Source organism: Colletotrichum orchidophilum (assembly GCF_001831195.1).
Source record: "Colletotrichum orchidophilum strain IMI 309357 chromosome Unknown Scaffold_15.1, whole genome shotgun sequence".
Lineage (NCBI taxonomy): Eukaryota > Fungi > Ascomycota > Sordariomycetes > Glomerellales > Glomerellaceae > Colletotrichum > Colletotrichum orchidophilum.
In genome coordinates this window covers 1-119,569 of record NW_019172971.1, presented here as the reverse complement: position 1 = coordinate 119,569, position 119,569 = coordinate 1, and the positions used below count along the sequence as shown (strand labels likewise).

Sequence of the window (119,569 nt, the reverse complement as noted above, 5' to 3'; positions counted from 1 at the left end):
GGCCCATGAACAACTTAGGGTCCCAAGAAAAGGTCTCCCGATTCTACCGGCAGGGCTCAAAGCCACTTTATCTACTCGGTCCACTCGTGCGACGAAACTTGTGAACAAGAAAAGGACTTGGCTTCTCACTTCAAAACGGTCCAGACTTACACCTGCAACTGGGCTGGCTGCGAACAAGCCAACTTTTCTTCAAAGGACGGCCTTACGTGGCACGTCAAGCCAGAATACTTGCTCATCTGCCCGGCCCTTGGATGTACCGAGAGCTCATTCCAGACCAAACATATTCTGGAAGTCATATAAGATGTGCCCATTCGGATTCGGATGGCAACAGCAAGGGCAAATCCAAGGAGCCAATTTCGAGGCCTGAATCTCCCGTCCAGACCATGGCTACGCCGTCCTCATTTCAAGAGCCCAACAATGAGCTACCACCACCCCAGGAAAGCGGCACGGAGGAAGATGCCGTTGCACTATCCAAAAATGAGTGTCGAAAAAAGTTGATTGAGGCTGTCGAAAAGAAGCATTGCGGAGAGAAGGGTAAGTGGAGCGAGGTTCGACTCCTAGGGCCGCTTTTCTGACGTTACTAGGTATCGCCAACGCAGATTTCCCTACTTTGTGGGAGCATGGAGTTATGCCCTTCCTCAAGAAGTTCATCCTAAAGTGGTGCGGCCCTAGTCACCAAATCATTCTCACCCAGGGTACGACACCGGGTACACGACGAATCGGCATCGTGACCAAAGAAGAGCTCCCCAAAGATCGCCATAAAACCATAGTAGAGCACATCATAGATCTGCTGCCCGAAAGCCATCGAGCCGACCTAACGTTTGACGTTTTCATTGGCTCTATTGAACGATCTGTCTCGGCAAGAGGGCTGAGCAGGGGGATGCCTGACGACATGTCCATAGCCAAGAACCCGTCTTACTTCAAAAACCCGCGCATGCGCGACAGTATCGATATCGACGGCGATGCCAACTTCGATGTAACCACATCCACCTTGGGATCCTGCCTGCTTGTTGGTGGCCGCAGTTACTGGCTTGCCACCTTCCATCCCGTTGTGGAAGCATACCAGCACCTCCCATCGATCAGCGTTCAACAACCATCTCCGAGCGACCGGGCACGCTCTTTAGAAAAAGGGCACGAAGAAGGGCATGACACGCTGCCCGAGACAGGACTCCCTCTAGGTAACCTCACTGCGACGTCGGGCATCGACCTGAAAAAGACTTGCATATCCCACCATCCGTACTGGAAGGACTGCGAAAAGGAGCCCCCCCATGTCGTGACCGATTGGGCTCCCATTGACTCCAAGACGGGTCAGGCGAACATACTCCGCCGTGAACCCTCCGATACCCTACTGCCTCTCAAGCAGATTCTACTCAAGACGACAAGTGACGTTGTGCCAAGGGCAACCGTGGTATCGACAGGCCGCATGTCTGACCAGCAGAGGGGCAAGGTCTGCGAAATCCCAGCATACATTAGCGCCGATCAGAACGGCGCGGGAACGGCTACGCGCGAGTGGTTCATTGAGCCTTGCCCTTACGACGACATAGAGGGCTGGATCCCCGGTGGCATTGGTGGGGAGGGCGACAACGGCCCCGCCATTGTCGACGCTAAGACCAACGCCCTGGTAGGCCAGGTTTGGGGCCGGAACAAATACTTTGGCTCCGGTCCTCGTCTCACCTTCTTTACTCCCATTGGCGATCTATTCGACGATATTCAGGAGAGACGTGACCAAGAAGCCTGGCCTCAGCTCCCGCAGGACAGGAATGAATCAGAAGGTTACACCGGGACCAACCTCCATAGCCAATGGAGTACCCGAAAGTCGCTCCGCTCAATGACTGAACGCAACGAGAGCATTCGCGGAGACTTGACCTCGGACGGAGGGACATCAGAGCACGCAACGCCAAAGGACCATGCACTCTGGGTCGTCGGAGAAGCCGGCGCCTCGTTCACCAGTATCACGTCACCGTCCCCCGCCCATCCGTCCTGCTTCACACCACAAACTGGTACCCCGGGCATTGTAGACGTCAAAACCCCGTACGCCTCGACCCTGAGCGCAGAGGATCTCTGCGACGACGCCCCCACGCGAGCAACCGAATGCAGCTCCGGCATGCGAGCGGCTGCAATCTCAATCTAACGGAGTTCAAGTCAGAATGCCAAGAGGTAAAGGTTGCATTAAGCCATGCTATTCCTAGGCTGAGAAGTCCCACATCAGCCAGGGAATCCACCTCTCGCCATCTTCTTTGCTCTCTGATCGCGGCGGTTGTGGTTCGCCCGGGAGCTCTTGCTGGCTTCCTTTCTCCTCCGCGCGGCCTCAGTCTCCTTTTCTCCGGTAGGGCCGGCCACATTACCGCCGCCCCGGCCTCCACCCCCTCTGCCACCACGCCCGCGACCTCCGCGTCCACGACCGCCTCCGCCGCCTCTGAACGAACTACCGCCGCCGGATTCAGGTTCTTCAGCACCCGAGCCAGCCGGGCTGGCTCGCCATGCTGTTGACAGAATCTCGGTCTGGGTCCCGGTGAATGCAGCGTTGCCGCTATACTTGGCCTCAAGCCGTCGATTCTGACCAGGGTTCCTCGCCAGCATCACCGCCCAGCCCTCGATGGCCTCGTCCGTCATGCCCGTCTCTTCTCTCAGTTTGCCTCTCGCTTGCCCTCTCCTCGTCGTGGCCTGCCTGTCAAATACGCTGGGGTCGGCCTGGAACGCCTTGTATAGCGTCTCCTCACCAGCATCCTTTTGGCCGTCCGCCTCCTCGTTGGCATTGTCGACCGTGCCTCCGACATCGTCTGCATCGTAGGTGTCGTCGCGTTCGTCGTCGTCCGAATCGAACGCGGCGAGCGCCGACAAGATCGCCGCCTTGTTTGGTGCGGTTGACCTGTCTTTGAGGACGTCATCGGCCGTCTTTTCGGGGCCTTTCTTTCCGAAATGGAGTTTTGAAACGTCCAGGTCCAGTCTGTCGAGTTCATCATCATCAAAAACGTTGTGGCGCTCTGGTAATTGCGGGGGTGTTGGTCTGGGTTCCAGCTGGCTTTTCCTTCTTTCCAACGTGGGAGATCTGTGATATTGTTAGCTTTTGCAGAGTACATTTTATAGGAAAGAGAACACTTACAACGGAGCAGCGCGGTCCGCCGTCGCGAGGTACGGAGGCAGCGAATCCTCTAGTAAATGAGCCGTGACGATTTCCGTATTGTCGCCGTATTCGTCAAACAGCTTCGAGATGAAACCCGACCCCAGATCCGGAAACAGATCCTGAATAAGTGAAATCTGACTCTGCCGGTGTATGTGCAACTCCGCCTGAACCTGTCCCTCGTCCGCGACATCCTTCCCCTTACCCTTGTCCACCTTTCTCCTGATGAGCCTCTTTGGCCGCATCATCCCGCCCCCGGGCTTCTTGAACCCTTCCAGCGCCGAAATGCGTGACCGTAGGGCAGTCGACGCCGCGCCCTTCTCCTCGGCTCTCTTGGATAGCTGCCTGAGCACCGGCGTGACGGTGACCAGCTCGGCCACGAGCGAATCGTTGACATTCAACGGGCCGGCCCTGTGCGTCTCCGCAGCGGACTTTAGGGAAAACAGCACGTCGGCCAGCATCCCGAAGCGCGGCTGCTCGCCCTCGGTCAGGCCTACGAGGCAGAGGTACATTGTCGCGACGAGGACCTTGCGGAGGGGCGGGTTGGTGATCTTGAAGGCCGTCACGAGGCCGTCGAAAAAGTCTGAGCCCGCGAGGAAGAAGGCTGCCGCGTGGGGGGAGGCGTGGAGGAGGTGGTTGAGGTTTGCGAGGCGGGCCTCGAGGGATTTGAGGTCTGCTTTTAGGCCTGCTTCCATTGATTGCGCCAGGGACTTTTTGAGCCCCGCGAGGGGTTGTTCGAGGTGGCTGGCGTGGAGGTGGAAGGATTTCGAGAGGGTGGGCGGTGCGTTCTTGCGGTAGAGTTTGGTGAAGGCGCAGAGGAAGGGCGGTATTGTTAGCTGGGTTGGCGGTGGTGTTGAGGGGTTTGTGAGGAGGCGGGATGTGAGTGTGAATGCGGTCCTCAGGAGGGCCTTGGAGGTCACCGACGAGGAAGAGGATCCTAAGGTGGGAGAGGGCCCTGCTTCGGCGACTTGAGTTGTAAAGGATGTGAGGAAGACCGGGATGGACGAGTCTTCTTTTGTCGCGGCGCGGGAGAGGTCCTTATCTGAGAGGGCGAGGTAGGCTTGCGTGAGGGTTGTCCAGGCTTCGAGGAGGGCGTCCCATTCTGGTGATGTGAGTTTCGCGCGCCATGATGGCGAGGGAAAGGGGGCCAACGGCGGGAGGGAGGCCGACATGATCGCCGGGTTGAGTGAGAGTGAGTGAGATGCGCTGGAACTGGCGGGGTAGAACGTCGGGTTTCTATCGCGAGATGTCCTAGGACATAGGGAGGGCGCTCTTAGGGAGAGCTCGTCGTGGGGTCTTTGTTGCGCATCCGGAGAAGTTCTGGCAATGCGTTTTGAGGTGTCGATGAGGCGAGGTGAGGTGAGGGCGTGTCCTCATGAGATGTCCTTCTCTCGCCGGATGATTCATTGACGTCGGTACCTCCCAGCCCGGCGCAGGCAGTGAGTGAGTGAGCTTTCGGCGGAGCTCCAATGAGCAAGCGGGTACCTCATGGTGGGGTTCGTCTTTTTCTGTGCCTGTCTGCTGCTGCCGCAAATGGTCAGCACGGCAGGTACGTACCTTTTCCAGACATCCCAGTTCAGCACTAAACCTACCCGGGATTAGTCACAACATTCGGTAAAGCCCTACTTTCCAAACCCCACGAAAAAAAGTTCGCGATCGCAATTTCCTCCGACTGCAAGCTCTCCGATAGCCCAGATCATCAGCCTTCATCACTTTGCCGCAACCAAGCCGTTCGAGTCGTGAAGGAATCCAACCTCTCCCTCCTTACCTTACCAACCCGTACCTTTAACACCGAACCTCTTTCGTTCAACAACTTCAAAATGTCTTACAACAAGGACAAGGATTTTGGCGAGGCGCCCAAGACGCACAAGATCCGCATCACCCTCTCCTCCCGCAAGGTTCAGTCCCTCGAGAAGGTCTCTGCCGAGCTCATTGAGCGCGCCAAGTCAAAGGACCTTCGCGTCTCCGGCCCCGTCCGCCTTCCCACCAAGACCCTCAAGGTCACCACCCGCAAGACCCCTTGCGGTGAGGGTTCCAAGACCTGGGACTGCTTCGAGATGCGCATCCACAAGCGTCTCATTGAGTGAGTTTTCCTCTCCCGTTGGTAGCTGTGCTAGTCTCGCGCAATTGCGCATGGCTACGAGTAAGCGAGATGGAACGAAATGCTGACGTGTATAATAGCCTCAACGCCCCCACCGAGATCGTCAAGCAGATCATCATCAACATCGAGGCCGGTGTCGAGGTCGAGGTCACCATTGCCGCATAAGCGATTGGATCACGTCCGAATGTTGTAAAAAAGTTGTTGTTGCAAGAGGGACGACGGTATGGGCTTCGGCTTGGGAATGCTGCATCGCGCGCGGCGAGGAGGCCGAAAGGTCACCTTGCGGCGGCCATGCGAAGGCGGCGGGACGAGTGAGGCGGTCTAGATACCACCCGAATCAACTGATGACCCCCCCATTTACCCCACTGGCACCTCGTATCACGTGAATGTGCTCCATTTGTGAAGCCCAATTGAGGTTGAGACTCCCGAGTCTTGGTTATACATGAAGTCAGAAAACGCCAATTGCTTGGAGAAGGAAGGGACAATTATGGTGGTGGACAGCGGAAAATGTCTTGGAGAAGTATTCAATATTTTGGCACTCAAACGCATCTTGAGCGCGGTAGCACCGTTACATCACATGCCCAACATGCTACCAGCCAGATACCCAATCTCCCTAGTCACCAACTGACCCCTTTTTTTGAATCAACGCCATGCAATGCCAGTTCCTTTACACCAGTACAGAGAGACAGACCCCCGTTAGCCCTCGCCTCATCTCTGTTTGTCCTCGCCCTCGTATTCCCCCTCTCACAGATCCCAAAGGCAAAACTCTCTCTTGGGCGGCACCTCGGGCATCAGGCCCTCAAACTTGCCCGTCTGCGTAAACGCCTGCCACTGCTGTTTCGACTTGTCGTCATACAACTCGTCGGGTAGCTCCGTATCTTTATAGTAATTTGGTGGGCCGTCGGGGAACCATATCCTCGTCCACGCTCCGTTGAAGGCCCGGATGCCGGGCAAGTTGCCCTGGTAGGTGACGGGCTTGCCCTTCCAGTTGGACAGTCGCCCGTCCATGCCCTTGGAGCTATAGCTCGACACGGGCGGGTGCTGTCTCGAGCTCCCCGGCGGGTACGGTCCGCTCCCAGGCGCCGCCGCTTGTTGCGCGACAGGCGCCGCTGGCGCAGCGGTCTGACTTCCGAATGGGTTTGGTGCTGATCCACCCGCACCAAGGCCGCCAGCCGGCTGACTGAACGGTGACGCGTTGTTTTGTCCAAAAGGATTCGGCTTCTGGCCAAGCTGGGCCGGTTGGCCGAAAGCGCTTGCGGGTTGCGCGGATTGTGTGGGTTGAGCACCCATCGACGGCTGGCCGAACGCGCTTGGCTGTGCATCAGGTTTCGCACCAAAGGGGTTGCTCGCCGCCGGTTGCGCCTGAGAAGGCTGGCCGAAGGGATTCGAGGACGCCGTTTGGGATGCTTGTCCAAATGCGCTTGTTGTCGCAGGCTGTGCTGGCTGACCAAACGGGCTTGCAGTAGGCTGGGCTGGGGCGCCAAAAGGGTTGGCATTCTGCGTCGCATTTTGCGCGGGCTGAGCAAAGGGACTGGAGCTGGCGGTATTCTGCGAAGCTTGGCCAAATGAACTGGTGATATTCCCACTGCCGCCGGCGCTGGCAAAGGGGCTTGCTCCGCTCGCCGCTCCCCCAAAGGGATTGGGCTTCTGTCCTAGAGCACTTGCTTGGCCGAACGCGCTTCCACCTCCGCCAAGCTGTGATGGCTGACCAAATGCACTACCGCCGCCTCCCGTAGCTGGTTGTGCTGGTTGCCCGAATGCAGGCGCGCCGAATGGGTTCGGCTTCTGTCCCAGCGCCGAAGCCTGGCCAAAAGCTGATGTTCCGCCTCCCAGCGCGCTGGCTTGTCCAAACGCAGACGTGGGTTGCGAGGTCTGGCCAAAGGCTGGTGCTGAGCTACTCGGGGCACCAAAAGCTGACGTAGGTTTTGATGGTTGGCCAAACGTTGAACTCGGCTGCGAGGGTTGCGAGGTCTGACCAAACGCTGGCGTGCCAAAGGGATTCGGACGTTGGCCCAGGGCCGCTGGCTGGCCAAAGGCGCTTCCTGAGGAAAGCCCGCCACCACCGAAGGCCGAGGTTTGCTGGTTGTTGGAGGAGAACGGGTTTGAAGTTGCTGCGGGTGTGTTTGACGAAAAGGGATTCTGCTGCCCTAGGGAAGAAGCCGCCCGTTTTCCAACGGCAAACTCTCCTGTGGTCCCGCCTGGCAAGGTACCTTGCTTGCAAAGGTCTATCCTGTTGGGATGCGTCTGTTCGGCTGAAATGATGAATTGTATAGCTCCGTCGAGATTGCCCACCGCCGTCTTCATTTGTTGCTGGGCTTGCTGGTACAGCTCTTGGGCTTGGTTGAGCTTTGGGCTCTGTTAGCCGATTGTCATCAAGAACCTTCAAAGGAGACTCACCGCTTGCTGGGGATTGCCAGAAGCTGCCGCCATCATATGAACGAGCCTCATCTCCTCAAAACTCTGCTCACGCAGGTTACCTCCAAAGAGCTGTTCCGGAGCATCCCTGCCGGGGCCGTAAGCGGACAGGATCCATTGCGGCGCCTCCGTTGTCAGATCCTTCTCAATGGCCTCCTTTGCTAGTGAATATGGGAGAGCTACTTCCGTGTGAGTAAGCCGAGTTGTTCAAATCTCCTTGGAGCCACGATTGCTAGACAAACCATCGTTGCCGCCGCGATTGAAACCTCCCCCCGTGTTTTGACCAAAGGCTGCGAAGCGGTTGTTCGACTGCGACCGGGGGTGCTCGAATCGGCAATTCTCTGTAATAATACCTGTTAGCCTTGCCCATCTGATTTCCCGATCGAAGTCACTCGGGAGAGTAATGATGGGTGCGCAACGCGTGACGTACGTCCATACCTGCAGTTCCCCTGCTCGTAGAACTTGCAGACCACCATTCTGGTTGTTATTCGGGCGATTTCGCGGTGAGAATGGCGCAGAGACAGCGGCTATGTCATTTCGGAAGCGTAGAGAGTTCGAGGTAGACCAGGGATTCGACGGTAAACAAAGGGCCAAGGGGTTGATTGTCAAAAAGGCGCAGAGATCAGGCGTAGAGAAAGAAATCGTTGACAGCCTTTCTCAGCCTTGCCTGCGCGTGGCTCTAGCGCGCCGCGGTGAGCCAATAGGAAATTGACCGTGCGCATACCGTGTGACAAGCGCAAGCACTGTCCATGCGTCTTGTTCTTGGGAAACACCACTAACCTAACCCAACAATATCTTTTTACCTATTCTTCAAGGTAAGGTACCTCGGATACATCAATTCTACCAGACTTGTCGACAAGATTTGCAGCCCTCATTCGAGCCAAATTAGCCCATCAAAAACGATTCGTCGACTTCTCTCATATACCACTGTCTCGCTTCGGTGGATATTAACTAATACCTTACCCAAACCAATAATCGATAATTAGACTTTTACCCTGACTAACACGGGCTTATATTATACTTTCGATCTACTCTGTCGAGTTCACCAGTCTAGTTCTACGTGTCACACGCCTGACGGCGAATTGAGATATTCAGATCATGATTTCATTACTCTTGTTCGTGTACGACTACTCTTTTGAATACGAAACACCTACCCAATGACGCCAGCAACCATGGGCTTCAGCTGCTCCTCGACATAGTTGGGATTTCTCCAGTCAGACCAGTCCGCAGTCAACAAACCCCACGACTCCTCATAGTTCTGCGTTCCCTGGCGGATGTAGTAGCTCCCCACGAGGACCCAGATGAAGAAGCTGGCCTTGGCCTCGGGCAGGTACGACGCCAGGCACGTCGAGTATGTGCTGAGGTACGAGTCGTCATTCATGTTGAAACCATACTCGGTCAGCGCCACGGGGAAGACATTGACCGTCGCCGGGTCCGTCTTGTTCATGGCCTGGAAGCCCTTTGTGTACAGGTTGTAGCTCAGGCTGGAGCAGCTGCCGATGGAATTCTCGTAGTTGTGGATCTCGAGCACGAGCTTGTCTGCGAAGCCCTGGAAATCGGCGAGCTGGAAGGTGCCGTTGCCCGGCGTCAGCGCCGTGCCGCGGAAGGCTGGCGCGACGGTCGTGTCGTAGTTGAGGCCCGAGAGGAGGATGAGGACGGCCGGGTTGGCGCCGTTGATGGCGTGGGTGCCCTCCTGGACGTACTTGTACCAGTCCTGCCAGTTGTATGAGGCGGCAACCAGCTCGGCGTTGTCTGTGGCCTCGCGGGGCTCGTTGCGGAGAGACATGGCGACGAGGGCCGTCCACGATTTGCCCTGGTGAGGGTGGTGGTGGTCAGCAGGAGTTTGATGGCATTGCGCATTCTTTTGGTTCACTTACATGGTTGGCCATGTAGGTCAGGCCGCGCACCCACTTGGTGGGGTCAAACTCGCGGTCTCCCCACCAAGTGTTACCATCGTCTCCAGAGCAGCACCACTTGCCGGTAGACATGTGGTTGTCGAGGAGGATGTAGACCTCCTGCTTGGCGCATTCAGCAGCAATAGCGTCGTAGACCTTTTGTTTCGCAAGTTAGAGGATGTCGAGCAGCAGGTGGGCGGCCCTTGGGCACTTACCTCCAGACGGGTGGTCGTCTCCGTGAAGGAAGGGTTGTTGGCCAGGACCTTGGCGAGGATGGCAGTGCCGTTGGTCTCGCCGAGACCATTGACAAAGGCCGTCTTCAAGTCAATATCCTTGCCGTCGTTGGCGTAGATCTGGTCAACGAGCTCAATGGCGTAGGTGAGGCGGATGGCGTTCATGCCGATGCTCTTGATCTTGGACACAACGCCCTCGACAGAGAGGAACTGCAGACCCTCGGGGACCATGACCTCACCGTGGCCGGGCCAATTGGTGCCGGCAAATTGGACATGGTTGCCGGCAGCATCCTGGGCCCAGCGGCCGTTCGTCACGAGCGGGCCGTTGGGCCAGCTGGCCTCTCTGGCTTGGGGGAGGGCGGCGCAAAGAGGCGCGACGGAGCCGGCGACGGCCAGGAGGGAGGTGAAGAACTTCATTGTATCGGCAAGCTTTGACTGGGAAAACGACGCGTTCGGAGTGGGAGCTGTCACTACAGAGAAGGACGAAATGGCATCATCCCGTGGCAACCCTTCGGCTCTTATACGATCCTGGGAATTCACAGAGTCTGCAGTTCGGAGGCATTCCCGATCCAATCGAGCACTCGCCATTGCCGCTCATCCCACGGACCGAGAGCGGGACCTGCAGCCAGACCAGGAACACGACACTGACATCACGAGCGTTGGCACCGTTAGCGGTGCCTGGGGAAGAATCCAATCTTCCTTGAATCAAAGCTCGCCAATGTCATGACCATTCTAGTTGTCGACCATATCCCTCCACCCGCAGCGGGGCATCTCTCGGACCCCCGCCTCAGGTCATGATTCCAAGCTGCTAGGGCAGAGACGAACCTCGGGGGCGGCTTTCGCCCGAGAAAACGAGCACAGCCGGGACCCGCCATCCCCGCGTCCTCTTGGGGATGGAAGCCAAGGATCCAAGATAAACCACCAAGTGGACACTGGACGGTCAGGCGATGATGGTCGACGGGAATAAAAGGGTTGCGCCGAACGGTGTGAGTGAGAGACCACGCTGAAGTCTGGAGTCTGAACATTTGACGAGGTTCTAGCGTCCCGGCCCCGGATTGCTTGTCGAATCTGCCGATGGAGGAGATGATGGATCCCGGCTCCCTAGCTCCCATGGCTTTATCTTTAGTGTTACCCACATTCTTATCCCCCCCTTGCCCCCTCTCCTCATCGAACCGTCAAACGGCCCAAAGATCCCCAAACCGGGTGGTTCTGCGCGATCACAAGATGCTAGCCTGGGTGGTTGACGTTGCATGAGAGTGGAGACGAGAGCCTTCCCCGACCCGGCTCCGTGATCCCCGCGAGCCGAACGATAGAAAGTCTTGAGAGTTACGAAAGAAGACGGACAACAGTGGGGCCGGCGTGCCTGACAGGGAAATGCCCGCTGCCGATCAAGGGCCGAACCATAGAGACTTAAAACTTGGCATTTGGGGAAATGGACGAGCGGGGAGAAGGTTTGGAACGATCTGAATGGTGCGCAAGTCAAGTTCGGATGGACGAGTCCTCGCGAGGAGCTTACACCAGCTGCATGGCATCACCCGCTGTACCTTGGAAAGAGTTTGCATTCTGTTCCCTCATTGGTTCTCATGACAAACGAATATCAATCAACATGTGCTACCTACAAGTTCCGTCAACGCCCAATGACGAAAACCTCACACACGACTCAGAATCTGTGTCTCCGCTCCGAGGGTTCAGCCGGGGTGATATGTATCTCCCAGCTTCACGCCAATCATACTTGGTAGAGAGACAGCACCACCATCATCCCTCTAGCATCGCCCTCACGCCCTCGCCCTAAACTCCACCACCGGCCCGTCCTTCATGCTCGTAAACGTGTCATACAGCTGCATCTCCGAAACCCGCTTCCGGCCCTCGTCGAAATCAGCCCGCCCCTCCGCCGGATCAACCACGCCCACCGCCTTGCGCACATCATACAAGAACAGCGTCCTCGCCAACGCGGTCGACATCTCGGCATACGCGAGCCCTTTACCGATACACCCCCTAGCCCCAATCGAAAACGGACAAAACGCGCTCAGCGCCCTCGCCGTGTCCGCCTCCGTCGTCACCTTTCCCTCAACCAGCGGGTTCGCCGCGCCCACGATCCATCGCTCGGGGATGTACTCGTACGCCGACGGGAAGTAGTTCTCGTTGTGGTGGATCGTGTAGTGCGGCGTTCCGACGATGGTGCCGGCCGGCACGAAGGTGCCGTCAATGGTCATGCCGCCCGCGAGGACCTCGCGCGGGAGGAGGCCGCCGACCGAGGGGGACAGACGCATCGCCTCGTCGATGCAGGCGCGGAGGTAGGTGCACGTGTTGATCGTCGCGCCCTGCCGGATCTCCTCGACGTCGGAGAACTTGCTGCGGACCTCGGCGGTCACGCGCTCGAGGGCCGCGGGGTTGCGGGTTAGGTAGAAGAAAGTTGCCGCCATGGCTGTGGACGTGGTGTCGGCGCCGGCGATGATGCTGATTCGATTGTTAGTCTGGCAAATGTCTCAAAGCTGGCCTGGCCAAAAAAAAAAAAAAAAAAGGTGCTTACAGTAGATTCGACTCGCCCCAGAGCTCGGGCGTGGAGAAGCCCAGTCCCGTCTCCGGGTCGCGAGCCTTGAGGAGGTAGTAGAAGAAGTCGCGTCGGTCCGTATCCTCGCCCAGCTTCGTCCGCTCCGTCAGCTGCGCCTTGCTGTAGGCCAAGTACCGCGCGCGTCCGGCAGCGATGGTCGGGAAGAGGAACTTGTCGAGCTTGAGCTTGTCGACGATGGGCATGGTGCCGCACTGGTGTCCGTCAGTCACATTTCCCTCCAATCACCTCTCCGTGGCTGCATCCCATGGGTTTCGTTCGTATACTCACAAGAAGATGCCTCTTGGTCGCTGCGGCAATCAGATCCAGCGCAAATCGATTATCCGGCGCCTCAAGCATATGAAACGCCTTGCCAAACGACAAGTCTCCCAAAATGTCCATGGCGAGGTAATTGCACCAATCCGTCATGTTCTTGGGCGTTGACCAGCCCTTCATCTCGGGGGATACCCCACGACCGATCTCAGCGGTGAAGGACCGCACGTTGCCAATGATGTAGCGCTCCATCTCCTTCATGGCCGAGTCGGAGAAGCTGTGGGCGAGGACGCGGCGCTTGCGGGCGTGAACGTCCTTGTCGCGGGTGTTGTGGGTGTTGGGCGCCGGGTGGACGAAGGCGTTGTAGAATTCTGCTTTGGCGACGTTGGAGCGCAAGCCGTAGATTTCTTTGAGGGCTACGGCTGAGTTGAAGGAGATCGAGTCGGGACCGAAGCGGACGACGTTGCCTGGGATGTGTTAGTGGTTCTGTTTAGATTTCTTCCCCCCTCTCTCTCTGTCATGGCACACTCGCCGGCCTCGAAGAGCAGCAGAGACGAACCAGATGAGTTGGCTGGAGCTTCCTGTGACGAGTGATTGACATACCGTATTGGCTGTGAAGCTTGTGAAAGTCGAGGTGCCTATCGCCCTTCCAGGCGTGATAGAGCTGGTAGCCATCCGTGATCTTTGCCAGAAGCGGTCCTGGATACTTGGCCAGAGGATGGAAGAAGATGCGGTACACGAGAATACCGGCAACCTAGTATCGTTGGCGGTCAGTTTGGGCCTTCTTGACTGCCAGACGCGGTCCCAAGTTGCCGGGTTCTCGGTGACACTGGTGAGGAACTTACGTAGAGCACGCCTCCCGCGGCGGCGAGGCCAAGCCAGGCCCAGATATGATTCGTCTCCATTGTCGACGTTCTTTCTTTCCTTTCGCTTCTTGAAGATTTAGAGACGTCAAGATGTACTTTCAATCTTGCTTTTGAGGGTGACTGCCACGCAATAGTGTGTGGCTCGAAACGAAGAAGCCGAGGATGTAATCTCGTTAAAGTAGTAAACCGCACACCGCAGTCAATGATGTCTTGAATGAAGCTTCAGTTTCCCAGCAGTCAGACCAGACCTTTTTAATAACCACCGACTCTCTTCTTTCCCGTACATCCCGGCAAAGAGGGGTGGGTGAGCTCTCTTCTTATTCCTCTTTGCATGTCCCTTTCCCGGAGCCACCGGCTTTCCACGGTCCAAGAGGGGAATGAAGGGCGGTGTTGCTAACCCCACGCCCGCAAGGGAATAAAGGCTAACTGAGCGGGACACATTTGGAGAAGTGAGTGTGCAATGACAAGAGTCAGTTGCGTAGCATGAGTTCAGCTGTAACAAAGGTGACAAAGTCCCCGAGCGAGCGCTGCACGCATTACGTTACTAGGTACGCTGTATAAAAAAAAAAAAGGCGCGGATCCGTCGCTACCTTGCTGTTTCGGGAAGTCCCTTGAAAGGGAACGCCGCGGCGCCGCGGCGGCTACTCGCGGGGGGGGAGAGAGAGAGAGAGAAGAAGGGTTGAGAACGGACGGATTTTGTGCTGGTTTCTTTACACTTGGTGACGCCGCTATGCATGAGTGCTTACCCCAGACTCCCCCTTTCGGATGCTCAAACCATAGTACGTACTGCGTACTACCCCGAGATCTTGCGTATCTTAAACCCCACCCCATCCAAGCTTTCCCCACGCCCCAATCCGCACCGCCAACCGCCGGACGAATGCAAGATGCGAGGATGCGCGTCCTCCTCTTAGTCTCCTTCCCCCTCTCCACCCCATAGCAGCAAGGTTTCGCAAAGTTGTGCATGTGAGCCAACCAGAGACGAGGCAATTACACACGGCATGCGCGAGGTGAGTAGAGGGACCAAAGGATTCAGCCCCCCTTTCAGTCTAATTCCTGTCTCAATCCCGAGGCCGCCAAGTACTCTTTTCCGTCCGTCTCTTTCCCGACTCCTTCTTGCTATTTTCCCGATCTGTCTATCCCGATCTGTCTTTCCCGAGTTTTCTCTTCTTTCCCGAGAACTTTGGAGAAATTGGAGAACCTTGGACGGACTGATGGACGACGACAGCAGAGGACGGGGATCGGGTTTCGGCTACAAAGTGGAGTCCCTCTCCCCGCTTCCCACCGTTTCATCGTTCTGCGGGTCCTGCGGAGAAGACGGGGAACAAGGACCTGGAGAGCGGAGGGAAATTCCGCTCGAGGTCCGCGTTCAGTTGTGTTGGACTGGTTTGGCATTGGCTCGAGGGCTTGATATTGTGTTGAAAGTGGTAGACTCGTATGCGGACAAGGGACGGGGGGGTTGGCTGTCATAGTTTGGAAATGAGGTGTCGTGTACGTACGTACAAGCGTTCCTCTTCTGTATAGAAGAGAAAGGCAAGCGTCCCCTGTCAACGGGTAGAAGGGAATGCCGTATGCCGTCTGCCGCAAGTCGTCTTGACTCGTTATCGCGGAACTCCGTTATAGTGACCCCTCCCCGAAATACACAAGCTTTAGGTGCTCTACTTGACTTTATTGCAAGACGAAAATCAAACCAATGAAGTAGGGGGGTACTATGATGGCGGAATCGAGTCTACCCGACCCCATTTCGACCTCGCATTCGAAAACAATGCCTGCCCCATTAACGATTCATGGGATCATACTCCCAAATCTCTCCTAGCGGAAACATTATTTGTATATATGCGGGGTGAAATCTTAGCTGTACAGCTACCATTAGCTGGAAATCAAGGTGAAAAGGCACTTCCCCAACTGCCGGAACCTTATTGAGTTTACAGCAGAAGTCACAACAAGGTTGAGATAGCCGAGTTTATGAGATGGTAAGGCGGTAACGGTATATTAATACCGAGGGTAAAGACGCATCCTCGTTCCTCGGCATAGAGAGCACAGCGGTATCCTCACATTGAAGCAAAGGAATACTAATATAGGACGGCGGCAATGGTGAGAACCGAACTTAGGAAATGGTAAGATGGAATCGGCATTTTAATGCCGAGGATAAAGACGCATCCTCGTTCCTCGGCATAAAGAGCTAAACAGTATCCTAATATCAAAGTAATAAAAAAATATTGATATCAGAGAGCAGTATTAATGAAAGGCGAATTTATACGATTGTCCGACGGAAATAGTATATCAATACCGAGGGTAAAAACGCATCCTCGTTCCTCGGTGAAAAGGGAGAAAAGCGGTGTACAAACGGCGAAGCAGAGGAATACCAACATAGGACAACGGCAACGGTAACAACTACAACGAAACCTCGTCGACAAGTCTGGAGCGCCAAGATTCTCATTCAACAGGTACAATCATTGTATTCACTCTATACGCCTTCACCTTCCTCTCCGACAAAAGAAAATGACATTACACCCTCATCCCATCCTAACCCCCGTAAGCTCATTTCCATAAATCAATGATTGTAGTATCTTGGCTCGTCAAAGACGTGGTAGCGGTGATCGCGCACGCCCTCGCCCCGGAACATGGCCGGGAACCTCCAGCCCTGCGGCACCTCCTCCTCCGTGACGCGCTTATTGCGCGTCTTGTCGTCCACCGCCTCGATCTGCAGCGCCTCGTCCTTGGACTTGGGGATGACAAACTTGGCCACCTGCAGCTCCGTGTCGGTGATGGTGCTGCGGCTGACGCGGGCGTAGCCCGTGCGCTTGAGGCCCTTGTAGAGGATGTATTCACACCAGCGGTCCCAGTCGCTCGGGTCGACGTCGTGCATGCCAGACGTGCTGCTGACGTAGGTGTTGTAGTTGCCTTCCAGGGGCTTGGTGACGAGGTAGGACAGCAGAACCGAGGGGTTCTTTGATTCGCCCATGAGCTTCGAGAGGTACTCGGTCTGCAGACGACGGTCCTCGGGGTCCTCCTCTTGTCCAGAGTGGAAGACGAAAACATCAACCTCTTGCCCGTAGACGTCGAGGGTGGCGGCGATGGCGGGCGCGAGCTCTCCCACGGGACTGGGTAGCAGGTGGTGTGTCGACTTGAGAATGGGGAACTTGGAGAGCAGCGCAGAGCCCCAGGTGTGCTTGTTGGGGCCTGGGCCGTAGTCGACGTACATACCAAGGTCCTCGGCCAAGAACTGCGTGGTATCACGGTTGCCCATGATGACGCGCTGAAGATCGGACTCGAGGAGACCCACAACATCCAGCTCAAGCTCCTTGATGAGGTCGCGCATGCGGTACTCAGACGACCACATGTCATTGTCGAGCGAAAAGTGGATGGTCCAGATACCCGCTGTCAAGATGCGGTCCTCAGGGTGGTAGGGCTTGTAGTCATTGGTAGGGAAGCGCATGAAGGCTGCGGCAAGGAAAACGACGTTGATAAAGGCGGCTGCAATCGTGTTGTACTTCTTGTGTTGCGAAGGAGATGCACGACGGGTATCGCGGCGGCGGGCTTGCGAGGAGGTGAGGTCAAAGACACCAGCGCCGATCAGAATAAATGTGGTCATCATGACCCAGTCAGTGTGCTCGCGAACAAGGGGGCCACCAGGCACGAATGCGTATGCGACGACCCAGACGTGGAACAGGACCATGATGTTGTAGATGAAAAACCCAAGACCGAACGTCGTACCAGGGCTTCTCTTGGCGGCGGATGAAAGGAACGGCACGGACAGGCCCATGAGGTAGAAGGCCGTGGTGAGAGCACCATAGTAACCGAACCAGTGGTGGTACGATGTCAAGACGGCCGCGCCAACACAGCCAACCCCATAGGTGGTCCACGAGCTCATGACTGAGGGGCGGTAGAGGCCGACCAAGAGACCAGCAGTCATGGCAACAATGGTCATCCAGCCGTACGTGTTTGCGGTAGGTCCCCTGATCGGATAACCGTCCCAGACCCAGAGGATCATGGTACTCGTATCAGAGAGCAGCGAATGAATGCCAAAGAACAGACCACCAACGCCAAAGGCGGCGAGGATCGAGGAACCGCCCTTTTTGGAGTCCTCTGGGATATCTCCACTTGTCAGGGGCGCCCTCCGGGTGAATCGTAGAGCAGCTACAACAGCGATGGCGAAGCCTGTCGCGTTCCAGCCTCCATTGGCGGCGTGCATGACAGGCCACAGCGGGTTGTTGGTCCACCACATGAACTTGGCCGTGGAAGAGGCGACGAGGCCAAGGGTCCAAGCCAGGATCCTGGACTCGAGGCGGGTCTGGTGTGCTCTCTCGGACCAAAACGTCGCGGTCCAGGCAAGGCAAGACGTGGCTACGGCGAAGCCGACTGTGAAGAGACGGTAGGCAGGGTCAAGCACCTGGTAAGCCAGCAGTCCAACAAGCGAGATGAGGTGTATAGCGCGCTGGTTGTTGACGACGAGAGAGCGAACACTGCGAATGCCCAAAGTTGCAGGCAAGATGGTTGACATGACGAAGGCCTCGTAGCCAGAGATGCCCATGTGCCAGAGCGGGAAGTACCACACCAAGACACCCAAGCTGGTCAACATGGACCAAAATACGAAGCCGTGGTACACATCGGCGGCGGTGTCGAGAGCTTCGGTCCACGTGAAACGGCCAGTCAGCAGGTTTGCGCTCGCCTTTTCTTTCCTTGAAGCAAGTCAGCTACTAGGCTTTAGATCACGACGATTTTTAGACTTACTCCTTCTCAAGGACGGCGGACGAAACAGATGACCGTTTTTCACTATAACAAGACTTAGATTGTGCTCTTCAACTGGATCTATTTTGCCTGATGTACAGTATGTACAAGACTACTTTGGGAGCCATTGGACGTACCCCTTGCTTGCTCCCTTGACATCCTTGATCACCACTTCGAATGTGTTGAAGTCGAGGGCCGTCACAGCGTCGAAGGCGACATCGAAGAGGATGAGGGCCCATTCGAAAAAGGCATAGATTGTGTAAGCTGCGTGCGGTTAGCTACTACACTCTTGCGCAAGACTTTGAGACCAAAGGACCTACCTCCCGCAATGCGGTGGACTTTGTGCTGGATGAAGAAGTAGATCAAGGGCACCAGAGTACCAAAGAAGGAGCTGGCAATCAGCTTGCGGTACTTGATGGCCTGAGGGTTCGGCGGGCTGAGCACGACGCATCCGATTGTCCACGGGAGCGATGCGACAATGTAGGAGATCATGAAAATGTCGTGCCAGTCGTGATCGTCCGTCGAAGTGACGTAGGTAAAGCCACCGCACATGCATGTCCGCAAGATGCCCATCGCCAGGGTAAACTTTGGCAGTGCGTGTCCCGGTCTCCTTGTCAAGAGATACCACAGTCCGACGAGAGCGAATCGCGGGCCCGAAGTGATGGCGATGAAGAACATGAAGAAGGACCGCTCGGGGTATCGGTCGCCAATTGTCGCGGAAACGGAGGGGAACCACTCTTCCGGGTATCCGTACCACTCATTCTGAACAATCTTGTGGTAGTGCAATGATACGCCGACAATGAATGCGCTGATGAAGGCACCTATCGTGCAAAAGTCAGTTCTGGGAGTTTTCCGGTAGTCGTACGACCGCAAAGGTGCCCCGCGACAGCATCGCGACAAGCGGCGGCAATAACCCCGGTTTTTGGGCGCAACAAACTTACTGTAAGCTGTGGCAGTATGCAGGTAGCTGACCCATTGGCCATTGAAGACCAGCGCGACGCCGCCATCCTTGTCTTTGTACCTTGACGACATCGTGAACCTCTGCTCTGAACCTCTCGGGATACCTTGGGGGCTCTCAGCTCGAACGACAAAAACAAAGAGAAGAGAAGCTCATCCGCGGGATCCGGGGAGACAATGACACGAGTTGGCGAGGGGGAAGAAGGATGGATGGAGGGGAGGACCGAGAGAGAAGGGCGGATATAAGAAGAATTGTGCTAAGCAATTGCACAACTAATTAACCAGCATGCCTCGGCGGCCCGCGGATGGGGATCGATTGGATCGAAGGGAATCGCGTGGTTGGGTGTCCAGTTCTTTGCAACAGTGCGGCCCCTGACCGTGGAGAAACCGAGAAAGTCGCAAGGTAAAGAAAGTTGTTAAAATGTTTGGCGCCGACAGGGAAGATGACAGAAGCATCACCCGTAGCCTGTAGGGCCGTAGGACACGAGCTTGGAGCCTGCCGCTGACGCCACGCCTGACTGCGATGCACGCAAGGGCAAGCTCTTTGGGGTTAAAGCTGTCGGGGGGGTAGTCCCTATTGGGACAGGGCGCGACCGGGGGAGCTTGGCACAAGGCTGAGTCTCTCGGACACTTATTTTTTTCTTGGGTTTTTTCAGCCACAGCTCCACGGGCCACTCAGAGTCCACTCTCGGTAAGGAAAGCCACACCTTTCTCAATGCCCCGCTTTAGGCGTCCGTCGCCTCTCTCAGCCTTGCCAACTTTTTTTCGGTACCTTTTTTTTTTTCCCCGTCCAGCAGCCTCTGGGAAGAGAAAAGACAGTACGTCTCAGCTAGGCGACTCGATCCGACTCGAATCCCGTGCTCAACCCCACGATTCTGCAACAATGTCGGTCGCCGAAAAGGCCCGCTTCTACTTGGAGCGCTCTGTTCCTCAATTGCGAGAATGGGAGGAGAAGGAGATCTTCACAAAGGTATGCCTAAGTTGAACCACAACCCCACGACGCCGCCATCCTAACCATCTTGCAGGATGAGATCCGTACAATCGTTCAAAAGCGCAGCGACTACGAGCACCGCATCCTCGCCCCTCGCTCCAACCCCGACGACTTCAGCGCCTACGCGAAGTGGGAACAATCTCTCGAGTCCCTCCGCCAGAAACGGTGCAAGAGGATGAAGATTGGGCATGTGACGTCCCAGCACACCAGTCAGTCGCGCGTTCTCGCCATCTACGACCGCGCCGTCAGCAGACACCCTGGAAGGAAGGATTTGTGGCTGGAGTACCTCGCGTACACCGCCGAGGTCAAGGCCACGAAGCGCTGGCGACGCACCATGGCCAGCGCTCTCCGCATGATGCCCACCGATGCCGACCTGTGGATATTCGCCGGCCGACGCTCGGCTTCCAATGGAGACATGGGCGGCGCGAGAGGATACTTTATGCGCGGGTGCCGCTTCTGCACGACCGAGGGCATCCTCTGGATCGAGTACGCGCGGTGCGAGATGGAGTGGTTGGCCAAGATGCAGGCCAAGAAGGGCAGCAGCAAGAAGAAGGCCGAGCAGGAGAACCCCCTGGCAGGCGAGAAGATGGACGACGACGACGAAATCAAGCTCATCGACGAGGACGAGGATGAGGAGGACGACGACGACGTCCTGAGCCTGCCGGTGCCCGGCAAGGAGAAGAAGGCGATCAATGAGGAAGAGAGCAAGGCACTCAAGCACAATCCGGCCCTGGACGGCGCCATACCGATGGCCATTTTCGACATCTCGAGAAAACAGCCCTTCTTCAACCTAGAGGTTGCCGAAAAGTTCTTCGACATGTTTGCCTCCTTTAGCAAGGTTTCATCCACTTCCAAGGTCATCCAGCACATCGTCGACACGATGAGAGAGCAGGATGCCGCCCACCCGGCTACGTGGAACTGCTACATCCGCCTGCCCCTCATCGGCATCAGCCCCGACACGCCCGAGTTCCCTCTCGGCCTTCGCGAGGTTCTGTCCCGTCTGGGCAAGGGCCTGGACGAGACGTCCGACAGGCCCGCCCTGGAGAGAAAGTCTCTGGTGTGGATCGAGCTGGTGCTCCTCTTCAAGGGTCTCGACGAGGGTATCAGAACGGTTTTGGAGCATACGAGGGGCAAGTTGCAGTCATAGCCTGCTATCTGCTGTCGATATGCGGCTGGTGCTGTAGACGGACTTTTGGGTACAGAAAGGGTTGGAGGATACATGGATATTAAAAAAAAGTTTTTTTTCGGCGCAACAAAATGGGAATTAGAAGCGGCCCCCGGCGGGATGTATCCGGTGTCCCGAATCCTTGATACCACTTGCAGAGTCAGTCAGCCTACCTTAATCAAACTGGTCAAAAAGAAAAAGCGTTTCTTCCGCTTCCCGCAACCCCGCTACGCTGCAGAGTAATTGGGGAACTTCTTCGACTCTTCAACAGTCTTGTCCCATTCCTTGTCCTCGTCGAGCTCCTTGGCCATGCGGATGACTTCGTCCCACTCCTCCCGCGTAACCTTGTTGACGCTGAGACGGGACTGCTTAAGGAGCTCCATGTTCTGCAACGGGCCGTTGCCCCGCGACTCCTTGAGGAGGCTCAGCGGCACGATCCGCGGAAACTTGTGCTCAATCTTGACGTGTACGAGGCTCCATTTGCTACCGTCGTGCGGAGCGCCGTCATCGTAGTAAGGATTATCATTGATGCAGGCGTTCCCTAAGCCACGGGTCAGAAAAACAGACGATTGCGGGTTCCAGGGGGAGGGTGGGGAGGACACACAGTCGGGCGAGTGCTCCTTGGCTATACTCATGATACCAACGACGCCCGGCTCCTTGCAATTGGAGTGGTAAAAGAAGGCCTTGTCGCCCTTTCGCATGCCTCGTAGGTTGTTGCGCGCGACATAATTCCGGATCCCTGCGCCTTCGTCAATGGATTGATTTCACCTCACAGAACCACGAGGCATGTCACATACCCTCCCAGCCCTCGGGTGTCTTCTTGGCAGCCAGGTCATCGATGGAGAATTTGATCTCATACCCGTCCTCGATGCGCACATCCGGCTCCGACTTCATCAGCCAGTACTTTTGGCCCGGCGGGTCCCGGGGCTCAGCCTCGGGGTTGACATCCGGGACGGGCGCCTCGCGGAGGGCTTTGAGTTCCTCCTTGGTCTTCTTTGGCGGCGTCTCCTTCTTCCCTGTCGCCGGCTTCTACATGCGCATAAGCGAATGAACAATACTCATCAAGATAGTCGCGCATTTTCACTTGGCCTACCTTGGCCTTCTTGGCAGGCTTCGGTTTGGGCTCGTCCTCAACCGCCTCGCGCTTGGTCTCCTCTTCCTTTTCAACTGCTTCCTCGGCTACTTTTCTCTTGCGGCCAGCTGCAGCGGCCTTGGGCGGAGGCGTGGTTTCCGAAAGTTGCTTCTTATTCTTCTCTGTCTTGGCGCCGATCTTGGGTTTCCCAGCCGATGGCTCCTTCCCATCCGCTGCCGGGACCGTGTTCAGGCGCGTCGATGACCGGAGACTGCGGGTGACAGCCGGCATTGTGATAATAGCCACGCGCGGTTGAAAGGAATATTGAATAGCCCCAATTTCCGGTTTGCAGTCAATGAAGCACCCAAACCGATGAATTCTTCAGCTTGTAAGTGAAGGTCGTCTATCCTGTAATGCGTGTTGGTCAGACTTATGCAGCAAGCTCATCCCGGAGACGCGCTGTGATGGGGACTTGGGAGCACAGTGCAGCAGGGGGATCGAAACGTTGGGCGCACGGGCTTCCAATCGATCACGTAATAATCGCCGCCTTCGAGAACGTCCCCCGGTGATCAGTCACTTTTGCATCGCTTATTAGCCCTGGAAAGACAGGGAGTTGCGAAATCTCCTCAGCAACCCACTCCCAAATGGTATTTAACTCCATGCGCATCGAGATCACGCAGTTATTCGTTGGTTTGCATAAGTTTTAGCATTAAATTATGTTTATGAAGTCAAGAGTTGTCCCACAGTTCGTGCGAAGCGTCGTTGGTTATGAATCCAAGTGTCAACATTGTCTTAGTACATTGGAAAACGCATATTCCCAAGACCTAAATTATTCATTAGACCTTGTCAAGACGATTTCATGAGACTAGAGCATTATGAAAGACACGATTCGAACTCCGATGATGGCCATTCTACCAAAGGCATAGGGAGCAGAGGTTGACCCTCACAGCTGTGTCCTTCGAAGCTGAGACCGCTCCAGCACCCGACGCCGTAGCAAAACCAGTCCTCTGGGAGGTCATCACCCAAAAGGCGGAAAGGAGGGGCAGCCTCAAGCTAGAAATGAAAGCCGTCGAGGCCACCAGCTAGAGCACGGGCTCTTGAGTCTTCGCTCGTCTTGGTTTGCGCGTTCGAGGGGCTACATGTTGCAACCGGCTAGCTCCAACGCCTGCGCGGTCGAGAAGCTTAGAACTGTGGCGGCGTTTGGATCCAAGGTCGATGTTATGGGCAGCCTAACGGGACACATAACTGCTGATTTTAATCCCTTCCATGATTCGTCGTGCTCACGAGGTCGCTCAGGAGGGTGATGTGTACCCTACGGACCAGTTCAGCAACCTGGATGCTTTGGTTAGGTTTGAAGGTCTCTGGGTGTGAAATCATTGAGCAGATTCTGGAGGGCATCACCGCTTTTTGCGCTATTGTTGGTATGGCCAGGTTGGCTGTGGGGGTTCTCGACGTTCTTGAGGGCGGCGAGGCCGTAGACTCGCGCGATTGACCTGGAGCCTGCATCGACGCCCGTCCCTACAGAATGTCTAGCTGCCTCTCATGGTTTTGAGGGTCTGGACATCGGTTTCCTCCCTATTCTCCTGGATAAGGAGTTGTATAATGAGGCGCGGACCGTCTCGGAGGATGAAATGCGTGCCACATGCCGGCGTCTAGCCAACGAGGAAGGCATCTCTGCGGCTGTATACACGGGTTTGAACGTAGTTGCTTCGATTCAGACTGCAAGTGAGATGGAATCCGGGACAATGATCGTTGCTATCGCATGCGACTCATGTTTGAAGTACTTGAAAAGGAATCCCTTCCCTACTCGCTAGTAAGTTGTCTGCTAGCCGGCGAGGGAGATGATTGTAACTAACCCCAGGTTGAGACTTCATGCTGAAAGCGGTTCAGTACATATCAAACGCTTTGAGACTGTCACCTGGGAGGAGTTCAGCGGTTCAGCTGACTGCTAGACAGGTTAGGCGCAACATAGACAGGATCTCGTAAATGAACTGACGATCAGCATTAGTAAATAGGAGTAACTGATAAAGTGAGATTTTCGTTGTTGAATACGGAGCTACGTAGAGTTAAGGAGCCTTCTGGAAGGCAAAAGAAACAAAATCTTCCCCTCTTCAACATTCGCTTTTGAAAGCCTCGGCGAATTCCACCAAACAAACCGAAGGACATCTCGGATGGCCGCGGTGCTGAAGTATGCAAACAAGTGACCGGCGATCTACGACACCCATCCCAGTGATCCCAGTGATCTTTTACTCCTTGAGCAGGACGAAGTGAATAATATAGCCCTGAACAACACTGCTGGTTTTGGCGGCAGGACCGACCAGATCATTGTAGGTGGTGGTAGTGATGTTGATAAGCTGGGGGTTCTGGCCCTGCCCGGTGGGAAGCTGGGCCCAGCGGAAGGTGTAGGAAATGACGCCGTTGTGAACAGTGGCGTTGACGAGTCTCAGGAACTCTTCGTTGAAGGTGGGTACAACAGAAACCTTCGAGTCGCCCTCGGCCTTGGGGACAACGGCAGTGATGGTGGTCTCGAGGCTGGCGGGGAGGAAGACGTTGATGGGAGTCAGGACGCTGCCGGCGATGGGGGTGCTCTCGATCTTGAGGCCGGCGGTGAAGTCCACGCCGGTAGCGGGGGCAACGCCGTCGAATCCGGTGTACTTGATTTCGACAGTTTTGGTGCCGTCGGCGGTGTCAATGAGGACGCTTTTGTTGTTGAAGTGAGGGGCCGGAAGACTGATGGGGAACTTGGTCGTGACATCCTGGAAGTCTTGGGTCCCCGGGGGCAGGACGCCGCCGAAGAAGCCCTGCAGGGTGAACTTGAGGCCACCGACGAAGGCCTCGACACGCACGAAATCGGCGCCGAGAACGACGGCGGGGACCTGGGCTGTGAGGACGAGCTGGCGGGTCTTGCTGTCATAGAGAGCCGCCAGTTTGGAAGCGGAAAGGAGGTGAGCCATTGTAGAGGTTTGAAGTTTTGATTTGAGGAATGAAATCTAAAGGAAGTGAGGAGTTGAGACTTGTTATAGCTGAAAGTAGAAAAGTGAAGAAGCTGAGGGTGATGATGAGGACAAGATAATAACTTCACTGGGAACATCTACGGCTTTTATACAACAAAATCCGAAGCGTACAAGTGACTGGCCTCTTACTCATTCAACCAAGTTCATTCAGCCCCTTCCGAACTTGGATTGGGACATCACGGAAGAACCATCAACATGCCAAAGCAGCCCGCCGCCACTGCTGCGGCTGAGGATGAACATATCGGTTGGCACCTTGACTGGCAGACTACCCAGCCAAAAATAGCAAAAGTAGTTTCGTAAAGACGCTCTAGACTGGCCAGTGATCCATGATGGCTCTTGGGTTGGAAATCCAAAACACGGCATACCGTAAAGATTGCAATGTCTGGCACACGTCTCCTGGCCATCACCTCGAGAGATTCTAGAACAATCCCTTCATATTGTAAACTTGCAACTAGCTCCTGTAACTAGATTCTACATCGAATCTACCCCCAAACCTTTGTAAATGGTTCACCTCGGAGGCCATCGTGACCGGTTGGCGGCACAGTTCTTCTGGAATCAAATTGACGTGGCACACGTGACAGTATTCGCCGATTGTGACTTTGCTGCTTTCACCGCACATCATTCTGGAATTACGTGGCTGGCTCAAAAATTTGAAAAGGGAACTACCGCGGCGTTCAACAGCCAATAGCCAGCATACGTGGCTTAGCCGCGAGCATGAAGTTCAAGCCATGAGCAGCGTTCCCAGAACATTCATTCCATCACGGACTATCAATTGCGAGAGAACCGCGGCCCGAAAACCTCACATCACCGGGTGGTGGCGCTTGGAGTAAAAAAAAAAAAAAACAACCCACCAGACGGACCACGATGGCGTTCTGAGGCGCCTCGTCCATGGCACGACATTCCTCCAACTGTCGCCATCTTTCCCCACGCCAGGGCGGGCTACTAGGGTGGCCCGCTTCAGCTGCCGTCATTAGCGTATTGCTCTTGTGGCCACTAGTGCCACCTTTCGGTCCAGAACATTTCGAACATCCTGAACGGGTTCAGTCTGTGTAACAGCTTTTGGCCATGTGCGCTGGCGGAGGAATGGGGATGGGTGCTCCCGCGGTAGCTTGGCTGGCATGGTCCAGAATGAGTGCGGAATAACAGGGTTTGAGACATTGTCACTGGCGTCATCCAGCCGCAAAATTGCTCTCGGCTATACGAGCGTCCAAAACTTATGATGAAGAGACATGTTTGAAACGGGAATAAGTCGCCATCATTGGCGCCATCAAAGTGGAAATGTGCGGGCACAGCTTCACGCATGGTTATGTCTGAAAAGGCTGCTTTGTCACCCCACTTCAGTTTTGGCCAGCCCACAAATGGCTGTATGGTCAGGGAGGACAATTTCTTCAATACATACCTGGTTGTTTCGTATTGGAGGGCCGCAGATCCTCCGGTTGGAAAATGCTATGATGCTTCTGTATTCCGATGTATATGCCGCCGAGACCGACAACGAGGCGGAAAGTTGTCTTCGGTGTCGCGATGGTCGTTACAAGAATGGTGGGAACTGGATAGAGTATGTGAGAACGCAGTCTTTGTAATCTTGGAGTCTAATATCAGACGAGTGATGTAAATAGCCATGAATTGACATTGCTAACGCCAGAAGTATAGTATGAGCACGGTCGCCAATGGATTTTAAACGTAAGATATATTTTCAGCTGGCTGATCCGTTATATTTTTCATCAAGCAGATACCAAATCTTTCAACAATTTAAAGTTTGTCTAAGCATTTCAGTTGCTCTGGAATTAGTTTAATTAAAACTCTTAGCTACTAGTACTACAACGTCCCAAGCAGAAGTTCAATAGAGCAACTAAAAACCCTTGAAACAATTAGGGCTTGTCCGCCTTGTTCAATTCGATAGTGACAGTAAACGCATCCGTTCGTACGATCTTTCCATCAGGGTCTTGCTGCTCAAGGATGCTCTCTTGACTGCCCCTTCCAACAACAGTCGTCTTGGCAATGCTGTTGAAACTGTCCGCGTCGAATTTCTCTCGAGAAACCTTCTCGACGGGAGTTCGGAATAGTCCCCTATTCGAACCCACCCAGCCACTGAGTCTCGATCTGGAGCTTCCAGACAGGTATTTGCCGCCGCCCGAGGAGAAGATGCGTTTGCCGAACAAGAGTTCGCCGAGGGGTTGCAGGACGGGTATGCATGCGGCTATGATGATGATACTGCCTTCAACACTGTAGAAATCAAGTCAGTCTTGGTAAACTTTTGTCGAGAGATTTGTTGTGCGTCTTACATTGTCCATATCACAAGCTCTACGGTGTCATCTGCGTTAAGGGTTAGATTGTGCGCTGGGTCCGCTCAGGCGAGATCGAATACGTACATGTGTAATCCGAACTAGTGAGGCTTGGAAGCTTGAGACACTTGTAGATGACTACGATTGCTGAACTTTCAGAGAGTCAGTTGCTTGTATCCAAAGTGCGGAGTAAGGCAGTGTTCCTCACAGTGACCCAAATCCGAGTGCTATGCTGAGCGCAATCTTTTTCCTTCGGTTCATTTGTAGTTTCGATAATACAACAGCGGGGTACACCGAAAGATAGACGTCGGCAAAGGCACAGAAAGCTGGATTCATTAGCTGATCAATGTACTTTTCTCACATTGTGATCTGGACAACTCACCTCCCGAGTAAGTGGCAAAGGATACAAGAATCCATTTGCTCCAACATGTACCGGCCACGGAAGAGTCCCATTGGGAGCGCGCCGGTGAACACTGAGCAAAGATGATTGTGATGAACCCAACCAAGTTGATCACACAGACTATAGACAAGGCCCAAAGAAACCTCTTGTGCCATCTACTAGGGTTGAGGATTCGTGTGAGCAAGGCGACAACGGCGAGTTTCGGAATGCCGAATGACAGTAGTCCGGGCGGGTAACCGGCGATGCTCCAGAGTATGGCACCTGACTTTTGTTCGGCGGTAAGGGTATCGGCATGGCGTCCATATCCATAAGAAACAGCGACTGCTACAGTTGCTACGTTTATCCAACCGCAAACCTAGAGGTACAACAGTCAGTTATACAAAACTCTAAGGTCTGACTGTACATTGACAGGTCTAGAGTTGATTCTCAAAGCCAACATGTGACGCCTAGGAAAGCGTGCCAACAGTGCAAAGGCAGACAATAGTTGACGATAGACCACATCCCATTCGGCATATACTCATTGCAGACGGAATGCAGTTATAGAACTTACCACAGACGCGACGATGAAGTAGTCATCCAGACCGATTTTTCCGAGAACCTTCCCCCTGGTGAAAAGCCTTGCCGCGGTGAAAATAGTGCTAAGCGCTGACACGCAAATGACGACTGCGAGAGCAGTCGGCCCCTTATCCTCGGCGTCCCGAGCTGACAAACTAGTCGACGACATTGGAAAAGGAAGTCAACTGCGCGCCAAGAAGCGCACAAGGAGGTGCAAGAACAGATGGTGATCCAGACGGAGAGAGTGGCTATCCAACGAATAATGAAAGAACTGAACCTGATGACATGGAGAAGATATGACATGCCGAGAGGGACGGACAGACGGACAAAGGGCCGATCAAGGCATCCGAGTGCCTCAATCGCACAACCGCGCGCATGTCCCAGTCCATCGCTGCAGTCATCAACTTACTCGGTCCTTGCCTCGGGAAGGAAGCGCAAAGAAAACTCAATTATATTGATCAACAAGATTAAAAGAGCAAAATGGGATGAACGCAAGGATCAGAGACGCCAAGTTAGGGTCGCAGCAATCGCAGCCCCTGGCTAGCTTGGCCTGATTCGTCGTGGTGCAGGTGGAGGTACCACGTTTATGATTCAAGCATCGTGCTGTATCCGACTGCCAAGGGCCGGCAAAACAGGTGTGGAAGCAATACCAATTCCTCCACGAGATTCGGACTCGAGTCAAATGGCATGTCAATGTCGGCTTCTGCGGCGGAGCGTCTGACGTTATCTCCCCACACACGTGGCCTTGCGGGCGATCTGCAGGCCTGCCCTTTTCTGACAGGTGTGGTTCGAGGCGCTTGTCTCAGCCGTACGATCTTTTTTCGGACTTATCGACAAGGGAAGGGAGGAACAATGTGGCTGGTTCCAAGATGTGCCGTACAACCTACACGTGTACATCCCTCCCCGCTCGACGATGGGACTGAATGGTGATCCTATCCCAATCACTTTCCACCGGCGCTTCAAGAACAAGCTTTGTTGAACTTTGTTTCTATAACTTAAGACCATATTACATTGTCTATTCGTCAGATTTTAGCATTACGCTTGATTTTAACTGAAACTCGCGTTCTAGTGATTGGTAAAAAAAGTCCCCGGTTGTCCGGCAGAACGGACGGCAAACGAACCGCGAGCGGTACGGAGATATTGGGCCTGAAATTACTTGCCTACCGTTTACCAGGCTTGCTAACTCCCCTTTTGGAAACCCGCTTTAGGCCACGTGTGGCAGAAATCGGCTATTAACTACTGCTCCGCGCACTGGTGAGAACAGTGAGCCGGCGGGCTGTTATGGATACGAAGCTCGCTCATCGAGTCGCGGTAGTAGGATTCACTCCTCTCTGGGGACAAACTAGCACGTACTGGAACTGAAGGCCGAGTTCACCTCGGCTAAGTGGGATGCTGAGGAGAAACCACTTACAACAAGGGCCGAACATTAATTGTTCTTTACCGAAAAGGTCAATCATTGGCGCATCGTGGGACACAAAAGAACCTATTGCTCAGCGAGTTGTAAGTCTACCGATGTGGCCTAACTCTGTCGAGCAGCACGGTCAAAGCGCAGGAATAGATTAAGCCGTTCAGCGTGACCATTGACGTAATTCCAGCCGTAGGGAAAACCGGGAACAGCGATGGTCTTAGTGTAACTCTACTCCACGCTCAATACCTAATCGACTTCGCGCCCTATCGCCGACGGGCGCTCTTCCCGAGGGAACATGCCAGTATTTTGGGAACCGGCAGCTTGCCTAGGCCCGATATCCCTTGCGAGTTTAGAAGCTGTCAGCTGCGAAAAAAAATTACAGGTCAGCGCTTATCGTGGACTCGGAGCAGCGTGTGGCCCGCGGCGATTTCCGACTCCAAGCGCGAGATCAGCCCCTCTAATTAGCATGGCACTCGCTTTTTGAGGTTTATTTTGACACCTTCTGAAAGCGATCTGTGAGAGATGAGGCGGTCGAGATCACCCTGAATGGCAAAGCGCAGGGGTTCGACTTGGCTGATTTGGCGATCGAGTCAAAGATTGATGAATGTCCTCATCCGGAGGGACCGAAAGCCCCACTGCATGTTCTCAGATTGACAGACTTAAAGAGACAGAACACATTTCCTCTGTACTGAGAAGGCTCTCCTTGCAAATGGATGCCATTTTCTAATCATATCGACGAAGTGTATTGAGCTCAACTGAGGTGTGCTGTATAAAGGCCATGTGGGAGTGTGAGGACCGGCTCTAGGGTATGTCATGGTGCCTTCTGAGGCGGTGGATACCCCTACGCCACGCTTTTTTGAGTGCCGGCCGCTGTCGGCAGTGGGCCAGGGGAAACTCGCGGTGAACATGTTTTCATCCCCGCTTTCTTGCAGCAAGAAATCACATCATTCTTCACAGTCAAAACGACTAGCTACCAACCCTTATCTTTTTCCTTTATACTTCTGGGTGTGTCGTTCCGAAAGTCGCCATCTCTCTGGCAACTGTTGAGCGCCCCGCGGGCGGCCGCCTACCGAGGCTCCAGCCACCTCTTCGATGCCGAGTCCGCGTCTATTACTAATGCCAGACCGGTTTGTGCCCGCGGGTACGAATGACCCAATCAGTACTCGATATATCTGATGAACACGCAAAGAATGGTGGGATGCTGCAACAGTAGGAAGAGTTAGCCAGGACTCCCTCATATTGAGATAGTCTTGAAGGCGTACAGAGTCCACTGTGTTGGGGTGTCATGGTCGAGCTCCATCATCCGTGCGGTCTGGGTGGTGGAAGGAGAATTTCATGTCGGGGGATCAGACGTGTGGAACGTGTTCCGGTGTTCGAGCCGCATCCCTGCTGACTGGAGAGGTGTTTCACGACTCCGCATGCTTCATGGTGATATAAGACGACAGTCTACTCAGCTTCCTTTCAGCCTTTTCAATTTTCGGCGCAATAAGAATTTTCAAAGTAATCGCTATTCCGATGCATCGCCCTACCCTCGCGTTCTTGTTGAGCAATGCCCTGGTGGCATGGGCGAAGACTCCCGAGGGCTTCGAGCCCGCCTCCAACGTCGATCTCATTGTTGCCTACGGTGACCAGTCTGGGCTCAACGGCGTGGACCTGGCCAAAAGCTGTAAGCGGCTCTTTTGCCGTGAAGAAACACAAAGGACGCAGGCTAACTCATTCTTTCAGTGACACAACAGGAGCCTACAGTCGGCACGACCGAACCTCTGACCGGCAAAAGCTACGCCATCATCATGGTCGACATCGATATTCCTACCGCGAGCCCTCCCACCACCGGCACCTTCTTGCACTGGGCCCAGGCCGACCTGACGCCGAACGCGCAGACCACCACAGTCAAGCTGAACGACGGCGAGCGCACTATCCACACTCTGAGCACCAACTCGAACGCCATCGCGCCCTACAAAGGCCCCGCGCCGCCAGCGAGAGTCCCCCTCACGCACCGGTACATCGAGCTGCTCGTCGACACCAGCGACATCACGGCGGACGGGACGGCAGCTCTGCAGACGTTGTCAAATCGTCAGGGCGTTCAGGTCAACGATGTGCTCACCACCGCCGGACTGGCCAACAAGGTGGTGGCCGGCAACTTCTTCACCGTCACCAACCCTGGACCCGCAGCGAACGCGAAGAACAGCAACTCCACCACGGCTCCCACTGGTGCTGTGACGCCCTCCTCGGTTTCATCCAGCCCTTCTTCAGGACAGAGGTCGACAACTCTATCAAACACAGCAGTGCTGGGTGCCATGGCTGTTGGTCTTTTCGGCGCAATCGCAGCCTCATTCTAAGGAAAGTGTCGTCAAGTGTCGAGTGCCAGAAGCTGTGGCTTTCCTGACATCGGGGTTTCCCCAGACGTGAAAGCGCGGCGCAGGAATCCGCATCTTGTCTCTGAACAGTTTGTCGTCTCAAGTAATGTAATACTACAAGCTCAGTTTCATCTCGTCGCCGAGGACGTATCCCCTGTTTCACAATGGTCATGACATTGACACTGCAACCACGTAAGCACGGGCTGCCGAAGTGGGGCCGGGGTTGACCGGAAATGCCGGACGGACACGGCCCGATCTCGGGTGTTTCTTTTTTCTTGTCAAAGGCTTTGTCATGGTTCTTGTAGTACCCTCCACATACCTAAAATACTACATAGGTACCCATGTGTTTGAGACATGATCTGCCGAGGAAAGTCCGTTAATGATTCCTTCCCACGGATGGAATTTCGCGACTTGAGGTCTAGTCATGGCTTCTGGGAAGCAGCCTTGGTTGGGCCGAAGGGCTATACCTGTGACTTCTAGAAGCCTATCTAGGCTGACTCGCATTATTCGTGCATACTCAATCCCACATGAAGCTGTGTCTTGGGGGTCAAAGTCGTTGGCTTGTAAGCCATGCCCTCTCGAACCATTCCGAATGGCATGAAGGAGAGACATCAAAAGTACAGCAATCTGGCGCCTAGATCGCGTACCAATACCATGCTGTAGCTCTCAGACGATCTAAGATCTCAAGTTCAAAAGAAGAAAATAAATCGTTTTTGTTGTACATAGAAGTCAAAACAAAAGTGGTGGTGTCGTTGCCCCCGCTGTAGCTGCTAGACTGATGTCAACTGGCAAGTGGCTCGCATAAGGGTTGCTGCGTGTCGTCACCTGCATGATATTACTGGGTCATGGTTATTAATCAGAATACCTTTTGCATGGCAGTATGTATGTCTCAGAAGATCACATCGCTGAGAATACCCGAAGTGGACTTTACTGCAGCTTATGCGGGTGCCACGGTTCCGGATGAAGCCAATGGAGTTGACATCAATTATGGCTGCTGCAGTCAGCGTGACTCTCAATGGCCACCCCACGTTACTTCAAAGGTTGGCGATCTGTCGACTCAGATGTAATCTACCAATGGCTTCATTCGGTTCTGTGCCGAAGAAAAGCGCTTGACTTTGAGGGCACAACAATCGTATCGAACCAAAAGATGACACCGGTTGAAAGAAAGCCACACATTTGAAGCCAGTTGCAGTGCATGCAGTCCGCTTTGCTTACACCTTTCACCGTATACCATCGAACCACAAGAGATGTGTAACCCTCCAGAACGTTCATGCTCCCTTCTCGGCAAATTGTCTTCAAAACATGTCTGTCACCTCGCAGACAAAAGCTTCTGCAAGTGATCTCTTACGGCAATACAACTACACTCATTTCCGTCTATCCATTGCCACAATAGGAAGGCCGCTAGCCACTTGGCATAGAAATGGCAAGTGCATATTGCGCGGCCTGCTTCCACTTTTCTCGGACCGGCGGAGACCACGCATCACATTTGTACGATTCGGTTCCCGAGCACGGCAACATGAAGACCGACTCACCTGGAGATGCACCCAGCGTTACACAATCACACGCCAATCTTGCTCAGTTCTAGCAAGATACGCGATGGGCTAAAGCCATGTACGGGACGGAACGCGATTTAGGGGGGAGGAAACTGTCTCAATGCCCCACTCCTTGGCAGAGCTACAAGTGGGCTGTCTAGAATAGTAGGGAACGCCGGTTCAATACCTATGTGAAGAAAGATGATCTGTCGGAAATTAGTATCAGGTTTTCCATGTGAATATGTTACTGCCCACGCGTCTCTCTCTGCTTCGAAGAAATACTTAATAGCTAGAATGAAGTCTTCACAGTCCCTCACCAGCCATCCTGATCACCTCATGTCATAACAATCGCAATGGCAGTGATAATGACCGACTTGCCCGTGCTGGGCAGCCATCTCTCACTTATTTGGATCATTCCAGCTGTACTTCTTTCGTACAAGATTCTTACCTTTGGCAGGAGGGAGAAGTATCTTCCGCCCGGCCCGCCAACTCTTCCTGTCCTTGGCAACGCTCACCTGATTCCCTCGAGGGGCTTGTACGCCAAGTAAGTAGCCGGATCTAAAAGCACTGTTTTTGTTGTTCTTGTCTCTAAGCCAACACAGATTCAAAGAGTGGGCTGATCAGTATGGATCGATCTACTCCCTCAAAGTCGGGCAAAGCACCATGATTGTACTCAATGACAGACATGCCGTGCACGAACTGTTGACATCGAAGGGGGCCTACTACAACGATAGGCCCGTTGATCAGCAATTTCAACTCGTTATGCGTGGTGAGAACACTTCTCTGATGCATGACGGCCCTCTTTGGAGAGCAGAACGGAAAATCGCGGCTTCGTACTTCTCTCCAAAGAATTTGGACACGGCCTTGAGGGGGGTTCAAGAGTCTGAGTAGGTTTACGTTACCATTCGGAAATGAAACAATAACTAGCTATGAAAGACACAACTTCTGATATGACGCAGGTTTGCTTACTTGATGCACGATCTACTGGAGAAGCCCGATGAATTTATGGAGAATGTGAAACGAACCACTGCCTCAATCGCAAGTATCACGATCTTTGGCCAGCGCGCCACCGATTGGAATAGCTTCTGGGCATATGTAGGTTGTCACTGCCTGTGTGGAAAACCTGATGAAGACTAACTCAATCCAGGCCGTTTACATTACCATGGATGCGGTGAGCTTGGCACTCTCACATTTCCCAAAAGCCAGGACGAACTGACATTTCAAAGGTTTCGCTCATTCTAGAGCCTGGATCCTACCTTCCGGAAGAGCAATTTCCCATTCTGAAACTTATCCCAGATCGGTTGGCCAAGTCAAGGCAACAAGGGAAAGAACTGTACCACACCATCACAAACGTCTGGAATAAAGCTCGCGAAGGTGTAGATCTGCGGCGTAGCAAGGGTCTCATGAGGGAGTCTCTTATTGACAAGCTACTCGACGAAAAAATCAAGTGCGATGTGCCCCTTACTTACACAGGGCTCAACAATTTCCTCGGAGGTCTACAAATGGCAGCTGCCGACACAACGGCCACAGCAACGCTCACGAATATCATGCTCCTTGCGAAACATCCCGAAGTCCAAGAAAAAGCAAGAGTTGAAATCGACAGGGTTTGCGGCGTGGAGAGATTCCCCAACTGGACTGACTTCAAGGACTTGCCGTACATCAATTGCATCATCAAAGAGGGGTTACGGATGAAGCCTGTGTAAGCATCCCAATGAATTCGTCCAAGACTTTTTCTAATCTCACTGGCTTTTGCATCAGGGTACCCACTGGTGTAGCTCATGCATCCAAGCAAGACCGGTGGTACGGCGACATGTTCATCCCAGCCGGCTCCACCATCTTCATCCCGGCCTACGCCCTCAACCACAACAGCGACTCATCACCGGACCCTTTCACCTACAATCCAGAACGCTACCTCTCTGTCGCCGACAAACTCGCACCAGAACTCGCTGCTTCGCCCAAGTATGAGGAGCGAGATCACTATTCATACGGGGCAGGACGGCGTATGTGCGTCGGTCTACATCTTGCAGAGCGCTCTCAGTGGCGCATGGTAGCTCAGATGCTTTGGGCCTTCAAGATTGAGCCGGCGCTTGGTCCCGACGGAAAGCAGATTGAACTCGATTCAAGCCCCGACGGGTACGTAGAAGGACTCCTGCACACACCTAAGAAGTTCAAGGTGCGTTTTGTGCCGAGAAGCGAGAAGCATGTGGAGGTTATACGTAATGGCTTCGGTGAGGTCGTGGAGTTTTTGAAGCAATGGGAGTGAGTTTATAGGTTTTCGCCGTCGCGGATCCGTGGTACGATCTAGGATATCATATGAGATTGAACGAGGGTTGGTCGATGGTTGTGGACGAAGGCGACGGGAACGTAAACCTTGTGTGAAAGCTTTGTTATCAGAGACTGATCTCACCATGGATCTCTCGCTTATCTCTTTCATCGCTTCTAGTATCTTTTTCCTTCCTTGAAGGCCAGCACTTTCCAATTCTTTTATATGATTCAATGAAACCCACCGTGACCTCATCAGTTCCCCCTTGGCTCCCGACTGATAGGAATAGGCTTCTCCATGTATTTCAACCATTTTGGCCGCGTTCTCTTGAGCTCCGTACCCGAGGTCAGCTGCAAGTCTTCAATGGCGCTGGCCCATCGTACAAGTTCCTCTTCCGCAAACGCACTCTGCATTATTCCCAGCCCGAAAGGCATGCCGGTGCCAGGATCTACTCCCGCTGGAATTGTGATCATTGGGTACCCAGCCTGTGCCGCGATCTGATACGTCTGGGCTACGGAGACAGGCACGAGCAAGCCTGAAAGTCGTGTCCCATTGTAGCTCAGCGCGCCGTCGATACCGACACGTGTGGTGTTCTGCATGTAGTCGAGTGCCCTCCAATAGACGTCGTTTTGAATGCCTTGCGTCTGGTCAGACATTAAGAAACCATCTTGCCCGGTCCGAAAAGCTGGGAGGCCATGATACACGTTGTAACGTCCGGAGACGGTGAAGCTCCCATTGTAAGGATGCCCCCCTTCGACTCCGTCGTTGTCATAGTTGAACTGAATAATATCCTTGAGCGACCGAATCTTTGTGTTCTGGAGTTCGGAGAGGTATTTCTTGATGTTGTTGTAGAAGTCGACCTTGACGACGGTATACTCTGACTTTTCAGGGTGGCCTTTTTTGCCTTGCCAGTCCCAGTCCCAGCCTGCCTTATTCACGACGTTCTCGTGATCGGTAATCTCGGTGAGATTAACAATCTTACCGCCCGCCCTCTCGATCAACGTTATTAATGCACGAAGCTGGGATTGGTTTTCAGCGTTGGCGAGAGCCCAAAAGCTGTTCCACGGGATACCAAACGTTGCATTGTTCAAGCTGGCCTTTGTGGTGAGAAATTGAGCATAGCCTCCCGGCGGAGGCGTCCTTCCGCGTTGAGCATCGGTGTAGTTGTCTCTTGGATCGACACCGTAGATAGCGTCAAGGGCGTACACGGCGTCCCTGACAGTTCGACCAAAGGTACCGACTGTGTCTTGGTGTTCGCACTCCGGTATGACACTGCGTAAGTCATGTCAGCCGAGTCTCGTGTACACGTGAGCCCAATCACCCGGTGATTCGAGATGAACATACCCGTCCCGTGAAGTCAGTCCGACTGTCGGCTTGATGCCTACCACCGCATTCTTGTGAGCAGGACTAATGACTATTCCCATGTCAGCAAACTGATCGTTATGGAACTGGCAACTAGCAAGAAGTGCCTCACCACTACCGTCCGTCTCTGTGCCGAGAGAGAAGGCGATCGCATTAGCAGCCACTCCTACTGCACTGCCAGAGCTACTGCCCATGGGATTGTATATCAGGCTGTAAGGACTTCGCGGCTGTCCACCTCTCGGTGAATAGCCTTCTGAGTACCCGGTACTCCGCATATCAGCCCATTCGCTCATCGTCGCTTTACCAAATAGTACAGCTCCTGCTGCCCTCAAACGAGCAACAACGAAGGCATCGCGAGGTACGATACTTCCCAGTAGTGCATAGCTCCCGGCAGTTGTTTCCATGCTGTCTTTTGTCGCAATATTGTCTTTGACAGTGAAAGGGATTCCATGGAGAGGGCCGAGAACTTGGCCTACTTTTCGTAGTTCATCCATTTTAGCCGCAATGGTTAGGACGTCCGGGTTCAATTGCATGACGGAGCTATTAGGATGGAATCCTTGTCAGTAGACCACATCTGGAAAGTCAGCTAAAGATATCTCACCTGATGTACTCCTGAGTTTGGAATGTCCGCTGCATGTAGCACATCACTAGTTGCTGAGATGTTAGGATGCCATTCTCCATGGCCTTCTGCATCTGGTCGATGGTTGCTTCTTCCAGCTTGAAGGTTCCAGCGCACGCTGGCATTGGGAAGAGATCCGTTGTGTTCTCATTTTGTTGGAGTGGAAATAAAGGGGTCAACAAGCTAGGACTGGCCACAAGTTGACTAACAGCGGGAAACACAAGATTTGCAAGTATCAGCGATAACGACAAGTGATGCCATAACGGTGCTATCGAGGATGAGAAACGCATGACTGGGAAGTTGTATGTTGGCAACATAAATGTTGGCTAAAATGAAAAGCCAAGTCTAACGAATTATCAACGATTCCTACAAGAGGGCTCGATTCATCTTGTAGGCAGACTGATTCATCCTCCAAAAGGAAATCGCTAAATTTCAAATTGTATCGGACTTAGCCCACAAGTTGCAGGGACAAAAGCTAAAAGTACTGGGACTGGTTAAATGTCCGTATTGTAGTAGCATGAGGAGGACCATAATTCTCAAAGGCCTAGAACATCAATTTTGAGGTCCTGCTTTCGGATTCATCACATTCTTGCCCTGTTTTCTTATTGGAGAGTTTGCGATATGTCAGTACCTATGCTACTCTTTTTCCAGCACCTTACCACTAGCAGACCACAGTTTTATGAGCCAATGTGATTGTGGCTGATTTAGGTTGGCTGATCCACGTGGTGTCCGCATTCCTCAAACTTCAGCGTGGCTGGCTGAAGGGCTAGATCAGACTCGCTAACCCACGACTGTCTCACACAGTGGCCGATCATAGCCTAGTAAGGATTACATAAAACATATTGAATGCGTCCGCTGAATGTTTGGACAACTTCCCATACTTCATTGCATGGTGCCAAGTAAAATGTTTCCTCTCATGACTAGAACGAGTCAGCTAGTAGAGACTCGAGACTTGATGTCCAGGAAGTTAAAAAATTTAATGAAAGCATGTCCTGCTCATCTAAGCAGCATTGTTTCTCCAATATCTGGTACCTGCCAGTGTTGGATGATTTCAAAGTGCGTCTTCTCTTGCCCCATAAACCTACCTAAAAAAGCCTTGCAACATTAAGTTCAGTAGGTCTCTCGCTGGATGATACTCTCGGTCCAATGAGAGCGTATTTTTAACAACTTGTTACGATCTCAGAGTATGTTATGTTGAGTTGAATCTATCCCACCGTTTTACCTTCAGTCAGATGCAAATCTACACTGCATCTTTTGCCTCATCAATCTCCTCTTGAGAATTGGACTCATCGTCTTGTCAGCTCGATGACTTGTCTGCCCTGTGCTTTCTTCTGCTTGATTTCGTCTGAAGATTCCCGGGCTTCTTTAAGGATATAGCCCAGAACAGGACGTAATTGGATTGGTTCAAGCCGTTCCCCAAGAAGCTCAAAAGATGATCTCCGCGCCATGCCAACTTTGCCGATCATTTCCATAAGGTTATCAACGGTCAGCCGTTAATGGGACGTTGCGCCACGAGCATCCTTGTCGTCAGCGACCCTAGTCTGAACTTAGCACGGCAAATCGGCAGTCACTCGACCTCTCAGAGTCGGGAGAAACCAGACGATCCACTTTATGCGCTCCTGCGAGATTACAGCCGACGTCGCAGGTCTTCAGCTTACAGGCCCGCGATGCCCTGGTCGGGTGCCACACCATCTTCCATGGTGCCCCGCAGCGGGTTCGAGACTGAGACTGAACGTGGAAGAACAGCGTTGCTTTCTTCTTTTTCTTCCTCACCTTCCCTCATTTCTCCACGAAGCGTTACCGAGTACCCGGATCACCTTACACTCCCGAGTCACTCAAAGCTTCTTTACTGTCGAATTTCGTCCTTCACAGTCACCATCGCTAACGACGAGGAAATGGCGGAACCAACTCCAACTCCTGCCGCTTCGACTCCGGCTAGCCCCCGACTTGGAGCCGGGGCTGAAGCCGAGCCCGAGCCCGAGATCGAGCGGCCCGCTCCGGAAGTGGAGGTAGAAGTCGATCGGGAAGAAAACGACTCGTCTTGGGGTGGCGACGAGGCTTCTCGAGCCAGCACCTCGCTCAAGTCGGTCACGTCGTCTTATGAATGGAAACACGGTCGCCGGTACCATGGCTACCAGTCCGGTGCTTATAATTTCCCTAACGACGAGGAGGAACAGGATCGGCTGGACATGATCCACCATGTTTTCTTGAGGTTGATGAATGATCGTCTATACCTTGCGCCGATCAAAACCGAGGGTCTGAAAGTTCTCGACATTGGCACCGGCACGGGAATATGGCCCATTCAGTTTGGAGACGAACACCCCGAGGCCGAGGTCATTGTCGGAAACGACCTCAGTCCCATTCAGCCTCAATGGGTGCCGCCGAATGTCAAATTCATCATCGACGACGTTGAACTAGACTGGGCGGAGCCAGAGCAGTACGACTACATTCACTGTCGCTACATGGCAGGTTCTATCAAAGACTGGCCTCGGCTCGTGCACCAAATTTATGAGAACCTGAAACCTGGCGGTTGGGTCGAGTTCCAAGAATCCGCAAACACTCTGTACTCCGAAGACGGCTCCCTCAAACCTGACAACGCCATGGTCCAAATGATGGATGGACTCATGGAAGCCTGTGAGAAGATTGGACGGACCATGGACCCGGCTCCGTCCTTTAGGCGGTGGACTGAAGAGGCCGGCTTCCAAAAGGTCGGCGAGCAGAGATTCAAGCTGCCTATTGGCAGCTGGCCCAAAGACGCTAGATTAAAGGAGGTTGGCACACTGATGGGTGTGAATTTCGTGGAAGGGGTAGAGGCATTTACCGCCGCACTGTTCAAGGATGTTTTGGGATGGTCCCTAGAGGAGGTCACTGTCCTTAATGCTGGAGTACGGGCGGCGGTGCGCAAAAGAGATGTTCACCCCATCTTCGACTTCATTGTTGTCACTGGGCAGAAGCCTTTGTAAGCTCTAGTTAATTTTTTTTTTTTTTAATTTTCCATAAGCCAGCTGGAAGGTATTTTGCATCATTAGCAGCGAATGAGTGGATCATCTCATGTTATCATAGCAAAGCGCGTAGTTCAGAGCTCATCCTTCCGCGGTGTTGCATCCGTCACATCTTCAATATGATCCGAACCTTCGTAAGCATCTACATGAGCCTTTGCAAATTCTCTGGCCTGGACCTCTCTGGCAAATAACATGTCCAATTCCTCATACGTACGGCCTTTACACTCGGGCAGGCGGAAGAATGACCACACGAAGATGATCCCAGCGGTGGCTGCCCAGAAGAAGCCTGCTTTACCTCTCAAATTCCACTCCGTAGGGTTCCTTTGCATCGGTCGGCTTCTTGTCCCTGATTTCGATTCATTGAGCAGGGGCATTGAAACAACACTCACATCATATAGGTCTGAAGGACTTGTGAAACGATGTTGACAAGCTGATAAGCATTTCTCGACAGCACGACAGTCAGTGGGCGGAGTCGAACCGACGAAGTCTCGCTGATGATGCTATACTGTCCCATCTATTAGCATTACTCTGGCTGTGGCCGGAGTATCATGCATGCTGGAAATCTTTGGGTGTCGGGCGACTCACAGTAATTGGACCAATGGTAAGGGACTAATATCGTTAGCATCATCTCCTAGGCTTTGGCAGTCTGTGTACAAATGCGTCTGAGGGTTAGACTTACATAAGTAAAAAGCCACAGCACGCAGAGACCACCAGAAGGCCAAAGGCCTTTCTCGCCAGCTGATATATCAAGAATGCCTATGATGAACAAAATGACGGTGAGAGCTCCGATCCCTGTAACATATATGGCACGACGTCCCCAGTGAGTGATGAGCCACCATGATCTCAACAGTCAAAGTCAGTCCGAGTCCGAGTCGTAGGGTTTCGAAACAGAAGGTTCTTCCTTACAGAACAGTCCCAATAAAGGCCATGCCCTTTGCCCCCAAGCTCAGTTCAAACGCATTCGCCGTTTTCATTCCAGCAGTGGTGAAAAAATACGTCGGGGTATAAGCAAAGCTGCTCCCAGACATGACTTGTCCTGCAAATGCAACGCAGCAGATCTCTGTGCGTCGGCGGTCAATGCCACTGAAGCAATCGAGGTATGTCACACCGCCAGTCACTCCCTCCTCGACCTTGGTCGTGTGAACCACCATTGCCAACTGAGCACTGATTTGGTCTTGAGTCTTGTCGCCGCTGAGCCTCTCGATGGCCCTCCTGGCGTCTTCGAGGCGGTCTTTTCGAACTAGATACCATGGACTTTCGGGTGCAAGATATGAAACGACTATCAAAGGGATAGGCCATAGCTTGTTGTGTTAGTTGATGCGGGTCAAAAGGCTAGAAGATAGACTCTCAGGCCAAACTTACCCATTGAATTGCAAAGGGGATTCGATAGGCCATTTCTCCTTCAATGCTAAGACACCCACGGAGCACGCCAGCAGCAATAAGCTGACCGGTCGCCCAGCAAAGGTTGACCTGAAGCGGGTTTAGTTGCAAAGAACTTTGTAGCGACCTCTAGTGACAACGCACATAGGTAGTCATATATCCTCGAAGGTTAGTAGGACAGACTTCGGAAGCTAAGACGTGTCCGTTCAGCAGCGAATGACCAGGTTTCAGTGATTAAACTTACCATAGGCCGGACTGAGAGTTGCGAAAACACCCCAAGAAAGGCCGCAAAGGATTTGTCCAATCAAAAGCATGGCGGCAGAGTGTGCAAAGAAGACGACAAAGATGAAGCAGTTCAGGAACAACATGGCGCCAATCATGACCCATCGATAGCCGTACTTGGATGCAAAGTATCCATTCATCAAGCCGCCTGTTTGGTATTAGTCAGTTGTCCCAATCAAAGATGTTACAGAAGCTGACCAAAGATGGCACCAACCGTGGAAGCCATCGTGAGGCCCGTTTGCCACGGGCCAGAAACTTGGTAGCCAATTTTTCCCCCATACCAACTGCCGTACTTCTTTTGGAACTCCGGATAGGCGAAGAAGTTGTTGATTAGAATGACATCGTATCTTGGACGGATTAACATTACCCCTCTGCTACGGGACAAAGCTAAGGCAAGAAAGTGCTTACCCTTCCATCACAATGGACATGGAGATCAAGACAGACCAGAAAACTGCCTTACGATTCTGGCTAAGTGAATGCCTAGAAGGAAAGTGAATCGAGAATGCAAAGTGTGGTGCAGCGATCAGCAGAGGGCACCGTTTCTGGAACCGAGAGGGTTGCCGGCTGGTCTATATAGAGGCATAGCAGACACGAAGTAGTCGGGTCCATCAGATGACCGGCATGACATTCCATCCGAACCAGCCCTTTGGAAAGGCCCGGCATTGGCATTCATGGCTACATAACCTCGCTGATCTCTGATGGTTCGAGTCGTGTGGATATCAAGAACCTTCGGATTCAACCCCACCATCCCCGCAACCCCAGACTGCGGACGCTAGAACCTGGGGTTGTCTAGAAGGCCCGCGATTGGATGGTGTTATAAATTCCCGTACGAGCCCGGTGCAGAGTGTTGCTGACAGCGAGAAGAATTGACCAATGTCGCAGGGATCTTCCTAGACCCAATCAGATCGAGGAATATAGCCGGCTGCGATGTCTCACAAGTTTGAGAACTCTAGGTGTTTTTTGGCTTTTTCTAGAAAGAGGGGAAATGCGCCAAGAGCACTTGAATGTTGCGGGGTCAGCGTCATCGAAGAGATGCGGTTGGTTGAATGAATGTCTACGGAGGTTGGAGTGTGCGGAGGATCTCCGCCAGTCGAGGCAAGCCGATGGGAAGAGCTTGGAAGCGTCAAAGTTGGGGTGTTGGGGTGAAAAATGAATGCTGTACAGGAGACCAACGGATTGAGCACCGCGAAAAGGATCCGGCTCCAAGTTCGTCGACCGGAAATGCGCAGAACCCCAGGATGTTGGTGTACTGGAGGCCTCCATTTACCCGGATGCATGTAAGCACAGGTTGGCCGGCCGGCTCTGGCTTGTCAGATGACGTTTCTCCAATGTGGCCTGATATTGGAAATGCTTTCACAGTTGGTCACGATGCGGAACGCGATGACGATTATGAGCTTCATGGATGCCCAATGGACGGACTATGAAACAAGTTGGTGCTCTCCATTGTATAACCCTTCTATTGGTCTTTTTTTTCCTCCTTGTTGCGTAGTACCTCGTCAAGACTTTGGACTCCCTTCTTTAGCGGAGAGTTGGGGTTCTGTGCGAAAGAAGGCTCCCTTCGCATGTGCTGAACCTCAGCTGGGGAGATACCCAAAATCTGCTCTAGACGATGAGGTAATATGGCTCGGATGTATGAACAGTTTTCACCAGAGACCCGCCAGAGACGGTATAGCCAAAACATATTCAAATTCAAGCCCAAGCACCGACATTTCTATTTCAATGATCAGCGAAAAGGAGACACTAAAGGGTCAAAGAAGACAATCTTTCGTTGAACAATACTAGCTGTGCCTCGCTGCTGATGATGCTTCACGCCTCCGATTGAGATAATCCTGTGGAAGACTGCTCTCAAACCTCTCCAACAAGTCCTGGTGCCCATGAAGCAGCGCTTTCACTGTCTCGTGAGTTTCAAAGAGCAACCCCTCAGAGTTGCCGGCAGTTTTCTGCGTGGCGGTATGGAAGCTACTCAGGGCCTGGATAAATGCTGCGTAAACCTCTGGCTGGGTCGTCTCAAAACGTCGCTGCAATGTTGGTCAGATAAATCAACACCATCCACCTAATTGGGTAAATTGCCTAATGCGATAACTTACTCTCACATCGTCGAGAAAGCTCCAGCTTTCTTGGAGCACACTGGACCCTGCATCGTCCTGTGGGATGACGATCTCAGGTGGTTCTGACATGGCGTGCATTTCCAACTAGCTTCTTCGCTTTGCTTCTTCTAAAAAATAATGTTTTAAATTTCTCCGTCGCGAGGTAAAATAACTCCACGACGTCTAGGAGGGGTTCGTTGGGATTTCCCCGACTTTATGTGAGTACCTCCGCTTTCCAAAGATCCCTCTCCCACGGCCCGGAAATAAAATTTCGTGGTGTCGACCAATACGCGTGGTCTAAGATCGTGTCGGCCAACAGGTTTCTTCAAACAAAGCTCTTAACACCAAAAATGATGTAATCGCTCGTGTGCAACTCGTTGGGGCACGATACGCAGCCCGGCGGCACAGCACAGCGAGCTCCACCTCGGTAGTTCTCGATTGAGGGGAACTACGCAGGCCTCAAACTATTCGAAGCGGAAATGAGCAGCATCATGATGTTGACCCACGATGTGTTGACAGAACCCTGCGCTCATCATGGTTTGTCTTCAGAGAAGCACAAAGACTTCTTCCTCGCCAAACCTTGCTCGGATCTTTTCGTCGGGTGCCTCTGGCATGAGCGGGTCGATAAAACAATCGCCCAAAAGCAACCATCCGTTGTCAACTTTTCTTAGGGCGAACGGAATCGGACCACCATACAACATCACGACCACATCTCCTTCTCTTGTGCAAGCTGGTGCCAGCCCATAATAACCACTTTTTGTCTCGAACACCCGCCGCTGGTCACAAGCGCGGGACGCTGCAATTCTGAACCGTGAGGCGTTGCCGTCCCAGTGCGCGATATCCAGAGGCTCGAACGTAGAAGACTTTTGGCCAGCAATTTTAAACAGTTTGTGGACGTAGTTGAGGTAGTCTGCGTGAAATCGCTCGCAGTCGTCAGATGATTTGAGCTCGACGCGCTCGTAGCCATCGGTAAGCCCGGCAGTCAGCGTAAGTGCCATCATCGACACCGCCATGAGCGAGTTTTCATACTGAGGGTATCCCGGATAAGAGTTTCTCGAGGAAGCACGGGTCCATAAATCGAGTATTGGGTGAAGTGATGCTGCAGACGTTGTGACATGTTCTCTAAAGTCTCGAACATCGAGAGCGCGGGTAATCCAAGCAATGGTATCGAATCTGACGCCAGACACGGAGACCTTCCCATCCGATGAAGGAGTAAATTCCTTCAGACCTGGCAGACCATGCTTGTCTCCGTCTTTCCAGGCTGTTACGGATAGACTGTCAAGAATGCTGAGAACATCACCACTTACGTCCCACCTTGGTACCCAAGAAGACATTTCGGTCTGCTGATACTCGACTCCGTGTTGGACATAACACAAAGCAGACAATGTTTGACTGCCCCTGACCGCGGTAACCACAACATCAACGTAAACCTCAGCCAAGCTTTTCCGGTAGTCTACGCTAGGGAAAAGTTCAAGGTTCTCTGGGCTCATGAGTCCCAGCAGCCCGTAAACTTTATCCCTCAAGTTCGTGGCATGGTGATCTCGAAAGGCAATCAGAACCTCCAAGAAGGTTGAATCTGAAATCTCGCTTGTGTCGAACATTGCATGCGCATTATCAAATGGCAGACCCTCAATCTCGGGTGGTACATCGTAATCGTTCGCGAGATGCTGCTCACTGAGCCAGGCAGTCGTTACTCCCAACTTGACCCAGTCCAAACATCCAGAACCAACATAGATTCTTGACAAACGGGCCAGGACAATTTCTTGCACGCACCAGACTCGCGTGAACCAAGGTCGAGACAGCAGCCATCCCAGCGCTTCCCAGTCTTCTGATGTCGGTTCTGCCTTGCCCGAACGCTCAGCGACCGCGGTAATGTTCTCAATCGAGACTCCTGCGAGCCCTTCCAGTGCTTGTGTCGCCGGCGTGAAGTGAGCCATACTCAATAACTCAATATTCTTAGCGAGTGCGTGGTCGTTGCAGGCTTGATGAATCGTCTCGATCAGAGACATCGCACGGGAAGCTTGACCCTTGTCATCGAGGCCTAACCAAACGACAACCCTCTTAGCTCGCGAATAGATTTCCCTCATGAGCTGTACCTGCTCGGCCCTCTCATCCATATCGTCCTGGTTAATGCATAGGGCATCTGCCCATATCAACAGCGCTCGGTCCGGACGCCGGAAGTGCCGAAGAGCATCGAAAAGATTCTGAGTAATCGGGACCGTGTATCCCAAGCATTCGATCTCTTGGACTTGTGATGGATCTCCCCAGACATACGACAGCGCTTCGAAAGCTGGAGGGTCGTCGATGCTGACTTCCTGAAGCCCGAGACGCATGGGGCCAGTGTCGGGACCAGGCTGCAGAACCAGGATTCTGATACGCCGGCTTCTCAGCCGACTCACATATATTGAATCCATCTTCGTAGCAGACTAAAGAGCTTTGTGTATTTCTTTCCGAAGCTTGTATGTGTGCAAACCTCTTCCTATGGGTAATACAAGAGAGAATTTCAATCAAGGGTCGTCATGCGGTCACTTGAGATCTTAGTAGGTAGGTGCATGGTTTATGTGGCCACGCTTAGTTGCGGCGAAGGATCTCTTAGCGAGCTTATAAAGCCGCTAAGATAGTGAGTGTGTTTATCAATCCCTAGTGCCCATTTTCTACTTCCAAAGTCACAGGCAGCAACGATATTACCGATGATCACGGCCGTGTTGTAGATATAGTTTTTTTGGCCATCTTCTGCACCTGTAGCTTTAATTCTATGAGGTTGAGTGAGGTTGCCCGTTTGGTAGGTAGGCTAGTAAAATCGCGCGGTCACCAAAACTCCACCGTACGAAACGACGCCAGAAGCAAAAGAAATAGCGGTTGTCGGACTTGAACGACTTGACCATCCCCATCCCTGTAGACAAAAGAATAATCAAATTCTACATCTATGCCTGAATGAGCGTCTTTCCTTCAATGCCAGCCCGGCCGCCATATATACTTTGGACAATCAACTTCTCAAATTTACAGATATGATTGGCCTAATATCGCGGGACCCAACCTATTAGCGGAGTGTTCCAGTATGATATGTACATATGCAGTTGAGTCATTGGTATCGTTAGACTTGCCTTTTATTCTCTCTTCACTTCTGTTAAGCAAGACCATCTATTTGGTGCAGCACTTCCACGATCCGGTACAAGGCGTATCCAACTTCTTTCTCTCACATTGCGGCGAGTTATCCAACTTCTTAACCCACTGGCCAACTCCGCATGACGCCATGAAGTCGCCGCACGTTAAGCCGTTGCTCGACTGTTTGCAGGTGGTCCCAGAGGCTGCGGTCACGACGCGGCAACCATCGCCTCCGGGGAGAGCTGTGACAACAACAGCGAGCGTCAGCGTCGCGAAGACTGAAGAGAATTGCATTTTGATAGCGCTGAAGAAAAGCTTGCTGGGAAAGACGTTGACAGCGGAAAGGTGTTCAGATACGTGACTTGAGAAGCGTTGAGAAATACTTATCGCAAGGCATTTGCAAAGCCAAGGACGTGTGTTCTTTATATACCTGAGAGGGACTTCTAATCATTCTTCTCAGATCACTGTCCTCATTTTGATCGTGGTTTTGGGAACATGAGGAACGGATGGACCATGGAGCTCAAACTATTCTAAAAGGCATACTATGGTATCAGGCCAAAGTTTAACACCCCTATAGATACCGATAGGGCGCGGCCACTGCCATCACCCATCGTCTTTTGACTGGTCCGAGAGCTTCGTTTATAATCGCCCTATAAATTAGCAGCGATTAACTATTTCCCGTATTCTAACTTCTATCTCCTATATATTTGTGAAGCTAGCAGTATATAGGTGCATCAAATACTGGGTTGAGTATAGAAATTAATATATTTAAACGTTTGCTAGTTGTATCAGCTATTTTCTGCTAACGACAAGACTGGGAAGTTCATCCATCCCTGTCTGTGGGTTGGTACCGGGGCAGGGGTTTAAACTTATCCATACCACCATAGTAAATCGCACAGCGGAAAGCGTTCATCTCACATCATTACTTAATACGAGATGGCTGGCTGTGTCAGGCTAAAGCTTGCCGTGCAGCCACGATTCATAGCCAACTTTCTACTCAAAGTATTACGCAAGGCGACGACGCAAGTCTTACTTAATTAGTAGGTATAATCTAAAGGACTAGACGCCTGCGGAACGGGTTCTAGCAACGCGGACTAAGTAAATCCGTCTAGGTCTGACGGAACTATTTGAGCGTCTTCTAGGAACAAGACTGTCCGAGGCTGGTCTTAGCTTGAGATTATGTTAATTCCGAAAGCGAAATTCATATCCTTCCAGCCGCCCAGCATCTACAAAAGGATTCCAATGATTTACTCTCCATTCCAATGACGAGAAGAAGGGGCATAATTGAATCTGGGAAGAGTCTGAGTAATTATTGCACAACTTTAAGGGCCCATTCGAGGACGCTCCTCGAGTATCATATTGATCCAGCAATGGAAAAGAAGCATTCAAGACGATGCCGGAATGGAACTCCAATTCGGCCGCCTAGTCTACGCGCCCAACGGGAACACCTCCGTGGCCTGTATGGGTTGGAAGTTGAGTTGAATGTTGAGATCGGGCTCGCGGCATCAACCTCCCTCTGCCTTTTTATGCTGAATTAATTAATTCGGACTCTTCGTCGCCCTATTGACCGTATATCTTCATCTCCAACCTAGGGCAGAGGTGGGCACTGTTGAGCCCCCTGACTGAGGGGCCATTCCGATACGGAGAAAAAAAGAGCAAACGTGGACTCAAGCCTTGGATCTCTAAAACTCAAAAACGACCGGGGACCACTTGTCTTTCATGTTTGGTGGAGGTTGAGCAGCCTTTACCACTGCGCCAGGGCTTCTCATCGTTACTGAAAGATTCGAGAGAGAAACGACCCATAGACCTGATCGAGGCGCCTCCAGGTACTTGATCTGACCTGAGGGATTAAGCACTAGGCATTCGAAGGTGGTGGAAGCGGCGGAAGGGACAGGCAGTTTGACTTCGAAAGAGCTGAGGACAACCTACTATTACTCTAGGTACCTTCCTGTGAGGAAAACATTGTACCACACTAGGCTTACAATCATGGAGTATTCAAGTCCTTGTCTAAATTGTTCCTTGCGAGCTAGACCATTCGACTGGCACCAGAAACCCTCAAGCATCGTCCTTGATCTTGACACCCAACCCGCTGTCAACAACCACGGTAGTCTTCTGCAAACTCCTCTTCACCGGCTTGGGATCGTTGAAGATCTCCTCGAGCTCCTCCAGCGTGCGCTCCTTCGTCTCCACGCAAGACAAGTACATGAGCCCAAGATGCACAAAATGCAAAACCAAGAAAATCGTATACGTTTTCCAACCAATATGCTTGATCGACACAGAGGTCCCGTACGTGTTGATGAAGCTCGCGATACCCGAGATGAACCCCTTTGCGCCCATCCCCTTGGCGCGGATCTCGTTGTTGAGAATCTCGGCCGGGTACAGCGCCTGCAGCGGCGTCCAGCAGAAGCCCCAAAAGATGCCGTACGAAAAGATCATGGCGATGAAGGCGTACGCCTGGGACGTGGGCACCGACGTACCCTCCGCGATGCTGTGCTCCGCCCTCGCGGCCAGCACGTTGATCGGGATGTAGACCAGGCCCGTGAGCAGGGTGCCCCAGAGGAACAGCGGCCGCCGACCGACCTTGTCGACGAAGAAGGACCCAAAGATGCCGCTGACAAAGGAAATGACGGTGTTGATCCCGTTGAGAAGCAACTGCCGGCTCGAGTCTGTAATGCCCACGCCCCGCACCATGGCCGGCAGATAATACGAGATTACGGCGCCTCCAATAAACTGCGAGAAGACGGCTACCAGCATGATGAGCCACATGCGGTACAGGTTGGGCCGGTTGTTGATCAGGACCTTGTAGTTCCAGTTGTGGTTGTTGAGCTCCTGCTCGGCTTCCAGGGACAGCCGGATCTCGTCGAGCTCGAGCTTCACAAGAGCCGAGTGCGGGTTCCCGTCGCCGTGGTACTTTGTCAGGATCGCCGCCGCGCGGTCGGTGTGGCCCTGCGACCAGAGCCAGCGAGGGCTTTCCGGGAGGAACCAGACGACCGAGACGACAATGGTGGCCGGGAGGAGCTGGATGATATAGGGAATGCGCCAGGCCCAGTCATTGGGGATAAAGTTGGTGCCGTAGCATGTCCATGCAGCCACTAATGCCGGTCAGCTAACCACTATCGACATGATGATCCGAGGAGGCGAGACTCACGATTCGCGCCAATATACCACCCCAGGACATTATACAACCCACCAGCTAACCCCCTCCACGTGGGATACGCAATTTCGACAAGGAACACAGGCGCAGACGTGGCGCACATGGGCGTCCCCGTGCCGACGATGAACCTCCCTATAAAGAACTGCGGAAGCTGGTAGCTGCTCGCTTGCAGGACGGAACCCAGGACGATCATGAACCCGCCGGAGAACATGCAGGCGCGGCGGCCCCAGCGGTCCATGATGTACCCGCACATCAGGCTGCCGACGATATTGCCGACGGTGTAGATGGAGAAGACGGCACCGTTGAGCTCGCCCGTGAGGCCGATTTGGAATCGGGCCTGGAAGGGGTCCATTGCGTTGATGGCGGACATTACGGAGCCGTCGTAGCCGTTCATGATGCCGTCTTTTTTTGGTGATTGGAGAGTCAGCTGTGTGTCCTGCATCTTTCTGTTGCCAATTTCCCCAAACAAAAGAAAGAGAGAGATGCCGGATGTGAAGCACGTACTTAGAACGCAGAGACACATCATCGCGTACAGCGTCATCTGCGACTTTGACCTGAAATTGGGCTTGTCCTTGGCGATGGCATCGGCGAGGGCCACAGACTGGACATTGACTTCTTTTGCATGGCGATGTGTTAGGTTGTTACTCTTTTCATCGTCCAAGGCGGAGGTGGTCGCCTCGATGTGATGCTCTGTCGCCGCATTTTGTTTCTCCATGGCCAATGTTTCTTTTCTCTCTTGCAACAATTTTCCGCAATCCACAAAGCTCGAATGTATGGCTGTGCTGCCAAACCAAGGTTGTAAGTGAGGTCCTCCTCGTCAACTTTTATATCAAGAACTTATGCACCAAATACAGTCGAGCTCCTAGCCGTCGCCGAGACGGCATTTCCTCCACCGAAACAATCCTTTTGGGAACATCTGGCAGTCCAGCTAATGGTCTCTAAGCGAGATGACGCCCCTTGCCATCATCCTTCGTTCCAACAGCCCTCGTGCTTCGCCGCATGCACCCCTCATTCTCATTGCGGGGTGGTGGTGATCTAGACGACCAACAACAAGAGAGACAAAGTCCCACGACCGCGCCAAGGCGGTACTATAAATCGCCGCATCGCGCCGTATTTCTACCACAGAGATGGCGGTATATGAGAATGACTGATGTTTTGAGGAGCGCAGCTGACCATGGCGCGATGCGTCGATATCATACGCAAACAATCACACAAGCGCCGGACCTTCATTGGCTGGAAAAACAATCCATCAAAAGTTGGCATGCAGACGAGAGCGTGTGCATACTTCGGCAGATGCATTGGCAAAACCGGCTCGGCATTCACATGAGTTGTTCCTTCGTAGATCAAACGGCTGCTGCATCTGATATAATGTTGATAATTAAACGACAGGCAGTAGCAAGATTGACCACATCCGGTGTTAAAGTCAGTTCCATCAAAATAGCGGCTTTGTTCGGAGCATTTCTTGAATATCACACTCGGAGAAGGTACTCAAAGCTCCAGCTTCTCGTCTGGAGCTAGACTGAGCTGCTTCCACCAACCTCTCTGGGTCGATCCAGAATCTCTACAGCATTCGTGGGTGCTCGACGGCGCAGCAAAATGTATTCCTCAAGCCAGCACCAAAGCTCAAGAGCCTCGATGAAAGGGGGGAATATATGGTGAGCAGGGCAAGTGCAAGTTTCCTTGGTTTAAGTAGCTTGCCCGAGCCATCTTCAACAGATGTTGCCAAAAAAGTGTAACGAGTTAGAGAACCCACAGCAATGAGCATACAAAATGGACAGAAGGTGGCTTGTATGAATCCAAAGTGAACGAGGGAAAAGGTCCAGTGTATATACTTTGTGAGAGTGAGGGCCACGTGAGAAAGCACGTAGCAGACAGCTTCGATACAAGGCAAGTTTCGCGACAAAAAGCCTCTCGAGATTGAAATTGAGAGCAATTCCCCTTGTATTTGTGACCCAGAATATTCTAATATGCAGATTTTTATCATCTTTTTTGAACAAAACGCCCGCGCCGCCGAGAATGCCGTCTGCCCCAAGAGTCCCCATCTAATAAATCGCGCGTTCAATCATGAGTTGTTTGGTTGGTTCATTTCTGGATAGCCCAATATAATCTCTAGTGCTTGAGGGAAGAAAAAAAAAAAGGATGTTTGCACCTCAAACCATGATACCAGTTGTCTCTCTGATGCCTTGCCTGCCCCTACCATGTCTACTTTGAAATAAACTTTCTCTTATCGTGTATCCATCTTTTCAGGAATAGCGTAAGAAGAAAAAGAATAAAGAGAGGACGAAGATCCTCACACGACGTGCTTGACGCCGTTGGTCTGCTTGGAGGCGGCTAGCTCCTCCTTGATGACCCGGTCGAGGCATCCCGCGCTGGCGGCGACGAAGCCGAGGTAAGGTCTCTGTCCTACTTGTTAATTTCACGCGGGGGATAGGGATTGCGGGGGGAAGGACGTACGCTGGGGTTGAGCACCTTGGACTGGTACTCGGCGTGGAACTGGGTTCCGACAAAGTAGGGGTGGTTCTGGAGCTCAAAGATCTCCATGCGCTCGCCCGTCTCGTCCTTGCCGATGAAGTTCAAGCCGGCCTCGGAGAGCTTCTCGACGAAGGCCGGGTTGGCCTCGTAACGGTGGCGGTGTCTCTCCTCCACCGAGTCGGCCTCACCGTACAGGGCGCGCAGCTTGGACCACTCGCTGCCGGGCTGGAACTCGGTCGGGCGCAGGCCGAGGCGCATGGTGCCGCCGAGCTTGTCGCGGCTGATCTCGGGCATGTAGATGACGACCTTGTTCTCGGCCTGGGCGTCAAACTCCTCGGAGGTGGCGTTGGGGATGCTCAGGAAATCGCGGGCGTACTGGATGATGGCGGTTTGGAAACCGAGGCAGACGCCGAGGAACGGGGTTCCGTTCTCGCGCGCCCACTTTGAGACCTTCATCATACCCTCGGTACCTCTTGTACCGAAGCCACCGGGAACGATGATACCAGAGGCGGTGCACACATCGTGCCACGCCTTGTGGTACTGAGCCTGGTCCGCAGACTTGGCCTGGGCCTCGAGGTGCTCCGCATCAACCCAGCAAATGTTGAGCTTCTTGCGCAGGTGCATCGCCGAGTGCTCCAGGGACTTGACGACTGACAGGTAAGCGTCCTGAGATTTGACGTACTTGCCGACGAGGGCGATATTGATCTCGCCATCGTAAGGGCGGCTGACAACGGAGGCCCAGGTCTTCCACAGCGCCGCACCCTCGGCAATGCGGGACTGGGGGATGGACAGGGCGTCCAGGTTGACGGCCTTGCGCAGCCAGGGGATGAGGTTCTGCTCCTCCAGGAGAAGGGGAACCTGGTAGATGGTGGGCATGTCGCGAACGACGAGGACCTGAGGAATGTCGACTTGGCAGAGAAGGGCAATCTTCTTTATGGTAGCCTCCTCGAGGGGCTGCTCACAACGGCAAGCGATCTAGCGAATCGTTAGCAGTAGAACGGATTACGATAGGCATGGATTCATACCATATCGGGAACCAGGCCGTAGCTGCGGACTGTCTTCACGGCATGCTGTGTGGGCTTCGTCTTCTGCTCGCCGTGAATGGTGGGCACGTAAGAGACGTGGATCTGGATGAAGTTGCCGCTTCCGGCTCTGTGGCGCACTTTCAGGAGTCAGCATCGATCCAATGCCAGAGGATTTCAGAGCACAAACATTGAGTCAATGCCTCGACGTAGGGCATCTAAATGTAGTGTCAGAATGCTTCGAGTGGAGTTTCCGCTTGGCCAAGCTGATCTTTGGAAAAACGTACGCTCTCGATATCACCAACGGTACCTCTGTAGTCACAGATTAGCCTCTGAACCACCGAGTGACATGCACAACGACGGGTTCTCAAATCGTAGAGACCATTTTGAAGGACGCCTTTGTGATTTTGTAGAAGAACCTGGTAAAACGTACCCGAGCTCGATAATGCAGACATCTGGCTCCTCGCCAGAGTTGTCTGTGGGAATCTTGGCAACACGCTCAATCCAGTCCTGAATCGCATCGGTGACGTGGGGAACGCTGTCATCAGTCAGCAAACACGAAGGCATCGGCAGACTTATGAAGGCCAAACATACACTTGAACCGTCTTTCCGAGGTAATCGCCGCGGCGCTCCTTGTCAATGACATGCCTGTACACCTTGCCGGTAGTGATGTTGTGCTCGCCCGTCAGACGGATGTTGAGGTAGCGCTCGTAGTTGCCCAGGTCTGTTTACGAGCCTTGGTGTCAGAGATTTGCGATTGACGTGAACGGCGACAGCTGTTCCCCCGGGGAAGAGGGGGGGAAAGGAAACCATGGGTCAGATGCCGTCCGGAGGTTCACCTACCGAGATCCACCTCCATGCCATCGTGCAACTGATGATGGTCAGCGTTTTCCGTTGAGTCACAATATCAAAGACTGTTCCATGGACCACCAATATCTCTTTTTGGAAGACGAGATACGGGGCGATGGGGGCGAGGCGCTTGCCCCTATTCCCGGGGCCAGGAAGAATCATCTAGGTTTACAGAAGTACGAACCACAAAGCATTCGCCGTGCTCGGCGGGGGCCATAAGACCAGCATCGACCTGCATGTCATCGTCAGTCACCGGGACACGGTTTAAAGGGCCATGTTTAGGGGTGGTTTCACTCACCGACAGGTACGGGTCGATCTTGATGCTAGTGACACGCAGTCCCAGGGTCTTGAGGAGCTATTCAAGAACATACAACTGTCAGCAATGCTGCATCATCGAGGCTGGACGCATTGCATGCATGTGATGACTGTAAAGTGCAAAACACCCCGCCATCCCCAATGGCTTGGGGTAGCAGAGGCCAAGTGTGAAGTCACAGCCCGCAGATAAGGAAATTTTAACAGGGGTTCGGATACACACCAGACCCGTGGAAGAGGCGATGATGCCCTTGCCCACTCCAGAGATGACACCGCCTGAGACGAGAACGTAACGCATGATGGCTGATTTTTTCGACAGGAAGTCAAAAAGGGTATGTGTCGGTCGTATACGTTCAAGATGGGCGAGGTTGTCTGGTGGCGTTCAACTCTTGTTTGGCAGAATGGAGGGGAGGGAAGAAAGAGAGTCAAGAATGAAAGGCGGGACGCGACGCGGTCGGAGGTAAAGAAATTTTTGGTTATCGATAACGCATGACAGACAGACGGTGCACATCAGCGCCTGCCTACGCCCTTTACCTCTAACTAGGTACCGTAGCGACCGGGCTTGCGCTTCGATTACAGCGGAGGGCAACGAGCAACAGCGGGGTGGTGATCCGTGCATCGTGTAAAGTGGATTTGAGCCACACCTCGATGAGCAATGAGGCTTGCTCACGTGCCACACACCGAGTTGACGCTGGGCTTCCCGTCTTTTAAGCCACGGGTATCTTGAATGAGCTCATGTAGACTCGCCGTGAGAATTCTTGGGGCCACAACTAGAGCTTGTTCCTTGTTCGAGAACTCAGTCATGGTCTCCAAAGCTTTCACGATAACTTGATGCCAAATTTTTTCACTTTTACCCGGGCACACATCTGGTATGGATTTGTTCAAAGCATTTCAACTCGCCCTAAGATTGACAAAACAGTATAAGCCATCGTTTATGACCACGGCAAAAATCTCGCTCTGGACGAGATATCTGCGCGACGATATAGACTGAGATGCAACATGAGTATTAATGCTGGTATCAGCACTGTAACCGACAATTTTTGATGGACGACAAGCTGCAGTCCACAACAGCTTCGTTGTCCCCCAGCCTCGACATTCCTCGATCATAGGTAGGCGCTCTGAGCAACGGAAAAGACCTAGGAAGGTAATAAATTCGATGATTGAGTTGAGCTATTTTACATCATTTAGTTGAAACTTAAGGAATAAGTTAACAACGGGCGACACAAACTCTTGTCTGAGGTGGGGGGTGAATCATGGTCCGGGGCACTTTACCTATCGTCTTGTGACACTATCTGCAAGTGTGTACCACGATGATCTCTTGGAGAAAGAGTGAATATGTGGGAAAGAAGGTCTATGATTCTTCGCTGAGATTGAACGCAGAGCTTGGTATTCCATGTTCGGTCAGATTGACATTTGGAGACTCGAAGATTACTACCAATACTCTTTTACATCCGAATGTATTGTCAAAGTAGCACAAGCCGTGGAAGCAAATCTTAATGCTGCGAATCAAAACTTTTCTATTCTTGAGGGCTATTTCGCAAGGCATGTCAGATTGTTAGTATCTACACAGTCACACAGTGTAGGGGCATCAGGGGATAAGCAGCAGAACCAACAGCAAACATCGGGCATCCAGATTGGCGGCGCGCCATCGAAGGCCTGTGCCCCACAGAAGAAGTGGAGCCGGCGTTTGCGCTAGACAATTTCCGTTCGAACCAGCCCGATGCAGATTGGCCACAGGGCAGATGGATGTGCAGGGCTGGGAAAGGGACAGTAACACAGGGGTGACATGGCGGGGACGGAGGACAGGAAGACAGGAGGTCAGGACGCTCGTGCAGGGCAACGACTCGACGAACTCTGCTCATCGTCTCTGTGATGCCATGCAAGTGTTGCTAGCTCCAGAAGCAAACTCAGTTCCCCATTGCGTCGTACAGCGTGTTCCGGCCCGACATGAGGAGGGAAATCTGCAATCTCGCACCGATTCTTAGCCCACCCCGCAAAGGAGGTTAATTCGTATTGGTCGCTCTCTACAGTTCCTCAGGCCTTCCAGTAAAGGTAGGGCAGCCGCTGAAAATTTCATGACAACATGCGAAGTCCTGCTGGTCGGTTGGAGCATGTGTTGGCTCCGTATTTGCTTCATGTGGCTCGTGAAGCCGGCTGGCTGTTCGTCTAAAGCTGTAGCACGAAAGACTTGCAGACTCAGAAGAGAAGAAAACCAGAACGCATGGCACGACTCTCCACGCTGGCGATGGTATTTCCGACGAAGAGACCAGCATGAGCTCCGACAAATAGACGGTGGCATCGTAAGGGTTTCCTCATGTGTAGGGAACGGAGGTGGGCAGAGATAGACCATGGCTGGCGGGCGCGAAAGCTTTGGCGTTGGCTTCGCTGGCCCGATTTAGGTATCGAGGGAGGGAAGATGGATGCTTGAATGGAAGAATGGTGCGCCCTTTCTTGGGCAGATCTACATCCACCAGGAGACGACCGTGATTATCCGTACGGCGAACTGTTTCAAGATTGCTCAAAACTTCAAAGCTTTCCTTGCCTTTTGACGAGAGAGGGATGAGGAGTTATCCCGATTCCCCATGACGTTCTCAGCAGTCCCTTGACTCCGGCATTGACTGCCTCGGGGTTGGTGAGGGGTGTTTGGCGAGATGGCGGACACTAAGGTATGAATACGTGAATGGCGGGCCACCCATGCAGTCCGGCATCTTGGGTGCTTGGCCCTGACAACAAGGGTGTCCAAGGGTGGGGAGAAACGGGAACCATCGAGGCGTAAACGGTGAGTCTGAATCGGTTCGAGCGGTGAAGCCAACGCAATATGCAATACGCAATGCGGCCGCAATAGCAATTGCACTGGCTGAGGTGGGAATGGATATTCCAAAGTTCTTCTTCCTGATGTGGGAAGTCCAGGATCGACTAGAGGCACAGTTGGCAGGGATTCGTCCTGATCCAGCAAAGCAGGGTCGATGAGAGGTAAGCGCTGATGGTTTCTCCCTCTTGTGTTGGGTTTGTGCTGCGTGCGTATCCACGTCTCGTCTCTCGTCCCATCATCTCCCGGATGGGGCCGATGCTGGGCTTGGTGACATCCATGAATGGTGACAACCTTGGTCCTCCATCCTGAGGCACGGCAATGTAAATTGGAACGATGGCCGAGGAGCGTTCAAGTCATGGGAATCCAGGCAGATGAAGGTGCTCTTGCGCGAAGCAGCACATCCATTCCATCGAGTTGGCGGCAATGAGACAGGAAAAGGGGATAAAAAGGTTATTATTGCGCATATTGAGAAGAGACGAGGATCCGAAGCTACCATCCTTGAGAGGCGTGGCAGAGACAAGATGCGCCAGCCCGGGCCCAGCAGCCAACGTGCCAACCAACCAGCAGCCATACAGCCAGCGTGGCAAAGGCAAGCCGCAAAGCCGTGCGTTTGATCGGGATTTAGATTGGATTGTATCTGTCCTGTGGGTTGGGTTGGGTTGGAAAGGGCGCGAGATTGAGGAACGGCGGGGAAGAAAGGCCGGAGTAGGCGACGAGATGAGATGAGGCAGGAATTTGCATTTTGCTACTCGAGGGGTGTGTGTTTCTCGCAATAACGTAAAACGGGGAAAAGGGGGCACGCCGCACGCCGCACGCCGCACGCGTGGTTCTCCACGAGTAGGTCAACCAGAACTGGGCCCTCCATTGCAATTAGTTCGTAAGGTGTCCGTAAGGTAAGGTATCCGTAGACCTTCCAGGTTGCCAGAAAGATGGAAAACCCGCGGATGGCATGATTCAGATGGTGGGTGCAAGGAGACGATCGGAGGCTATTGACGGGTGCGTACCTTACAAGGACCGGATGAGGCGTCTATCAGAATGGGGGAGGAGGTGATGGTGGCTGATTTCCGAGGCTTCCTTCCCCCTCCCTCCCCCTCCCAGCTCGACGTCAACCTCATTCCCACGGGAAAGGTGCAGCTGAAGGGCTAAGGTACGAACAACTTTTCTTTACCTTGCGTTGACACTTTTTACTCGAGGAAAGTCAGTTGGGTATTTCCAGCTTTACCTTATTGCTTACCCTTTCGCTCACCTTATCTTGCGCAGCCTACCTTCCTCACCTTGGGTAGGTAGGTACTAGGTAGGTAGAAGTTCCTTGTTCCTTGGGAGGGCAGGCACCTTCCATTGCCTTTTCAGTCGGGACAAAGGTAACCGTTCCTTCCTCGTTCCTCCCAGCACCCGCTTGACATGGCCGCAACTTCCTCAGCCCAACTTCATTCCCGCTTTCCACCTCATGCTACCTTACTAGGTACCGTGGCTTAAGCAGGTGTCAAGATGCCACAATTTATAAAGGCAAAGGAAAGAGTCACGGATGGGGTGGAAGAGCAAGATTCAACCGTCCCCAAGGTCAGCGAGGCAGGAAGGGCCATTCTTGTCGTCGGGGGAAGGGGGGGTCTGCCGCTTTGCAGCTGTCCGGCACTAATGTACTTTATGAGGCAGGGACGAGCAAGCACTGTAATGGGACCGCACTGGCAGGACAGAACCAGAACCAGGACCAGCACCAGCACCAGCACCAGCAGGGAGGTACCTCCGTCATGTACTTTATTCACATAAATCGCCCAACCTGCCCCCGTTCCCTTTCCTCCTCTTCTGACCTTTCCCTCACTTCTCTGCTGCTTCCCTTCCTGCTGTCCATCGTCTGATTTCAATGGCATGGCCCTTCTTTGCAGTCTTCGTTTCTGCTCTTTCGCGGCCCTTCACGCCGTTCATACCGGCATTTGCTGATCTGGAAACGGTAGCCCCTCCTAAGCCTTCACCACCGTTTTCCCACCGTCGGGGTCTTGTAAGTCCTAACAGTTGGATCGAATCACAGCAAAACGGCACATTCGACCTCGAAAAAGTGACCGACTTGGCCAGAAAAACGAAAAGGACGCGAATCCGACCGAGTGAGGGAAATTTGGGCAAGCCTCGCTCTCACCAAAAGCATGCCGATTCAGCAAAGGACGCAGAGGGCAGACTCCCTCCCACAAAGGGTCGAAACAGTCATGGCCTGTCTGGGGCCACTCGACGGACGGGGTCGACCGGGGTGCTTGGCCGTATCTGGACCGAGTGGGCGAGAATCTCCAACCCGGCGATTACGATGAATGGCCAGGTCTTCTGGCTTCATTCTGTAAGGTAGCCAACACAGCTCCTTCTCCTTTTGACGGGCCGCAAAAACATCAAGCCAAAAAATGGCGAGAAAACCCGGACAATTTGGACCCCAATCGACCCGAAAACCCAAGCACCGCCGCGACACAGAACAGCAAACTATCGAGCGCAGGCACGAGCAAAAAGTCTTCCAGGACCAGCCAAGCGGGCCATGACCGTAACGGGGCCGGCACGGGGCCAGGCCAAACCACGCCAGACATGGGATCCCGCCAAAGAAATGACGAAACAACCCTGAGAGCAGCCTGGACCCTACCGCAACCGCTACCGCTACCTACCTTACCGTGGCACCATGTCAGTCAAGATTTTCAATACCTCGTCTGCCACTGTGTAAATGCCAACTGGAGACCGCCGCAAATGTCGAGCAATTCTTTTCTTGCATCTGCCGACTAGCCAAAGAGCGGCAATGAACAAGGCCACTGTCGTCCATAGTGACAACCGTGTAACGAGGCCAGTCTGATGACCGCAGCCATGGCTGCCCGACCACCACTTGCGCCGGGGTTGAGAGATTCGGACGGGGATGGATGGCCGCTTCGACCTGAGCCATGTCACTGGGAAGGATGCACCTTTACCGCATTAGCTTCTTTGGGGCTTCACTGGCGGGGCATCCTGCAGCAATTAACCATGGACAACGAACGACAGCGGCAGTTCCTACTCTGGATGCACCATTTATTACTCGAACGACAACGTTGACATTGCGCGCCAATTCGTCTACTTTTTCCTTTCCTCAGCTTGTTTGCTTCCTACAGTTAGCAATCCATGCAGCCTCGACTTTTCTCTGCTATCTGTACGAGGCAAGGCCATCCCCACTTACAACAGACGCCGCCGAGTTCTCACACCCCCTACAGATGTGGTGGTGAAAGGGAAACTCACAATCACGCGCAGTCAGAGATTGACGTGCGACGTAGTACGCCTTGCTAACCTTGACTGCCTTGGCACCGGGTCACGTTGGGTCTGCCACATCTTCGTTTCTTCGTTCACGCACCGCCGTACTCGCCGGCCTGCAATTTATCGATCTGGTCTCCATGGTATTACATTCCTGTACGACGTCAGCAACACCTAACGGTGTAAGCGCATTTTCTCTTGTGTGACGGATCTTCACCTATCGTCTTCCCATCCGGGAAGCTAACATTACCTACTATCTGATATTGCTGAGTTCACAGAATGCCGTCGCTAGCCCCTTATCGAATGGCGAGCATTTCCGACCCTTGTTCCTATCTCATCCTCTGGCGATCTGAGCGGACTGTCCAGTTGAGGCGAGCTTGCCCGTGGACGGCGATACCGACTTTCGAAAAAAAAAAAAAAGCCTAGGACAGGACAGCTCAACAGTCCTATGTTTTTGATCAACCTATGGCATTGGTCTATACATCATCACGTGGCCACTTTTCCAAGCGGAAACCATTGCACTCGAGATCCACCCAACGCCATTGCGATGTTGGAGGCGAAGGAAGGCAACACCAGCCCTGGTCTGGTATCTCTGAATGCCAAGAAGTCTTGGAACAAGTTTCGAGGATTATGAACAGGTATCGTGGAGGCAGGAAACTACGACGAGTTCCCCTTGCCGCTCTGCTGATGCTGGAAACGATGGTGAATGGAGGGCGGGACTTGAACAAGGCCGCACGGCACTATCTCGGATTGGTGGCTCACACAGGGAGAAAAGAGACGTTCACCGTGAGTGGCAACTCGCGATGGGGACCAGCGCAGATGATTTAGGGGACCATGGCATCGAAATGCTCACTGAAAGTTGACACCCGACGAAGGAGTGTGACATCGACAACAACGGCTTTAGTTCGCGAGCCCGATGCAGGATGAGCAGCATTTCTGCCAGAGGCGAGCGAGGTGGGGCGACATGGGAAGTGAGTGAGAGTAATACACAGACGATAGGAGGTGGACACCAATCTGGTAGTATCTGGTGGGAAAACACTCGACTTTACTAACAGAAGACGTTGACTTCTGATCTTTTGTTTAACAGAAGCGTCTAATTGGCTCCTCGGCAGACTCCGGACCAAGGGTTCCACCGAGTTCAAATCGCGCTAGTCCATGAATGGAAGAGAATCGCGTCGGCGGATGAAACCAACGGAGCACCAGCACAGCCCCCCCGACTCTTTGCTTGTTTGACGAGACTGGGACTTGACAGACACGGCAGCACCAGGAGGACGGACAGGACACTCTCACTCGCTCGCATTCGCAGCTCAGTTCACAGTTCCACAGTTTGCAGTTCATCCACACTCCCTTTCCAAACCACGACTCCCAGCTCATCAGTGTTCCAAGCTGCAGCAGTCTGCCTCTGATTCGGGACGCCGCCGCCGCCAACAAAGCTGCTTTCTGTCGTCGCTTTTTGAGCAGCATCTCTTAGGTAAGACCAGTCGCCTCTCTATCTCTCTCATTCTCTTCTCAGCCTTTCTGTTGTACTGTCGCTGGCCGCTTGCCACCCCCCATCGCTTTTGCTTTGAGGCTTTCTGCTTGTTCTGCTGTCTGTCCTGGTCTGCCCCGACCCGAAGCTGTACTGCCTCCCTCCGCCGCCGCCCCGAAAGTCGTACCCTTTTTTCCCCTTTCCCAATCCTCGCACCCCCATCCCGATCACCCCGGGCCGCCGATAGAGTTGTAAGTCCTGTTTCGATCATCTCGTGACCTTTATTTGATGCGATGAGATCTCCTTTTTGATGGTTTGGTACCTGCCGACGTGGTTGCCGATGCCTGTGGTTGTGCGAGTTCGCGATCCTGGGCACTCTGCATGTTTCGCATCGCCTCTGCCTTTTTTTTTTTTGGCCCTTTTCCCCCTTTTGCTACTACCTTACCTTGTGTTCCTTGCGCGCTTCCCAGCCCGTATCTGGCTAGTCACTTGCGATTAATCTAAGCTTACAAGACGCTTCCTCTTCTTCGTCTGTCTCATGGATCTCGGGGTCGCTCTTGGCTTGGCTGTGTTGCGTTTCTCGACTCATGCTCCCTCTGCCTTGCCCAGAATTTTTTTTTCCCCCTTTGCCTTCCCTGGGCGCCGCCGCCTTCCTTCGCAGTCCCTTCACAGTCTCTCCACTCCAGCCTCACCCCAAAGGCCCAACCAGCTGCCACAGACTGCAGTCACTCGTGGTCGACTCAGGCCCCTACTGAGGAAAGGACCGGGCTGTCCCCCCCAAACCGGCGCCAGTCGTGCCCAGCCTAGCGCACCTCAGCCAAAAGCGGCTGGCTCCACTGCTGATTTCCCAAACACCTGCGACTCGTCCGCTCGCTCGTTTCCCCCAGCACCACCACGCACCACGCACCACGCACCACGTCCAATCCACCACACACAACCGCGACGCGCGACAAGTCTGCATCGCGACAAGCCGCTGCCGTGTCACTCCCCATCTCATCAATTTGCTGCTCCATTTCAATGGCCCTTGGCTTATTTCGCTGCAGTCGCTGATTTTCCCAGTAATCGCTCGATGGGTCGCGCGAGCCGACCTCAACCATGAGCACCTGGATGAACGAGGCCGCGGTCCCCAACCACAATGGCAACGGCTTCCCACACATGAACGATCCCAACGCGGCCGGAGCCATGATGGACCCCTCCGCCTTCATGGGCAGCCCTGCCCATTTCAATCCGGCCCAGTTTGCCAATCCTCAACAAGCCCAGCAGGCCCAGCAACAACAGGTTCAGCAGCAACAGCAGATGGCTGCCATGCAAAATGGCCAAATGCGCAACGCCTCTCCGTCATCCTTCCAGAATCCCGCCTATCAAACAAACCCCGTTATTCCATCGAAACGACCTCGCCCTCGCGAAGACAGCCTCGCCGGCTCACCGCGACAAAATCCCGGCATGTTGCCGACTTCGCGCTCCGAAACGCCCCAGACCTTCCCGGGCTACCAACCCGGTATGCCCCAACAGGCGCAAGGTCAACCCTCGCCGTATCCCCATCTCCAAGCCAACGGCTCTGCGAACGCGACACCATCACCCATCATGGCTAACCAGTTACGACCTGGAAGCGTGCCGCAGCGGGTCGCGACGGCGTCACCACACCCGTTCTCACCCGGTGCGCAACAATTTGCGCCTCAAGCATCACCAAACCCCTCCGAACACAGCACACCACAACCCAACCACTTTATGCAGCAAAACATGCCCAATATGCCACAGGGCTATAACCCAAACTTCAACCCTTCGCCCTCCCCCGCGCGACCCTCCCCTAACCCGAATGCGATGGCGGGCTCTGGCATGATGCCTCAGCAGATGGGACAGATGCCCCAGCAAATGGGTCAGATGCCGAACCAGATGTTACCCCCCAACATGCAACCGCGGAATGCCATGGAACACCAACAGATGGCAGCTTACCAGGCGCGTCTGCAGAAACAGTTGCAACAAGGGACGATGCAGGGAATGCAGAATATGCAAAATATGCAAAACATGCAAATGGCTGCCCAGATGCAGGCTCAGAACATGGCGCAAGGGCGTGGGATGATGCCGAAGCAACCCATGCAGATGCCCAACGGCCAAATGCCCCCGGGCGGCATGAGACCCCAACCCCAGCAGCGACAGATGCCTCGAACTGATCCAGAGCAGTTCATGAAGAGCCTGACCACTTTCATGACCGCCAAGGGCCAACAGCTCGACGCGAATCCGGTCATCGGCAACCGGCCCGTCAATCTCTTGACATTATTCCAAGCCGTGCAAAGCAAAGGGGGTTACAAGCCTACAACCGCTAGTAATCAGTGGCCTCACGTTTCCAACAACATTGGATTTCACCCGGGCCAGATCCCTCAAGCGCCTCAGGTGTTGAAAGAGATATACGAAAGGAATCTGCTCAGGTTTGAGGAGGCGTGGGTTGCGCAGCAAAGTCGGCAACGCATGATGCAACAACAGCAGCAGCAGCAAGCCATGCCAAATCAGCCAATGCCCCCTGGGGCTCAGCCTCAGACAACACCCACAAAGCAGATGTCTCCGCAAGGGCCGATGCCACCCCAGCAGCAGCAAATGATGCAGCCTGGCCAACAGCCACTGCCGCCTCAAGCCCAAACTCCCGTTAAGCAAGGGTCTTTCAGTGGCCAGCCTCCGTCCGTGAACGGTTTTCAAACACCTCAAGCTCCGGGGCCACATACGCCAGCGAGTGCGCAGCAAGGTCATGCTCGGAACAGCTTGTCTCGCAGTGTAGAGCCGACCCCGGGCCATCCTCAAGGCTTTCCTGCAGCTTCTCCGGCGTCCGTCAAGGGTGGGGGACTACCCATGCCGGCGCCTCCTGGACTGGACCAAAACCCCATGGCAGCTTCAATCAAGCCTCGTATGTTGCGGCTAGCCCAAGAATCGGACGAGTACACGCCCAGCGCTCGCCCTCTGGAGACCTATGGCGGTATCAACATCCGTGCTTTCGATCTGAAGGGCCTGGAGCTCCAGGGCTTGAAGCCCGACATTCCACCACAATACGAACTTGGATATGTAGATTTGCATGCTCTCACACGAAGCTTGGAGTCTGGAATCCACGGCGAAATACGGCTTGCTCTTGACACCCTCGCCACTGTCACTGCCACCCAACACCAGGCCTTGCATATTCACCTCAAGTATTGCGAAGAGCTCATTGAAGCACTGCTGGAATGTGCCGAGGACCAGTTGGACTTGCTTGTCGAAAACACGGAAGAGGCCTCCTCAGACATTCAGCTGACTCCCTACGAGGACGTAGCTCGTGCCTGCTGGACCGATAAAATGGGCGTGAAGGAGCTGCCCAAGTTCGGATCCCCCGAGTACGAACTTGACCGTGCTGTCGACCGATTTTCCTGCGTCATCACTATTCTACGCAATCTTTCCTTCCCAGAAGCTTCAAACGAGAACCACCTGGTCCTCGGCGACGAGCTGGTCATCAAGTTCCTCTGCGCCGTTATAAGATACCTTGGCACGAGGACCATGTTGTTCCGGACAAGTGCAAACACTCTGGAGTTTATGAAAGACGCCATCATCCTCCTCTCCAACATTGCAGGCGCAGTCGAGATTCCTGGCCGTGAGCAGGCCCTGTGTCTTTTGCACTTTCTGTTAGCATTCGCACCAGCACCTGGACCGGCCGTCGTGGACAATAAGCTCTACTTCCCACCCTACCAACCTGGGGTTCATACATACACTTTCCACGCCGTTGATGCGCTGGCTAGGTTCCTGGCTCGTGACGAGCCGAATAGGACGCATTACAAGACGCTCTTTGCCATGGAAGCCAACAGTAGTCCGCCATACGACTTGTTGACGCGCTCATTTGCTCTGGCTACCACGGTCATACCCATCCAGTCACCAGAATCCATCGTCGCGCACATCGAGGTTCCTGAAAAGTTCTTCAGGCTCGTTGAAGACCGGAAGCCTTGGCTGATGCAGGGTCTCCTGGCTACAGATATCATCGCATCTCTCGCACCCGGATATGAGACAGGGGTTGCGAAATCATGGTTATCTAGTGGCAATGGGTTCGCTCAATCTCTTTACCACTTTGTACAAGTGCTTGGGGCTCAATTCGAGCAGCCATGGCAAACGCGGAGTGGTCAAGGTGACCCCGCAGGCCGAGACACTGGGCTGGTTTACATCGCAACTTCTGGCATCTCAACCCTTCGGAGGTTGGCAGAGAAGGCACGGGATCCCAACGACCCCAACTCGTTAGTCCCCGCGGACTCATTGCCGTCCGAAGAAAGCCTTTTCAAGATGATGCTGATGCGATCCCCCGAATGGACAAAGGACGGGGTGATGAGAAATCTTGCTGCGTATGCCTCGCTGGAGTCATAGGCATCGCTATGACTTTGGCATGTATGGATTAAAGTAGGAGTTGATTAAAAGAAAGATCCAAAGTGAGGGTTTCTTTACCGGGCGGACTTGACGATGGGCCGAAGAATAGACCGAAGCTGGGTATCTGCACCTGAAGAGGCGTGTAAAGTTATACATGGCGCGGATTGTACAAGTGTTGTAACCAAAAAGACTTTTGGCGAGTTGACGGGATTTTACTGGGAGCATGGAGCCAGGCTGCTTGGTCAATGGGCCGTCTTTCATAGGTGTATAAATGACGCGGAAATGCAAGAATACCTCAAAGATCATATTTAAACGCAACTGGTACCAAAGACGTGACATGTGAGGATCTCGATTTTGTGGCTGTAAGGCTTCGGCATGGGTTTTCTCCATTGAATCTTGTTGGTCACAACGCTTTGGATATGACATGTGCGAAGAGTCCTTAGTGAACCTATGCTCTCTTGAGAGCTAGTAGTACATTGCCACATGTGTAAATGAATGGCGCGGTATTGTACCAAACATTTCAGTCCGTGCCCTCAGAATAGAACGTCGGCCAAGTGACCGTTCCTGGTCCAGGTAGGTGGTATGATACATTTCGTGATTGTACAACTCGGCCTCGATGGGCAGAGAACCGCATCCCGAGTTTCCCAGTATTTACGCCTTTATGGAAGGTTTACCCAATGCGCTGGTCAGCCACTCTTTGACCTTTTCTACATGGAAGCCCTGAGATGTTGTTAGATAGGGGGAAAGACAGTAGCTAGAGCCAGGGGAGCTGGGATCCTCAAGGCTTTGTCTCCGTGTAATCTCTAGCTACAGAGTAGGGAAAAGGGCTCCGACGTACCTTGATCTGAACTTGTCCCGTCACGGGGTTCAGCTTGATATCGTCTTCAGCGAAACCCGCCTCGCGGGCGAGGTCCTGGGCAAAGGCCTTTTTGTTTCCCTCAATCTTCTTGATAATGGTGAACTTGGATGAGCCGGCGGCCTTTGTTCGCGCGTAAACGGGGAAATGGTTCGAAGGGGTGGGTGATATGAGGTATGGTCTGGCTGTAGTTCTCGTCGGTGGCGTCGTCGTCGTCTCGGCGGTGGCGGCGGCGGATGTTGAGGAGAAGCGTATTGACGGGAGGAAAGCGGATGTTCTCGGCGTCAGGAGGGAGGTGAGTTGAAGCTGGGGCCTGGCGAGGGCGGCGCTGCTGGTTGCTGAGCGCATTTTGAAGATTGATGCGGAAAGATCGAATCACTGGTATTGTTGAAGGCCACAAAAAGGGGTGGAAGAGGCTTTGGGTCGGGCAGGGCTCCGTTGGCTGGATCCTAGCAGTGACGGAGATCTGGTACAGAGGTTTCCGCTCGTGAAGGGATTCGCGCCGGTTGAAGCTCGGATCAACTTTGGCGTGTCAAGGGACCGTGCACTCGACGTTGAACTCACCACCCCCACAATTTTGAAGAGATGCAGATGCTCTTATGTAAGCGACCACCATAGCTGTCCTCCCAGAGGTGGTTTAGGTAAGTGCCTAGGTGCCTACCCTTGCGGCGGGAACGGGAAAACCCCGGGACGAAGCCCCCCACCAAACCTGCCCTTTGGCGAAAATGCCCAAAACTCTTTCTGCCCCTCAGCGGAAGGAAAAGATTGAGCAAAAGACGATCGCGCAGACCCCGAACCGGACGGCCGACGACACCACACCCCCCCTCCTCGTCCTACTCCCCTCAGGCGACGACTCCATACTTGGATTTTCACGATCCGGTAGCATCCAACTCTGAAAGGTCCAACGCTCTCTGACCGACAATACAACCCACACTACGAACCCACCCCGAAAAATACACTCGCCCAACATGGAGGAAGTCTACGCCGCCCTCGGCGAAGAGAGCATCCTGCCCAAGCTCGCGTCGCAGCTGTCCCGCCACCTCGTCTTCCCGCTGATCGAGTTCGAGGCCGGCCGCGCCGAGGAGAAGGGTGACGACGACAAGGCCCGCAAGATCCTGGCCGGCAAGATCAAGCTGCTCGAGGACACCAACATGGCCGACTACGTCGCCCAGCTGTACCAGGACCTCAATGGCGGCGCCGAGGCGCCCGCCGAGTACGCCAAGAAGCGCAACGAGGTTATCGCGCAGCTCGAGAAGTACGAGCAGGACACGGCCAAGATCTCAGAGCTGTTGACCCGCGAGGACGTCGTCGGCGCCCTCCGCAGCGACAAGGTTGCCAACTTGGAATTCTTGAAGAAGGATCACGATGTAAGTGGCCTGTGTCTTTGGCTTTGATAGCGTTGAGGGATCTCACGGGGGGCTCGTATACTAACGTTTACGAAAACCAAAAGGTCACTATCGAGATGGTCAACGCCCTGTACGAATTCGGCCAGTTCCAGTTCCGCTGCGGCAACTATGGCGCGGCAGCCGAGCTGCTGTACCAGTTCCGCGTGCTGTCTACCGACAATGACCGCGTCGCCTCGGCCACATGGGGTAAGCTCGCTTCCGAGATCCTCACCACCAACTGGGACTCCGCCGTCGAGGAAATCATGAAGGTCAAGGAGAGCATCGACAGCAAGCTCTTCAACAACCCGCGCGCACAGCTCGACCACCGCACTATGCTGGTCCACTGGGCCCTCTTCCCCCTCTTCAACCATGAGGCCGCCCGCGAGCCCATTTTGGACCTCTTCTTCTCCGCCGCCTACATCAACACCATCCAGACCGCCTGCCCGTGGGTCCTGCGCTACCTCATCGCCGCTGTCATCACCGGTCGCTCGCGCTCCCGCAACTCCTCCCTGCAGGCCAAGCAGATGAAGGATATTATCCGCTACGTCCGCCAGGAGGCCTACGAGTACTCCGATCCCATTACTGAGTTCGTCTCGGCCCTGTACGTTGCCCACGACTTCAACGCCGCCCGCGAGGCCCTTCACAAGGCCGAGGAGGTCTGCCGTGCCGACTTCTTCCTCATGTCGTCGTCCGACGCCTTTGTCGACGCCGCGCGTCACCTCATCTGCGAGAGCTACTGCAAGATCTTCTCCCGCATGAACATCCGCGACCTGTCCGCCAAGCTCGGCCTCAACCCCGACGACGGCGAGAAGTGGATCGTCAACCTCATCCGCGAGACACGCCTCGACGCAAAGATTGACAGCCAGGAGGGCACCGTCATCATGAATCACCCGCCCAACAACGTCTACCAGCAGGTCATTGAGAAGACAAAGGGCGGCTTCTTCCGCACCCAGGTGCTCACCGCCGCCGTTTCCAAGTAGTATTTGGCATCGTCGACGCAGCGGCAGCAGACGTCCTGGGGTTTCGGAGAGGGCAGCAGAAAGCTAGCTTAATTTGGGCCACGAATCACATATGAAGACGATTACCGCACAAAAGATGGGAATTTTTTTGGTGATCAAAAAGAAAGAAGGGGGAGAAACCCTGGTTTCTTTTACATGATACGATAAACTTACACTACCCAATACTTGACACCAGAAAGAATCTTCCTTCCCCCCATCTGAGGGGGTGGGAATTTCCCCCCTTCCATGGCGACGAAAATTTGGTGGAAAAGTGTTTGTTGCTGGGGTGGTGGTGCGGTAGGAGGAGGGGGGGGTTTTCAGAAAAAAGAATCAAGAGGTTTTGATGATTACATACAACACACAGAAATCCCCGAGGCTTCTTTTTGCATTGGCACGGCGTTCAGGGCAAAAAACCGGGGGGTTGGAATCCCCCCCCTCTCCACAACACGGACTGGTGAAGATGAAGTCAGGGAAAGAGGCCAGAGAGAAGGGGGAGACAGAGAGGGGGAGGGGGGATGAAGTAGATTCCACCGCTTTTATTGAAATGTTACCACTTTTTTAAAAAAAAATCAATGCTGTATTTTCTCTACGTGATTGATATGGTCCCTGAAGCGGAGGTTTAAGTTGGCTTCTGGGCGACTACCATGAAAGTTTTGACTGATGCGAAAGACTGGCAGGATTCACAAGATATATTGAGAGGAGGAAAGCGGAAGCAAGGAAAGACGTGGACCATGTTAAATCCCCCAGCCTCAATCCTTGACTGTGCTGGCAAGGGGATTCCAAACATCATTCCAATGCCATGAGGATACCACGTCGACACCATATTATGTATGCACCATGCCATTCTTCTAGGTCCGACATCTAGCCTTGTCAAGTCCTTCTCCTGTGTAGTCTGATGTTTGATAAATCTACTAGGCACGTAGCATCAACAAGAATTAAACAGCATCACAAGCCAACAAAGCAAAGAAGGTGGAGAAGTCGAGAATTAATAGGAGGGATACCTAAATACAACTCCATGTTCATGAGACGTTTCTTCATAACGATAATCTAACCCATGCTCTCTCTCTCTCTCTCTCTCTTTTACCACACAGACACAACCTCAAAGACTTCGCAGACTCTGCGCCGCCCCGTCCTCGCGACCAGCCATAAACACACGTCCCTTGAGCTCCTCAACAACACTATCACGCATCCACCATTCCTGATTCTTCTCCCCCTCCGCACGTCCACCACTACCGCCACGGCCACGGCCGCCGCCGCCAGCCCTGGCAGCCTTGCCCTTAGCCCACGAGCCCCCATCAAGCTGCGCACGTCGATCCGCCCACTCGAAAAGCATCTTCAGTCCGAGAAGCCGCTCCCGCGAAGACCCATCCATACTCCGCTCCAGCACGAGACGAGCGTCCACCGCGGATCCCGAGGTCTCGCTAGCTGCGCCCTCGGAGCTCGTGCTTCGATCCAGGACGGTGGCGCGCTCAGCGTACGTTAGGTCGCGGAGGGCGTCGAGGCCAAAGATCCATTCTATCGGATCGCGAGCCCCATTGTCTGTGACGTCGGCCAGCGCGTCTCGTCCGAGCGCACGAAGCGTCGACGTGAAGGGGGCTTCTTGCGCGGGACGCCGGCGGAGGTAGAGGCTTTGATTCTGCTTAAAAGCGTCGACGAGCGAGGGGTTCTTTTCAAAGTCGATTTCGAGGTCCCAGAAGGCTGGGCCCGCGTCGGTGCGAATGCTGGAAATGTCGGCTAGGGGAGGTAGGAGGCAGGGCGTATTTCGGATGACGACAACATCCTCTGCATTGTCGGCTCCGGTTGTTTTTCTGCGGATCTCTATGGGGGCTGTTATAGGCTGGCCCGTCGCAACGTCCTTGGCGACAAGGCAGCGAGGGTCGGTGGCAAGAACCCAAAAGTGGCGGAAGGCTTGGAGGTGAGAGCGGTTGTCCATAACTGACGTGGGGAAGATTGGATAGAATGCGATTAGCAGACTGGCGATGGCCATGTTGCTCGTGCCAAAGGTGGCGGTTCCGCACCCGAGGAACAGAGATCCAATGGCCAGATGGGCGGCCAAGTGAGAGCCGTAAGGAGTGTCGGGATCATCGCGGCCGTGTAGCAGACGAAGGCGACGGAGCACGACAAGATCGCCAGTGCCGGCCATGACTATGGCGGCGGAGAGCGCGAGAACGTCCTGGCACATGCGCGCGTTGGATCGGGCGAGCTCCTCGTCGTACATGGGATAGTCGTGTGGAGGTGGCCGCGGCGTGGCGGTAATTCGAGATATGCGGATAAAGTGGTCGAGGTAGTGTATCAAGAGATCTCGTACCCTCGTAGACGCGCTGCCTGCATAACGCAGCGCGATAGAGAAGCAGATTCCGGTGATGATGCTGAAGAATGGTAGGTCGGTACTCTTCAGCTTGGTGGTATTGACGAGCTTGTACCGGCCACGGTACGCCTTGGGAAGGCTCTCCAAGATCCATTCAAACTTTGGTTGAATTTCGTTCCACATGATCAGGTTCTTGGCGACGGTACGCAGCAACAGGATATCCGGCCGTATATAGTCGAATTGGACGATGGACTCTGGCACATCAATCTTCCTGGCCACGATGTGGTCCTCCGATTTCATGAAGATCAGGGCGAGTGCCATGACCGCGCCAGCTGCTGCTCGGTCAAGAACGTGTACCATTTCGACCTTCTTTGTGGCTGTAGCTATGGTGATGAGGCTTTCCGTGAGCCTCAAGTCGTGCAGCCCACGGAGATCATTCCCCTTGCCGAGATTGATGAGGCCAAGGGAGAAGCCAGCGGCAAGCCGGTAACACTCGCTTCGAAGGGGCTCATCTTCGTCTTCCTCATCCATGTGTTCAATCTCAGACATCATGATCTCGCTCATGCGTCTGTGTTGACTGTTGCAATAGAGAAGACCGATGCCCATGATACCTGTAGTCTGGGTTAAGGGGGGTAGATTCAGCTCTGCAGCGCCTCGGGGCAGCATGCGAGTAACATGCACCGAAAGGAGACGAGTGATGAGCGAATCCATGGTGCCCATATAAGATGCAGCCAGACCCAACAAGAGACCGACCGAGGTCATGGTGTGTTTCGGAGTGAGGTACTTGAAAGCAACCCATTTTGCTATTCCCTTGAGGTGTCCATTCAGGCCCAGGGCGAGCAGAAAGCCTGCGTGTCGATTGCTGAGGTCGTGGCCAGGCTTATTGTACAAGATCCAAGACGTGTCGATACCTTTGGCTTCCGGAGAAATGGCAAGTCCGGCCGCCACACCCTGGTGGAAGAATCCCCAGCAGACTTTTTCTTCAGTGAAAAGCGCCTTGTCGACTCCGACGGTGACATTTGTCGGACGGACGACACAGTTGAGGTTGAACCCGGACACGTGGAATTTCTGCGTCAACAGCGGGTATCGTAAGCTGTAATACAAGAGCGCTCGACCTGCAGGAATGGCCAGAGTGCCCGTAGCTATTCTGGACACAAGTTCCTTTTGTCTTTCGAGGTATTCACTCTCCGACCACGCCGCGTCGGCCTCAAGGCGGACAACACGAGCTCTGTGAGTTGAGAGAAGATTCTGGGCCTCGTTGAGGCGACGGTCCTCTTTAAATAACGCTCGTATAACAGCTTGTCGCTCAGTGCCCTCTCCTTCGTCGTAGCCAATGTTGTTGTACTCATCGACACTGTGACAGATAGTTTGGTAGTCCCATGACGCATTATGCGTCGGTGTCTGTAACTGGTCAGTACAGTATATCAATAAGGAGTCTTGCGGAAATACTGACAAGAATGTTGGCGCCGCTCTTCTGCAATTTTTTAATCGGTTCCAGAACCATACTGATATCGCCCCGGTTGACGAGCTCCAACAAGTCCTTGGGCCATGAAGCAGGCGGCCGAGCTTGACATCTAGCGATTGAGTCTTTCAGCGGTGCAAGTACGGCCTCTGGAAGGGTTTCGAGAACCCGATTGCTAATGCCCGCAGCGTGCATGGCTTCGACCATGTCGGCGGCACTGCTTTTTGGTGTGAGCTTCTCAAAGAGCCTCTTGAACATCAGCGTCCTTGGCGTGATGGAGGCCCATCTGGAATCCTCGAGATGCTCTTGATCCGCCTTCATGTTTTGGGAGTGATAAAGGTTAGCTAGTGTAAGATAAGGGTGGTATTGACCGGCAGAAAGACAAGTCTGTATCCAGTGAAAGATGTCAAAGTCAACACCTGAGGGTTGCGTAAGAGGGACTTCGAGGCGGAGCTCTGTTTTGGTTGTTAGCACCTCATCATATTCTCCAACAGTGACTTGCTGACCTGTATCATAGCGAGACTCCAATTCTTCTTGAATTCCCAGCTCATACACTGCAACAAAGTCGTACCATCCCAGCCAACGGGCGATTTGACACATGATCACTCGAAGTGGCGCCGTCCCCGGGAAGGCATATTCGGGTGTCATGATCTCCAACTTTTGTTCCTCAAGGAGAAGATGGAGGGCTACGAATACGTTCCAGGCGGCATTACCACGGTTCTCTGCGCTGCGTTGTTGCCCAGTTGGCAGGTATCCATTGGCGCCGACGGCCTTCTCGCCAAGCGGGGACGCCAAATATCCCTTGGCGTACTGGATGTGAGTAGACATGAACCTGGTATCTCTAAGACCAGGATTGGGCGAACTGTCAAAATCTTCACTGCCATCTTCACCGAGGGTCCAATCCCAGCCCCTTGTCTGCTGCCAACTTGGGCAGCCCAAAGCATTAGGAGTTTCGTATAAGTGCAGAGTGTTCCAGTCCTCGATGTCCTGTATTGACCCGAATGAGCCAGATTGGGGTCGCCTTTTACCTCTCGAAGGTTTCGTGAGAGATTCTTGTGCAGTGCTGATCTTCCCCAACGCGAGATAGATGGACAGAAGCTGAATCACCAGTGCTGACCACTCAGCATCAGCGACTTCGATCTCTTCGCTCTTCAACCATATCATGATATGCCACCAGCCAGGAAACATCTTCTCCGCGTGAGATGCGGGAAGAATGCTCCGACAAGCATCGAGCACTTTCCGCACCTGGTGATTCCGAGGTTGAAGCTGAATTTGAATCTGATGGTGCCTGTTCTCACCATCAACCATATCAACGATACCCCTCGCTTTGGAGTATTTGAGCGCTCCGACATTGCCGTTAGCGACTTCAATGTTCTCAGACTTGCGATGCCGGACGTCCCTGTCGACAACTCGACCGCGATAATGCAAACTTCTCACGTTTTCCAGCGACATTGGAGGCAGGTTGATGGGTGTGATTTGACTCCATGGCGCCTGTATACTGAGTTCCCTGCGACCCTCATGCCCTTCAGACAGGATGAGGATAACCGAGATGTCGCCGTCAGTCACTTTGCAAGAGTCCACAACATGATGAGCTCGCCGAAGGGCGCCGCAAGCTAACCTGACGGGGTCTTCTGATGAGGTTGAGCTTTTGCCCGGTTTAGGTGGAACAAGAAACCGCGGCCCTCGTTGGAGGTCGATTGTGAGGAGCTGCAGTCTCTTGTCGAGAGAGTCTTGGATTCCTACAAGCAGCTCACCGCGAAGAGGATCGTCTACGGCGAATTGCGGCGCAGTCAGGATGAAGACCTTGCAATTCTCACGAGCAGGCTGTTTGGATAAGGAATACCGCACGTTAGAGTTGTCCAACGAAATGGACTGGATCTTTGTGAACATCATCTCTTGGGAAAGACCATCGAAGACGTGGTCATCGAGGCCCATGTTGTGAAAACCCTCGAAATCACCACCGGCCCGCAGTTCTTCTAATACGCCGTCGATTGGAGCCTCTAGCAGGCTGCCGAGACTCGGATGGATGGTCTGATTGTGGTTGAAGGAGCTGAAGCCGCCACTTAGTCTAGGCCCCTGACTACCATAAGACTCGATTCGCTTGGATCCGCCATGTGCAGGGCCAGCCAAGGGCTGCTCAGAGAAGACGGAGCGTTCTTGAGAAGCGGAGAGATCGGCGCGAGCCAACATCGAACTCACTCGCCGCGACTGCCTCCGATTGGCGCCGGATTCCTTGTCCAGGTCGAAAGAGGAAACCAAGTCCAGCGGCTTCTCAACTCTGTCTGGTTTTTCGATCTTTTCACTTTTTCTGGATCGTTTCCCAGGCAAAGGCGCACCGAAGCTCTCCCGAAAATTTGTCTGAACTGGCGTCGAGGCACCACTCGCGGCGAAATGCGGCTGCATGGAGCTACGGCGACGCTCTGCCCGGCTCTTGTCCTTCTTAAGGCGGCCGATGAAGGGGTCCTCGTTCTTGACATATGTCACTCTCCACACTGCGTATGTGCTGGCTTCTCGGTTGATGGTTACGGCGAGAATGAGCGGCTCGGCGTTCTTGGTGTTGGGTGCACCTGGATGCTTGATCTCCTCCATGTGCAAGATCTCTTCTGCGGGATCCAGAAAGCATGGCGCTCTTGGCGTACTCTTCCTCCTCTTGTCTCGGGCGGCATCATCTGGACGAGCGACGATGAGTCCCAACTCTTGCAAGGGATCTAGCAGGCACACCAGGCGGGGCCAATGAGAGTCTGGTTGTTCCAAAGGACCCTCCCACATGTTGCCGAGGGTCGAGCTTAGCCTCAACGGCAGCGACTTGGGCTTGTTCAGGCCCTCTACGGAGAAGACGGTATGTTGGGAGCTTTGAGGTGAAGTGACGGTAATCTGAGAGGAGACGAAGGAGTTCGGCGGTACTTTTGGGAACTTGAGGGAGACAGGCGCGGTGGTATCGCCTCGCTGCTTGCGCTGGATAATGACACCCTGAGGCGCAGCGCAGGCGGCCTCGACCTCGAAAGGCATGTGGACGACATGGCTCGTGCCGGAGAGGAAGTAGATATGGGCTTGTGTGCGTAGGAAGACGACCAAGGCTCGAGATAGACGACGGGGCTCGGTCGGCGGGTCGAGGGATTTCCTCTTCGAAGCGCTCTTTTTGCTGTGGTCGGAGGTAGGAAACGACGCGAGCAGAGCCTGGGTGACGGGCTCTTTTTCCAGGTCGAACTTGTACGACTTGCGAAAGACGCCCCCGCGACTCCAAACGACGCAGTTCTTGGTAACCAACAGCTCATCTTCGACCTCGGTCGTGTCGTCGTACTCGCTGTGATCAGGATCGGTCGATATCTCCCAGGCGTACGTCGATGGCGGGGCATCTTCGTGCGTTGCGTGTTGGAGGCCGCTCGGCTGGTGCAGGCCCAAAGATTTAATGGACGCCATTATGATCCCCCATGTGATGGGTTGTTAGGAGAGACGTAGGCCTTGTCAGAGCAGTCCGAGGGGTGGAGGTTCTAAAAAGAGCGGGTTGGCCATCACAGCCTCGGGCAATCGGTGTGTCGTTTGCTTTGTTGAGAGCTCGACTCGGCGGCGACAAGTCTGGTGGTGGTGGTGATGCTCCCTCTTTTTTTCGTTGGAGTCGCGTCCCAGCAGCCCAAGAACGCGAATCAAGGCTCCCGGCACTGCAGCCAGCGACACTGGTCCAACTGGCAGGCTCAATCCACTATATTTTGGGTTGGCGGGTGGGGGAGGGGTATCACACTCGGAGGTGTCTACGCGATTGGAGGACAAGCTCACAGGGACCCACTAAAGTAAGTAGGCACGTACTGTGGTAAGGTAGCACGGTACCTAGGTAGGTAGGCAAGCAGGTGCCTTTCGTCAGGAACAAGCTCCCGCCGTGCCTCAGGCGCAGGGTACCTGTGGAAGCTCCCATCGCTGCTACAGCTCTTCGGGTACGTACCGAGCACACCCTCGTGACGTAGCAGACCAGCGCGCGACAACTCATTGCGAAAGCAGTTAAGCCTTCCTCTCGACCGCACCAGACTGTCACGTCCCTTTAAGGAGCTCCAACTCAATCCAAAGCTCAGGGTAGCTCTGAATCTCGCCTCGCCTCCCTGCATTGCATTTCTCGCTTCGCCAGGCCGAGTCACTGCCTCATAATCCCCGCCTTGGCCCGCCACTCTCTCCTACTTACCAACCAATCGACAATGCCACTGCGAGCCTCGAGGTGACGGTACATCCAGCACAATGACGGACGCTTCCGATCCCGATCGTGATGTCCCTACCGCTGCGCAGAAAGGCAAGGGGCCCGAGGTGGCCGAGACTGTGACTGCGCCGGGAGAATTGGCGGTGGACAAGTCCGAGAAGGAGACGAAGAAGGATGGTGATGGCACGGAGAGTAAGGAGGAAGAAGAGGATTATGAGGACGACGAGGATGAGGATGATGACGACGACGAGGAAGAAGAAGATGACGACGACGACGACGACGACGACGACGACGACGAAGATGATGACGAAGACGAGGAGCCCAGGCTGAAATACGCTCGGCTCACCCAACACCTAGGGCCCATTTACCGCAATGGTGATGCGACCAGCGCGTTCCTCGTCGCGGGTGACAAGATGGTGAGGTCGCCTGTCAAGTGCATACCTATCCGTAAACTGACTGTCAACAGATCATAGGAACGCATAACGGCAACATCCATGTGATCCAACTGCCCATGTTCCAATCTCTCCGCGTATACCATGCCCATTCCGCCTCCATTACGAGCATCTCCATCTCCCCGAACCCGCCTCCGTTACCAACAGCAAGATCCGAAGCGGTGCAGAGACTCGCGGCGGAGGCTGCCGAAAGCGTCGCTAAGCAAAGGCCACCCTCCCGCCAGTCAGGCGCTTCTCCTGCGGCTGCCTCAAGAAGGCCTAAGGATCCTTCTCCTGTACCTAACACGCCCTCGAACAACGTCCACATCGCTACGTCGTCCATGGACGGTAACGTATGCGTGTTCTCCCTCGTAGATACAAAGGATGTCCAGCTGCGAAACTTTGCGCGCCCTGTGCAAGCGGTATCACTCTCCCCCGACTACAAGAATGACCGGACATATCTGTCGGGTGGTCTGGCTGGGCAGCTTATCCTAACGTCCGGAGGCCAGCCGGGCCGAAGTACCTCGACGACCGTTGGAACAGCAGCTGCCACCGCTTCTGGATGGCTTGGTAGTATGGGCCTGGGTACTAACACGGGTAAGGACACGATCCTGCACTCTGGTGAAGGCACAATCAACAATATCAAGTGGTCGCTTTCAGGGAAATACGTAGTCTGGCTGAACGAGCACGGCGTAAAAATCATGCGGTCCAAGTTGCACCTGGAGAGTGCCGACGCTGACGATGCTTGGAAACGCATCGGCCACGTAGATCGCCCCCAAACGGATGAATGGGAAACCATGGCCAGCGTCTGGAAAGGACGCGTCGAATGGATCGACGAGCAAGCCGTCGAGACCGAAGATGGTGAAGTCGGGCGAAAAGACGTTGGCTCAGAGCTAGCATCCGAGGGCTCAACGCAACAAGCATTCTCAAGCACCAAGAAGATTGAGAGGCTCCTAGTTGGCTGGGGAGGGACGATCTGGATCATCCACGTTCACCCAGGGAGTGTTGGTACTGGTAAGCGGGCTGGCGAAAAGTCAATCGGACGCGCCGAAATCGCCAAACAGTAAGGACACTCCCATGCATTCCAAAGCGACTCGATTCTAACACACTCCTAGCCTTCGTATGGATTGCATAATTTCTGGAATTTCGTTATATACCCAAAATCTTCTCCTTGTACTAGCATATGTATTACCGGATGATGATGAAGACAATGAGGACGAGAAGGCTGCCAAGGGCCACAAGTCAAAATTGTCAACAACGTCAGCAAGCAGCGAGCCCTCTGGTGGAATACGACGTCGCCAAAACAATTTACCACCAGAACTTCGATTAATCGACCTAAGCTCGCAAGCCGAAGTCGACAAAGATGGCCTTAGCGTAAGTAGATACGAAAGGCTTTCGTCGGGTGACTACCATCTCGGAGTCCTCCCAGCGCAAAATGCTGCCTCAGCTGTGGCTTCTTCCAAGGGCGCTCTGGAAGCAATCACTGGATTTGGATCAGACATGTGGAATGCCGCTATCAATCCAAGGACGCTCTTTAGCTCTGGCGCAAGTATCAGGAGCGGGAACAGCGGAGACGGTGTCTCTAGCACGCAGGTCCCGAGCTCGGTTGGTGGTGCCCGAAGATCAGGGACACCTACAGTTCACCCCAACCTCATCAAGCCAGGGGTCAAGATCTTTATTCACAGCCCGTTCGATTTCATACTTGGAACGAAGAGGGACCTTGGAGACCACTTGGGCTGGTTGCTGGAGCATCAAGACTACCAGAAAGCTTGGGAACTGCTTGACGAGCACCCCGAGATCATGGCAGCACCCCCAGAGAATCTTCATGAGCTCGTCCCGACAACGCCAGACAAAAAGCAAAGCAGTCAGGAGGACTTTGACGATGCCTCGTCAGTTATGGGATCTACCGGACTGGCAAGACACCCTAATTCCTCGGCCCAGAAGGAGAAGAGACGCATTGGCGAATTGTGGATACGGGAGCTGATCGAGGCAGGTAGTTGGGCTGAGGCCGGCAAGGTTTGTAGCAGAGTCCTTGGTTCCCCAGACAGATGGGAGAAATGGGTCTGGACATTTGCTGGCGCGGATAAGTTCGATGAAATCACGGACTACATTCCCTCCGAGCCGATGTATCCGCCAATCCCAGGCACTATTTACGAAGTCGTCTTGAATCACTACATCCAGGTAGACAAGCTTCGATTCAGAGAACTGCTAGATCGCTGGCCGACCGACCTCTTCGACATCAAGACTGTCACCACGGCCTTGGACAATCAACTCAAGTACCGCGATGTGCGAGAGGATAGCGTCGAAGGGGGCGAGAAGGGTCGCGACTGGAAGATTGTAATGGAGTCCTTGGGACGATTACACGAGGCAAATGGGCGCTTCAGGGAGTCGCTCAAATGCCACATCAAGCTTCAAGATGCGGACTCGGCGTTCCGACTAATTCGCGACAATCATCTCGCCGAAGCGGTCACTGATGACATTCCCGGCTTCATTGGATTGCGAGTGCCCAGCAAAAAGCTCGGTTCCATGGGACCGGACGAACTCGAAGCCGCCACCTCGGAGGCCATTACTCTCCTTGTTGACGAAGCGCAGCATGGTCTCGTCAAGCCTTCCGTGGTTGTATCGCAACTCGAGGAGAAGGAACTCAATCTCTACTTATTCTTTTATCTGCGTGGTTTGTACAAGGGCGAGGGAATTGAGGAGCATTCCGGGGAGACTCGAGACAGGCTTTTGATGGACAGCCAATCCCAAGTTAACGAATTTGCGGACCTGGCCGTTCAACTCTTCGCCAAATACGATAGGGACCTTTTAATGAGCTTCTTGAAATCGTCGACCTCTTACAAATTCGAGAAGGTGAGTAGCAACTTCCCTCTCCCTTGTCTATGGCTACGCGCTAGCTTTGCTGAGGCCTGGTTTCTAAGCTAACGATCACAGGCTGTCCAAGAGTGTGAAAAGTACAGGTACGACGACGAGCTAGTGCATCTGTACTCCAAGACGGGTGAAATGAAACGAGCTCTCTATCTCATCATTGATCGGTTAAAGGATGTTAAGAAGGCAATCGATTTTGCGAAGCAGCAAGATGACCCCGATCTCTGGGACGATTTGTTGAACTACAGCATGGACAAGCCAAGCTTCATTCGCGGGCTTCTCGAAGAGGTCGGAACGGCCATTAATCCCATCAAGCTCGTCCGGCGCATTCCCGAAGGACTTGAAATTGAAGGTCTGAGAGAGGGCTTGAAACACATCATGAAGGAACACGAGATTCAATACAGTATTAGTTCGGGGGTGGCGCGGGTGCTCCGAAGCGAGGTCGCCGCTGCACAAAATGACCTGCGCAGTGGGCAGCGGAAGGGGATCAAGTTCGAAGTCGTCGTTCAATCGACGGATCACGTTGACGTCCAAGTGAGAGACGTTGTGCATCCGCCAGTCAGCGCGGAGGAGGTGGAGGAGAGTTTCTTCAAAGCACCGAAGGCGGTGGAGCAGCCGGGCCATACTCATCAGCCGCCAAAGCCAGGTCACTGTGCTCAATGCCACGAGTCTTTTACTGAATACGAGATGGAAACCTTGGTCGGCTTTGCCTGCGGGCACGTATTCCACCAATCCCATCTCATGGAAATGCTTTACCCGGGCAAGCGACAAGAGGCCGATTTTGGGCTGGCTAGCGAGGAGTCGATCCGGAGCGGGTATCGTGTGGGCTCAAAGGTTACGCATGCGCGATTGCTCAAGGACCGAGTGAGGGAGGGGTGTCCTGTTTGTACTCACGGGGCCGAAGTACCGGTGTAGAGGTTGTAATAGCCATTGACGAAATGCATACGGCGGCGAAGCCATCTTTCAACTTCAGCTTTGTTTTCTATGTATTATATTATTTGCGTGATCCGCCTCCATTCTAGACTTTAATGCCCATTCTGTCTTGCGCTGCGTCCATCGTCAGTTCCGATTTAGTCTTGTTCCGTGTCTTCGCCGGTCAATTGGCCAGGACTTCCGATGCTCTATCTGATTGATGTTGCATATGACAACATCAATTCACAATAAAGTGAGAGTTATTACCGAGCCCGCAAGTTGGCTACGACGTTGAGCAAGGAAGACACGTTCCACTCGATTGGCGGATTCCCAGGGAGCACGGGCCGGCCGGCAGATCATCTCATCCTCCCCCACACGTTACAACACCCCACGCCCACACCCCTTGGTGGCGCTGCCGCGCTGCCGCCGCGCTTGGAGACGACATGTCACTCCTCCATCCTCGGCCTGGAGGTGTGTCGCGGTAACCTCTCCCCCACCTCATGCATTCCGCGACGTATGCAAAGGGGAATCGATATGGCGTACTGGGATACCTACCAGAGTCGGGCTCGAGGGAGGCTGAGTTGTGAGTTGTTACCCGTGTTTCGTTTCCCCCTCTGTTCCCATCCTGTGCCAACGCCTTTTTGGACGGGACGAGCAACCGTGACGCCAAGGCTGACTTGGGTTCAATATACAGGTGGGAGCTGAATAAAACGCAATCCCCTCTGCTGCGTCTCCCGCCAGAGATACGCAACAAGATTTATCGTCTTTTGCTATCCAATATCGGGATCCATGTCCTCCACGATCCCAAGACGGGATCCTTTCACTGCCTTGTCCTCCGACCCGGCGCGAACCCCTGGACATGCGTCCCTACGACTACGACCATGACGAGTACAATGACGATAGACACGACGCCTAAGAATAAAAGGAAGAAAAGGGGGTCCACGCGACATGAACCTGTCCTCGGCCGTGGCCTCACGCTGCTCGTGCTGGTCTGCAGACAGCTGTACCACGAGACGGAGCTGATGCCGTACCGCGACAACGCGTGGAGCTGGCAGACGCCGGGCTTGATGGAGCGGTACCTGCTTACAGAGCGGCGGATGGGGTTCGCGCAGCGGAGGGTACTGAGGGAGGTTTGTGTTAGAGGGATTGCTGGGTTTGGAAATTGTAGTCGGAGGGTGAGGGGGGTTCTTGGTGGGTTGGAGGTTGTTTGGTTCTGGGAGGGGAGGAGTACGGGGGATGAGAAGGGAAGAGGGGAACGGAGAGGCTGTGGAGGATGGGTTTGTGAGGTTATTGAGAGGGGAAGGGTTGAGGCTGGGGTTGGGAAGCCTAATTGAAGATCTTGACGGCGTCGATGGGGGGCTCTTAGTGGTTTGGGAGAGTCTCGGCTGAGGGCACGGTATGGCTTGCGCTTCGAGATATACATGAGATATACGAGGCTACGAGGATGATGCTGGCATATGGGAGGACACCATAGATGAACGATATAGATGGAGATGATGTCTTCTCAAACCAAGAAAGGCCCGTGGGCTGCCGGTGCAATCCCCCAGTATTTCAAGGCTCCGCATCCATTGATGACTTCCGTCTTTTCCGAGGCGGCTGACTAGGGTTATCGTGGCACATATGATCCTCAAAAGGCATGAGTAGGCAGGATTCAATCATGAAGATGCAAGAGGGTTCGATGCAATTGGAAGCTCAGGGAAGATTCCGGGCCATATCCGGCCATCTTCGGAGCTTGGGCCCGAAGGTGCACCGAAGTTTTCGGAGCTCTCGGCCCCGTGGACCCACCTCAGGCCGGCCACAGTTGAACGACACACCAAACCCAGCACACTGCAGTGAATTTCATGCCCCTGGAAACCACATAATTTTCACATGGAGAATAAGGAAGGCGCAGGATTCTAGTGGGTGGTTCGACGTGATTGAGGGGGGCTCAGGTCCAAACAAGGGCTTTTCTGGTGTTTGTTTGATGCGTGATGCTTTGGCGATGCCGCGATGGCTCTGGGTGAATGTAGATGATGCTGGAAGCTTGTTGATCATGAATTTTCATCCCTGGAATTACTCTTGGATGGCGATGTTGTTGCTTGAGAGTCCAGCCGCGAGTTGGTCCATGGGGCGCCTCATCTCTGCTTCTCTCGAAACACCAAAACAAAACACGATTTGGCGTTGGGATTGGGCTAATTGAAGTCGCGTCACGTCTCGTGAGGATAAGTTCATCAAGAGAAAGGCACAATCATATTTCAGAGTACAGTCACCGGATGAGGTATCAGGAGGAAAAGCTTGTGACGGGGAAGTGTCTTTTTTTATTGTATTGAGGTCTTTCTCAAGATGCCAAGAAAGCATCTCATGCCTCAACTATCAGTGTAGAACCATGAATCCATTGTGTTTTAGTTCCAATCTCGAACCCAATTCTCATTGCCAAACCAATTCCGAAGTATGCCTTCCAATGCTGCCTTTCCATTCAGAAAAAGCCAGAGAGAAGACTTGACGCTCTAGAGAAGGTAGACGAAGATGAAGCCAGCGATGAAGCAGACAAGGGCAACCTCGGCCTTGGAAGCGCCAGAGGTGGCGCTGGGAGTAACTCCAGTCTGGGTGGCGGTGACCATGGAGGAGGTCTCCTTGCCATTGCTAGTAGAGGCAGTCTTGGACTCAATGTGAGTCGACTCCTTGGTGGAAGAAGTGCCAGGAGACTTCGAGAAGGAGGAAGTCTTGCCAAGAGTGGCAGTGTCGACAGGCTGCGAAGCCGAGAGGGTGACCTCGATAACATCGCAAGTCTGGGTAGTGATAGCGCGGCAGATGCTGCTGGTGTGGACTGCAAAAAACAAATGTGTTGGAAAATTTTGATTGCAAAAGAGGGAATGGGGAAGGAAAACTTACCAGAGACCGGGAGGTTGGTTCCAGTCGGGTGGCCCAAGCCAGGGCCCTCGTCAATAGTCGTGAGCTCGATGATCGGAGCCGAGGCTGGATGAGTGTGAGCCTTGGGATTGCGCTGCGCGAAGGAGATGGAAACTTACTGGGCTGATCACCATGAACGAAGACCGCATGATGAGTCTGAATGGCCGCGACAGCGCCAATGATGATGGCAGTGCCCTCGATAACCACAGAGGAGCGCATGATCGCGGGTGATGAGATGCTGGTAACGGGTTTGTGTTGGTATTGATGAAGGTTGATGCTGTAAGGAGCAAAAGAAGAGAATGCTGCGAAGCAAGTGTGGGTGAGAGTAGCGAAGTTGGTGAAAAGGGTAGAGAGAAGGAAGAGTTTGGAAGTTGGAGGGGGGGGGGGAGAGAAGTTTTGTGGGAGCCAGCTGGAGGGAGGGCAGCTGGCTGATTGAGAGGTGGGTGGGTGGTTGAAGCACCCTTCTAACCCCTTTTGGAGGTTGTGAATAATGAAGCCGTGGAGAGAAAAGATTGTGATGATGGAAAGGACGTACGTACTGTTGACTGAATTTTGTAATTGGTCGATTGGGGGTTTGAGGATTGATTAACCTCCTTTTGTGAGGGCGAGGACTGTAGACGGGAGAGCAAAAGAGAGGAAGAGTGCTGTGGAATTTTCTCATAGGTCGATTGAGGGCTCTTGGTCACATGGTGATGATGTTGCTGACGGGAATATCTTGCTTGAGTGAGTGAGGAATCAGGAGGCGGGCACAGCAGCCCACAGAAGAGGCGAGAACTGAGGGCATTGGAGAAAAACCTCCAAAAGGGCGAGAGCAGACTCTCAGGGTCACAATGCGATGATAATGTTGACGTGAGGGGACTTGCTTCACTGAGTCAGTGAATGGGTGAGGCAGCCCATGGAAGAGGTTGGAAGTGAGGGTTTTGGAGGTAAATTTGTGAAAGGGCGAGAGCAGACGGCTGTGAGGCACATGAGCTGTCTCCCATTCTGGAAAAGGCGAGAGCAGATAATGATAGAGGGCTACTTTGAAAGCAGCAAGGCAACGGGAGCTGGACTGCTTGCTCACTTACTGTCTGGACGTGGTTGAGGCAACTTATGAGAGAGGCTGGAGCTGAGAAGATTTCAGGTCAACTTTTGAGAGGGCGAGAGCAGACGATTGTGAGGGGAATGGGCTGCCTTTCCGTCTGAGAAAGGCGGGAGCAAACAACGATGGGATGCTAGTTCAAAGGGCGAGAGCAAAGGATAACAAGTGAGCTGGAATACTGCCTCACACCTAGAAAGGCGAGAGTAGACTAGGTATAGTGAGCTGGATGGGCTGCCTCCTCATTTAGAATGCTGAGAGCAGACTACCTAATGATGAGTCAAATGGGCCTCTTGGAAAGGCGAGAGCAGACAACAGCGAGTATGCTAGGCTGTTGCCTCATCACCACAGTGATGAGATCAAATGACAATGAATAGAGCAAGTCGTCTGATGAATTTTCGCTGATCGCTGAGATGGGACGATGGCTAGCATCAGGGCTCAGATGGAATTCAGATGGATATTGACGTAGTTTAGACGGAAGAGGTGAGCTCATTCATCGCATGTTGAGGGTATCTCAAATGAAAAAGAGCCATGAAAGAGACGAAATACTGGTGGGGAGGCTGTGATAACTAATGGCTACGATGGCGCTTTGAGTCTAAAAAGACATTGGAAGAAGCTCCTAGATAAAAGAATGACCTGTGGTAATAGATGAGGGCAGTCCACTATTTTCTGTGACTTTTTCTGTGACGTTTGTTGCTGTGGCGATGATTGCAATGCTTTGGCAACCTTTGTGAAATAAACTCCAGAGGAAAATGGGAAGCATAAGCATGGGTGAGGACAGGCCAGAACATCGTGACAGTGCAGGCATGGTTTCAAGGGATGTTGTCTGGTCAAAAAAAAAGGTTCATAATGAGTAAATTGTCCATAGATACAGAATCAGGTAGTCTCAACAAGTTGCCAAAAAAAAAAAAAAATCTTTAGCCCATTGGATACAGAGAGGCGCTGGCTGGAAGTCCAGTTGTCAGAGACATGGTGGGGGTTTCTGCAGATTTGCCAGCAGCTTCTATACGAGTGCTGCTAGGCTGGATTCGAAATCATCAGAGAGGTTACGCAACACCCCTTCAGCGAAGAAAATTCCAATACAGTACAGGAGCATCTGGGAGGGTTATGGAGACCTTCATCGTTAACGTAAACGACTGTCATTTTCGAAATAATCCATCGCATATAGATATACGTCAATGGACATTAAAATATTCTCCCACAGAAGCACAATTTAGGTACATCTCTCTCGATCATGACTGAAATAGAGAGAGGTGGATAAAGCCGAGTACGATCCAGGACCTGTCCTACATAAATCTACTTACGGATGCAGATGATACCTCTCCAGAATCCAGCGATGGCGACAACGTCTTTGGCTATAGTTCCTACTCGCAACGCTCTCTCTCGGATGTTGTCGAAAGAAAGCATTGGGCGAAGACTTTCTACAGAATTGTCGGAGGGAGGGTTGAATAGTTAAGCCGAATGCTCTTGAGCATTGGGATTAACCTATCTTACGGCGAGAGATGGTGATAACTGCTAGAGGAATTGGAAACTGCCCTTTCACGACCCGAGTATACGGCGCAGCCGGTGACTGGGAATAAATGAGTGATCCGGCCACAGAAACGAGGTGGACACTCAAATTTTCAACGGCTATGCAGTATATCCAGAATTAGAGGCCCCCATCCAAGTCATTTCGTATCATCCAGACTGCCGCGTCAACATAAGAGAGTGGTGCGAGAACCAAAATGCCAAATTGGGGGTATCATTCATTATTCATAATTATCTACTGTAACGTTCCATCAAATCACACCAGCCCCAACCTCATCCAAAAATCCCCGCAACAACCGCCATGACGCCAACGTAAACCCCCGATGCCAAAACCCCCTCCGTAGCAGCCACCCTCGCCGGCCGGTCAGCGCCATTCCTAAACAGCCCAGCCTGCGCCACGCCCGCAGCGACGCCGACAGCAACCAGCAAAACGACGGCCATCCTCCCCACGAACCCGGGGATCACAGCGAAAGCGAGGATGGGCAGCAGAAACGCCGCGGCGAAGGCGATGGCGAGGGTGGGGAGGTACCCCGTGAGCGACGAGATGAGGAGGTGGCGGATTCGCTCTGCCCTGTCCATGCTTTCCGGGTTCAGCAAGGGGGGTAGCTTTGCGTTGAGCGGTTGGGGGGTGCGGAGGTCGTCGCTGGAGAAGCTGGAGTGGTCTGAGAAGGAGGAGAAGGTTGAGGAGGGCCGGGCGAGGGAGACGAGGTCGTCTATTGGGTCGAGGAAGCGCGTTTCAATCTCGACTATGGGGTTGTGGTTTGCGAGGTAGGCGCGGTAAAAGTCTACGTCTTGCGGGGCTGGGTTGGGGAGGTGCTGGGTCTCTTTGAAGGATGAGAGGACGTGGTCTGTGATGTGCGTTAGAGTAAAAGGATGATGAGGCGGAAGAGGCGGGAGCTTACTGTATTGACTGAGTTTATAGCCAACCTTGCCGAGGATATCCGTCTTGTGCCACTGGAGCTCGCCCGCGGTGAGTGAGTCCTGCCTCCTCGACGCCGGTACGAAACAGTTTTGCATCCGTCGCGTCTGCGTGTCGGCCGTGTCGAGGCGGTGGAGCTGCTCTTCTAGCTCGGAAAGCTCATCTTGGAGATGTAAGAGCAGGCGGTGGTTGAGGGCCTCAAAGCGCCGGTAGATGGGCTTGATGCTCGATCTGTCCGCATCGTCGCCGGTGCATAGCTTGGAGGCGATGAGTTCGTACCCTGTGAGAGGCAGTTTCTCCGCCCTGGGCAGGTGCTTCGGGTGGCCGTGGTGGGTGCCGGGGAGACGGGGCTGGAGGGCGTTGGGAGGGAGGTGAGGCAGGTTTGCTGTCCCGCGCGGCATCTCGGGGGTACCGTAGTGACGATAATCATGCTGCTGTTGGCCCGGAGGTGTGGACACCTCGAACTTGCCGGGCATGGAGGGGAAGTCGCCGTAGGCGCTGTGGTCGGGGCTGCTGCTCCTGTCGGTCTCGTGGTCGCCGGCCATTTCGGAGAAGACATCGCTCTGGAAGCTGCTCGAGGCGGTCGAGGTGGTGCTCCGCGTCGAGGGCGACTGGTAGCTGGTAGCGGCAGGGTCGGGCATCCTCCAGTACGACGACTGATCAACGGAGCGCTGGATGACTTCCGGGGTTACGTTGGGGGAGTCTCGCTCGAGGTAGCACAGGGCGTTTGATGATGAGAGCTGCTGCTGCGTCTTGGGCGAGCGGCTTTGTCTTCGGCCTTTGAAGTAGGTCTTGTCATGGGCTCGCGACTTCTCACTCCCTCTGCGCCTGGGCCACGATGCTTGAGTGATGGTTGAGCCGCTGCCGCTAGAGCTGCCGGAGCCGTAAGTCTTTTCGGTGAGATCCGTCAAGCTGGTCAGGGTGGACTCGGTAGGTGATGCTAGGCGGACAATTGCTTCCTCGTCCTGTTTTCGCTCAGTCGGGACCACCGTCTCGTCTGAAGAGGATTCCTGGTCTGCGGTGGCGATGAGTTGATCGGACACAGGTCGCACAGGTTCCATGCCCAAGATGCGACGTCGCGTCGGCGAGTCTGGGTTGGGGGCGGGCATGGAGGAGTGCCTCCGTACGGTTGCGCTCCTGGGGCGCGATCGCGGGAACGCAGGCGTTGACGTGTCGTCGGCCGGCATGTGATGCTCTCTAGGCGCAGCAGTGTTATCGCTGGTGGCCTGCGCAAACGGCGACGAGGGGCCCAGCGTCGGGACGGCGTCCACGACGCGCATGAGTCCGTCGACCGGGTCCGAGGCTAGCCACTCTTGATCTGCACCATGGCAGTTATCCATGGTAGTGCCAGGGACGTCGGTCACTGAAGGAGGATGATAGGCCGTGGACATTGCCGCTGGAGGGGACGCCCGGACTGAGTGATGGACGTTGGGATCAGAGTTGGGTCAGTCTTCCTTGACTGAATGAAGCTTAACGGGTCGCCGAACGGAAGTCGGGATGTCCCTCACGTTGAGTATAGCAAGGTACGAATAATCGAACTGACACGAGCTGGAATGTGGCCAGGTGTACAACGAGGAATGTCTCAAACTAATAGACCTAGGGCTACTACGAGTCGCACACGAGACAGTCGGAGCTTAATACACATTACTAGAAGGTCGAGGGGGGGTTGAGCAATGAGGATGGGAAACACACAGAGAAGTCGGGCTCCTGCAAATAAAGAAAAAAAAAGAAAAGAAAAAAGGAGACTTGATGAACAGGTGCGCCCTCGAACGCTGTTCGGAAGTTAGGGAGGGAGGGACGGGATCGGGCTGGGGAACTCCCGGGATGTTGAGATTCTGGGGAGCGGCTTCAGGATGACAGCGATAGCGGCACCGGCAGCATCACGGCGAGGATGGTGTCCATCGCTTTGGTTGGTGTAGCGTGGCGACGGAGACCGACATTTGAACAATCTTTTCCTGAATAGCAGCAGCATAGGAGGGGGGTTACACAGTAGGGAGGTGGCACGATGGCTATGTCTCTTGGTGATGTAGGGGCAAGGCAGGGAAGGAAAGGGAGGGAAACATGGAAGAGCAACGCCGCGTGATCGGGTGAAGAGTGTGTCAGCCGTTGACGGATTTGTTTCAGATGACCAGGAAGACTGGACCAGCGAGCTTGCGAGAAGGGGGTGTGCGACGGTTGGGCTGAGCTGAAAGACCTGTATGTGTGTGTGTGTGTGGCGGCATTCGGGTGCGTGGGGTGGTGGGAAGCAGCAGGGGGGAAGTTGTGGTATTCCGTATCGACTGGACCTTGGTTTCTTTGAATTTGAGTTGTGACTCTATTCAGTTGTAGGATGCAAGATGCAGGAAGCCTTGGAGTTGACCGGTCAGACAGACGGGAGACGGGGGATGACAACATGAAAATGGAAGGGCAAACGGCGACCAAACGATCCCAGTGCCGCGGGAAGTCCCACAGCGGACCCGTGGACGGTTAGCTACCTTACCTTACATGGCCTGCGTGGCTCTCCACTAATTTCCAGCGCATGTGCGCCACTCTTGCCTTGCCTTAGGGGATGCAATGCAGCATTACTTTGTATGGTAAGCTTGAACATGGCACTTCCGTTGCGTGACGGACCCAATGCGGCCCGAGGTAACCGGTACGTACCCAGACAGGTTCCATCGATTTTGATGCGACGGGAGCTATCCGAACTGGTGACTGTGAAGCTATCCCCAGCTCCAACAAAAACCAGTATAGAAGATACTTTCTGGCTGACAACTACATCCAATCGAACGCCTGCAATAGCTGCGTCGGGGCGAACTCTAATCATTCTGAACCTTCCGTCCCCCCGTTCCCCGAGCCCTTCAATCACGTCCACCCAACCACGCTTCAAAACTACTGGTCGACGGCCACGAGCCTTTCGTAAAGGAGGGTGTACAGCATACAAGTCAAGAGAGAGGCTTTGTGATGACCCTTATCATATTCGATTTCTGACCAACCAATCCCGCGAGAGCGCAAAGCCTGCCAGCCCACGAACAGACCTGCAAAAGACAGCCGCCGCCAACAACCTTGGTTGCGCGCCACCTATGAATATACCTCGAAACAACACTTGGGCCCTTGATCTACCTCCCCACAATGGCGCGCATACCGACCCGCGAGCTGTCCTGCTACCTGTTCAACGGCCAGCTCTCCCGCCAAGGCTGTCTGGCCTCGACCCGACGGCCATACACTCGCCTGCCGGCCCGTTCCGCCCTGGCCCTCCCATACGCTCTCAGGGTTGGGGAGTCGAGGGCGACGCATGCGACCGCTCAAACCGCGACGGCAAAGTCGCAAGAGGGACCCGTGGTTCCTCTTAGGAAGAAGCTCAAGGAGGAGAAGAAACAGCTAAAAAAGGAAGCAAGAGGTCAAAAGCCCAAGGGGAGCAACCAGACAGTCGAGGGCTGGGAGCTGACGGTCGGCATTGAGATCCACGCGCAGCTTAACACGGCACGGAAGCTCTTCTCCCCAGCCGCGACGTCCTTCAATGACGATCCAAACTCCCATGTGGCGCTCTTTGACGTTGCCATGCCAGGCAGTCAGCCGAGGTTCCAGAAGGAGACGCTCATCCCGGCGCTGCGTGCGGCGTGCGCTCTGAATTGCGACATTCAGCCCGTCAGCCGGTTCGACAGGAAACACTACTTTTGGTGGGACCAGCCGTCGGGCTACCAGATCACGCAGTACTACGAGCCCTTTGCCCGCAACGGCGAGATCGAGCTCACCGCCCGGGATGGCATCGCCGCCGAAGACGGGGAGAGCGTCACCATCGGCATCCAGCAGATCCAGATGGAGCAGGATACCGCCAAGACGCTGGCGCAGCCCAACGACGTCTCCTGGCTCGACTTCAACCGCGTCGGCATGCCCCTCATTGAAATCATCACAAGGCCGGAGCTCCACCACCCGCGTACCGCCGCCGTGTTCGTGCGCAAGATCCAGATGCTGCTCAACGCCGTTGATGCCTGCGTGTCGGGGATGGAGACGGGCGGTCTACGTGCCGATGTGAACGTCTCGGTGCGCAGGACGGGCGATCCGAACACCCCGCTCGGTACGCGGACGGAGATCAAGAACCTGAGCACCATCAAGGCCGTCGAAGACGCCATCATCGCCGAGCGTGACCGGCAGATCAAGGCGCTCGACGCGGGTGAGACCATTGCCAGTGAGACAAGAGGTTGGACTCTAGGCTCCAAGCACACGCGCCGTCTGCGTGGTAAGGAAGGCGAGGTAGACTACCGCTACATGCCCGACCCCGATCTGGGTCCTCTCGTGATCGGTCAGGACCTCGTGGACCACATCAGGAGCTCCGTCAAGGAGCTGCCAGACGTTGAGTTGACGGAGCTGATTGATGACTACGGCTTGACGGCCAAGGATGCAGTCTCCCTCATGTCCCTCGATAATGGCGGTAGGCTGGAGTTCTTTTACAAGGTCGTTGACGAGCTGGGGGTCCAGCTGAAGAATGCGGGCCTAGAGACCGACCTGCATGGCCACGCATCTCTCGTTGGCAACTGGATCCTCCACGAGCTTGGTCGGCTGACGACAGATAAGGCGGATCCGGAAGCCGCCCAGCGAACGTTGGACATCGCCCAAGACGGCTCATGCGAAGCGGTACCGCATACTGCGCTGGCCCGAATCCTTTACCACCTCCAGAGGCGGGAAATCACAGGCAAGGTTGCCAAAGAGCTTTTGGTGGCCCAATACCTAGGCAACCTGGACGAATTCGATTCCGTTACGGACGCCATCAAGACCCACGAGTTGTGGTTCAAGGAGATGTCGGGCGAAGAGTACCGGCAGCTGGCGGAGAGTGCTGTCGAGGGGGAGGATAAGGTCCTGAAGGAGTTTAGGGAGAAGAAGAATTATCCGCAGGGCAAGCTCATGTACCTCGTCGGCAAGATGATGCGCATCGGCGAGACGGAGCGGATCGATCCTTCCGGTGCCGAAAAGGTCATGCGTCAACTCATCAGGGAGCGGACAGGCGCGCATCAGGACTGAGTACTTTCTCTCATTCTCTTTCCCCTGGACGAGCTCTATCAGCCCGCGTACGTGCATCTGGGCACGTTATACTGTACAATGTGTCATAACATCAAAAAACTCGGTAATACAAGTATACTGTGGTAGGGCTTTCCAGTCTCCCTCACCTCCAGTCCCAGCCTTACTTCGGACTTGGCGCCGCTGGCCGAACGTCTAGCTTGCTCGGCATGAATCCGAAATTGATATTCTCCCGCTCCCTCACAAACCGTTCGATACGCTCTTCCCGACCCTTACCAGCCACAGCCTGTCCCTGGCGCCTCAGCGCCTCGCTGATATTCGCCTCGTGCGCATTCTTCTTCTCCAGAAATGTCGCCGTGCTATTATCCATCCTCGTCGTCTGCGCCACCGTGCCGACGGCCAGCGCAGCCAGCACAAGCGCCGCAAAGCTCGCGTTGGACATGTACATTGGCTTCTGCCGCTCACCATTCGCCTGCCGGTCGTGCCAGCGCTCCCAGTCCTCCCACGTGGCGTTCATGGCCGGGTTGCCCGCCTCGTGGCGCCAGGCTTTATCGGCACGGCGGTAGATTTCGTTGATGTCGCGGGTGTCTTCGGCGCCGGTGCCGGGTAGGTGCCAGCCCAGGCCCCAGGCGTCGTAGGCGCGGCGTTTATCTGGGGAGCTGAGGATCTCGTTTGCGAGGACGATGAGGCGGTAGCGCTCGAGGCGGGTTTGGGGCGGGAGGGAGTCGAGGGCTGTTGCGTGGTGTCTGTCTGGGTGGTATTGTTTTACGAGCTCTGCGAAGCGGGCTTTTGTGTAGGGTGCTGCTTTGTCTATGGCGAAGATGTCGTAGGGGGTGGGGTTTGCGCAGGTTGGCCATGGACTGCCGGTTTTGCTTGAATTGCCTCTGCTTTTTGACGTATTGGAACCATTGTGAGGGGGTTGATTCACTGTCGCGTATGATCGTGAGGTCGCGAGTCTTGTGTGTCGTGAGGCGGGGTGGTCGGAGGAGTTGGACGGTCGTCGCGTGGGTGGTGACGTTATGGATGTGTGGTGTGCGGGGACGGCAAAGAGGTTTAGGACATTGTTGCTCGAGCAGATGGCGAATGCCGGGGACGTCTTGAGAATCATGGCGAGAGGTTTAGTTTGTGCAAGTCACAGGTTTTTGGACAGGATCTCAAGGAGGTTGAGGGGACAGATTGCGGGCGAGCATCTTTTGGACGTCGGGTTTTGTGTTGAGAGTGCTCGGCGATGTAAGTGAGAGAGTTTGGACGCCGGTGGTTCGACTTGCACCAGCAGCTCGCCCAATTGACGCATTCGTGCTCACGGGCGGTGGTCCAGTGTGCTGAGTGCTCAGACTCCCAGGTGGCCCTCCTCCCCAAGCCGATCCGATAGCTCCGCTGCAGGAAACGAGTGGAGCGGGGACGGGAAAGGGTTTGGATCAGACCAATCGGCTGATGGAGGGCTGACTGGGGAGAGTTTCGGTAAGAAACGAATGAGAGAAGGGGCAGAGCTCTCGGTGAACAGGTTTGGGCCAATGTCACCACCCATGATCCAAGACGTGCCCTGACAATTCAGTACCTCGACCACTGTGGTTGAGAGATATTGGCCACTTTAAGCTTATTGCACATGGTTTACTCTCAAACGCAATACCGAGGCCATGCAGAAAGCATTTTTTATAAAGCACCACGAGCTTCTCCCTGGCCCTTAATATGTAGTCAAGGGAGGTATGTACGTTATACTACCTTTAGTACGTGAGGTAAGCGATTCCTGGTCACGTGTACCCACCTGCAGCGCTAGACAAGGTTGGCAAGGGGTCCCGCCCCGACGACACAGCTGAGGCGCACCGAACGCACCGGGACGTGGATTCACCACCACAAACTTGCTAGGTTCCCAGACGACTCTTCCTCCACACTCACCCAACCACACTCCTCTCAACAACGCAAACCCATTCTTCCCATAAACCTCTCGCGCTGCGCCTCGTGGACGAAACACATTTTGCGCTGTTTCAGTATCCCGAGTCAACGACCTTATCAGATTTTCCGCAATTGCGCAATCCACGAACACGCACCCACAACCCAACCAACGAGCCAACCACATCACTCGACTTTCCTGCACCGAAACTCTGCCCGAGTCCCGGTCATCCATACTCCAACCAGCTTCCCTCCGGCCACGGAACCAACGACGAATCCCCCGCGACGCTCCTGCTCGCCTTCAAGTGACATAAACGCGACTATCGAATATTTTCGAGCGACAATTGCCTCTTTGTCGTCATCTCCCACCTACCTCTCTGCTTCCTAATTCCTACCGAGCACGACTCGCCCCTCGATTCACATCGCGAAGTGGGGAAAGCAAAGCCCTTTCGCGCAATAACCCTCAACAACTGTCAACGCACCCTCTTCTCCTGCCATTAGGCACATACTCCATAAAGACACATTCAAATGGCGGAAGCACTGGCAGATAAGCTTAAGGCGACGAACTTGAGGTTCGCCCTCCCCACCAACCTCCCAGAACCCGTTGTTGAAGGGTTGTGAGACTGACTTTCGCAGCGATGGCGCCGCATCAGAGGACTGGAAGAAGAGCTTGAACCTGCCTGCCAGGGACAACAGACATCAAACTGAGGTATGTGCCGGCAAGATCAACCCACTCGTCTCTGTCTGCCTCTCTTCTCACACGCTTGCTCCCAGGATGTCACAAACACCAAGGGTCTGGAGTTTGAAAACTTCCAACTGAAGAGAGACTTATTGATGGGCATCTTCGAGGCTGGATTCGAGAAGCCGTCGCCCATCCAAGAAGAAGCAATCCCCGTCGCCCTGACCGGTCGTGATATCCTCGCGCGTGCGAAGAACGGTACCGGAAAGACTGCCGCCTTCGTCATCCCCGCCCTCGAAAAGATCAACCCCAAGGTCTCCAAGATTCAAGCCCTCATCCTCGTCCCCACTCGCGAACTCGCCATGCAAACATCACAAGTCTGCAAGACACTCGGCAAACACCTCGGAATCAATGTCATGGTCACCACCGGAGGTACTGGTCTCCGAGACGATATCATCCGCCTCCAGGACCCCGTCCATATTGTGGTTGGTACCCCCGGCCGAATCCTCGATCTCGCGGGCAAGAACGTCGCCGACCTCAGCGAATGCCCCATGTTTATCATGGACGAGGCTGACAAGCTTCTCTCCATCGAATTCACTCCCGTCATTGAGCAGCTCCTCCAATTCCACCCCAAGGACCGCCAGGTCATGCTCTTCTCCGCCACTTTCCCCCTCTCTGTCAAGGACTTCTCCGACAAGAACATGGTCAGCCCGTATGAGATCAACCTCATGGATGAGCTTACCCTGCGCGGTATCACCCAGTACTACGCCTTTGTCGAGGAGAAGCAAAAGGTCCACTGCCTCAACACCCTCTTCTCCAAGCTTCAAATCAACCAGTCCATCATCTTCTGCAATTCAACCAACCGAGTCGAGCTGCTGGCCAAGAAGATCACCGAGCTGGGCTACTCATGCTTCTACAGCCACGCCAAGATGGCCCAACAAGCGAGAAACCGCGTGTTCCACGACTTCCGCAACGGCGTGTGCCGTAACCTCGTCTGCTCCGATCTTCTCACCCGTGGTATCGATATTCAGGCTGTAAATGTCGTTATCAACTTTGACTTCCCCAAGAACGCCGAGACTTACCTGCATCGCATTGGTCGCTCTGGTCGTTATGGCCACTTGGGTCTGGCCATTAATCTTATCAACTGGGATGACAGATTCAACCTCTACAACATCGAGAAGGACCTTGGAACCGAAATCCAGCCCATCCCTGCCAGCATCGACAAGTCCCTCTACGTCTACGAAAACCCCGAGTCCATTCCGAGACCCATCTCCAACTTCCGTACCGGTCAGCCTGGCCAGGCCCAGCAGCAGCAGCAGCAGCAGCAGCAACAGCCTGGTCAGATCCAAGGCCAGCAATTGCCTCTCCAGGGAGGCCCTGCACCGGGCAACTGGCAGACTCAGCAGCCCCAGCAAGGCCAGCAGAATGGATACCAGGGCGGCGGTAGGGGCCGCGGCCGCGGCCGTGGTGGCTACCGTGGTCAGAACCGTGGCGGCTACGGCGGCCGAGGACGTGGTCAAGGCCAAGGCCAGGGCCACCCCCAACCCCAAGGACAGACGTCCTAGGGTTCCACCAATCTCTTCTCTTTAGAAAGGCGTTACGGCGTATGCGTCGCGGCGGAACACGCGACTGCGTCTTGTTTGGATTGTACATAGTTCCATTTTTTCTTTCTTGATTTTGGAGGCGACACGGCACGATTTGACTGGGTCGGGTATCTCATCCATGCTCAACATGAGCTTCTAGATCGATCCCCCTCACCACTCACGATCACGAAACACGAAAACCAGACTCGATCAGACCTTCGACTGGTCGCCGAGCAACAAAAGCTCCGTCACATATTCGCAAACTTTTGGCCTGTACCATACCCCAACTGATCTTGCTGGCCTTTTGTTTGGCTTCTTTTCTTTTCCCTTTGGCCTTCTGAAGACGGGCGCTTTCTACCCGGAATGGAAATACATGCTGTCTGGAGACGACAGAATGAGCAAGACGACAGGCACAGCCATTGAAAAAACCAACATCAACTACGGGGCGTGACGACTGGTCTTGAACGAGCCACTACACCCCTCGGCATGGAAATAAACCCGCTCCCACCTTATCATGTCACGTGTTTCTCTAACGACGGCGTTTGGGGGTTTACAAGCGGCTGAACGGTATCAGCCTGGGACGGCGTTCGCATGGATGGCGGGCCACATTTGATTTCTGGTGGACAAAAGGGGAGTTGACCCTCGCGGCCGAGGGCGGCAACACTATGGGATGAGGGCGGTCCGGTAGCTCATCTCTGGTTTATGCGCCGCGGTGTCTTTTGAGTATTAATCAATCGATCGCGGAGACGACTGATGTTGGGATATGACACGGAGGGCGACGGGGCGGCTGGCATCCAACGGCGTCTGTCGGGGCATGATTCTCGGCATCGTGCATTTTCTTTGGCAGGGGAAGATTTGGTTGGAGGCCCTCCGTCCGGGGTAGGAGGAGGAGCGTTTGTCGTCGGTCGACTGACAAGCCAAGATACTGCTTCTTGGCACCCGAACTCACAACGGAGGTTTCGACATGATCCGTTACGCATTCTACGCCTATGCCCTGCTTCTTGCGAGAAAGCAGGCTCGACGAACGACCGCAGAAATACCCGAGTATCATTACGCCTTGTTTGGCTCTCTTGGAACCAACCGCCTGGCCCAGCTTTTGAGTTTCTTGTTTGCCTTGCGAGGTGATGGAGGTCTCAAGGGTGATTGGGCTCAGTCTGGTTTATTGGGAGAGCGAGCGGCCTCTTTTGGTACTCACATCAACAAGAAAATAACGCAAAAAAACCGTTTTGGGAGAGAATCGCTGGATGGGCTGGATGGCTTTTGGACTGGTTTGGTCTTGCATGTGGCACTTGCTCATGAGGCGAGTGTCATGGACCAGAACTGGTGGGCTAGATAGTTGTCTGAGCATTTGGAGTGGCAATCAAGGCACAATTCTCTCTCATGATCTTTTTCACCGTGATCTTTGATGCGTCGTATGTCGTACTCATTGACCTGTAGCTCATTGCTTCGGTTCATCTGGTTGTGGTTGTAGCGCCTGATACGTCTTCTGCGACACGGATCGACTGTTTCTATTGAATGAGAATACCACAGGAGGGGCGACAAGACATTCTCGTCATGGCATCTAGCTTTTCTGTCGCAGGAGGCACGCGGATATATACAGACCCATACTTTTGGAGACTCGCCCGGCACTCCTGCCGTCGACTTCTTCATTGGGAGAAAGCGTCGCTTGGCAATGGAATGGAAAGAGTCTCTGTTCTGGACCTGCAAGCTGTCGAAGCAAAAGACACCAGGTAGGTGTCATCATGCGAAGATTCCAGGGCTCGTGTCTTGAGGGGGGTTGGTATATGAGCGCATCATTCGTTGATTGACGCGGTCGCAGCAGACGTGATTTGAGGTGCGTCAAGGATTGCAAAGAGCAAGATGGCCAGGCCCGTGCTGTACTCAGCACGGGATATGGCTGAGATGATGGGCGCCGTTGGAGTTGTATCCAAGGATTGTCAACCGCTCCTTCCTAGAGACGTGACACCGCACTCGGGTACAGGGCGTGACATTCAAGTCCGGAGAGGTCGCGTCCCTGCACGTTGGCGACTGTTTGGCTCCTAGCCCGGAGGAAAACATCCGCGAGAGTGCTGGTTGGCGGCGGTTCTATTTTTAGGTACCCTCGTCCGATTCCGCTGATGACGGAGGCAAATGTACAAGAACCCGACTGGGAGACGTGCTGATGATCGCAGAGCAGCAGGAAAGAGGGGCTCGAGATTGGCCGCACCGACAGTGACATCAATGTAGGCAAATTTAGAGCGGCGGCGAAGGCTATGATGGTGGCGTTGGCCACGCCGGTAATAGACGGTCCGGCCGGTACTCCCGTGGCACCGCACCGATCCGTTCGCCGTGCCGTCCGCCACAGGCCCGATGCCAAGCTCCGGCGCCGGAGTGAGACATGAAGTGTCAGCAGCTCCGGATTTGCTGTTTTGGAATCACGGGTGGTAAAAGGCGCGTGGTTCACTGTGCTACGCGGGTCGCGATGCCCTTCAAACAGTTCTGGGTTGCCTGGTTGGCTATCTGGTTAGTGCGCAATTTCCTTGGCTGGGTTCTGTGCCATGTCGTATTCGGTTGACGTGATGGGCACGCACGTCGCCCTCGCTGTAGCCAGCGCATCCTCGAGAGCGTTCTCGAGTTCCGACTTGGGAGTCAGACGTCAAATCGAAGAAGTGTGGAGTCAGAGGTAGACAACGTTTTGGCGACTTGAGTCAGAGTGAAGAGGTCTGCACCTTAATGCCAGAGGCAACGCCAGCATTTACCGAAACTCGTGCTGGGAGATTGCAATCCCAACTCCACGATTGATCTTCCTCCCTTCTCTTTTCACTAATAAACGACCTACAGTGTTGACACAGGGTATGGCTACTACGTGTACGCGCCGCTACCTAGACTTCCTTGCGTGGGACATGGAGCTCAACGAGCACATTGAAAGCGAGGGGTCTAGAAATTCTTTATGCGCGGGCGTGCCCTTTCTTGGGAGAAATTGGCACGCCATTCATCAATCTCCGGACCCTGTGAAAGCCAAATGACATCGTGAAGGGTCAAATGGCTCAAAATGGTCCGGGTTGGGAAGGGGTGGGCGTCGAGTGAGAACAGTGGTTGATAAGATTCTACGTCCTATATTGCTGCTATGCGGCAATCGACTTACCTCTGATGCGCTCTAGATATGATAGACCCATCAAATTTGATAGCGAGAATGCGCTTGATGTGTTCTGTTTGGCATAGAGCTAGCGAGAGAGAAAATTGAAAAGGCAGAGAGAAGCTCGGGGACGCATTGCGGTATTTATTTGCCCAAAGTATTTTGTCTATGCTTGTATCCGTTTATTGCGCACTGGTAATCTTAAAGGACGCAATTGATCCCAGTTCCGTACTCGGCTAGCCTCTCCATTGCTGATAGCTTCGAATCCACTTTCTTTGTCAGTCTGAGCGTCGTTGACCTCGTTGTCTGGCGACCATGTAAGTGGATCCGAGGACCACAGAGAGAGAGATAGAGAGAGGCTCAGAAACCAACACCAGGTCTCTGTAAATGTCGTATGGACATTCCTGTGGGTGTCCCGACTCTGGACCTTTGCATAACCGTATACCACTACTCTGTTGCTAAAGCTCCGTTTGAATCATCTCAGCTATCTTCTTCACTAATGGAAATGCACGGAACGACTTCTTATGGCCCATTACCTAACCAGCGATTTTGAAATTTCCAAGGCTGCCTTCCCCCTGTGCATCGGCAACTACAATGTGTGTATCGTTTCCACATCAGTTGCCCTTGAAGTCTGATGGGGTGTACCTGTACCAGCACTAAGAAGATCTCTGTTTCGTTATCTATCGGCAAGTATGAGGCCGAAACCAAGCGCTTGACACACTTTTGCATTGACATCCTCGAGAAGCTTGACTGCTGCTTTGAACCCATCTTCTAGGCTCCCCGTCAGACCAACATGGACGACGGATATTCGATTACCCAGCTCGGTTGTGGCATGGACTAAATGGTTCGATATGCCTGCTGGCTCAGTTTGTGTCGTGACGGTATTCGTATATCTCTGAAACTTGCCTCTCCTGCTCTTCGCCTCTAATTTCTTGGAGAGCTGGTTTAGTTCTTTCACAGTTGCTTTGAGTGTCTCAAGCTGCTTCACAACCGCAGGCATTTGTAATTTGGGTTCCTCTCGAATCTCTTTGCCATTGACTCCAATATGGTCGCAGAATATGTCAAACTATAGTTCAGAGATCAGACCTCAAATATTTTTTTTGACGCTAGATGGATCACCCAGGTATGTATGAAATAAGAATAAGAGAGTTTCATCTTCTTCCATGATGAGACTGGAATGGGACATTCCCTGCTCACGTTGTCGATTCTTCACACCTCAGGTTGGATCGACTAGATAATACGGCCTCCTTCTTCTCCAAATATTCCGCATGCGGTTGCAACTCACTGGTTACAACTTCAACCATTTTTGGCATATTGACCTACATGTTGCTCTCCAGCCGCGCCGAAGGTGACTTCCGTAAATCACTTCTTAAGAAAATGCGACGCAAAACAGGTTTCCATCTGAATAAAGACAGAGCCGAACCTTCTGGAGCATTCCTCTTGAGAAAGATACTAGATGATAATTTTCACCATGGCGATCAGCTGAAAATAGCTCCTCTTCTGCTCATAATCGATGGGGTAGACTTCGACGGTAGGGCGGGAGACCAGCCGGACTCAAACATATCCCATCTCATATACTGCATCGAGCACTTCCAACATGGTGGTCCGAAAACTCGTATGAAATGATTGTTCACCGGCAAATTTTCCATTTGGAAAGGACTTGGAGCCCTGACAACGTATAAAATGCACCGAAAGCCTGCGGTTTGATAGCATGCATCAAAGCCGAGATCAGATCGCAGATCCGCTCCCTGACACCAATCAGTGGCTCTAGGAAACCGAAGAGTTCCAGTTTTGGGTATCTTCCGGTAGAATCCTATGGAGAATGGGCAAAGCGGGAAGCGGCATGTCGGTTCTAGCGAAGAGCATTCAACTTTGTGTCCAAAGGGGTGGTCAAAACGGCAATCTCAATGACAATCGATTTGTCTGTGAATGGTTGTATGCGGCCCGAGGGCTCGACTATGGGGCGTGAGATGTTTCAATGAGGCGGGGTCTGATTTTAGCCATCTTAAACTCAGGCATAACGACGTTTGACCCTGTAAGGGCCGCCTATCGGGCCCGGTTTGATGCTAGACGGCAGAATGACGACTGGTCGTTGATGGAACTACAAGAACTTTTTACGACACTCGCAGTCATAGATACAATCGACGAATCAGGGAGCATCAGGATGGCATCAAGTTTCAAGTCATTACACAAAAATTTTGGTTTGCTGGAGATGTTTATCCACATTTGCGGTTCCAGGCACAGCTGGGTTCGCGTCGTCTTGCTGAGTAGGCCTGAGCCTATTATTTCCAAAAACCTGAGCAACTGCTCGCAGATTAACCTGGGGCATCAAATCGACCGGAATGTTACCATCTTGATATAAGACGGCATTGAGAACCTCCGAATAGCCTGGCGGAACGCCTTCAACCCACATTCAGCGGAAGTCTACCAGAATTCACCAGGCGCAGTGAATAACCAGTTTTCTTAAGCGAGCCTGTCCATTGATGATGACTTCGAGATACAAGAGCATACACAATACAAGGTACTCACACACTTAGATGCCCAGGCAAACGTTGTAATAAACTGTGTGCTCCTGATTATTCAACAACGTTTACTCTTAATCGAAGACGACAGAGGTTTTGCAACTCAGGATTCGATGAACTCGCTTTTTGCATCACTACCAATGATTGAAGAACTATATCTCCGATTTCTTGGTGGCCCCAAAGGCTCCAGTACCAACAAGAAACTGTCGACCACCAAACGAATTCTGGTATAGGTCGTCGGGTCTTAAAGAAGATCCTCGCTACAATTGATAGAGTTAAGGGAGGATATTGCCATACCTGACGAGCTAGAAGTAAGGGAACATGCAGACAATACAGAGTTCCGCCATGATTCCGTCAAGATACACAGAAATGTAGCCGAGAAAGATTCTTGGCCCAAGTCGCAGTATGCAACTGCACTGCGGTCTGTTGATAGAGATTTGAATGATCAGCAAAGGTTCAGACTAGGCCCGCGGTATAAGATCAGCCACGCGACACCAAACTGCAAGATCCAGCTGTCATATCAAACAGTCAATTCATTCCTACAAACTCCAGGCCGGAGCAGAGACTTCCACATTGATGCAGCTCACGCCGCAAGAATAGTTATAAACCAAGCCAACCGTTACCTTGTTGTTCGTCTTTCATCATCCGAGAAAATATTCTACCGAAGCTCTTCAGAAGATGAGAAGGACCCAATTTTGGCGTTGGGGGTGGCCTTGTCAGCTCTGCTAGCAATTCGGCAATATTGCGAGGAGCGACCGCTTGCAAAATTTGCCCTGGACAACATTCTCAAGTCTTATCCCAACAACAAGACCATCTTTCGAACACCAATCACAGATGATATGAATGCCTTGACTCCCAAAGACTGGATAGCCCCTCATTGGGTCGCAGATATGTGTTTTACCCCCTGTTCTGGAACGAGCATCGAACCTCTCATCTACATCTGCTGTGTATATGGGCAAAAGGAGGCTTTAAAGAGCTTTACATCTCAGAAGTATAATCACTCTGACGATTACAAGGAAAAAGGAAGATCCATGTCGAATGGAAGGAAGTGTCAAATCATTTGCGGCGCCATCGGGGCTTTCATCAAAGTCCGCGTCTACCACGGCATTGCCTGTCGGAAAGAAAATATCAAGAACGAAAAGTTGGACGGCACTGCCGAATTCCCAGAGGGCAGATGTCAAAGAGTTCTGAGGGATTCATTGGCTGCAGTGAGATCAGCGAGGCATTCTAGGAAGTGTAAAGGTGGATGAAGTTCAATTTGATATCTGAATTTGAGGGATGCCATGATGAGAGGATACTGAATCAAATTGAAGTACCGGTATTCTTTCGTCCGGTTTCGGATGCGGACAGGGAGAATTCCACACAGCTTTAGCGGCAGATCAGCGAGTCATCAATTTCTCAATGCCCCATGCGGATGAAGATTTGCGTTTCCTGGAATAGGTTACTACCCGGAAAAGAATAAGAGAATCCCCTTTTAAAGTTATATTAATCTTGTACTGGCCGGCTTTGAGCATATATCTACATGTGAAAAGAGGAAAACTCTCAGGATCCCCTGCTGTTGGCTGCATCCATTCATAGATTTCGCTCCTTGATTGAACAGTGAATGTATTTTCCCAGCACTGAGATAATCTTTTCGACAGAAAAGACGACAGTAAAGGCGTTACCATTTATGAGAATGGTCTCAGCCGTCTTGGGACAGCACCATACCTATATATGGCAAAGCCACGTACAGAACACTACAACATCGATGGTCCAATGAGGCATTGAGATGAATAGTAGAGAGATGAAGCGTTTGCACTCTTGATTTTTTCATAGCAATTGAATGAATGGTTTATCGAAGCTCAAGGGTTCATATCTGAAAAGCTGCTGGAGAAGACTTGATGAATCGAGGGGACGTTGGATTTGCGGAATGATGGACATTGGAGAAAGATCAGGAAGCAACTTGAATGCAAGATGAAAGGTGGTTTCTATTCTGTTTTATAGGCGGGTCAAGCCCATTAAGGAGTCCTGGGTCTGAGTGCCTTTATGGAGCTTGATGCCTCTTGCCTACGATCAAGATAGCCAGAACCTTTCTTTGAAGTCCATTGGGAATTTCAATGTATGAAGGAAGTTTCTTTAGGTTCCAAAAAGTCTTGTAAGATGAATCCAATATCATTAAACATGGTTGATGGCTGCAACTACATATTATTTAACCTGGCCATTTTGATCTCCCCTGAGCACACATCACTTGCTAAACTCGACTGTAGCAACAAGCCCAACCTTTGTTTCTTATCCATGTAAAGCCTCGAGACTCCATAACACTCACTGGACAACTCTTCAAGTTGTGAAGAAGTTGGTGCTACATGCTTGAATTTTAGTGGCCGTCCGTAGTGCGGCATCACAGGTTTGTGACTCCTTTGATCCCGCTTCGAGAGGTCCTGACAGTCCTACTCGCCGCATGAAGCCTGGAAAACCATACCTACCTCATGACATCTTGAAGGCCCCACCCGCCTCATGAATCTTGACAGTCCTGCCCGCCTTAAAAAGTCTTGACAGTACTACCCGCCTCATGAAGCCTCCCCTCTTATCTTGCCTCAGACTCTTCTCTTTCCATAAACTTCTCTCGACAAACTCTTCCTTGTCCTCCAATCTTCAGTCAACCATAAGGAACAGCAAACAAAGTCGCTCAGGTAAGTAAGCTCATCTCTTCCACATCATCACGAAGCGATTTGAGACCTTTCCGTCTTTTCCTCCCAATGTTTTTGTCTCCTCTATTTCTTGCGTATCCTCGCGTTTGATTGAGATACCATCTCCTTCCAATACAAACTGCGCTGCGGAAACGAGCCGCCTGGTGGTGCTTGAGCCGCCCTACTGAGAGTTTTGACTGATTATCTTCAGTTCACGGGCAACTTGGGAGAAGCTCATTTTCCGACGCACAATCATCTTATAGGCAAGTCAATTCCCTTTTGTTTTCTTCATCAGTCTCTCAATTTCCCTCCGAGATGGAGAGCTCGGCTGGTCTGGACCGCTTGCAAGGGAAGGTCTATCTCTACTCTTCAAAATCAGTACCACGCGTCGCCTCCACAATCTTCTCTGACCTTCAGGCGGTCTTCATTCTCTTGATCTTTTCTCTCCCATGTTCAAGTTGTCAAGATCCGTCGCTCCTTCCTACTCAGTCTTCAAGCTGCAGCCAAGAGAGGGCAAGGAAACAGTATAAAAATTGGCTGCCCGCTGAAACATTTTTTCCCTCAACTCGTCGTCCATCATTGACTTTCGACTTGATTTCTTCCCTCTAAATTCATCTACCTTGAACCCAAGCTCTGCTAACTTCCATCCTCAGTCCGTTCCAGCTCTTGCCCTAAGCATCACTGAAAATGCCTCGCAACATTCCCGGCAAGACCACCAGCTCCAAGCCGACCATGGCGCCGGCTCTCCGAGCCAGCACTCAGAGCAAGGCTCTCGTCAAGAAGGCTGGTGCCGTCGCTACCATCAAGAAGGTGACGGCCTCTCCTAAGCCGTCCAAGAAGGCAGGTCACACTTCGGACACCAAGTCCCAGACCGAGGAGGTCAAGGAGGTCGAGGAGATCAAGAAGGTCGAGGAGCCTCGATTCGACACCTTCCACCCGTTCCCTCGTCTCCCCAATGAGATCAAGGCGATGATCATCTGCGAGTACATTGACTACGAGCCCGCCGTCATTTATGGCAGCTGCAAACCCAATAAGACAACCCCAGGACTCATCGACGTCAACACTGGAAGAGATGGCGCCGCGTCCAAATACAAATGCTTGACCCAACTCGCCAACAGCATCATTGGATTCGATGAGGTCATCGAGCGCGAGTTCGGAGTCTCATTCCATGACTTGTCTCGCTGCCCCGAGCTCGGCGTCCGCGCGGACAAGGATCTCATGGTTCTCGTGTTTGACGTGAAGCAGCGACCCTCTCTGGACTGGTATAGCGCTCAGCAGCGAAGACTCAATCGCAGCCACTTCGTCGTCGGCATTCGCAACATTGGCGTTGTGTATGATCGAGACCGCCTTTATGGTCTGGACTTGAACTTCAACAGGGTTGTTTCCCAACCTTGCGCCTTCGGTGATCTTGCCGTGATGGTCGAGAGCTTCCCTGATGTCAAGAACTTCTTCATTCTTGTCAAGTTGCGCGACGGCAACAAAGCTTCGCAGAAGCAGTTCCTGACGGATCAGCTTGGTATGTACTACTGTATCTCTGGGGAGCCTTAGTTGGCCCGCGCCCTGTGGTTACTCTCATTTTATAGGTACATGTACTAACAACAAGATCATAGCCACAGCGAAGGAAAGCAACCATCTTATGATCTTTGAGGAGAAGGAGAGAACCTGGGTCGAAGTAACCCCTGCTGTCGCCAGAAGTCAGCCCCGCGGTGACCCTTTGAGAAGTGCCCTCGACCTCCTCGTCCGCACCGACTTTCTGTTCCATGCACTCTCAAGCGTCAGGGCTCAACCCGCTCATGTTCGATTCCGCCTTCTCGCGGCATCGCACTTCAAGAACAAGACGCTGGGAATCTGAGACAGAACTCCATCACGAATAAGTTTGCCTCGAAGGATATTAGGCCGCATAGCGTTTGGCAACCGGAGTTTTCAGAGAAGGAAGCAGCATTCTGGTCATTGTTTTACACGAGGGTCGCCTTTTTTTCAGATGACCGGGGAGATTTATAGACAGAGCTTCAGCTCATATGCATTCGGTCTGGGAGAAGAGAGGAAGCAGGAAGTGCAAGTGCCTCAATCAGAGATTAGTTACCATTACAATTCCAGAAAATTACAGTATTGTTGTAGTAGTCGGTGACATGGTGCCATGTGCTGTCATTCATTACACAAAGCTGCGGTGGAACTCCCCAAGTTCTTGTGCATGGCAGTACCTAAGTCGCATTCCACTTTGCGGCCGCCGAGCGATTCAGATGTGCATGACATGAGGACTCGTGACAGCTTCCAAACGATTGAGTGTCATTCAGTGAGATTCGAGGACGACGGGGACTCAGGGAAAGCTAAAGATGCAGCTAAATCGCAAAGGCAAAGGCGAGGTGGACCGTCTTCGTTCGGGTAAGATCCGCCCGCTCGGCTCGGCTTCCGATCGGCGGACCCTCGAAAGGTGCCTTATCACGAGTGAATTCCACCGCTGGAAACGAAAAGATTTCGGCACTGGCTGTGAGCTTCAAGTCCGTTTTAAAGCCTTTGTACTTGAACTGTCTTGGGGCGGCATCGGAGCATTTCGGTAGGGAAAAGCGGCTAAGGGGGGACTGACTAATTTCAACGGTCACATCGTCCGACGCGAACAGCGATAACTTGTGAGCTAAGAACCTTGTTGCTCTGGCTCACGTCGCACACGTCACCTCATCCAAATCCTCTTCTCTATAAGTCGGATTCTTGATTACACACTTTAGCTTGAGATTTGGACTCATTCAACGTCCAGAGAATCAAGAACACTCCCTCTTATAATGAGATTCGATCCAAGACACAGCTACAATGACGACTGCAAATAAACGCCCACGCAGCGAGCCGCAATGGCTCAAGGCATGCGTCGATGTTCTCCAAGCGATAAAGCTGGTATGTCCAACTCACAAAATCATCCTCATTGCTAGAAGACGACCTGATAATGTGTACAGGCCGCGTCTCAATCGGCCCCGAAGCTCCTCAACTCATGGCTCTACGTGCCCTCGGGTATCATGGTCATGCTGGCTGCATGCTTCGGTGTCAGCGTCTTCTTCGACGCCGTCGGGGTCTCCTTCCCGGCCTCTGTGGCCTGTCTGATTCTGCTCTTCTTCGGGCTCTTGTTGTCGGAACTGGTGCTAGGGAACCACAAGACGAGAGCAATTGTCGCTGTCATTGATGTGCCGGTGAGTCCTTGCAAGGCGATCGGCGAACGTTGGAGTTATGATGCTGATGGTTCGTAGGCGGGGTGGTCTCTCCGTTGGATCAATATCTTTTTCACACCATCGTTCATCATGCTGCCATTGAGTCCCTCGATCGGTATCAAGGAGGTCATGAAGATCATCGCCGTCTTCAGTGAGCTCTTCTTCCCTTTCATCTAGTGCAGCATTAAGCTAATCGGCCGTAGTCATTGGATTCATCATGATGATGGCGCTGGCCGCATACCTCACCCGCGGCCTCCAACTCCTCCTTGGCTCATCCAAGCGCGCGATAACAGAACGCGCAGAGGAGATGGGCAACGAGACAGACGAAATCCCTCTCGCCGACACGCCCCCTCGAAGCGACTCCGTCCCGGGCTCCCGCACCATCTCCGCAGCTCCGTCCTCGTTATCGCTCAACACCCTCGCTCCGCCGCCGCCCTCGCAGAACGCGTCACACACCTTCCTCCCATCAGCAAACTCCCCCGACCGACCGACCGAGACCGGCGGCGATCTACCCTCGTCCCCGTCAACCCCGTCTCTTCCACGCCAAGAACCCGTCCCCATGCCACGCTCACAACTCTGGGCCGCTTGGATCTGCGGCCACCTAAACTGGGTCATTTACGCCTTCATCTTTGCCTTCGTCGGCATCCCCCTCTACTACGCAACCGGCTACGCCATGCCCCTCCACCTAAGCCTCATCCTCCTCGTCTACTTCGCCGCCATGTCCGTCCCCGCAAACTGGAGACAGTACCTCCACCCCGTCCTCCTCACCTCCCTCCTCTCCGTCCTCGGCATCTGGGCCCTCGCCGCCGTCAGGGGCACCGGCCTCTTCGAGACCCTCCGATCCTTCCGCACGGGGGCGAACTACACCTACCTCTGGCTCCACGCCAGCAACGCCAGCGGCCGCCTCCCCGGCGCCGGCGACATCTTCAGCACCGTCCTCGACGCGAGCATCGTCTCCCTCGCGCTGCCAATGTACCAGTACCGCCGCGAGCTGAAGCAGAACTTTGTCGCCATCGTCCTGCCCAACATCCTCATGTCCATCGGCTGCCTCTTTTCGTACCCCAAGATCTGCTACGCCATCGGCATCAGCGCAGAGCGGTCTCTCGCGTTTGCGTCGCGTAGTTTGACGCTCGCGCTGGCTCTCCCTGCAACGGAGAATCTCGGGGGCGATCTGAATACCGTGGCTGCGGTGGCCATCATGAGCGGCATCGTTGGTGTGCTGGTTGGCCAGCGCATGCTCGCTTGGCTGAGGGTACCCGAAGGTAAGGGGATTTGCGCAGTATGAAATGAAGAATGAACGGGAACGGCAGCTTACAAAGTTACAGATGACTACATCACCCGCGGCGTCACGCTGGGCGCCAACTCCTCAGCCATCGCCACCGCGCTCCTCCTCCGAACGGATCCCCGTGCCGCTGCGCTATCGAGCTTGTCAATGAGTTTATTCGGCACCATCACCGTCTTGTTCACATCCATTCCGCCCATTGCAAGCGTCATCAAGTCACTGGTAACGTGATCGTATGAAAAACCTATGGTCCGGAATCACAGGCAGGAGTCCACCACTCGAGCTCCCTCTAGGCCGAAATGCTAGGAGCCAACCGCCGCCAAAAGTCGCACCTCTCACCACGCCCGCCCTCCCAGGAATCAGCCGGCACAACCCTGATATCATTCACCTGTCCCGGAGCCATAAACTGCGTGACGCGCGTGCCCCACGACGTAACAAACTCATACGGCACCCCGCCCGTCTGGTTCAAGTTCAACTGCTTCTGCGCCTCCTCCGTCCAGACCGGCCACTGGCTCGCTCCATTCTCAGCAGCTGCCCCGCCTCCCGAAGCTCCGTTGGCAATCTCATCGCTGATGGAAGGGTCGTTGGCCGTGACGAAGTTACCCCAAATCTTGCGGAAGGCGAGAACAAGGTCCGGGCCCTGGTTCGGCGTCGCGGGGCCAAAGTAGCCTGGGATATCGGCCGTGTGCCAGGCGAAGGGTACAGAGTACTGGTAGTGCCAAGACGACTTTGGCGATGTGAAGGCGTCGGAGAGCCAGTAGCTTGGGCAGACGAACGTGGCTTCAGCGTAAATGTTCTGTTTTTTCCATTTTGCTTTTGTCAGGGCAAGGGGTCACACAGGCCGGGGGTGGGGGGGATGGCGCCTCTTACGTTGGCTCTCTGCTGTTGCCCGGTCCCTGACTGACTCACGTCGAGGGCCGTGAGACCCGTCAGCCCGTTTGTCTCGAAGCGGGTGTCGTTCGCCCCCGTCTTTGTCGGATGCGCGGCGAGGATCTCGTCGATTTGGCTCGAAGAGAGGTTGGGGAACTCGAGCTTGAGCCAGGATGTCAGATCCGAGACGCTGACAATGTTGGGCGGAGTGAGGAGGGGCCCTTCATTCGCATTGTGCTTGAAATCTCGTCAGTTGCCGGCCGAGAATCCAGTGAAGGGGGGATACTCACACCGACGAGCAGGCGCTCTCCGTTGACTTTCTTCTGCTTCATCTGCTCGGTGGGAAGGCTCTTGATGTAAACGCCGTCCGTCACCGGGTAGAACGCCCTAACGCCGCCCAGTCAGCCGCGTCCAGGAAGAAGAAAACTGCAACGTCATGAGACCCGTCCACATACCAAAACCCATACGGCTGTTCAAAAGTGGTATTGGCACTCGCCACCTGCAACGTCATGCTCTCTTTCCCGCGGAGACACTCGAGGACATCACCAGACGACAAACAGCCCGCCTTTTCAGCAAACGCCTGATACCGCGCAGTCGGAAACGCCGCGTCGTAGGCATAGTGGAACGGGAGGTACGGCGAGGCGGCGATTCCCTTAAGTTTTTTTTGATTCGAGGTTAGCGCCCTCCCATCTCACCGTCGGCGTTGAGCAGAGGCGAAAATGCAGCGAGCAGGAAACTTACATTATTGAAGAGAGTCGTCCCCAGACTTCCGTCCACGGCGAGGATGTGGTACATGACAGACCCGGCGCCCGCCGACTCCCCTGCAATCGTCACCTTGCGACGATCCCCGCCAAACTGGCCGATGAAGCGCTGCACCCAGCCGAGGGCAAAGGCCTGGTCAAGCAGTCCCGCGTTCACCACGCCTCGGGCTTTGACCTCTGCTGAGGAAAGGAACCCCAATGCGCCGAGCTTTGCGTCGTCAGTTTGGATTTCTCGCAAGCTTCAAGCCTAAACCTATTCCTCGTCTGCGATCAATGGTCCGGGAAGGGGGTCGAAAAAAAACAAGCCCATCAAGAAAGGGGGAGGAAAAAAACGACAGACATACGCGATACTGAATAACAACAGCCACGAAACCACCCCCATTCGCATTGATGATCTCCGACATGTCAATCCTTCCATCGCCGTACCCGTACCCACCGCCGTGGATGTACACCAGCACCGGCAAGTCCTCGGCAGCGGCGGCGGGGGCGTACACGTTTAGGAAGAGACAGTCCTCGTCGCCGGGGATGAAGGGGAGACCCGGCACGGCAGGGTAGTTTTGCGGACAGATTGGACCAAAGTCAGTCGCTGCCAGGACCCCAGCACCACCACCACCACCGCTCCCGGCAGTGTCGTTGGCCGACGGGAGGCGGGGAGCACGCCATCGCTGGGCGCCTGTCGGAGGAGCCGCGTAGCGGATCCTAGAGGTTGCGGCGGGTCTTGTCAGAGGCAACTCGCGCGTATATACACGGGGCGGTAACGTTGAATTGCCAGGGAGAAGGTCAGTCTTACCCTTTCCAGATGTTCAGGCCGCTGCTGGCGTTGGTGTAGCCTTCGTACTTGGCATACCCGAGGTCTACAGTCAGAGAGGTGGGCCGCTGTTGTCCTTGTCCACGGAGAGCATCGTCGAGACCCCGGGTGTCGGTTAGGAGACTATTCAAGAACGCGGCGGCGGCGTCCTGGTCTCTAGACGATCGGAAGGCGTTGGAGAGGCGAGATGTGAGAAGCCCCACGACGGCTAGAGTTAGGGTCCTGAAGAGGCGCATGGCTGTTGTTTTCCTTCGGTTTAAGCGAGCGTGGGGTTTCTGTTCGTGTCGAGCACGAAAAAGATTGTGGACCATGGACAAAATGGGAGAGAAGGGAAGCAGTATATAGGTACATGGGATGATGGCCTAGTAGCCCATCCGCGATTCTTTCCAATGTTCATATAAGCGGCAACGTGCCGTATGAGCTATTGGGGTTGACTAATATCGTGGCCGGGTGACCGGGGGTACACTCGTCTTGATCTGCTTTTAGAGTTCACCAAACTAGGCAGGACGCTAAGAAACCTGGTTGTTTATAGAATTCATTATGCGTAAATCCATACCCTCTTCCACAAGGTTGTTTTCCGCCATTGACATTCAAGAGCCGAGTCAATCGGTAGCGCAATCCCCCCCCTGTCTCTCAGGAGGAGAGTACTAGGCAGCGAACAGGGTACTCCAAGGGCATTTTTCGGACCGTGCCATGACTGATGCAAGTTTGTCTGCAGGACGGTGATGCGACGAACACCGGGGGGACCACCATCGCCGGGCATATCAGCGTCACATCGGTGCGTGGTCATGACCTCTCCGGAAAGGGGGGCGGGCTGGAGGGAAATCGAACTGCCAAGTCGTTGAGGTTGGAAGATGCCGAAGTCGTCGTATTCTCTACGAAAGACTTCTCCAATCTCCTAGTCGGCTGTTGTCTGTCTCCAGAAAGCTGGCGGTGGCAGGGACTATCTTACATCAAGCCATAAGTACGAAAACCAGACCTCCGCCAACAAAAAATCCTACGACATGAAAGGTCCAAATTTGTTACGCTACGGGAACGGGCCAGAAACAGAAACCAGAGAAACGGAGGCAAAATGACTCCGCCGGCGAACCTGCTGACTACTATATAACGCAAGTCCCTTAACGACCCAATCTATACCCTCTCTTACACATTAGAGTTTAAGCCAACTCAAACTCCACATAAAAATAAAGACCACAAAAAAAGACGGTACATTTCCAGAGCCTCCCTTCGTCCGAACTATACCAGCGGTCGGTTCTACCGCCGGGCCGAGGGGCGCGTTCTGCCGTAGATATACCACATCGTCGTCCCTCACCCACGAAAAAGGACGGCGACACAGGTCCCGCAGGCGCTAGCTAGTAATGATGCCACCGCCTGCACCCTCATCCCACGAAACCAAGCAACAAGTCCGCCAAAGCCGTCGGGTTTCGTCGTCGCTGCTGTCGGATTGATAGTAATAGTGGTAGTCCTCTTCTCCCGACATGCCTAGATGCCACCGCAAGACAAACCCCTCCTCGCCGGTACGCGGATCTCGCGAGTCCTACATCCACACAGAAAAGCCGGATCACAATGTCGTAGAATTCGTTCGTAGTCCGACAGGAAGTGCGGGCAAAACAGCTCAACCAGCCTTGATCCCTCTCACATGGTGAACACAGTGGCCATGTGTCAAGATTGGAGGGCTCGAAAAAGGCAAATACTAGACGATCTCACGACACGCAATTACCCAGCTACTCATTAAAGCCTTCAATCACGAAAAGAAGAAACACAACAATTCAAAATCAGATGCTCGCATTGTCTAAGTCAAACCTAAACCATCCATAATCCATCCGAACCAATTCCCATCCCAGCACAAAAAAGCCGTTCAAATCATGCAAGCGGAGTCTCGAGCCCGCAGTTTTTCATCCCAAAAGTATTTCCCAACGTCATGAACCGTACATGATCATCCGCATACCTCTTCTTCGCCTACTTGATTGAATAAGAAAAAGAAATGGGGTGCCTTATTTCCGCTCCTCAAAGTAGAACTTGCCAAGCTTGTCGCCACCACCCTGAGGGCTGCCAAGCGCGGCGTTGCCTACGCGCGCCTCGCCTCCATCAAGCCGCTCCCTGAGAAGACGCTCTGCGGTATCACGAGCTGTTGGTGTCGTGGCGGGGTTAGCTTGTGAAGATTGCTGGGGGAACTGGGAAGCAGGGACGGGTGGCTTGTTGGTGGTGTCGACGTACATTTCGTCGCTGGGTACACCGGCGCCGTCATTGGTCGTACCATCCATCATCCGCGCATCCCGTCGTTCCTGCATGGCGGCGGCGCTGGTCGGGGTGTCACCACCCATCGTGACGTCGCGGGCCCGCTGCGTCGGCAGGCCATCACTGAGGCCAGAAGCGCTTCGCTCCAGGCCCCAGATACCGGCCTGGCCAGCGACTCCGGGAATGGGTCGACGCTGATAGATGGGACCGGACACGGTACTGTTGGCGCCCTCGCCAAAGCCAACAAGGCTGGCGGAACCGTCGTCGCTCATGCGGTCGTCGTAGCCTCCGGTGGACCCTGCCGTCTGGTCCTCGTCCATCCGTTCGGGCTCGGCGCCCATGCTGGTAACCGAGCCGGCCTCGCGGTAGTTGGTATCCATGCTGAACATGTCCTCGTCCTGCTCGCCGGGTGCGGTGCGCGTCTCGTTTTCGTCGCCAACATAGCTCTCGGTTGCGCTAGCGGTACCGACGGTGCTCATCTTGGTGACAGCGGTAGGCTGGCCATGGGCGTCAAAGTATGCGGGCGTGAGGTGCGTGTTGGGCGGGTAGTTGGCAGGGAAGCCGGTAGAGGTAGGGGTCGTCTGGGGAGAGATGGAGGAGCCGGCATTCTGCTGGTGCGGCGGGGCGCGCAAGGTCGAGACTCTCTCTAGACCGGCGAGGCGGGAGATGCGGTCGGCGCGCTCGGCTTCGAGGCTCGTTGTGGAGGGGTGGTGAGCGTGGCCGCGGGCACCGGCAGGACCCTGGGGAAAATGGCCTCGGTGACCATCTTTAATAGCGGTGGTAGAGAGGGCAGAGAGGGAGGTCGTAGCGCTCGTGGGGGTGCCGCTGGGTCGGGAGATGTTAGCTTGGATACCAAGTGGGAAAGGAAGGACGAGGCAGCGTACGGCATCTCCGAGGGAGTATCCGGGTTGGAGTTTGGAGGAGGAAGGTTGATGAAAGTGGGACGCGGTGCTTGCGCCATGACTGCTAGAATTGGCGTTGGTATCTAGAACGAGGCCGATGGGTGTCGATGAAGTCGATAGCGAAAGCCGTCGACGGAGGAATTGCGTCGATGTTTGGGCAGCGACGAGGTCGCAACCTGGTGCTTGTGGGCGGGTAAATGCGCCGAGGGCAAGAGGCAAGTTGGACGGGGGTGCTGGCGCTGGCGCTTCTTTGCAGAAGGTAGTTCAACGGCGCGAGCTATCAGGTATCGTGGTCAGATTGATAGACAACCTAGGGGACGATTGGGTAGAGCTAGGCGACGGAGGTGTAGTGATGTTGGGCACGAGTGTTAAAACGGTGTCGCAAAGGGAGCATCAACTCGCATATTGTTCCTAATCGTGGTGCGAAGATGGAAAGGGGACGAGGTGTGACGGGAGTGTGCAAGAGCCGAGTGAAGAAAAGCCAAGCAGCTGGATGTTGGCCGTTCGCGTCAGACAGGGAGGCAGAGAGGCAGGTCCCCTGAAGTCATGAAAGTGAAGCGTCCTACCTGAGCCCAGGTATCCGTACCGAATGGGAAAGCAGGGCAAGCGCTGGTTTGTGGGTGGGTACCTTCTCCAAGGAGCTTAGGTAGAAGGTGGCAGCACGCGGGACGCAGAGCAGAGCAGAGTACCTTTAGGTAGGAGCAGGAGCAATGCGTGGGCTGGCGGGGGAGGGGAACAGCACGCAGCGGGGGCAGACGACGGGGACGGGGACGGGAACGGGGGACGGTGACGGAGTGTCGGGTGGCCAGAGCAGCGCAAGAGCACAGGGCATGACGTAAGGTAGACCCCGGTGTCCTGGTGCGGTGGTGCGCCCCGCTTACATCACCAGATGCAAAGGCGTCCGACGTGCTACGATTGGCTGGCACAATAATGGCTGTAATGGTCGTGATTGGCCCCCTTCTTGGGCCCTTGGGCACTAAGGTAAGTGAGGACGGACCCCTGATTGCTTCTCCTCGCCATCCCTGCATTCCCCTCCCGCTACCTACCTCATGGTACCTGACGTGGGCTTGTTCCGTACAGTAAGACTCCCATTTCCCATTTGGCTAAGCCATATGCAATGATGGCATTTCAATTTCCAAGGGAACAGACATGTGCCAATGCACATGCAATGTAGAATGACCCAAGTCTTTGCCTCGAGAGGTAACCCAACACTCCCATCCGCCAACACGCTGCACTCTGTCCGTCTCACTCTGTCCGTCTCACTCTGTCCGTCTCCCCACGAACCACCACCAAACAGTGGAAACGACCTTCAGAATACCCCCGGCGCAAAATCAGTCACCCGCGTCTTGAGAATAGCCGAACCAACCTGCTTTTTGAAAGCCTGATGCACAGGGTCGTTGGCGAGGTAATAATCGCGGTCCTGGATGCTCTCAAACTCGGCAACAAAGACGTGTGTGATACCGTCCTGCAAGCCCTCGGGGCTACAATCGAGTCCGCCGACAAGAGACTTGATGTACGCCTTGTTGGACGTCGGGTGAATGCAATTGTCTTTGAGAGCCAACATACTCTCACACAGCTGTTTTGGCGTTAGCCCTGTCTTTGTCTTTTCTCTCTCTCTCTCTCTCTCTCTCTCTCTTTCCCACCCCACCAGGCGTGGACAAACGTACCGTCTTCACCTCCTCCGCCGGAACAAGCTCCTTGAATTGAAACTGGACAACGTGGATAATACTCATTTTCGATACGCAAGAGTGGAGTAGGGGGGGAAAAGAGTCGTGGTCAAGATAAGGTAGAGTTGAGCGACCTGTGTTGTTGATCAGTGTTTTGAGTTCGTCTGCTTGCAAGTTGCCACCCTCTCCCGGACGTCCAGTCCCTCTCCTCTCTGTTTAACGCGCGGGCGGATCAAGGTGCGGAACGGCGGGGCATCGCCATCTCACCCCTCATCGTCCTGTCCTGTCCTGATGCGGGGAGGCTTCGGCCAATCACACATGCACAACAGCACCGCTGCTCCCTCTTCGTTTGACCAACACCACGTCTACTGGCATATTTATTCTGTGCACGGGTCTTGAGTTCAATGTCTATCCTTCCTTTGCATATCATTCTCTTGTATCCAAGTGGGACAGACGGTGGATGTACCAACTTGTCAGAACGACCAGTACAAGACGGTCGAACTGGTCAACTACCGTAGTAGGACGCAAGGCTGATGTACCGCGCAGAGAACCATCTTGAGAAATATCACATGCCATCCACAAAAAACATGTTGGTAATGCTGTATTTTCACTAAGCGCTACGTACGATTCCACTCATTGTGATATTCTATCCCTCCGGGTTACAACCCCATCCCCATCATCATCATCATCATCACCATCGTCATGAAATAGTCACACATCCAAGAATCAGTCACCAGAATGATGATCATTCTTCTATAGACATTCTACTCCCATCATCTAAGCCCCCCCCTCCCCCACCCACCCCCCCCACCCCCCACCCCCTGCCACCCCCCCTGGCGCACCCCGCCCGCAGCGAGTGACCCCAGTGAGCCGC

The 119,569-nt window shown here is 53.7% G+C and overlaps 42 protein-coding genes across 42 annotated transcripts; 17 read left to right on the top strand and 25 right to left on the bottom strand.

Annotated features, from left to right (window-relative positions):
• Positions 1-251: 251 nt before the first annotated feature.
• CORC01_02606 (uncharacterized protein) lies at positions 252-2,131 on the top strand (the record flags this gene model as incomplete). The annotated part of the gene is made up of 2 exons (XM_022614256.1): positions 252-534; positions 600-2,131. 2 exons carry the CDS (start codon positions 252-254, stop codon positions 2,129-2,131), a joined length of 1,815 nt encoding a protein of 604 aa, XP_022479169.1.
• Positions 2,132-2,205: 74 nt separating this feature from the next.
• CORC01_02605 (CUE domain-containing protein) lies at positions 2,206-4,293 on the bottom strand (the record flags this gene model as incomplete). The annotated part of the gene is made up of 2 exons (XM_022614255.1): positions 2,206-3,049; positions 3,104-4,293. The coding sequence occupies 2 exons, from the start codon at positions 4,291-4,293 to the stop codon at positions 2,206-2,208; spliced, it is 2,034 nt and encodes a 677-aa protein (XP_022479168.1).
• A 648-nt stretch (positions 4,294-4,941) lies between these two features.
• Positions 4,942-5,387, top strand: CORC01_02604 (40S ribosomal protein S20; the record flags this gene model as incomplete). Its single annotated transcript, XM_022614254.1, has 2 exons — positions 4,942-5,204; positions 5,303-5,387. 2 exons carry the CDS (start codon positions 4,942-4,944, stop codon positions 5,385-5,387), a joined length of 348 nt encoding a protein of 115 aa, XP_022479167.1.
• Positions 5,388-5,966: 579 nt separating this feature from the next.
• CORC01_02603 (uncharacterized protein) lies at positions 5,967-8,113 on the bottom strand (the record flags this gene model as incomplete). The annotated part of the gene is made up of 4 exons (XM_022614253.1): positions 5,967-7,568; positions 7,620-7,816; positions 7,880-7,978; positions 8,068-8,113. The coding sequence occupies 4 exons, from the start codon at positions 8,111-8,113 to the stop codon at positions 5,967-5,969; spliced, it is 1,944 nt and encodes a 647-aa protein (XP_022479166.1).
• Positions 8,114-8,787: 674 nt separating this feature from the next.
• Positions 8,788-10,182, bottom strand: CORC01_02602 (beta-1,6-galactanase; the record flags this gene model as incomplete). Its single annotated transcript, XM_022614252.1, has 3 exons — positions 8,788-9,450; positions 9,515-9,688; positions 9,748-10,182. 3 exons carry the CDS (start codon positions 10,180-10,182, stop codon positions 8,788-8,790), a joined length of 1,272 nt encoding a protein of 423 aa, XP_022479165.1.
• Positions 10,183-11,540: 1,358 nt separating this feature from the next.
• CORC01_02601 (cytochrome P450) lies at positions 11,541-13,491 on the bottom strand (the record flags this gene model as incomplete). The annotated part of the gene is made up of 5 exons (XM_022614251.1): positions 11,541-12,222; positions 12,296-12,528; positions 12,605-13,053; positions 13,190-13,340; positions 13,432-13,491. The coding sequence occupies 5 exons, from the start codon at positions 13,489-13,491 to the stop codon at positions 11,541-11,543; spliced, it is 1,575 nt and encodes a 524-aa protein (XP_022479164.1).
• Positions 13,492-16,003: 2,512 nt separating this feature from the next.
• Positions 16,004-19,212, bottom strand: CORC01_02600 (Frag1/DRAM/Sfk1 family protein; the record flags this gene model as incomplete). The annotated part of the gene is made up of 5 exons (XM_022614250.1): positions 16,004-18,131; positions 18,184-18,225; positions 18,318-18,444; positions 18,501-19,001; positions 19,122-19,212. 5 exons carry the CDS (start codon positions 19,210-19,212, stop codon positions 16,004-16,006), a joined length of 2,889 nt encoding a protein of 962 aa, XP_022479163.1.
• An 808-nt stretch (positions 19,213-20,020) lies between these two features.
• On the top strand, positions 20,021-21,275 carry CORC01_02599 (U3 small nucleolar RNA-associated protein 6; the record flags this gene model as incomplete). The annotated part of the gene is made up of 2 exons (XM_022614249.1): positions 20,021-20,107; positions 20,163-21,275. 2 exons carry the CDS (start codon positions 20,021-20,023, stop codon positions 21,273-21,275), a joined length of 1,200 nt encoding a protein of 399 aa, XP_022479162.1.
• A 245-nt stretch (positions 21,276-21,520) lies between these two features.
• CORC01_02598 (uncharacterized protein) lies at positions 21,521-22,656 on the bottom strand (the record flags this gene model as incomplete). The annotated part of the gene is made up of 4 exons (XM_022614248.1): positions 21,521-21,834; positions 21,898-22,032; positions 22,091-22,322; positions 22,387-22,656. 4 exons carry the CDS (start codon positions 22,654-22,656, stop codon positions 21,521-21,523), a joined length of 951 nt encoding a protein of 316 aa, XP_022479161.1.
• A 1,955-nt stretch (positions 22,657-24,611) lies between these two features.
• On the bottom strand, positions 24,612-25,319 carry CORC01_02597 (uncharacterized protein; the record flags this gene model as incomplete). The annotated part of the gene is made up of 1 exon (XM_022614247.1): positions 24,612-25,319. One exon carries the CDS (start codon positions 25,317-25,319, stop codon positions 24,612-24,614), a length of 708 nt encoding a protein of 235 aa, XP_022479160.1.
• A 1,928-nt stretch (positions 25,320-27,247) lies between these two features.
• Positions 27,248-28,785, bottom strand: CORC01_02596 (uncharacterized protein; the record flags this gene model as incomplete). Its single annotated transcript, XM_022614246.1, has 6 exons — positions 27,248-27,602; positions 27,662-27,692; positions 27,749-27,813; positions 27,870-27,987; positions 28,044-28,416; positions 28,612-28,785. 6 exons carry the CDS (start codon positions 28,783-28,785, stop codon positions 27,248-27,250), a joined length of 1,116 nt encoding a protein of 371 aa, XP_022479159.1.
• Positions 28,786-31,539: 2,754 nt separating this feature from the next.
• On the top strand, positions 31,540-32,363 carry CORC01_02595 (uncharacterized protein; the record flags this gene model as incomplete). The annotated part of the gene is made up of 2 exons (XM_022614245.1): positions 31,540-31,690; positions 31,750-32,363. The coding sequence occupies 2 exons, from the start codon at positions 31,540-31,542 to the stop codon at positions 32,361-32,363; spliced, it is 765 nt and encodes a 254-aa protein (XP_022479158.1).
• A 1,903-nt stretch (positions 32,364-34,266) lies between these two features.
• On the top strand, positions 34,267-36,176 carry CORC01_02594 (cytochrome P450 2D18; the record flags this gene model as incomplete). The annotated part of the gene is made up of 6 exons (XM_022614244.1): positions 34,267-34,457; positions 34,516-34,800; positions 34,873-35,008; positions 35,061-35,084; positions 35,140-35,612; positions 35,672-36,176. 6 exons carry the CDS (start codon positions 34,267-34,269, stop codon positions 36,174-36,176), a joined length of 1,614 nt encoding a protein of 537 aa, XP_022479157.1.
• Positions 36,177-36,430: 254 nt separating this feature from the next.
• On the bottom strand, positions 36,431-38,447 carry CORC01_02593 (glutamyl-tRNA(Gln) amidotransferase subunit A; the record flags this gene model as incomplete). The annotated part of the gene is made up of 3 exons (XM_022614243.1): positions 36,431-37,448; positions 37,521-38,078; positions 38,140-38,447. The coding sequence occupies 3 exons, from the start codon at positions 38,445-38,447 to the stop codon at positions 36,431-36,433; spliced, it is 1,884 nt and encodes a 627-aa protein (XP_022479156.1).
• A 1,605-nt stretch (positions 38,448-40,052) lies between these two features.
• CORC01_02592 (uncharacterized protein) lies at positions 40,053-41,120 on the top strand (the record flags this gene model as incomplete). The annotated part of the gene is made up of 1 exon (XM_022614242.1): positions 40,053-41,120. The coding sequence occupies one exon, from the start codon at positions 40,053-40,055 to the stop codon at positions 41,118-41,120; it is 1,068 nt and encodes a 355-aa protein (XP_022479155.1).
• A 113-nt stretch (positions 41,121-41,233) lies between these two features.
• On the bottom strand, positions 41,234-43,047 carry CORC01_02591 (general alpha-glucoside permease; the record flags this gene model as incomplete). Its single annotated transcript, XM_022614241.1, has 9 exons — positions 41,234-41,480; positions 41,549-41,664; positions 41,745-41,768; positions 41,839-42,001; positions 42,066-42,460; positions 42,522-42,629; positions 42,684-42,730; positions 42,784-42,969; positions 43,020-43,047. 9 exons carry the CDS (start codon positions 43,045-43,047, stop codon positions 41,234-41,236), a joined length of 1,314 nt encoding a protein of 437 aa, XP_022479154.1.
• A 1,552-nt stretch (positions 43,048-44,599) lies between these two features.
• Positions 44,600-45,007, bottom strand: CORC01_02590 (uncharacterized protein; the record flags this gene model as incomplete). Its single annotated transcript, XM_022614240.1, has 2 exons — positions 44,600-44,839; positions 44,909-45,007. The coding sequence occupies 2 exons, from the start codon at positions 45,005-45,007 to the stop codon at positions 44,600-44,602; spliced, it is 339 nt and encodes a 112-aa protein (XP_022479153.1).
• Positions 45,008-45,453: 446 nt separating this feature from the next.
• CORC01_02589 (heterokaryon incompatibility protein) lies at positions 45,454-47,322 on the bottom strand (the record flags this gene model as incomplete). Its single annotated transcript, XM_022614239.1, has 1 exon — positions 45,454-47,322. One exon carries the CDS (start codon positions 47,320-47,322, stop codon positions 45,454-45,456), a length of 1,869 nt encoding a protein of 622 aa, XP_022479152.1.
• A 727-nt stretch (positions 47,323-48,049) lies between these two features.
• CORC01_02588 (uncharacterized protein) lies at positions 48,050-48,307 on the bottom strand (the record flags this gene model as incomplete). The annotated part of the gene is made up of 1 exon (XM_022614238.1): positions 48,050-48,307. The coding sequence occupies one exon, from the start codon at positions 48,305-48,307 to the stop codon at positions 48,050-48,052; it is 258 nt and encodes an 85-aa protein (XP_022479151.1).
• A 1,761-nt stretch (positions 48,308-50,068) lies between these two features.
• Positions 50,069-51,882, bottom strand: CORC01_02587 (uncharacterized protein; the record flags this gene model as incomplete). Its single annotated transcript, XM_022614237.1, has 3 exons — positions 50,069-51,105; positions 51,162-51,569; positions 51,672-51,882. 3 exons carry the CDS (start codon positions 51,880-51,882, stop codon positions 50,069-50,071), a joined length of 1,656 nt encoding a protein of 551 aa, XP_022479150.1.
• Positions 51,883-53,457: 1,575 nt separating this feature from the next.
• On the bottom strand, positions 53,458-56,120 carry CORC01_02586 (CTP synthase; the record flags this gene model as incomplete). The annotated part of the gene is made up of 11 exons (XM_022614236.1): positions 53,458-53,565; positions 53,622-54,614; positions 54,665-54,801; positions 54,852-54,879; positions 54,949-54,973; positions 55,095-55,199; positions 55,256-55,385; positions 55,505-55,532; positions 55,695-55,742; positions 55,809-55,865; positions 56,046-56,120. The coding sequence occupies 11 exons, from the start codon at positions 56,118-56,120 to the stop codon at positions 53,458-53,460; spliced, it is 1,734 nt and encodes a 577-aa protein (XP_022479149.1).
• Positions 56,121-58,869: 2,749 nt separating this feature from the next.
• Positions 58,870-59,130, bottom strand: CORC01_02585 (uncharacterized protein; the record flags this gene model as incomplete). Its single annotated transcript, XM_022614235.1, has 1 exon — positions 58,870-59,130. The coding sequence occupies one exon, from the start codon at positions 59,128-59,130 to the stop codon at positions 58,870-58,872; it is 261 nt and encodes an 86-aa protein (XP_022479148.1).
• A 1,642-nt stretch (positions 59,131-60,772) lies between these two features.
• Positions 60,773-60,931, top strand: CORC01_02584 (uncharacterized protein; the record flags this gene model as incomplete). Its single annotated transcript, XM_022614234.1, has 1 exon — positions 60,773-60,931. One exon carries the CDS (start codon positions 60,773-60,775, stop codon positions 60,929-60,931), a length of 159 nt encoding a protein of 52 aa, XP_022479147.1.
• Positions 60,932-62,564: 1,633 nt separating this feature from the next.
• On the top strand, positions 62,565-63,029 carry CORC01_02583 (uncharacterized protein; the record flags this gene model as incomplete). The annotated part of the gene is made up of 3 exons (XM_022614233.1): positions 62,565-62,663; positions 62,782-62,848; positions 62,965-63,029. 3 exons carry the CDS (start codon positions 62,565-62,567, stop codon positions 63,027-63,029), a joined length of 231 nt encoding a protein of 76 aa, XP_022479146.1.
• A 1,411-nt stretch (positions 63,030-64,440) lies between these two features.
• On the top strand, positions 64,441-67,710 carry CORC01_02582 (arid/bright DNA binding domain-containing protein; the record flags this gene model as incomplete). Its single annotated transcript, XM_022614232.1, has 1 exon — positions 64,441-67,710. One exon carries the CDS (start codon positions 64,441-64,443, stop codon positions 67,708-67,710), a length of 3,270 nt encoding a protein of 1,089 aa, XP_022479145.1.
• A 651-nt stretch (positions 67,711-68,361) lies between these two features.
• On the bottom strand, positions 68,362-68,914 carry CORC01_02581 (uncharacterized protein; the record flags this gene model as incomplete). The annotated part of the gene is made up of 2 exons (XM_022614231.1): positions 68,362-68,430; positions 68,549-68,914. 2 exons carry the CDS (start codon positions 68,912-68,914, stop codon positions 68,362-68,364), a joined length of 435 nt encoding a protein of 144 aa, XP_022479144.1.
• Positions 68,915-69,534: 620 nt separating this feature from the next.
• Positions 69,535-70,931, top strand: CORC01_02580 (eukaryotic translation initiation factor 3 subunit E; the record flags this gene model as incomplete). Its single annotated transcript, XM_022614230.1, has 2 exons — positions 69,535-69,933; positions 70,017-70,931. The coding sequence occupies 2 exons, from the start codon at positions 69,535-69,537 to the stop codon at positions 70,929-70,931; spliced, it is 1,314 nt and encodes a 437-aa protein (XP_022479143.1).
• Positions 70,932-72,048: 1,117 nt separating this feature from the next.
• Positions 72,049-78,139, bottom strand: CORC01_02579 (uncharacterized protein; the record flags this gene model as incomplete). Its single annotated transcript, XM_022614229.1, has 2 exons — positions 72,049-74,658; positions 74,711-78,139. 2 exons carry the CDS (start codon positions 78,137-78,139, stop codon positions 72,049-72,051), a joined length of 6,039 nt encoding a protein of 2,012 aa, XP_022479142.1.
• An 804-nt stretch (positions 78,140-78,943) lies between these two features.
• CORC01_02578 (WD repeat domain-containing protein) lies at positions 78,944-83,116 on the top strand (the record flags this gene model as incomplete). The annotated part of the gene is made up of 4 exons (XM_022614228.1): positions 78,944-79,318; positions 79,369-80,396; positions 80,449-82,186; positions 82,268-83,116. The coding sequence occupies 4 exons, from the start codon at positions 78,944-78,946 to the stop codon at positions 83,114-83,116; spliced, it is 3,990 nt and encodes a 1,329-aa protein (XP_022479141.1).
• Positions 83,117-83,613: 497 nt separating this feature from the next.
• On the top strand, positions 83,614-84,447 carry CORC01_02577 (uncharacterized protein; the record flags this gene model as incomplete). The annotated part of the gene is made up of 3 exons (XM_022614227.1): positions 83,614-83,696; positions 83,808-84,323; positions 84,411-84,447. 3 exons carry the CDS (start codon positions 83,614-83,616, stop codon positions 84,445-84,447), a joined length of 636 nt encoding a protein of 211 aa, XP_022479140.1.
• A 1,152-nt stretch (positions 84,448-85,599) lies between these two features.
• CORC01_02576 (uncharacterized protein) lies at positions 85,600-86,221 on the bottom strand (the record flags this gene model as incomplete). The annotated part of the gene is made up of 3 exons (XM_022614226.1): positions 85,600-85,919; positions 85,985-86,068; positions 86,122-86,221. 3 exons carry the CDS (start codon positions 86,219-86,221, stop codon positions 85,600-85,602), a joined length of 504 nt encoding a protein of 167 aa, XP_022479139.1.
• A 2,659-nt stretch (positions 86,222-88,880) lies between these two features.
• On the bottom strand, positions 88,881-90,917 carry CORC01_02575 (uncharacterized protein; the record flags this gene model as incomplete). Its single annotated transcript, XM_022614225.1, has 2 exons — positions 88,881-89,455; positions 89,510-90,917. 2 exons carry the CDS (start codon positions 90,915-90,917, stop codon positions 88,881-88,883), a joined length of 1,983 nt encoding a protein of 660 aa, XP_022479138.1.
• Positions 90,918-92,634: 1,717 nt separating this feature from the next.
• Positions 92,635-94,521, top strand: CORC01_02574 (PET112 family protein; the record flags this gene model as incomplete). Its single annotated transcript, XM_022614224.1, has 1 exon — positions 92,635-94,521. One exon carries the CDS (start codon positions 92,635-92,637, stop codon positions 94,519-94,521), a length of 1,887 nt encoding a protein of 628 aa, XP_022479137.1.
• A 160-nt stretch (positions 94,522-94,681) lies between these two features.
• CORC01_02573 (DnaJ domain-containing protein) lies at positions 94,682-95,626 on the bottom strand (the record flags this gene model as incomplete). The annotated part of the gene is made up of 1 exon (XM_022614223.1): positions 94,682-95,626. One exon carries the CDS (start codon positions 95,624-95,626, stop codon positions 94,682-94,684), a length of 945 nt encoding a protein of 314 aa, XP_022479136.1.
• A 1,310-nt stretch (positions 95,627-96,936) lies between these two features.
• On the top strand, positions 96,937-98,652 carry CORC01_02572 (DEAD/DEAH box helicase; the record flags this gene model as incomplete). The annotated part of the gene is made up of 3 exons (XM_022614222.1): positions 96,937-96,980; positions 97,045-97,117; positions 97,183-98,652. 3 exons carry the CDS (start codon positions 96,937-96,939, stop codon positions 98,650-98,652), a joined length of 1,587 nt encoding a protein of 528 aa, XP_022479135.1.
• Positions 98,653-99,829: 1,177 nt separating this feature from the next.
• CORC01_02571 (uncharacterized protein) lies at positions 99,830-100,018 on the bottom strand (the record flags this gene model as incomplete). The annotated part of the gene is made up of 1 exon (XM_022614221.1): positions 99,830-100,018. The coding sequence occupies one exon, from the start codon at positions 100,016-100,018 to the stop codon at positions 99,830-99,832; it is 189 nt and encodes a 62-aa protein (XP_022479134.1).
• A 4,630-nt stretch (positions 100,019-104,648) lies between these two features.
• Positions 104,649-105,557, top strand: CORC01_02570 (uncharacterized protein; the record flags this gene model as incomplete). Its single annotated transcript, XM_022614220.1, has 1 exon — positions 104,649-105,557. A coding segment is annotated over one exon (909 nt), but the record flags the coding sequence as incomplete, so codon positions are not given.
• Positions 105,558-107,660: 2,103 nt separating this feature from the next.
• On the top strand, positions 107,661-108,825 carry CORC01_02569 (uncharacterized protein; the record flags this gene model as incomplete). Its single annotated transcript, XM_022614219.1, has 2 exons — positions 107,661-108,489; positions 108,584-108,825. The coding sequence occupies 2 exons, from the start codon at positions 107,661-107,663 to the stop codon at positions 108,823-108,825; spliced, it is 1,071 nt and encodes a 356-aa protein (XP_022479132.1).
• A 953-nt stretch (positions 108,826-109,778) lies between these two features.
• CORC01_02568 (uncharacterized protein) lies at positions 109,779-111,680 on the top strand (the record flags this gene model as incomplete). The annotated part of the gene is made up of 5 exons (XM_022614218.1): positions 109,779-109,859; positions 109,919-110,149; positions 110,207-110,318; positions 110,371-111,429; positions 111,493-111,680. 5 exons carry the CDS (start codon positions 109,779-109,781, stop codon positions 111,678-111,680), a joined length of 1,671 nt encoding a protein of 556 aa, XP_022479131.1.
• A 58-nt stretch (positions 111,681-111,738) lies between these two features.
• On the bottom strand, positions 111,739-114,124 carry CORC01_02567 (acetylcholinesterase; the record flags this gene model as incomplete). The annotated part of the gene is made up of 7 exons (XM_022614217.1): positions 111,739-112,245; positions 112,320-112,556; positions 112,610-112,706; positions 112,775-112,971; positions 113,061-113,288; positions 113,425-113,779; positions 113,871-114,124. 7 exons carry the CDS (start codon positions 114,122-114,124, stop codon positions 111,739-111,741), a joined length of 1,875 nt encoding a protein of 624 aa, XP_022479130.1.
• Positions 114,125-115,882: 1,758 nt separating this feature from the next.
• On the bottom strand, positions 115,883-117,087 carry CORC01_02566 (uncharacterized protein; the record flags this gene model as incomplete). The annotated part of the gene is made up of 2 exons (XM_022614216.1): positions 115,883-116,951; positions 117,011-117,087. 2 exons carry the CDS (start codon positions 117,085-117,087, stop codon positions 115,883-115,885), a joined length of 1,146 nt encoding a protein of 381 aa, XP_022479129.1.
• A 1,250-nt stretch (positions 117,088-118,337) lies between these two features.
• On the bottom strand, positions 118,338-118,761 carry CORC01_02565 (stress responsive A/B Barrel domain-containing protein; the record flags this gene model as incomplete). The annotated part of the gene is made up of 2 exons (XM_022614215.1): positions 118,338-118,604; positions 118,696-118,761. 2 exons carry the CDS (start codon positions 118,759-118,761, stop codon positions 118,338-118,340), a joined length of 333 nt encoding a protein of 110 aa, XP_022479128.1.
• Positions 118,762-119,569: the final 808 nt, after the last annotated feature.